This window comes from Myotis daubentonii, chromosome 20 (assembly GCF_963259705.1).
Source record: "Myotis daubentonii chromosome 20, mMyoDau2.1, whole genome shotgun sequence".
NCBI classification, from domain to species: Eukaryota; Metazoa; Chordata; class Mammalia; order Chiroptera; family Vespertilionidae; genus Myotis; species Myotis daubentonii.
The window spans coordinates 8,851,526-8,973,421 of record NC_081859.1 but is presented as its reverse complement, the minus strand read 5'-3'; the positions used below and the strand labels follow the sequence as shown (position 1 = coordinate 8,973,421).

The 121,896-nt window shown below is 43.7% G+C and overlaps 1 protein-coding gene across 1 annotated transcript; it reads left to right on the top strand.

Annotated features, from left to right (window-relative positions):
• Positions 1–5,404: 5,404 nt before the first annotated feature.
• On the top strand, positions 5,405–55,704 carry SPATA17 (spermatogenesis associated 17). Its single transcript, XM_059677528.1, has 8 exons — positions 5,405–5,714; positions 7,093–7,196; positions 12,623–12,746; positions 23,671–23,874; positions 26,838–26,986; positions 30,738–30,873; positions 51,071–51,153; positions 55,383–55,704. Exons 3-7 carry the CDS (start codon positions 12,648–12,650, stop codon positions 51,149–51,151), a joined length of 669 nt encoding a protein of 222 aa, XP_059533511.1. The 5' UTR covers positions 5,405–5,714; positions 7,093–7,196; positions 12,623–12,647; the 3' UTR covers positions 51,152–51,153; positions 55,383–55,704.
• The last annotated feature ends 66,192 nt before the right edge of the window (positions 55,705–121,896 follow it).

The following is a 121,896-nucleotide window of genomic DNA, read 5'->3' as shown; positions in this document are numbered from 1 at the left end:
TTTGATGTCAGGGCATAAAACTGAAACATCATAGATTTTTTCCCTTCAGGGTCTTGCCTTTTAGATAAACACCTAAGTCTGAATAACTTAAGACTCTGACTTACTAATATTAACTTAAAACTTTATTGCCCTGGCTGGTTTGGCTCAGTGGATAGAGCGTCAGCCTGCGGACTGAAAGGTCCCATGTTCGATTCCAGTCAAAGGCATGTACTTTGGTTTCGGGCACATCCCCAGTAGGAGGTGTGCAGGAGACAGCTGATTGATATTTCTCTTTCATTGATGTTTCTAACACGATCCCTCTCCCTTCCTCTCGGTAAAAAAATCAATAAAATATATATTTTTAAAAACTTTATTAACATAGTTTCACCTAATTATGAAATGAATTTAGTTTGGCTCACCTGCTTTTAAAGATTCCATTAATAGCAACTGGGAGAAAGAATGTAATTGACTTTTAATTGTTTTGTGTGTGGAAAAAATACAAGTTATTTTAAAAATCAGCTGTTGATAATCACCAGTTTGGTATCGGTTGCCAGCAAACAAGGCAAAGCATATGCCACAAATACTCATGATTATTTGGTAATAAATCATTTTAATGATTCTACTCAAAATTATGAAATGAGGGTGACACTGATGTGGGAAATAATGAAGGCCCGGGCCCATCCGCTCTGGTAGCCATATGTGCATGGCTTTCAAGATTCCACTGCCATCATTCCAGCACAAATATTGTCTCTGTATCACCCTTGCTAGCAAGGAAAGCCAGTTGATCTGGTCAAGTTTGTATAGATATATTACTCAAAATGGTCTCACATATGGTTTTTTGGTGTGGTGTGTGTGTGTGTGTGTACTTTAGGGAATTGAGAATAAAGGTGACACCAATTACTGGTTCACATAAGACCGACTCATTGGAATCAGAGTGCTCTTCCACCTTTTAACTATACAATTGGGAATCCTGAGGCCTAAAAGTTGTATCTCTCTTTCCTCTTCTCTTAGAATAAAATCGAATCTCTTAGGCCAGTGGTCGGCAAACTGCGGCTCGCGAGCCACATGCGGCTCTTTGGCTCCTTGAGTGTGGCTCTTCCACAAAATACCACGTGTGGGCGCGCACGTGCAATGCGGTTGAAACTTCGTGGCCCATGCGCAGAAGTCGGTATTTTGTGGAAGAGCCACACTCAAGGGGCCAAAGAGCCGCATGTGGCTTGCGAGCCGCAGTTTGCCGACCACAGTCTTAGGCAGTTTGGATTTCATTGAGAGCTGGAGGACATGCTTCTCCCAGCACCAGGGGTGGTCCCTCCCGTAATGACCATCACGGTGTCCCAAGCCCCTTTATCCATGTCAGTCTTTACAACAACTCTCGAAAGTAAGGAGAGTCCCATTGTGTGGGGCGGGGATGCAGGCTGGGCGACCTTCAGGCACGTGTTCAAAGCCACAGGCCTCTAAACGCAGCCTGAGGAATGGAACCTGGGTCGGTGGCCGAAAGCTCCCACACACTCAGGGATGCCTACTGAACAGCAGTGTGATAAAAATAAGGAACATCTTATTCTGAACCCCAATTTTTTCCCAATATGTGATTTCCAATAGGTGTCTCTTGCATAAAGATACTTAATGTTCATACCTGCCTCGATATGCCTTGAAGCAGTAGGATCTTAAAGATCCTACTTGGAATTCACCTCCAACACCAAGAATTATGCCTTGATTGCGAAAACAAAGACGGTGAATTGAGAATGAAGTCCCGCCGTTGTGTTCATTTGTGAATAACATATTGCAGCCAACTGTTCCCTAATTGCCCGGACTGTTGATGAATAAGCCAGCCCTGCTCAGCACAGACAATTTGCTTTGGATCAGACCGGGCAAGGCAAACAATACTAATTACAGCGGAACCCTTTCCTACAAATGCCTATGTATTGCGGGGGAACGGAAAAAAAAAAAAAAAACCCTATGTAAAAAGAGAAGGCACTTGTCTCTCATTTTGCCTGACACAGCACCTGTTACCTGGGCTCCAGAAACTATTAGTCGCACGAATTTTGAATAAAAATGGATCATGTTGTATTTCGTGTTGGGAAAAACGTGTATTTTATTCCTTTGCTGTGTATTGCCCTCTCATGACCTTGGCTAATTTTATATTTTTAATTAAAAGATGGGATGGATGGGGAGGCTTTATTTCAAGCAATATTTTCATTGAAATAAGCGATGGTGGCAAATGGGGATTTGCTAGAACAGAGACATGCCTGTTAATAGACAGGAGTGTCTCTACCAGAAAGGAACCCAGACTGTCGGAAGTCTTCCCTGTATCAGGGGATTTGCTGTAACGAGATATCATTGTATTTATGGTTTTATGGTGTTAAAATGAATGTTAAACGGAACCGAATTCCCGAGCATTCCTCGGGAGGCAGCTAAGTACAGAGCATTTTGTACAGATGGTTGGAAGGCACAATTTTCCTCCATCGCTGCATCCCCATCCTTGAACGCTTTCGACTGAAGACAGCCTTTCTTTGAATTTTTCATTAAACCAGACGTCTTGAAATATGAATTCCTTTTATGTTTCTGTGAGTTTTGGCTAAGAGAGCCCCAGTGAATAAATCATACAATGCTACGTGTCACCAGCACTTGTGAATATTTCTGCTTTGTTATTCTATTCTCAGTAGAGCTCCATTGATTATCAAACTCAGCGGAGAGCATTTTATGATCATATATCTCCATTAGCGCCTAGTTTGACTACCATAGATTTTTCTGGTTAAGCCTGCATTATGTATTAGGAAGCCTATCTCTTCAATACAAAGTTTGATTTCATTTTTCTAAGCCTCGAGCTCTTATTATGTATTATGTATAAAGATTCTTATCTTTTATATGTAAGAAGAGGCTGCACTGTCTTTGTGTAACTGAAATATATGCCATCTTTTCTTTTTCTTCTTGATTCACAGTTAGCATATCATGATATGAAGATGAATATCTACAATGCAATGGCTGTCAGGGTAAATATTTCTTCACTTGTTAAACAAATGAAAAGTCAATTGTGCCTTGAATTCGTTTTTAATAAAATGAGCAAACCAGAATAATGCAAATTTGATTGATATGCTAATGGTAAAGAGAGAAAAGAGTACATAGTTAAAAAGTTAGCTATCCTAAATAATCCTGGCAGTATTAAAAATTAGAGTAAAATGTAAAACATGTAATTATCAATGCTTATGTTTTAGAATGTTAAATATCTCTGAGCCATAACTGGAGAAAGACCATAAATATTAATGAAGCAATGTATTCGTTTCCATATGTCATAGAGAATATTGTGATAAATAGATGAACGTGGTTCTGGAATTTAAGATTCCTGCCCAATACAAATCAATTAGAAATTATTCAAATGATTTAACAGTAATAAAGTCAGTTTCCAGCTTAGAAGTTTTATTTCTATCATTTTTGTGTTCATTGTTATGTGTTATTTTCCTGATAGAAAGCTGAAGTTAGTGATTCTGAGGCTGGCTTGGCTTTTGCACAGATTTGGGGACTGGGACGGCAAAAGTTTTTTGGGGTTTTTTGGTCTCAGACATTATGGTCACAGCTTGATTGTGAAGCTGTTATAAATGGAGACGTTACTTAAGCGAATTTTATTAATGTCCTTAAAACCTACATTGTCTTATATTTTTCTTTCATTAATCTATTCATTCTTACTTCTGGTCACAAAGGATTTTATTGGGAGTGAAAAAAGATGGTAAGAGACCTCCTGGAAGTCCTGTGTTGAATTATGGCAGGCGAATTAACGTTCTTTTGATTATTTATATTCCTGCGGGGGAAGGTGCGTCGCTCTCCAGGGGTGCCTGTGCTGGGAGTCTCGCCCAGGGACAGTCTCCACTATCTCTCTGTCCACCGCCCTGTTCTGTGGTTTCAGGGGGAAAACCAAGAGGAAGCAGTAGAATCTCTTGCTTCTTTGTCTGATCCAGAGGCAGACACCCCAGTGGCGGTGGCCTGTTGACCTTGCTTAGAATAGAGTTGTAGACATGCCCCCAGGTCATGAATAGGACCGTCACCTGCCATCAGAAAGAAAAAACTTGTTTTTTTAATTTGCTTCATATACGGAGCCAATGGCAAACTCTATCCTGACCATGGACTCCTAGCCTGACAAATAAATTACATTCTATTTTCAAGGAGGCTCGGGGGCCATTTCTGAAAAGAGAGGAATTTCTAAAAAAAATTATTTTTAGCCTATCCATTTCTAAATAGATGTCATTCTTTATAATGAATCAATTACATGTTGTGATTTTTAAAAAGATATATTTTTATTGATTTCAGAGAGGAAAGAAAAAGGAGAGAGATTGAGGGAGAGAGAGAATCATCAATGATGAGAGAGAATCATTGATTGGCTGCCTCCTGCACACCCCCTACTGGGGATCGATCCCACAACCCGGGCATGTGCCCTGGCCCGGAATTGAACTTGGGACTCTTCAGTCCGCAGGCCAATGCTCTATTCACTGTGCAAAACCAGCCAGGGCCACGTTGTGATTTTTTTATGTTGCAGTAGATATTCTTGTTCTGCTTTGCTGCATTTCATTTTCAAAGGGTCACCTTTTCTCTAAAGACTTTACGATCCCCCGACCCATGTGGAATTGATTGTTCTCTCTTTGGATGTCCCTGTTTTACCATGGACGTGCTTCTGTGATAGAACCAGTGACACCTTATTAGCCTTGCTCATTTACACGCCGTATGCACCCCCGCCCCCTGTAAGTCCCTTGGGGCCCCAAATCTAATCTTCTTCCTCTTTGCATCTGCAGTTCTAGGCTTATAGTCGGTGCTTACGTCGAGGTGCCTTAATACCTCAACCAACGCCAGCTTGCTCTTCTCTAAGCAGGAGTAAAACAAGTCGTTTGTTTTCTATCCTTTCCATCTCCGCCCCTCTGGCCCTAGCTGGAGTCATGTTAGGCCTTGTGGGGGATCTTCAGGCTGTTTTAACTCCTGCCTGGGCTGTGTGGGGTGGGCAGACTGGAAGTGGGGAGGTCATATTTGGTTAGTGCAGTTCTCACGTGGATGGAAGATCTCATGAGCTTTGGGGGCCTGCCAAAGCCCCCCAACACAGACAGGTCCGCGGAGGTCTGCTGTGGTATAAGCTGCCGTCGGAACCCGCAGGACGCCTACACGAAACTCCAGGCCAGGACTGTCAATTAATACGGCAATCGGTTGCTCAGTGAATTTTTACCTTGGCTCCTGGGCCCTGTTTCTCCTCTCTCTGCATGACACTCAATGGCCTTTTTGGTCTTTGATTTGACTTTGCTCCAGATTTGGGTTCTGCTTCTCCTCCAGCATCTTGGCTGCTTCATTGTGGATCTCTCTTCAGTTGGTCCCCAATTCCCCCCCCCCCCGCCCCCAGCTCTCTCTGCTTGCACAGCTTTTAGTATCTTATGCGAATGTCAGAAGGTGGTGCAGCTGCTCAGCTCATTTCGCTCCCTGTCCCATCTAGAGGGGCAATTGTGCATCTTTGTCTGGCCGGGTAGAGAGTTAATCCTCCATTTCTGCTGCTGGTTAAACATGGGGTGTCACCTGAGGCCCCCAAAGCACTGGGCTTAGGAGGTCCGCTTCCTAACAGCACTAAGTGTGGTATTAAGATGAAGGCAAAATTACTTTGTATGGTTTTCAGGAGTGTTGTGCATTCTAATTCATAAAAAAAAAGTGTAATTATGAATACGTGTTCTGTTTCTGTATGCTCTCATATACATTTGGAGCGTCAACATTAGGTACGTTATCAGTGAATTTGTTGTCCATGTCTTCTTTTTTTAAAAGTATGTTTTCTTATTGATTTCAGAGAGGAAGGGGGAGGGGGAGAGAGAGAGAGAGAAACATCAATGGTGAGAATCACTGATAGGCTGCCTCCTGCACGCCCCCTACTGGGGATCAAGCCTGCAACCTGGGCATGTGCCCTCACCGGGAATCAAACAGTGACCTCCTGGTTCATAGGTCGACACTCAGTCACTGAGCCACACCAGCTGGGCCCTGTCTTCGTTTTTAATTTTAGATGAGAAGACATTATTTTTCTGTCTTTTGATAACATTAAGGTCAGTAAGAATTTTGAGGAGTTAAACTCAATGGAGGTAGATCTTTTCTATGAGTAGATCACTTTTGATATATCAGGCTTTTTGCCATTTGTTTTAGTGCTTAAAATAAATGTTATTTATAAGCCCACTTACGTTTTGATGTTACTTAATGAGGAATATGCATCATTGATTTGACTAGCTTAAGAGGTCATTTGGAAGTTGCCCGTTAACAAGCTGTAATCTGCTGAGCTCGCAATGACTGTTTAAAATTATCTATTCAGAGCTGATCAATGACAATAATTGTTTCATACCAATCACTTCTGAAAGTTGCTGATTACTTTGAAGGACATGAAATAAAAACTCAATAAATGTTAGCTCTTGTTATTGTTAAAGAAGTATTCAAATGGCTTGATGAAGATGCAAGACATTTTGTTTAGAGAACTGATACCACTGAATTTAAAAAGCCCACGTAAAAAATTTATTTCAGCCCAGCCAGTGTGGCTCAGTGGTTGAGCATCAACCCATGAACCAGGAGGTCACAGTTTGATTCCTCATCAGGACACATGCCCAGGTTACGGGCTTGATCCCCAGTAGGGAGCATGCAGGAGGCAGCTGATCAGTGACTCACTCTCATCATTGATGTCTCTCTCACTCTTCTTCCTCCGATCCTTTCTCTGAAATCAATAAAAACATATTTTTTAAAAGTTGATTTCAATGAGACCAAATACAATCTTCAAGTCAGTTGGTTATGTAAAACAAAAAACTTGTTCAGTCGGGGAGTAGAATTGATAGGAATTAGTAAAGCAAATATTTAACCTTTTGGTAGCTAATTTCATACTTAGTGTTTATGAAACAATTATAAATATTTTTAAATAAATTAAGTTTTGGCATTATAATATTATGTAAGCAATCTGTGACTACAACCTACACTGGCACCTATACATATTGTTATGTTAATGGAAAAACTTATGATATAATTTATATGCATTATCATCCATCATTACCTTTATTCTGAGGAACTGTTAATGCTTTCACTAAAAATGTTTACTGGCATATTTTATCTTTCTATTCACTTCAATAGATTCAGAAGCGATGGCGAGGCTACAAGGTTCGGAAATACGGCTTCAATTATTATTATTTCAAGGAATATCTGAGGGCGATTTCAGAGACCAATGACGCAGTTAGGTGAGTAGCATAATCACTAGTCCACTAGCAAAAAATTGTAGACCAGTTACTCAACAGGTGTTGAGCATACCCATCATAAGAAATAATTTCTAAAACTCAGTGATAACTTAGGCAGACATGTACTGACAAGATAGAAATGCGATTCTATTTAACTTAAAAACTTACTGTATTATATTTAAATATCCTGTACTCCTGACAGTGCATTAGATTAGATTATGCCTTGGTTCTATGCAGGATCACTTAGTTTCAATAAAATTATTTCATTTAAAATGAATTTATCTATATAATGATTCTGTTACCTATGAAGCCTTAAGTATGATAAGCCTCGGGTGAGTTTTCAGAAATATATGCAATAACAAGGCTTGCCTCTCAAAGCAGAAAATAAAATACCATGAGGCATAAGGAAATGGACCGCTGTACTGTCAGGTTTTTTAAAAATATATTTGTATTAATTTCAGAGAGAGGAAGGGAGAGGGAGAGAGAGAGAGACACATCAATGATGAGAGAGAAACATCGACTGTCTGCCTCCTGCACGCCCCCTATTGGGAATGGAGCCCACAACCCGGGCATGTGCCCTCCCCAGGAATCGAACCATGACCTCCTGGTTCACAGGTTGACACTCAACCACTGAGTCACACCTGCCAGGACCATTCATTTGCTTATTGAAACATATTACAGTGCTACTCAATAAGACCATTTATTGTCAACAAGGAATTTTAGGTCAAAGAGTGGTAGATGTTCTGTGCCGATACCTGAAAAATGTGCAAATCCTAAAAATTGGCTGTGTGGTAAATTCACTACACAGGGGAGGTAACGTGTCGGGTGGCTTCCCTCAGTGGGCTGTCCTGATGCTCCGTTTACTTTTATTGGAACTCAAATGAACTTCCCGGCTTAGCTATCATGAATCTGAGCAGTTTGGCGGGACAGAGGAAGAGGCGCAGTTCCATTAAGCGCTAACATATCATTGGCTGTCAGGTGAGCCTTGTTATGCTGTCCATCCTCATTTAACTATCCCACAAGATCTCTTAATGAAGTTAAGCCCCAAGTTCACTGCCGTAATTCTGCGGCAAGAGTTGGTGCAATGTAACAATTCATCACTTGTCAGGGAGGCACTTTTAGTTTATACGTTTAATAAGGGCATCCTCGAGCTTGGTTAATTAGAAGTGAACAGTTTGCATATTTACTAAATGCGGAGTGTCATTGCCACCACGGCCTCTTGCCTGCATGAATTATTTCTCTATCTGCCATAAACAGCTGGGTAATTATTACTGCCATAATCAGATAAATTCCCTCTGTAAGGCTTTTCTTACATGGCAGCTCTTTGAACTCATCCAAAGCCGAACAGAATTTATGAACTCCAGCAGCGAGGCCACTTTTTCATACGACCGTGTCCCCGTTCCCGATTTCAAGGACACAAGTAGAGCGCCATAGTCTATTGTGAAGCCCGGCCTGTGTGGCTCAGTGGTTGAGCATCCACCCATGAACCAGGAGGTCACAGTTCGATTTCCGGCCAGGGCACATGCCCGGGTTGTGGGCTTGATCCCCAGTGGGGGGTGTGCATGAGGCAGCTGATAGATGATTCTCTCTCATCATTGATGTTTCTCTCTCTCTCTCCCTTTCTCTCTGAAGTCAATAAAAATATATTTTAATAAAACAAACAAAGAACAGGTGTCTGGTTAATAATACCTGCCCCTTACCAACCTCAGGAGAGTGTTGTGAGGATGGGTTAATGTCTGAGGAAGGGCTTGGAGCTCCTGAAAAACTGTACAATGTGAATACATGTTGTTCTTGTGCCTATTGTTATACTTAGCATAATGCCATTCTCAATTATTCAACATCATGTATGTTATATAAAACTAGAGGCCTGGTACATGAAATTCATGCACTCTGAGGGGTGGTGTAGTCCTCAGCCAGGATTGCAAGAGGGTGCAGGCCAGGCCGAGGGACCCCACTGGTGCACGGTAGGGGACGGGGAGGGATGCAGGAGGTTGGCCAGCTGGGGAGGGACTGCGAGAGGGCTCCAGGGTGTGTCTGACCCATCTCACTCAGTCCTGAGATCGGCTGGACCCCAGCAGCAAGCTAACCTCCCAGTTGGTGTGTTTGCCCCCTGGTAGTCAGTGCACAACATAGTGAGCTGTTGAGAGGCCTGAGCATATCATTAGCATATTACGCTTTGATTGGTCGGATGGCCGTCTGGACACTTAGCATATAAGGCTTTTATTATATAGGGCTTTTACTTCCGTTTGGAGAAACTATCCAGAATAGTAAAAAGAAAATAATTTTACAGTGAAATATGTGCATATTTTCAGAAAGAATACTGAACAAAAGAATTCTCTTCAAGGAAGTTTATTCAAAAGAGCCAGAAGGAGGAAAAAAAAAATGATTTTCACGAATGATCTTTTGAATGGAGTCTTATTACTTTTTAAAATCATGCAAAGTAGGCAAATGAAATAATGGAGCAATTGGACGATCAGAGTGAAGCCACGGAATGGTAATTTTATAACGCGGACCATTATCATCTCTTTCATTTGTTTCATTCTCAAAATATCTAGTCCGTAGAGTACCAGTTCGCTGGCATCGCCTTGAGAGAGCCCGTCCACCCTTGGCCAGAAAGCCTCATCTCCTGCTCTAACCTGCCTTTCCCCTCTGAACTGCACCAAAGTCCCAGCCAGACTCAGGAAGCTCTGGGTTTTGGGGGGGGTCTTCGGAGTGGCCCCAAATTGGGACAAAGGCCCTGGGCCTGTGTGTGCCCTTCTCACCAGTCATGGGTTGCAGGCTGGGGGGAGCGGGTGGGGCAGCTCATTTTCTCCCGTGATCCAGCTAGATGCCAGCACTCTTGGCAGCGAGAGGATTGGGTGGTTTGTGGTGCAGGGAGGCATGAATGTGAAAGGATGAGCTCCCCAGCCCGGCCACCCCTTCATGTAGATGCCATGGTGACTCGGCACGTAGATCCCACGGTGACTCGGCACGTAGATCCCACGGTGACTCGGCACGTAGATCCCACGGTGACTCGGTACTCATTAAACTGAGACAGCCGGACAGAAATATAATTGTGCTGTTCAGTGGTTCTGCACACTCACGTAGGGCAGTGAATCAATGATGAATGCAAGATTGAGTCTTTTCAACAATTGTATGGATTTTGAAAATTCGTGACTTTGTGTTTCGAAATTACCCCGGATTAGTTTTTCCGGCGCTTTCTCGGGTTTCTTGGATTTCTCTTTAGGGCATGCCAGTTCCTTCTGGGGGGATTGTGTGGGCTGCCAGTGTGTTTTCTTTATATCCGGGACACTGGGATCCTTTTTCCTGTCTCTCAGCTTTAGCCTTCCTGGCGAGCTCCCCAAGCACGCACTCTTTATAGCTCGCACTTCCATAGCCTGAAGATGGACTGTTTGTACTGCGTCTCATAATTTACAGTTTTGATTTTGTGTCAGGTCCTGTGTACTTCTCTGTGTCTTACCTGTTCATGCATGTGTTCATTGTATCGGGCCTTTTTTTCTTTCTTAGGTCAGATCTCTCCATAGTCATTAAATCATTTGTAACGCACAAACTTCTTTGTAGGTATGCCTTTTGTGTGTGTGTGTGTGTGTGTGTGTGTGTGTGTGTGATTGCTCAGAAAATTACCGTATTTCTATTCGGAGGCAAGTAAACTGGATACATGAATATCTGAGTAATTATCCTGGTAGTGGCAGCTCATTGGTTATTTTAAATTACCTTAAAGACTTATAAGGGGAAATGATAGAAGAAATATTTCTTTTCCCCATAATAGAAAGAGTAAAGATGAAAATGAATAATCTATTCAGTTTTCTATGTCACATATGCTTGTTATTTTTTTTTCCTAGTAAAAAATTCTCATTTATTCATAAGTAACTGCCTTGAAATGTGTACCTTAAGGACAAAGAAAGGTCACCCGTCCCTCTCACTCCTGGTTCTTTGTCAAAAATGGACACAGTTAATGAGGTTTGTTTGCTACAGAACAAACTCCCAGACACAGATAGAGATCCTTTCAACGGAAACAAATTTGTTTGGCTTCACCAGGTTACCCGGCGATTAATAACAGCCCTGAGGTGCAGGTCAGGCAGGTCACCGGACCCGCTGGCCGGCAAAGCTAAGCGTGCAGCCGGCTCTGTGGGCGCGGGAGCCCCCCAAATACTGTGCATAACGGCCAACGGGCTATTCTCTGGCTCCTTCTTTCATATTAATAAGCAATTTTCAAGAGAAGGGTGGCAAAATGAGGGCCATGCCACTCCAAGTAATTCATTTATTTTGCAATTTAATCTTATGTTGAAAAAAAATTGCTCTGCTGCAGGAGTGTAGCCTGGTGATTTTTAAACGTCAGGGTGTTTCATAAGTAACCTTGTCTGAAGCATTGTGTTAGGGGCCCTTAGCAGGAACTCACCGCAGGAACATTCCCAGGCACTGAGGGAGGAATGAGAGTCTTTTCTTCTTTGGGAATTCCCCCCTCTGCTTTCCGCCTGACTGACACGTTTGAGGTAAAGACCCAGGGTTCACTTAATATTTTACTGATAGGACCAGACAGGAAGTTACATATCTATTTTTTAAAAAGAATAAAGTCCAATTGCAAAACATGACCTTTATAGGAATAATTACACTTACTCTTTTAAAATAAAGGATAGCTCTTCACAGAAGTGGTTTATTTCTCCATATTTGATAACGTATTCTACTTAAGGGTATTTTTTTTTACATAGCATATTTTAAAACCTTATTTTTTATTTAAACATCTTAGAAGCACACACATAAATGATTTAGAAAGTTTTATTAATTTAATGGAATTTATTATACTTAGTCATGAACTTGTTCACATAATTTAGCTCTTATTCTGATTATATAATTGGACAAAATGTCAACTTTTCAAGTGCATTATAGAAGAAATAGAGGATAATATATATATTTAATGATATTCATATTATTTGAACTGTAAATGGAAACTGTTAACAGAAATAAAGTTATAATAAATTAAGCACATACATAAAATTAGCCCAGTTAGTATACGAGATAAATGAGTAGAGATTTCTAAATAGAAAATTAAAATTTAAAGGAACTCAGTAGATCAAATCCTTTCTTGGGATATTTAAGTATGTCCAAAATAGTTCATCTTCAACCAAAGAAATTAATATAGTAATTCACTCACTTTGCATTTGATACAGTTCCTTAACAATTGGATTCATTGTAAGATACAGCTATTTGATTTTTAAAATGTAACCACTGAACAGTCGCTTTATTTTTATTTATTTCTATTTTTTATTTTTTGAACAGTCCCTCTAAATGCCTTTTAAAGGTTGCAGGGACCCAGCCAGTGTGTGCAGGTGAGACGGGGCCCCAAACCCGACTTGGATTGTCATTAGTGAGAAAATGAAACGCTAAGCAGACTGTTGGCATCCTGGGTAAGCGCACACTGTTTGCCGCAGGGAGGCCCTGGACGACTTTGCAGATATGAGAGAGAGAGAGGAGAAGAAAGCTGACCTCGAGAGGGAGGAGAAGAAGAGAGATTACGCAGCCCGAAAGATGCATTACCTTCTCAGCACAAAGCAGGTGGGTCTACCTGTCCCTGACAGCTCGTGCGCCGCCGGGGCCCTGCCTGACAGAGACAAACTAGCAGCCTGGATGGGACATGACTGGGTGAAAGATACCACAAAGACACGACTTCCAGTTCAATTCCGTGCCGCTGGGTGGGTGCTCGCAGGCACCCTGCCTGCCTGTGACAGCGGCTTCCTAGCAGCGGCTGCTGGGATGCAGGCGGGAAGGCCCGGGTAGCCCTGTGGTCTCATGTCAGGATCCCCCACACCTCGCTTTCCAAACCCATGGGGAGCAGCTCACTGTTGTGCTGTGAATTGACCAAGAACTGACACGTTCTTCAGCTGGCATAGCATTCAGGTTTCTTGCACCTTTTCCAAATCCTGGCGCAAGTTTTCAGGGACAGCTTTTAACAGAAGTCCTTCGGCAGTTCCATCTTCGCATAGAAAAATAAGTGTGGAATTTGGAATACTTAGACATTTCTGTTATATATATATATATATATATATATATATATATATATATATATATATATATACACTTTCATTGATTCCAGAGGGGAAGGAAGAGAGAGAGAGAGAGAAACATCAATGATGAGAGAGTACCATTGATAGGCTACCTCCTGCACGCCCCCTACTGGGGATCGAGCCCAAAACCTGGGCATGTGCCCTGACAGGGAATCCAACTTTGACCTCCTGGTTCATAGTTTGACGCTCAACTTCTGAGCCATGCTGGCCGGGCTCCTGTCAGTTTTTACTGTCAACTCATGTAGGTATTTGAAAGGCTCCTGAATAAATATTGAAGTGTAAATAATTTTTATGAGGCATATCAGAATAAGAAATGTTTTATTAACCTGCTTATGAGGATAATTGTAATAACATTTTAGCAAGGAGAGAAACACTATTTGATTGAAAGTAATTTAGAAATGATTTTAATCTAGTTGATAGAAAACTAATTTTATGTTAAACTTTCATAGTTCTAATATAGTTTAACTAAGATGAGTAGAAACAAAACTTTAATTCAGACAAATAACGCTTCAGAAAAGATGGATATTTTTGTAAGCTAAAATTGTATTTGTAAATTCAGACACAGAAAATAAATGGAATCAAGTGTTATTTAGTATATCGATCATTTTGGACAATTACGATGACATACTGACATACTCATACTAATAGCACAGTTTTAAAGTCAGTTTTAAGCTCCTTTTCAGTACAGATCCAATGTATATTTTAAAGGTTCTAAAATCTAATTTTTACTGTTAATAATTATCTCATCTTTATGCAAGCAAATATGTTAGCACAAATAGAAGTTACACAACTAAATAACTAATATTACAATGAGTGAAATGATAGACCCCCTCGGGCTTTTATTAATTAAAAAGTTCAAGTCATATTAAAGCACCTTTTGTATATGTTTATTTCAATCAGAAAGCTGAATGTGGTAACTTATTTGCATAAATAATCAATCACTATTTACTAGTAGTAATAAGGTTAATTTGTTGCTACAGACATAACAGGATTAGTCAATTATATTTCCTACAAAATGCTACTTGTTATGCACCCCATCACCTGTAAAAACAGGATTGGGTTTAGCACCCTTATTAAATGAACACATCAAAAAGTCTTCGTCCCTGTAAAAGTTCTATGAAAAGAAAGCTACTTTTAGTTGATTTGAATAAGTAAAATGCAGACATTGCCTCCATTTGGAAATTTAATTTATCTTTCTGCAAAGATTGATTATTTAATAAAGTTATTTATTTTGATTCAGTAACCAGTCAAACTAAATCTAACACGTACAGGACGTATTCCCTTTGAAGAAAATCTCATTTGCAGATTTGTTTTATTCCAAATAAACTGACTTTCGTTCCCTTGTCCTTGTTCTTGGTAATAAATTATGTTGTCTGCGCCACCTACTGGTGGACCCAGGCCAAGGCCCATCGTTGGTCTCCTGAGAAGATGCTGCCTCTGAAATGTTGCACGGATTTTTAAAGAGATCAGCAAAGCGGCAGATGCACACGTGAGACTTGAGGTCAAGTCACAAACAGTTAGTATTTAGAAACACAGGCCACCACACAGAATTACACACATTCGCAGTGTCCTGATTTGTGAAAATAATACCCTGTCTTTATTTCAATCTGCTGATAATAGAGGATAAATTAATACACAATAGATTAATTCCGTATATTCTAACCATGCATATTTTATTTTAGTTATAGCATTTAATAGTTTATGTATATTTTAGTTAAAACTAAAATGGAAATCTATGCATTTAATTAAAACTTGTACACGTATTTTGTAGACATAATTTTCATGTTACCCCTTAATATAATGGGTTTCCAATGCTTCCCCGTTAGTGAGTAGTAGAAATTTTCATATGGACAGTGAAAAAGCAAGTTTCAGTATTTCTGATTCTTTAAAGGGTTAACATATTGATTAAACTTTATTTTGAATTACTTAATTTTTTTGAGAGAAACAAATGGTTTCAGAGCTGCTCTTTACAAATTCCTATCACATCTGTATATGGAAGGAAAAATCTTAAATATAAAAGATATACTTGATATGCCCAAAATTAGTTGGTAGTTTGCTGATATGGACAGCATGTTTATAAGACAGCTAGAGCTCCGGTGCGTGAAATTTGTGCGCTAAGGGGCGGGGGGGGGGGCAGTCCCTCAGCCCAGCCTAAGCCCTCTCATAGTCCAGGAGCCCTCAGGGGATATCTGACTGATGGCTGAGGCCTGCTTCCTGGGGGTAGCGGGCCTAAGCTGGCAGTTGGACATCATTAGCACTGCTGCGTAGGCGGGAGAGGCTCCTGCCACCGCCGCTGCCCTTGTCAGCCATGAGCCCAGCCTCTAGCTGAGTGGCGCTCCTCCTGTGTTGAGCATCTGCCCCCTGGTAGTCAGTGTGTGTCATAGCGACTGGTCGGTCCACTGTTCGGTTGATTTGCGTATTAGCCTTTTATTATATAGGATTCTTGTAAGGTGGAAAAAGGTGTAAGTTAAGAACTATAGTATGTCTTCCAAAGCATGGATTGCTTTCAACTCAATCTTCCCAGTATTGTAAGTGGAGTGATTCCATGCCTTACATATCGTAAGTATACAGTGTGTGATTGCTCATGTTTAATTTGAGGTGATAACATCACGGAAGAACGCCAGCCTTTCGGTGTGCCCCTGCCTCTGTGTGTGTGTGTGTGTGTGTGTGTGTGTGTGTGTGTGTGTGTGTGGTATATTTGGAAAGGATCTTTGGAGAGCCTTTTCATGAGAAATTTTCCTCAGGCAGTGACATCTCACAGCCATGGGTGGGGACTCAGTGTGATGTTAAGACATAATGCCTTCCCGGAGTACAATCTTTAGGCCTCTTGATCCTTCTCACCAAACCACATCTTTGACTTCAGAACATTCATTTGGTTCCTTCCCAGTTTGTAAGTTGGACCATTCCTCTCTCTAAGTTCAGAGGAAGTTGATTTAAAAAAAGAAAGAAAGCCCTGACCGGTTTGGCTCAGTGGATAGAGCGTCGGCCTGCGGACTGAAAGGTCCCAGGTTCGATTCTGGTCAAGGGCATGTACCTGGGTTGCGGGCACATCCCCAGTAGGGAGTGTGCAGGAGGCAGCTGATCGATGCTTCTCTTTCATCAATGTTTCTGACTCTCTATCTCTCTCCCTTCCTCTCTGTAAAAAAAATCAATAAAATATATTTTAAAAAGAAAGAAAGAAAAGATAGATACATGGCGATCAAAAGTATTAGTTTTATTAGTAATGAAGTCTGGGTTGGAAAGGTACATCTGAAACAATAATGAACTTTTCCCAGAGAGTCTCATGGGCAGTGTTTCTCAGAAAATCCTCCCACATGCAAATATGGCTGGAGGGAAATCCAGCGATTCTTTCCGTCCCGGTATCGGAGAGTCCTCGGGAACTGCCGTGTTCTGGAAGCCTGGAGCCAGCCCCACGCCCCTTCCCCCTCACGCTCGGGGAGTTGCCCTGTCACGTCTGCCACGAGGACAGACCCTGCTGCTGCGGAGGTCACCTGTCACCTCCTAATTACCATCCAGCGCTGCCTGCGGTCCCCACGCTGCCCCACCTCTCCCCAGCCCCCGACACCGCTGACCTCCCCTGTGAAGCCTTCTTCTCCGGGGCCTGCGGCTCCTCCCTCCTGTTTGCTGTTGGAGTGCCCTTCAGGGGTCCTCTGCCCCCACTTATTTCTACACAGGCACGCCTCGCTTTTGTTGCACTCCGTGGATACTGTGCATGCCTGCCTGCATTCATTCCTTCCTTCCTTTCTCTCTCTCTCTCTCTCTCTCTCTCTCTCTCTCTCTCTCTCTCTCTCTTTCTTCTACACAGGCATACCTTGCTTTTGTTGCACTTCGTGGATACTGTGTTTTCCTTTCTTTCTTCCTTTTTTAAATATGTTTTTAAACACTTTTATTGATTTCAGAGAGGAAGGGAGAGAGAGATAGAAACATCAATGATGAGAGAGAATCATTGATTGGCTGCCTCCTGCACGCCCCACACTGGGGATCAAGCCCGCAGCCTGGGCACATGCCCTTGACCAGCATGCAACCTGGGACCCTTCAGTCCACAGGCCAACACTCTACCCACTGAGCCAAACAGGCTAGGGCAAGGTGGGCACCTCTGTTACGACCATGATGAGAGGACATTTACAGTGAGCGGGAAATGTTGCTCTTGGTCACAGAATCATTCTCCTCATCCCCCCTCCCCACTCCAGAGAAGGGCATGATGGGCTGATGGTGCTGTATTCATCCCTGTACACACCTTAGACCCAGCAAAGCCTTTCTAAGTTAGTAGACACTCAATATTATTGCATTGAATTAGTTACATAGAAAATGGTGTCTTATTTACATTTTAATTGGCATTTTGTAAGCATACTTTAATATCTGATAATAATGGTAAAGATATCAACATGGTTTCTAAAAATCACTTATTAACCTAAAGAAGCCAGCTACATCTGGCATCTACATATAACGTGACCCCTCTAGAATTTGACCCTAACTACTTAAAAATTATATATATATTTAAAAATAACCTTTATTATTATTAAGAAATCATTTTTCCCCCATTGATTTTTAAGAGAGAGTGGAAGGGAGGGGGACAGACAGAGAGAGAGAAACAGGGATGTGAGAGAGACACATGGATTGGTTGCCTCCCACACCAAGGTACCTGCCCTTGTCCTGAATCAAACCCAGGACCCTTCAGTCCGCAGGCTGAGACTCTATCCACTGAGCCAAACAGGCTAGGGCAAAAATTATATTGTGTAACCGAAGCAAAAGAAGAGAATAAGCATTTGTAGCCAGTCATTGTTCCTTGACTTTAATTCTTGTTTTACGCAGGTAAGTTCCGTAGCATGTACCTTGTTGTGACTCCCTAAGGTTTCCCTGAGATTCCCATCCCTCCTGGGGAGCTATGTCTGAGCGTTAGCGGGACTATTGTCTGAAATGCAGGTGGAAGCGTAAGGGCTCCGGCTGAGAAATGACCATGTTTCCTCTTAGTTCCCAGCAAGAGTAATTGAATGGACAATATCTTACTAAACGCTGGGCTGTGGCAGTGTATTAACACTCCGACTGTCTCCTAACAGCAGGGCAGTTATTTGCTGAGTGGGGTTTTTATAAATCCCCTGGCCCTCCGGTGCCCTGGTAATGATGATGAAGTGCACTGGTCAGCGTCCACTCAGCAGGCCCTGCCCCGCACATATTTCATTCACACCCGCTGGCCCGCTGTTCCTCTCCCAGTTAGCAGGGGTCTTTACTCCTCTTCTGTGCTCGCTCAGTGTCTTATTTCCTCAACACATTTTTAAAAAAATTGATTTCAGAGAGAGGAAAGGAGAGGGGGAGTGATGGAAACATCAATGATGACAGAGAATCCTTGATTGGCTGCCACCTGCATGCCCCACACTGGGGATGGAGCCTACAACCCAGGCATGTGCCCTGACCAGGAATCGAACCGTGACCTCCTGGTTCATAGGTCGCAGCTCAGCCACTGAGCCACACCAGCGAGGCTCAACGCATTTTTTTTTTTAAATGAAAACTTAGGACCCAAATATAGTTACGGGTCCCGGGTTCAAATCTGGTCAAGGACACATGCCCAGGTTGCGGACTTGATCCCCAGTGTGGGGCGTGCAGGAGGCAGCCGATCAGTGATTCTCTCTCATCACTGATGTTTCTATCTCTCTCTCCCTCTCCCTTTCTCTCTGAAATCAATGAAAATATATTTACAAATATATAGAAAGAAAGGAAAATATAGCCCTCCTTTGAAACTGCTTCTCTCTCGCAGTATTCACAAATTCTGAATTGTGGAGCAGGCAAATGCTTTCTAATTTGGTTCCATTTTTGTGGCCATCGGTGACTCCTCTTTGCTGTGCTCCTGCCATCTGCAGAAGTAAGAGCCGAATGCTCCCCGAATAGCAGTGACTTTGAAATCACGAGGAATTAGGATTTCTCAGACGGCGACACAGGAAATGGAAGCCTCATAAACGCGCTTTGGGAGCCTGAGGTACACACAGCCCTATTTCAAGTTCTTTTTTATTTTACAGAAACTTGTGTTAAGAGTAAGGCTCCATAACAAAAAAAAGAAGGGGGGAAATTAGACATAGCTTCCCCCAGGCAATTACAAAATAAAGGTCAGCCTTGGAAAGGAAACCGATCAGAAAGACATTCTCTGTGAAATAAAAAAAAAAAAAAACAGTAGATGCTCCACATGTAAAAAGGATGTCCATTCGTTTTCAAATCAGTTGCGTTTTGGGGGTGTTTTTTTTTTTTAAGTACTTTCCCATGTAATACTCAAGGAGAAGCATAAAATCCGGAAAGAAAAGAGCCGACTGATAGATTGTTAGAAACACGGAATAGTTCAAAATATGAATGTAACGCTAAGGGTGACTGGGTAACAAATGGCACGTTTGCTCGCTGCTCAGCCCCGCGTAATTAATATTCCAGGTCATGCTTAAGTCCCCATGATGGAGGGTCTGAAGGGAGGAATTCAAGAAAAATATATATCTATTATATAACTCATTGCCTTCTTTCCCCCCCCCCCCCCCCTCCCTTTTGACGAGTCAGATCAGAGCCTTTAAAAAAAAAAAACCAGCGCTTTCACAGCTCATTTGCTATCTTCACCGCTGGGCCCCCAGTCGGCAGCCAGGCCTGATGCAGGGAGGTCAGCAGGAGGCAGTTAGCGGAGTCCTCTCCTGCGAACCCCTGGGTCTTATTGAGCTGAATGTTAGCATGACAGTACTGCAAATAACTCAGTTGTAGGCTGGTTTTTTAAAAAAAAACAGCAGAGATTTCCCCATAGTGCTGGTCACTCTAGAAAATGATTGCAGAGAATGAAGTCCCACATGCGAGTGTGGCAGCCGCCCTTCCGGGCTGTGAAAAATGTGGAGGCTGAGAAATGGGTCCTAGTCCCTGAGGACGAACTTGGTCCTTGGTGGCTCCTAGGAATATTTTTAGAAACTCACAACAAGCCGTGAGTCACAGGTGGCTTACAGATCAACTAGAGCAACCAGGACAAGAGTAAGTTCATGTCGTTTGATTTACTGCAAGAAGAATAATTAAATGGATCCTTTCTCCACCTAACCCAGGAGGGTATTTGCTACAGGGGTCGTGGGAGGGGGCCAGATTGTGTTCATTGACATTTTTAGCATTAACTGAATTTCTAAAATATTAACTTAATTTCTAGAATGGATCCTTTCTCAATCTAACCGAATAGGGTATTTGCTGTAGTGATCGTGGGAGGGCCAGACTGTTCATTGACATTTTTAGCATTAACCGAATTTCTGAAACAGAGCATTAACTGAATTTCTAAAATATGAACTTAATTTCTAGACTTATTAACTTAATTTCTAAAACGGATCCTTTCTCAATCCCACCAAGCAGGGTATTTGCTGCAGGGATTGTGGGAGGGCCGGGCTGTGTCCATTGATGGCTTTAGCGAATGCATTAACTTAATTTCTAAAATATCGACAGCCGGAAGATTTTAAATGAGACATTTTCAATTCAATTAAACTGTATTTTCTATCTATATTTGATTTAAATTTCAAGGAGAAGCCACAGGAGGAGGGCTCCATGGCGGTTTCCGAGTACCATTTCTGGAAGCTATCAGGCCTGCGGTCCATTTGCATTTCCCATCGAGCCCCTGTGTACATGTGCATGCAAATTTGGGGGTGGGGATCAGAGGAGATTTCTAATGGGGGTGACGTGAATAGCCGGCGGCAGTTACCCAGGTAGACAGACATTGTAAAGCATAAATTATCATCTGGAAATGATATGGCTAACAGACTTCCTTTAATTAGATTATCACTGAACAGAATGGCATTTTCTTCTGTCTCTGTCATAGACTTATGTAGGTTTAATTCTATTGTATGTCAGAATAGTCTTTTTAATGTAACACTTACTGTTTTTTTTTCTCATTACAATTGATACATTCTTATTGTAGAAAATCACCCTGAAAAGATGTTAAAAATTACCATCCACGTAAAAGTTACTGTCCACTGAAAGCTATTTTTAATATATATGTATACATATTTTCTTTTATTAAGATCATTTCACTATCTGTGTACGTATCCACCTTGTTCCATAGTCAGTGTTATAGGGAGCGAATGTTAACTGGTGTATACCATTGCCTGTGACATTTTCAACACTGTTCTTTCTTAAGCAAATAAATTGTATGGGAGGTCGGGGGAGTCGCAAAGAAGAGTTAGTTCAAAACATTTTAAAAATATTTAAATATATTTACATTAAGTTGGTTTTATCTGATAAGATTCAGTCCCGGATTATAACATAGGAAAAGTTGAGTGGGAGGTGATTCGGGTTAGTTCTAATTTCTAGATGGCAATCCGCTGGACAACTAATTGAAAGATGAAAAGGGTATAATCTATAACTTCTCAGAAAGAAGCTGATCGGATTTTGAAATAAACCTCAAATATTTTGCTAAGAATGTGGCTTTGGAAAACAGTAGTGAAGCAGAGGCCTCATGGGTATGTCTGCGTGATGCATTGTTATTCCGGAGAGGCACCTAGCCTCATCTTAAAATATATTTTTATTGATTTCAGAGAGGAAGGGAGAGGGAGAGAGAGATAAAGAGATCAATGATGAGAGAGAATCATGGATCAGCTGCCTCCTGCACACCCCCTACTGAGGGTCGAGCCCACAATCCTGGCGTGTGCCCTGACCAGGAATCGGAATCAAACCGTGACCTCCTGGTTCATAGGTCGATGCTCAATCACTGAGCCAGCCGGGTCAGCCTCATTTTTAGTGTCTACTAGGGGACAAGCACTCTGCTAGGCTCTGGGGATGCAAAAATACCCAGCACAGAGTCCCGGCACGCCAGCTGCTGGCCTGGGGGAGACGGACACACACAAGGTAACCCTGGAACAGGACACGGAATCCAGCCGGAGCCGGTGGTATTAGATGCAGGTTAACACTGATTTGAGTGTTGGGCTGGAAGTAGAACATTTTCAAGGATAGGTCTTCAAAGACAACTATCCTAACTAATCCTAATACCTTGGAACTGCTGATTCCATGAGGGAAATACAGCAACCAGAAATATTTATGGCTGTGAGAGAAAAGCACATTTTTGGGGAAAAGAGAGAGAGGGTCACTGGATCCACATTTTACGTGAGCCTGGAGCACGCACAGAGCCAACAGGCCAATCACACTGTCCTCTAAAGTGTGACTTGTCCTTGTGAATATGCATGCGCGTATATGAAAAGGTATCCAAGTACGGTTCTGAACTCAAACACCATTGAATTTTCAGAAGAATGGGCATCTGCTAAACTCGCATTGAACGCTTGTCATCCATACATCTGCTGACCCTCTGTTGCATAGCAGGTGCTGTGCTAAGAAAGCCCTGACTCTTTTGACACAGTGTGACAAGGTCATTGATGAATAGCAAGGGTACCGTGACATTACGGAAGTAGAGCTCCGAACCACATGAATTCAAAATACAGGCTGTTATTTTGAATGTATTATATGCATATTCATCTGTATATCCACTTTGATTATTATTTTATCCACTTTGATTCTATATATATCCACATATATATATATATCCACATATATATACATATATATACTGTGATTATTATCATATATATATACACACATATATATATATACACACACACACACACACGGATTATTATTTTAAAGAACTTAAAATAACTGCCATTATGTAATGAATCATCATTCAAACAAATGTTTACTGAGTACATATTTTGTTATTATTATTTTTGTTGTTGTTAATCCTTGACCGAGGATATTTTTTTCCACTGATTTTTAGGGAGAGTAGAAGAGAGAGGGAAAGACAGAGAGAAACATTGATGTGACAGAAACACATCGATGGTTGCCTCCTGCACGAGCCCTGACCAGGGCCCAGGCTGGGGAGGAGCCCGAAACCAAGGTATATGCCCTTGACTGGAATTGAACCTGGGACCCTTTGGTCTGCAGGCCGACGCTCTATCCACTGAGCCAAACCAGTTAGGCTTGAGTACATACTTCGTACCTGAAACTGGCGCAAGCCTTGTGTATTTGGGTTTGTCTGAGTGAATGTGTGGCTATAGATATGGGTCCATATACACACTCATAGTTAGGTAATGGTTAGATACAAAAAGAATGACTTAAGGTGCTTCTGTTTTGTTTTGTGTTTTGTTTTTTTCATAAATACAATGATATAAAATGCACCTTGTGTGGCAGGTCGAAACCATAGCTCAGTGGTTTTTCGCATATTTTGTCTTCAGAATCGCACGATTCTGAAACGGCTGGTGGGTCTGGCGTGGAGACGGAGCGTGGTGAATTTGATCTCCCCTGGTAAATCCGAAATTCGCCTCCAGAAGTCGCTTCACATAGTCCTTACACGTATGAAAAATGTGGCAGTGCAACTTGATCTTCCTTTTACTTCCCGTGAAAATGAAAGACCCCAATCAAACTTGCGTCTGCCGTCCTAGATCCCAGGCGTATACAACTCGCCCTTCAGAAAGGAGCCCGACCCCAGGGAACTACGGCTGCAGACGGCGAAGCCTTTGACGCGTCCGAGACCCAAAGCCCAGCAGAAGCCGCCCCACAGCCTCAGCAGCTGGCTGGCCTGCACCAGCGCCCGGTCCTTCCCTCGCTCCCACACCCTGCCGCCCATCGACCGGAAGCAGTGCCAGGTACTCTTGGGCCCCCTGCGAGGATCCTTCCCACGGTCGATCATGTGCTTTGCTGGCTTGTTAAAAAGTGACTGTTGTGTTGTCTTGGTGACCATCAAAAAGAATTATTTTTTTTTTATAGGACCTAACGTTAAGTAAGAAGTCTAAAGTATGTTTAAAACATATACCAAGGAAGCAATCAGATATTTCTTTGGTATTGAACTGTGTAATGTTTTGAATGGGAAGTTAACACACAGGATTTTTGGTTAAGATCTAGCCTTTTGTGTGAAAATATTGTGGGGGTTTTTTCCCACTTTTTAAAAAGTATATATATATATACATTTTTTATTGATTTCAGAGAGGAAGGGAGAGGGAGAGAGAAACATCAATGATGAGAATCATTGATCAGCTGCCTCCTGCATGCCCCTACTGGGGCCTGAGCCAGCAACCCAGGCATGTGTCCCGACTGGGAATCAAGCTGTGGCCTCCTGGCTTATAGGTATTAGTAGATGCTCAACCACTGAGCCATGCCAGCCAGACTGAAAATATTGTTATAAACAGTATTCATTATAACCTGTTGTTGCTAGAAAGATCATATTGTTATCAAATATATTTAATTTAGTCTGTCCTTTGATGACCCATACCTTTACATATAATCTTTACATATAACTGTAAACATAATTTAGATTTTGAGTACTTTTAAGAGTACTAGGGTATGAGTTGGGGAATGAGAGAGGGCCCGAAACAGTGCAAGACTCCAGTAGAAATAAACAGACCATCTTCACTGTGGCCTGGGATAGAGGCAAAGTGTGGAGTGGGATGTGTTGGGTGACAGTCCTGAACGTCCCAGAGAGCAATGGTTCTGTCATCCCCACCAACACTTAAACTGGGAATACAGCCGCCACCAGGCAGCATCCGCCCAGAACTGGGTTTATTTTGGTTCACACACCAAGCTCCCAGAGCTCCTGCCTATGGGTTCTGTGCGCAGGCATGCCTCTGTTTACCTCTCTCTGTATAAAAAAATTACTCCAGCCCAGCCAGGTGGTTCAGTGGTTGAGCGTTGACCTATGAATCAAGAGGTCATGGTTCGATTCCCGGTCAGGGCACATGCCTGGGTTATGGGCTCGATCCCCAGTAGTGGGTGTGCAGGAGGCAGCCAATCAATGATTCTCTCTCATCATTGATGTTTCTATCTCTCTCTCCCTCTTCCTTCCTCTCTGAAATCAATCAAAATATATTAAAAAATATATATACATCAAATATATAGTAAATAAAATATATAAAGATACATAAATATATTAGTAATCTATAGTAATAAAAGCATAATATGCTAATTAGACCAGAAGTCCTTCCAAAGGACCTTTCGGATGAAGCTGGGGCTGCAAGGAAAGCCGAGGTCCTGGATGCCTGCTGGGGGCCAGAGAGAAGCCCAGGTTCCGGTTGCCAGGGGGTTGCCGGTGCTGGCAGCTGGGGAAAGGAAGGCCTACTTTTGCACGAATTTCGTGCATTGGGCCTCTAGTTATATATAATAAATTAAAGTTCATAATAAAAGATATATATAAACATATATAGCAAATGGGGATGTATACATTATATATATTATATGGTGTGTGTGTGTATATATATATACACACATACGTGTACACACACATATGTACATATGTATATTATATTAATAGTGAACTTGGAATCATGTTACTGTATCTTTAAAAAATAAAGTTCCAATAAAAATTCATTAACTCCTTTCCAATATAGCAATCCTCCTGTCCAGCTGTGAAAAGTACTAGATGATACTTATTTGCCATTTGTGTTATTTACGGTCCATGACTTTTATGGTAACTGGTTCCTATTATTGGTTTCTATTAATGTAAAACATAAGTGAACAGAAATGAGGCGTGAATCATTTCTTTTTATTAGTCCACTGTCTTCCCTCAGCGCCGGCAGGAACTCCAGCTGTGGCCCGTTAGGGATAACCTAGTTAAGGAAGGATAAGGAATCGGACTAGAAATCTGGGCCCCTTTTCCATCACTTCTCTCCCGCACAAGGATGGCAAAAAGAGAAAACTATATGTACTTAATGCCACAGCAAAATCCCGAGCCACCTCTGACTTGTATTGTGCATTATGTGATGCTAATTCGTCAGACAACCGGTGGATTCCCATAACTGGTATCTAAGTAACTACTAATTTAAAGGCAGGATATGTGGTGTATCACTTTTCCCAGTTGTGGCTTCTGGACTTGGCTATGCATTTGTGTGATTGCATGGTTGCTATTGTGTCAAAGAATTTTAAATAAAGAACACAAGAAGGAATAAAATAGAAGATTTGACATTCACCTAAAAGCCTTATTTTAGTGGAAAAAATGCTTGTATCCTTTTTCTATTGATAGTAGTGTTCTTTGAAAGCTAAGCTCAGAATTGTTTCTACTATTTTTACTCAAAAAGGGAGAGGATTCTTTTCAAATTATGTTCAAAGAAACATGGTTTTTAAAATTTGAAAGTAGAGCATCGATAACTATAGATTTACCAGTTTTAGCATAAAAACTCTTTTGATGCACAGAAAATTAATGTAACGCATTTTCAATATCATCACTTGTACTAGTGTGGACATTTCTTGAAGATGCAATATTGTGTCGTGCATTTTTTAATTCAGAGAAGAACGAGTTGTAACTTAGGCCCGGCCGGCGTGGCTCAGTGGTTGAGCGTCGACCTATGAACCAGGAGGTCTCGGTTCGATTCCCGGTCAGGGCACCTGCCGGGTTGTGGGCTCGGCTCCCAGTGTGGGGCATGCGGGAGGCAGCCCATCCATGATCCTCTCTCATCATTGATGTTGCTATCTTTCTCTCCCTTCCTCTCTGAAATCAATAAAAATCTATTTTAAAAAAATTAATTTGCTAAACTTGCCGTGCTTTGGAGGCATTCGGTAGCCTCGATCATCAATAACACGGTAAGGGAACCCTCCGTAATGAAACGTCCTGTCTTGCCAGGGGCCCTTCCGTGACGTCAGTGACGTATTGAAGCAGCGCTACAAGCCCTTGGAGCCCACGTTGCGGGTGGCGGAGCCAATCAATACGTTGAAAGAGGCCAGAAGTGAGTTCAGAAGATTGGAATTGTCACGGAACGTTCAGGAGAACATGTGAGTCCTTAGCTTAAAAAAGCAGCTGTCCCGTGTTTGGGGCCTGAAGGGATCCACCCTTTCCCATTTCTGATATTGCAGAGAATCTTTCATTTGTGAGAAAAGCTCAGGTTCCCGTGACCTCTCCCAAAACAACCATTTTTGACGACGTGCAAATGTTTTCGATAGGACAGTATTGATGAGGATATTGACTGCATATGTGTAAGCAATTGTCGAATTGGATCAGGGGCCCACCCTACCCTCATCTCAACTTATTATTTCTGCAATGACCGTATTTCCAAGTGAGGTCACAGTCTTCAACATGCTCTTCAAGATAAGCGTAGGAAGAGGGGATGGTACTGTCTGACACAGAGAGTGGATCGCAGAGGATTTCTTTGAGAAGTTACTTCAAAGCTTTGTTTGTTCTTGATCCTGAGAAGCTCATCCCACTTTCTCTTGTCTATTGAAGAAATGGTTTTCCTCATTCCTAGGCCTGCATTCATGAAGCCAGGATACTACGTCAACAATTAGCAAATAACTGGCAAGTTGTTTTTATGAGAAGCCCTGGCATTTATTAAATAAGTTTTTATTTATTTCTGAGAGAGGAAGGGAGAGGGAGAGAGAGATAGAAACATCAATGATGAGAGAGCGTCATCAATCGGCTGCCTCCTGCACGCCCCCTTCTGGGGATCGAGCCCGCAACCCAAGCATGTGCCCTGACCAGGAATGGAATCGTGACCTCCTGGCTCATGGGTTGACGCTCAACCACTGAGCCACACTGGCTGGGCAACTCTGGCATTTACTGATCCAGCAACTGTGTGCATGTCAGAAATAGTCGTAGGCTCCAGGGACGTAGAACCAAGGAAAACAGAGGTTCTATTCTCATGGATGCTTCTAGCTTGAACCGAACCAGGAAACCTAATGCAATTCTGAGCGAGCATTGTCATAGGAGAGCTCCGGAAAACGGCCAAGCGTGTGTCAAAGACCATCAGTGCCATGACTTTTATTTTTTAATGTAGAGTTTGCTCTGGTTTGGGGCGATCTGGATTTTGGTAGAGAAAAGAAAAGATAAAAGCAGGTGGATCGTTTGAAAACTAAAAGCAAAACAAAACGTGATGGCCGGAAAAGTTCACAGCACAAGGAGAAGACCAGTTTGGCAGAAACTAATTTTTACATGAGAGGCAGTGAAAACAAACATTGGTCCAGGCTTCAGGCCGAGGATCTGAGGGTTTATCGGTAGATAATGGAGATTTATTTAAGGCTTTTGAGTAAGAGGATGCTGTAAAAAGAATATGAGTTTGTTGATTGTGAGATAGATGTCCTTAAGAAGAAATACGCTGGAAGAAAGGAACCCCAATAGGAGAATATTGCAGTCATTTTGGTGACAGGTAGTGGGATGGAACTAAGCTGATGGCAGGATTCAGTATTCCACTCTTGTTCTTTCCTTTTTCTTTCTTTCCCTTCTTCTTTCCTTCCATAATCTCTCTGATCGCTTCTGTTGAAAAGACACCAACTACCAACTCTATGCCAATGGCTTCCCCTCCCTAGAGCTCTAAGTTCTTACTGCAACATCCCAGATTTATATTTCCAAAGGTCATCTTTGTTTGCATCTCCACTGTGTGTCCCAGACTCAGAATGTCCCACACTGGCCTCCTCCTCCTCCTCCTTTTTCTTCTTCTTCTTATTCTTTCTAAATATATTTTTTATTGATTTCAGAGAAGGAGAGAGAGATAGAAACATCCACGATGAGAGAGAATCATTGATTGGCTGCCTCCTGCACGCCCCCTACTGGGGATCGAGCATGCAACCCGGGCATGTGCCCTTGGCCGGAATCGAACCCAGGACCCTTCATTCCGCAGGCCGGCACTCTATCCACTGAGCCAAACCTGCCAGGGCCTGCTTCTTGTCTTGAGTGTGAATTGCAGGCCCAACGCTCTACCCAGGGTAGAGACATGTGAGTTTCTCTGTTCTCCTTCTCCAGCGTCATATTGGTCCTCAGATTCTCCTTTTTGCCTTTTAAATCTCTCTCCAATTCACGGTTGCAGCTTCTGCATGTGGCTATGCATTTGTGTGATTAACTGGTTGCTACGGTACAAAGTTATTAAGCAAAATATTTAGAATTTTAATTAAAGAACACAATTTAAAATATAGCCCTTCTGGTCTCAAGTTTGATTCCTTCTGGTCAAGGGCACATACCTGAGTTTCAGGTTCGATCCCCAACCCCAGTCGGAGGCAACCAGTCGATATGTGTCTCTCACATCAGGGTTTCTCTCTCTTTCTCTCTCTCCCTTCCGTTCTCTCTAAAACTCAATGGAAAATTATCCTCAATTGAGGATAAACAGAAAAAAAAATGTTTTTTAAATGTAGTGTATAGAAACGAGACCTGGTTCCGTTTATTACCGAAGAATAGTGTTCAACACACCTCAAAACTTTTTTTGACTTCTGTGATTCTTCAAACACGTTAGCCCTCTGCAATCCGCACGCGTTCTGAACGGTTATTGTATTATGGTAAATTAACTAGGCATTATCATATGTTTTCAGAGAGTGTTTTCTTAACAATTCAACTTTTATTTGTAACTCTCCCATTTGTTTTAATTACTAGCACAGTGTGCAACATTTATTAATCAGCGGAGCCTTTTTAAGTTAAAATACTAGATTAGCTAACCCCATTAACACGGAACACTCCAAACAAGCAGTAATGAGAGAGGTAGTTAGTGTGCAAATCGTATCACCCACGCAGTGCTCGGGGCACAGTTAGTATGATTACCCTCTTTTGATCCAGGCTTCTGCCTTTCCCAGCCCATTTCCAGCGGAAATTTGCAAAGAGCTGCTTCCATTTTTCTAGCTTAATTTTTTTTTCCTAATGAAGTCTGGTGCTTTAGAACACGGGACACAGATAATAAGCTTGTGTATCATTAAGAAGTTCTAGAATTTATCTACAAAAGATCCTTTTCTTAGCTGTACGGTGACGATTGCTCTCTCATTGTCCCGTGGTTCCTTGAAAATAGAATGTTTGTTTTTTTGTCTCCAATAAATGACCACGGAATAGTGGAATTTTGTTATTACAGACCTCTAAGTCTAAAGACTTTAAGATGTATAACATCGACATAATGGACAATCTGGAGTACTTCCTGAGAATATTACATACGCTTTTAGTGTATGCAGACCAATAAGTCATAAAACTAGGACAGAGCAGGAGTGGTAGGAGGGCATGCTGGGTGGCCTGACAGCCGGGCTGAAGAATGTAGGCTTGACCCAACAGGCAACTGGGGTTCATAATTTGTCAGTTTGAATTATCTGCCAGTGAAATAGATGGGTTGGAGGAGAATCTAGAATTATAAGTGCCTATAAAAATGGGAGGAAATGAAAGAGAGTTATCAGAAAAAAATGGTAAGTGTCATTTTTCTTATTTGGGAAAAAATAGGAAGTATGTTAATTCTCAGTGCATCAAGACTATAGATTTGCAATGGTCCCATTTTTCCCTGAAGCTAATTGGCTGTTTTTAAATTTTCCTTTCTGAGACCTCTACCAGTTGTTCTCCAATTGCCCAGACATTCAAGTAATGACTTGTTTGTATAAACCACTGCATGCCCCCATTGGGGATCGAGTCCATAACCCAGGCATGTCCCCTGACTGGGAATAGAACCTGTGACCTTCTGGTTCATGGGTTGATGCTCAACCACTGAGCCACACCAGCCAGGCTGAATTTTTATTTTTTTAATCAAACGTCTCTAGAAATCCAATGAAGAATAACACCTTACTGTTCTTTCAGGTTTTTGCCGTTCTCTTCCTACCATAAGAAAGAAAGGTACGTTCCATCAATTCATTTATCAAGCAAGTATGGTCCTGACGCTTATGGATCTCACCGTTTCAGAGATGAAAGCCCTAACAAGTGGATCGGTGGCAAGGTGAGTTGACGCAACATTAAAAAAAATAGAGTCCCCTTGAAAAGGCTAAAAGAGACAACAAGTATGAATTACAATTAATACCTTCTAAAATACAAACGACTCAACATTAGATATGAAGCTACTTCAGAAGACAAAGATCCTTATGCAATTGTCTCTTCCTAAAAGAATACGGTACTTGTTGGCTTTCTACAACAGGTTCACTTTATTCCAAGAATACGCCTGTATCTCACTTAAGTGAGCAGTTTATGGAGATGTAGAGATTTTGGGATACTCATTAAAAAGGAAATAGTTTATTTGGGTGGTGGTGTTTTTTAGGAGTCATTGTGTGCCCTTCTATACTTTTAGAATGTACATATAGTTAAAGAATTAGTGATGAGTAATTGTTCTTGTAGACCCTGAAAATTAAGGAAGAAATGTACAGGAATTCTTTAAATTTTAATGAATCATGAGTCTACCTAACCCTACACAAAACCACGTAGAAAAACATTAAATGCAAATTTAAATTTCTCTTTCTCTCCTCCCCTCCCTTCATTTTCTCCCTTCCTTTCCTACTTCGTCCCACCTTCTTTCAATCTAATCTCTTCAAATAACCGGATTAAATAAACAAGTCATCCCTCTCTGTAGCAGTATAACCTGCACAATACCGAAGTAGTCATTCTGTTACCGATATGTAAACCTTAGAATTATTAAAAATATTTTTATTTCCATTTGATATTAAGTGATTTGGGTGAGACTTGTACCCCATAAACTGCTAAAATCAGGCTTCTTTTTCTTTTTTTTATAAAACTTTGTTTCTTGATCTCAGAAACTGGAGGCCACAATTTACTCATTTTTAGTTGCTTAAAGACAGTTTTAGGGAGGTTGGAGTTGTGACGTTCAGAATGTTGAAGAAGGAAAAGGCTGGAGTGGTTTTAGGCTTCTGCTAGGGGAAGACGGACTATTAAAAACTTGTAAATGCACGTATGATGTGGTTGAGCACAATAGATTGCTTTCAGCCAAGTAACAGCTCAAGTATTTTCGGTTCCTATTCTTCACCCTTTCCATCGTGGTTGAAGATTGTCTACACAGAGAACTGTCTTTCTCTTCTACCATCTTTAAGCAGAGAGATTATAATTTTCAAATAGTCTATCACACAGTTGTTTTGAAGGGTGTCAGTTGAGAGAAAAAGCAAATGTTAATCTTTCTCAAATTACACAAGATTGATGAATATGTCAAATATTTTTAATATTTTTGCTTTATTTTTAATGTAGTAATATGAATAACACTATACAAAGATATCACAAAGTCAGGGAGTTGAGAGTAAATAATGCTATTTTCTACTGAAAGTATGATAATCAATAATGAAAAATAACATATATATCATTCTTCTTGAGAGTATAGACACCAATTATTAAAAAATAAAGTACAAATGATATATAACTTAATCATATTTCTTTGATGAACTTGTAAAATGCCCGGAGTTAAATTGTGTGTGAAATGGCCAAACTTTTTAAGTGCTGGTATCTACTTTGTATTTATAAATTCTTCATTGTGCTCGTTTCAATATTTGAAATAGAAATGAAACTTAATAAGGGGAATGTACCAGTCGCTATTAATTTAATCTATTTGGGTAGATCTAAAAGTGTTGGACAATTAAAAGCTCCGTATACTAAAAACATTCTTTTGATTGTCAAAACATTTACATATGTTTGTGTTAACCAATGCAGAAATGATGATCTAGGCCCCTCTATCTTTTTTTTAAACATGTTTTTTATATATTTTTAAATATATTTCTTTATTGATTTCAGAGAGAAAGGGAGAGGGAGAGAGAGAAACATCCATGATGAGAATCATTGATTGGCTGCCTCCTGCACGCCCCCTAGTGGGGATCAGCTGCAACCCGGGCATGTGCCCTTGGCCGGAATTGAACCCGGGATCCCCCCAGTCCGCAGGCGGACGCTCTATCCACTGAACCACACCGGCTAGGGGTAGGCCCCTCTATCTTAATTGGCATTAGTTTTTATGTTCACTTTAGACAACTGACTTTAGTGGGACTGTTCATGTTTTCCTTTGTTTACAAAACTCGGGAAGAGACTAATGTTGACCTGCTTTATTGTTGGTGAATGGCATCGGCAGAGCAGCCTCTTTTTTGTGTGTTTTGTTTTGTTTTGTTTTGTTTTGTTTTGTTTTTTCACGTGCATTTTGGTCCTAAACAAGAACCGAGAAGCTCCAAAGCATAGAAACATCCAGCACTCCAGAGAATTCATTCAGAGGGCCTGAGCATATTGCACAGAACATAAAGCTGACCTCTACCGCCGAGGGCTCGGGGAATGGAGGGGGATGTGGAACGTATCAGAGGTTTAATGTGGCACATCGCCGTCTGCAGAAACTTGGGTGGGACCGGGGCCGCTTGCCCGTCGCAGCCGGTGATTGAATCCGCTGTCACCGGGACCCCGGTCGTAATGAGCATGCAGCCTAACGACCGTGATTATGCTGATGGCAATTGATGCGCCCGGGCGGCGTGCGGGCCTCATTACGGCTGCGCTGTACATGGAGCCGCGCGCCTCGGCGAGGGGCGATTTTACTTCTATGCCCCGATTGCCATAAAATATGCCTCGGTTGCAACAGGCCAGCTTCACAGAATTTTAAGAATCTTCCCGAACGTGTTGATAGATGACGATGCACTCGCGGAAAAACAGGCCCTTGCAGTTGTTTGTTTTGTGTTGTTTCATTTCATTAGTGAGTGTAAACAGTTAAATCATTAGGCGTAATTGAGGGGAAATATTTTGCTTAGGAGGATGGCCTGCAATAATCCAATATTCAGTTGGAGGGCTTCTTTTTTTTTTTTTTTCCTTTCCTTTCTCTCTCTCACTAGTACATCGGGGACTGAAATTCTTTCATTTCCTCCCTTTTATGACCCTGGCGTCAGACTCCTTGGGGTCAGTAGGTTTCAGGAAAAGTATCCGTTTATATAATTTTTATTATAAATCAATAGGTCCGTTTGTATTTGCGTGTAATATTTATATATACGCTGTCTAGTTTGTTATGCACTTTAGAACATTGCACAGAGCCAAATATTGGCATGTCATTGGCAGGAAAAATATGTAACCTATAGAATGGTTAAATGTGAACTGTTGAGATGAATATGTTTATACGACCTTTGCTTTGTAACCACTGTCTTGCTTCTAATAGATTCCTTACATTGTGTAGTAATTTTCAATTATGGTTTTAAAAGTGGCTTTGAAAGAGTTTCTGATTTGAATTTTAACTTATGAATGAAATTATGTGCAATGATGTGTCCAAGATTTTCGGTAGATTAGATCAGACCGTATTAGTCTGTAAGTCTTAACCTAAGGGCTCAATTTGCATTTGAATCTAAAATATTACTTTTGAGTAATGAGCAAACGTAATGGAGTGCATTTTTATAAAGCAAGGTAAGCCATTTAAAAATATTTATTTTGTAGCTGCAATAAAGTCTGAGATTGAGAGATCTATCCGATTATTGTTTTTTTAAATATATTTTATTGATTTTTTTTACAGAGAGGAAGGGAGAGGGATAGAGAGTTAGAAACATCCATGAGAGAGAAACATCAATCAGCTGCCTCTTGCACACTCCCTACTGGGGATGTGCCCTCAACCAAGGTACATGCCCTTGACCGGAATCGAACCTGGGACCCTTGAGTCCGCAGGCCTACGCTCTATCCACTGAGCCAAACCGGTTAAGGCCAATTATTGTTTTATAAATACATTTTATTGATTTCAGAGAGAGGAAGGCAGAGGGAGAGAAAGATGGAAACATCAATAATGAGAGGGAATCATTGATTGGTTGCCTCCTGCACACCTCCTACTGGGGACATGCAGCTCTAAAGAGAGGATGGCCAATGTTTTCTCCTGAGATTGGTAAGATTTGCACCAGCCCAGGTAGGACGCTTGCCCCAGATGTGCACCTGGCGCTGTGGTGAGGGCCAGGGTCTTCATTTGGCAACCAGAGGCTTTACACCTTGCCTATGAAATTTTCCTTCGGAAAGTTTTGAACTCCAATTATGAAGAGTTCCTCGTGAAGTTTATCTCTAAAAGTTCAACATATGCGAGTCTTCTCTGCATTATTGCTAATCCAGAATAACAACAGTTACATTTTTCACTTCTGGGCTTCCTGCTGGCGAATTCATTTGAAGAAATTGTTCTATCATGAAAATTAATATTGTGGATTTAATTTATTTGAACATGCTTAACTGAATATTTTCCCCATTATGCCTAAAAACAGCATATCTTCTCATAAAGACATTCTTCACAGAGTAACTTAACTAGGACATTTATAGTCACCCTAAAAAAGATGCCAGAAGCCATATTGCTACAACTTGTAACTTCTGCTATATAAGTGGCAGGTTGATAATCATGTTATTAACTCTGCATTAATTTACAAGTCACTTTTTATGTGGCTGTTATAAGGTTACATACTAAAGGGGAACATTTAAATCTGCTAGCGTGCTGAAAGTTTAACAAATATGCGATATCAGATAATTAACTAACTAAAAGGTGATCACTTGATAGTCCCAGGCAGCAACTGACTGTAAGGATACTAATGAAATACTATCAAGGCACAAAAGTCGTCGAAATATTTCACAATGTTGGCTGTAAGGATACAAATATTGACCTTCCTTTCTTATTAAATCTATTCCAAGAGCTATTTGTGAAGAGTTTGCTCACCACAATTGGAATATTTAATAAAATCTAATTCTCCTCCTCTGTAATTCCTTGGTTGAAAAATGTGCTCCCTTGATGATGATCGAGGGCTTTGGAGAATAAATGGATTTTAAGGAGAAAATTAGATGGTCCTTATTATGCTGTCTCACTAGCGAGGCATTGTCATTTGTCTGTTGTATTACAAATGCCTTGCTTTGCCTACCTTCTTCATTTAATCGTGCAACTTGCCTGTAAGCAGCATTAGAGGGGGGGAAAATGTGGCTGTATTACTCTTTCAATTGATTTCTTTGCTTATCCATGCGACAGCTCACACCGATTATGCTCAACACAGAACTCATCTCCTCCCGACACCCAGTATCTTCCCAATCCCTTCTATCCACAGTGACTGACTCACTTGTGCCCAATACCAGGAGACAGACCAGTTTCCTCCCTCTGCTTCCTTTAGAGCCCCTCTCCCAAGTGAAGTTCAACGTAGCTGGCAAGTTTAGTGTTTAGAAAAGTTAAATGCTGATATTAAAATTGCATTCACAACCTGGCCAGTGTGGCTCAGTGGTTGTGTCGGCCCATGAACCAGGGGTCACTGGTTCAATTCCGGTCAGGGCACATGCCCAGGTTGCAATCCCGATCCCCAATAGAGGGCATGCAGGAGGCAGCCGATAAATGATTCTCTTTCATCATTGATGCTTTTCTCTCTCTCCCTCTCCCTTCCTCTCTCTAAAATCAGTTCTTAAAAAATTTAAAAATTGGATCCAAGTACAAAATTAATTTTCTTAGGGTACATAAAATATGTTTCATGTGCATTCATTCAGTGTTTTATTACTTTCATTCTGTATTCTTTCTGAGTATGTTCCTTTATGAATCAAATGATTCATCATTGGAAGACTGGGCTGGAGGCATATCTGTCCAAATTTCTATGTAGCTCACCAACCTAGTACCATGTGTCAGGCCGACCTTTAGGATAGCAATGATGAAGAACAAATAGCACTTGCAATATACTTTTTCCTCCACTTTTATGTCGTGTGTACTGTTTAAGAAAATCGCTTCCATTTTATTTGTTGACTTAATCAGTACAAGTTCATTTATATTGCTAAAGCCTACAAACCCTGAAAAAAAGGTGAAAGCATTTTCTTCAAAATAGCAATGTTTTAAAAGAACTAAGTGGAATTTGAAACTATTTTTGTTTGGAGCCGAAACTTTGCTGACTTTAATCTCTATGATTTTTGAGACACCGATATTGTTCTTCTAATTGAATGCAGAAATCATCTGTCATTTTCATGTTGACATTTAATGTGCATAAATAATGTCCAAAGGGTGGAAGCAATCTAATCTGCAAGTATGAATATACTTTCTGGTTCTAACAGCATAATTAAGGCAGTACAGGCTGTGATATATAAAATGTATACTCAGTTTTGAAAGTAAGTTTCCATATTCACAGCAAGTATGACCTAAATTTCAATGTACAGTAAAAATTCTAAAAGTATTCCAGAAAAAAAAAAGGATAGGATATATTAGGTATATTTTTAGCTAACATATGTACTTATTTCTTTCACCCCAAAACATTACTGATAAAATTTGTCATGCTTTGACTTTCGAACTCTCATCTGACTGATCTGTAGTAGACATAGATGGTGATAAAAAAAAAAGGATATGAAGTTGGAGGGTTTTGTCGACTGGAAGATGTTCAGATATTAAATGTTCAGTATTCGGTATTCTATGAAGAAAATCATCCAAGAATGTAGCCCATGTGTTTTATTAAATATATTTTTATTGATTTCAAAGAGGAAGGGAAAGGGAGAGAGAGAGAAAAAAAAAAACATCAATGATGAGAGAGAATCATTGATTGGCTACCTCCTGCATGCCCCCTACTGGGGATCAAGCCCGCAACCTGGGCATGTGCCCTGACTGGGAATCAAACCCTGACCTCCTGGTTCATAGGTCATGCTCAGCCACTGAGCCACACCAGCTGAGCTAGCCCATGTATTAATATACCGTAAAGTCACCACTTAGTAGTATTACGGTAAAATAATCATTGGTAAATTTAAGGATTGATTTTTGATGACACACTTTCAAGAAAGCTTCTTTCTACTACAGGTGCAATAGAGCATAAAATACTGCCTCAGTAAAGTCTATTACTCAAAGGAAAGAAAGACACTTCTTTTCAAGTTTTCCCTCTTTCCTGTATGTACTTTTTAATTTTGGGTAAATGAATAATCATTTTTTATTGTTGTTAGATATCATGACCTCATAGGATGACAATGTAACTTTTTTTTTATTTATAAACATTAGAGTCAAAAAGTTAGTTGCCTTCGGATCACATTAACGGATGTACGTCTGTCTACTGCATACACTCAGGATCTGTCTGCCTTGGCCCATTGAGCTCCTTAGTCCTTTCTGCTCAGCTGTGAACACACCCCCATAGAGGAAAGTCATCATCGGATGGGGTAGGAAGGAGAAATAAATATTGAAATCTGCTTATCAAAGTGATGCTCTACCCTATGGTTATTTTCTCTGTGGAAGTATAGTGAGAAAGAGTTACCTCAGACACAGGGTCCGTTATAAGCGCATGTTCCGTGGTCGTGGGCTTGGACGTCTGCACCCAAGACCTGGCCGGCCGCACAGACTCACCGGGTCACCAATATAAGTCAGGTATCTGCTTTTCTTCAACTTAGCCACGTGGTTTGACTTCTCTTTGCCAACCTCAGATCTCGCATTTACGTGATGTGAGAAGTGTGATTTAAAATGCAAGAGTGGCAATGTGGGTTTCACGAAGAGACTGCTCTTTTTCTTCAGAAATGATGTTAAGACTTCAAATTAATCATTTGATATCTTTTCTGACATCTGACTCTTTGGAAAATCTAATTGAAGCTATAGACCTCTCAAGAAAAAAAAAGTGCAAATATACAAATGCATAACAGCATTTGCATGCCATCAATTTTATTGGACACTAATTTTTTAGTTTAGAAATGAAGAAAAGTGTAACCATTTTTTTTAAGTCTTTGCTTACAGTTATTACTCCCAAGTGTCTGCTTTATAAAGATGTGGGAATGAATCCAAATTTTGCAAGTATAGTAATTAGATAAAAATAAATTCCAATGAAAACAGTACCATGGTTGCACTTGAGTAAGAAGTTGAAATGTTGGGCTAGGCCTTTCATATGGCAGTGTCCCTACCTTTGACATGATCTGATTTCAACCTTTTGTTCTAATGGTGAACATCTTAAAAATAACAATTTGCTAAGATCTGTAGTGTCCAATGGAATTAGAACTCCACTGACTTGCTTTGTCAGAGAGCAAAGATTGGAGTAAAGGTGTATTAAAGTTTTCTACAAATCTCTAGATTGAACTCTTGTCTTTTTGTCTTATTTTTTGTTCTTAAACCATTGAGGTTCTGTGTTTTATAGTCTGCATCATTGATACAGTCTGTGACAGTGGAGAGTTAGAAACCCATGTGTCATGTTAGGGACATTGAAGCAGAGGTGAACTTCAGCAGAGATTGGGAATGTTCCTGGGTGTAGAGAGATTTCCACCTGTACGGACATAGACAGATTGTCATTTTCCACTTCAGCCTGCAGGAGCACCACCTCCAGAATTAGTCGGTTTAATGATCTCCCTCTAATCTCATTTTCCAGAGTAAGAGCTTCTTCAGAAGGATTTGTGGCTTCCCGGCACCGTGCGTAATATGCGTAATAGTGCATTGCATCATAACAATAAAATTCTCCAGGTAATCCAATCTGTGAGCGAACTCCTTGTGTTGTCCTAGCCATGGTTTCACACTTCTCCCAAGTATTTTGGAACTTCTACTTTACGTTGACTCCTTACCTTCAGGATCTTTCATTTCATATTCTGCTCTCATTTCGTCTCAGCCATTCTCTGAAAAGGCTCCGGCTCTGAGGCTGACTGCCGTAGAGGAGCGTGCACGCCTCCATTCAAGATCTGGGGGCAGCATCTTTGAGAGCCATTCATGCTAGTCTACAACGAAACAACCAAGATGGTGTGGGAAACTTTTTTCACCCAATAGTCAAACCAGAGGTGTTCCCCAAAATTGTAGATACTCTATCTAATCATGAAGTTGGGAGATGTTTCCTTCCAATTGAAGTTATGCTCAACAAAAGAACTTCGAAACATGCCCGCACCTTGACCATAAACTGGACTTATTGGGTGAAAATATTTTTCCCCCGTCCAATTAATTTCACCTCTTTCTCGTTTCTATTTCTCACATGACTACTCGAAAATTCAAATTATATAAGATGCTTCCACATTGTATTTCCATTGGCCAGCCCATCTCTAGGTGACATATGTGCCCAGTTGTTTGAGGTGAAAATGACTTGATTGTGATGGAGTCTGTGGAAAATCTCCACCCCTGGAAGCCCAGACAAGCATTGTCCTCTGATGCTGTTATGTTTTTTCACTTTACCACTTCTTCTCTGCTGCGAAGTGGATTTGAAAACACTACCAGTTTCTTCAGCTGTGGCTCCTCCCTCCACGTATCACTAAATTACTCCTTTTAGTTTACAGGTCAGTTCAAGGAACAAGATTTTTTTTAAAAAAAAAAACACAAAAAACATAGTTTGGGCTTAGCAATACTTATCTTAATGCAAATAAGTAAATAATGATACAGCCAAGGGGATTAAAAATTAAGAGAGTTTGGCAAAAATTTTAATGGCACTGCATATGGCCATTACACTATTGATTTTGGATACTCTTGGCCTATAGCCAAAGGACTAAATCAGTTTTGTTTTAAGGAAACTAAGTAAGAGTCCCCTTCCTCCCATCCCTCTTCATTAGATTTCATGAATTTATATTGTGGGAAATCAAAGTATATCCCCGTCATCCAGGCCTGAGATGACATTGCTCTATTCATAAATACCGGTGACATGAATGTAGCTTCATAGATTGTTGAACACATGTGGTCTGGGAAGATTTATAAACGTATTTGAACGATGTCTCCATCATAGAAATATACGGAACCACTCTTTTGCTGGTCTGCACAGTTAAGGAAGGAAGAAGCTAAAACTTGAGGCAAAGTACACCGATCCAACTTCTCAATATTTTGGAGGCTGAAAATCCTGATATCAATGAACTAGGGGTCCAGTGCATGAATTCGTGCATCTTGAAAGGAACTGTGGGCAGCGAGGCTGCGGTAGGCACAGGGGCGGGTCTTGGCCCATCCTCTGTACCCCTGCCAGGCCCCTCCCGCCACATCCCCAGTCTTCTGTCTGCTATCAGCCCCGCTCCCCAGCACTGACAGCGCTGGCCCCACTCACACCCGCTGATGGCGCAGAGCAATTGGGGCTGGTACCAGCAGTGGGTGCGAGCAGCGGCTGCTGCCCCGATTGCCCCTCAGGAGCAGGGGGAGGTGGAGAAGCCCTCAGGGGTGATGAGGGCCAGCAGCTGCCACTCACACCCGCTGATGGCACCAAGCGATTGGGACCAGCACCGGGCGCTAGCAGAGGGTGCACATGGTGGCTCCTGCGCTGACCGCGGGTGCAAGCAGGGCCAACACCGGCAGCAGGTGCGAGTGCCAGGGCAGGACGGCAGTGCGCGGGAGCAAAGAATTTTCAGTAATCACCAGAGGCTCGCCCTGATGACAGCAACCAGCGCCCGCCTTGGTCTGGTGCCCCCACTCACCTGCTCCACCATCCCACTGCGGCCAATGCCCGCCATGTTCCGCGCACGCCCCCTGGTGGCCAGCGCACGTCATAGCAACTGGTTGTTCAGTTGTTCCAGTTGTTTTGCCGTTCAGTCTATTTGTGTATTAGCCTTTTATTGTATAGGTTAGGTGTGAGTCTTGGACCCTGCAAACAGGAAGAAAAACCCATCAGAAATGTCCCGGATATTAAAAACGACTCTGTGCTCGAACGTGAGGCCGCTTGATGGAGTGGCGTGGTGTCACCCACATCCTCTCTCTAATGCTAAAAGTAATGCACATGGACAGAGTGACAGTCACCGCCCAGCCTCCCATCAGCAATAATTAATCTTTCCGTTAACAGAGGCCAGAAAAAGCCTCTCACCAGCCCCTTCGGAAGTCTGAGAGACCCTGTGTTTTTGATGTTTGCATTCCGAGGAAAATTGTCCCCACCAGTTCTGACAAATTGCAACACCAGGCTAATTATGGCAGCTAATGAAGTGTGCGGAATGGTCACAGCTCGTCGTGAAACGGGTCCTTCAGCTTGGATTAGAGTCTCATCAATCACTTTTGTAAACTGATCCAGAATTGCTTCTGCCCGGTGCTTGGCGTTTTTAATGCTGTTTCTGTAATTGGTTTTCTCCCTAAAGCTTAGACTTGTTGTTGTTGTTGTTGTTTTGTAAATATTACAGTCTCGGGACCGGGCTTGCACAGGCTAGTTTATAAAAAAACACTTATTATTAGGGATATCAGCAGATCAAGAAAGCTAATAAAAGGACCCCCAAAATGAAAGTGGATACACTGTTTCAGTCCTGCTCAAAGGTAAAGCATAGTCATGTCGAGCAGCATGTTTCTCAAATGTAGGTGTAGCGCCACATGCAATCACAGTTGGTGGTTAGCGACGGAAGTTCCGCTAGAGTTTCTAAGAAATAAATACATAGATGGTCGTTTATTGTTAGGGGAGCAGAGCTGCCTGTTTATCGTTCAGCATCGTTTTGTACGATGTCTACGTCTTGGATGAAGCCAAACATCTGGAAGCACTGAGACCAGAGTTCTGTGTCATCCTCAGAGCTCACCTGGGATGTTGATGCTCTCATTTCCTCTCAGTTTACAGACTAGAAAATAAAGCTACTCAGTGCTGACGTCTAGATTCTTAATAATTATGCTTTATTATCTCAACTCGCTCTTTAAACCTACTTTTCCCTCCCGTATGCCAGTCTCTAAGATTTTATCAATTCTTTCCAGATGTTTAGAAGACTTACTGGGGAATCGTGTCACTATAGAATATTGGAGCTGGAAGTCGTTAAAAATAATTGAGCTCTGGCCCAGCTGGCATGGCTCAGTGGTTGAGTATCAATCTATGAACCAGGAGGTCACAGTTCAGTTCCCAGTCAGGGCATATGCCCGGGTTGTGAGCTCAAGCCCTAGTAGGGGGTGTGCAGAAGGCAGCCAATCAATGATTCTCTCTCATCATTGGTGTTTCTATCTCTCTCTCCCTCTCCATACCTCTCTGAAATCAAATAAAAATATTTTAAAAAATAATTTAGCTCTTAAAAACAAGACTATATGCATAATGTTGTACATGCTTAAGCATCTAAGCATAGATATATCAGTATGTTCTAATAGGGCAAGGAATTATTGGGTACTTGGAGGTTTGCCCTCCTAGGAACCCAAAGTTTTCAGTATGTAGTCTTTAAATTGTTGAAGTGTTTACCATGTGTGTTACCATCCACTGAAAACCTTTTTTGTGATTTACCTCTTTACCCCTACATTTGCTAAACCATAGTCGGTTAACAAGTTTTTAAAAATTCAATTTAAACACTCTAGCAGTTTCTGCCCAAATATAATACTAATGACATGTAACAAGAATTCTAACCAAATTTCAGTATGTAGTTTAATCAGAAAGTTATCTCATGCCTTCAATTTCCCCGGGTCCAAAGCAGAGATACTATTATGCAGATTTGATGAAATAACCTCCGTAAGATTTTGTAACCTATGGATTCATAGAGATGGAGTTTTGCAGCGGCAGCTCACCCTTGGACACAAGTGAACTGAGTTCAGGTGCAAAAGCAATAGATCATCTGTTCTGCACGTGTTTTACTTCCTCACCATTGGATCCTTCAGGTTGGGTTGCACTTGACGTAGGGTGATCAATTACGTCTTTTTATATTGCAGGACCAGATTCATTATCAGCTCCTTTGGAGACTAAATTAGCACAAATGATGTTTGCAACAGCAAAAGTAATCCTATCTAATAAAAGGCTAATATGCAAATTGTCCCCTTGGGAGTTCAACCACGCGCTATGACGTGCACTGACCACCACGGGGCAGCATGGAACAAAGGAAGGCCCAGCCAGCAGCCGGCAGCCGGCAGCCGGGGAAAGGAAGGCCCTGATAGGCCCTGATCGCCAGCCAGGCCTAGGGACCCTACCTGTGCACGAATTCCATGCACCGGGACTCTAGTAATACATCCTATATAATAAAGATGTAATATGCAGATGGCCGTTATGTAATGACCAACTGCGCAATGACCAGATCATGGATCAGCAGGAGGGTGGGGCAGCAAGCTACAAGCCAGTGGCAGAGAGCTACAGGATGGGGCAGGGCAGCAAGCTATGGGGAGGGGGGGGTGAGGCGGGGAGAGCTACAGGAGGGCAGCAGCGAGCTACTGGAGCATGGATTTGTGTGCAGGGCTACTAGTAATGTTAATAATTTAGCTGTTTACCAACATAGAGAACTGTGGATCCTGGTCTTCTGTCTCCTTGGTCAAGTCCTCTTCCAGGCCTCAGTTAGAGGGCAGCACAATTCACCCGCCCTCATTGCCTGGCTCTCCAATACGAATCCTGGGGAAAGAACTGAGCACATGTAGTCCTAACCCGGTGCTGCCTCCTCAACTCTTGTTTGTGTGCCCCAGAGGCCCCGGCATGCAGCGAGCCCCTGCAGAACCTATAGGAAGCCTTGCCTCCAGCTTGGTTTCTGTAGCTCCACCATCTGGTGTCTTCCACCCATTATCCTGAAGGCTCCTGGGGAGGTGGAAATTCCTCTCAAAGAATTAATGACCCCAAAATGAATCCAACTCTAAGGTTTGTGATTAAGTGAAAAGTAAGAAAGGAGGTTGTAGTAACTGTGTTTGGTGCTGGGGTGGGGGGCATGGGGCGTGGTACTAGACTTACCGGGGACCACCTTGTAAGTTACATACACGTCTAACCATTCTGCTGTGCCCCTGGAACTAATATGGTATTGAATGTCATCTTTAACTGAAAAATTTAAAACGAATTTAAGGAAGTAAGGAGGAATTCCAGAGCAGTTTGCCTAGACTGAGAATGTTCTGCTGTTTGAAAACCTCGGAAGATGCACTGGGGTCACTGAGCCCAGGGCCCTCTTGTGATGACTTCTACCGCTCCGCCCATGAGGACGTAGATAGTGGTAGCGGTTGTTTGCCATTTGCCTCCCACACCCTAAGCCAGTCCCATGGGCCACTGATGACAGAGACAAAAAGGAGTTTTCACCAGGCCTCTCAATGTGAGATTCTTGGAAGAGAAAATTCTTCCCAGGCTAATTAACTAGCCCCCGTGATGGATAAGAGCTGAATGGGACATTGTGTGAGGTTAATATCCCCTAAATCACATTAACAGTTTTGAAAATTTGGATAGGCCCTAACCGTAGAGTTGGAGAGCAGACGACACTAATTGAAATACCTTGGCCATTAACTTCCAAGCTCCTGGAAACTAATGGGTTTCTAGAAATATCACTGATGACCAACACCTATGTCATAATCTATGTTAGCTAAACATATGTCAACATAAGAGATACATAAAGTATCGCGCATTAATGTCCTAAACTACATTGCTAAATAATGTTTGCATAAAAGAATCTACACATAATTATTTCAGTCTAGCCTATTAATATTATATTCACGATAAAGTAAAGTTTTAATGTGGCTTTTCAATATTTCCTTTTCTTAAATAAAGTGAAGATATATTGTCAAAATTTTACTCAGTAGTATTGAATAAAATCAAGACCATTCTGGTTATTTGTTAAAAAGAAACTATGAATTACCTCTGTAAGATTTTGATTTGTTTAAAACACTTTTAATTTATCAAGCTTAATTCAGAGATGTTTTCTATTTATCACTTATATTAACCTTCAAATTGCTAATGGCTATAAGGCATGTGAATACACTAGCAAATTATTTTAGCCTGTTGCATCAGTGCCAAATCTGAACTACTTAGAACTTGCTACTTTTATACTTTTTATATTCTTTCTTATATTGAATTTATGTTACCTTTATATATAAAAGCCTAAGCAACTGTTCAGCCATTCGGCCATTTGACCATTTGACTGTTCAACTGGTAGCTATGACACGCACTGACCACCAGGGGGAAGATGCTCAATGCACAACGCACAGGCATGGAAACATGGAACAGACTGATGACTCTCAGAGGGAAGCAGGGAGGGGGAGGGCGGGAAGAGATTAACCAAAGATCTTATATGCATACTAGAGGCCTGATGCATGGATTCATGCACCGGTGGGGTCCCTCGGCCTGGCCTGTGGGGATCGGGCTGAAACTGGCAGTCCGACATCCCCTGAGGGGTCCTGGATTGTGAGAGGGCGCAGGCCAGGCCGAGGGACCCCACCAGTGCACAAATCCATGCACCGGGCCTCTGGTATTTCTTATAAAAAGAATTTCTTCAGTAGAATAGCAGATGAAGTAATATTACAGGAGTGGTTAGCCTACTTAACCAGTCAAAGTTTCTCAAGTATTTTTAAGGAATAATTGAATGTAGTTCATTTACCAAGGATAGCATATATTAATGGTTTAGTTGTAAAGTAGAATTTAAAAAGAGATATCAACTAATTAGTAACCGTTATTATCTATTAACCAGGATGAGACATGCTTGTTTTTTACTTTGTTTCTTATAAATTCTTGTCTGTAGAACAAAGGAGGTATAATTAAAAATATATACACAGTTGAATTGAACTTTCTTCAAGAGTTTTCTCCTCTACTGTGTGACCATGCCAAACATAGAATTTCAGAAGGCCATAATCATTTAAATTGTTCTATTTTTCTGTCCTCTTAATCTTGCAAAAATTTTATATTGTTAAAAAATAATAATGAAAGAACATATTAAAAATTGAGATGAAATTCTTATCTATCAAATGTCAGTGTCCCCGAATTTAACAGCCTTTCATTTATAGAGTTTAAATAAATTAGGACTTAGATTCAAACGTTCCGCAATAAATTGTGCTCTTAATGGCAACAGCAAATAAACATCCCTTAGTGTTTTGAATACCAAAGTGATTTACCTGCACATGTTTTGGAGTTTAGACTCAGTAAAGTTCAGGGGCATCCATGTATGAAATAGCTTGTGAGGAAATTCCCATCGCTTTCTTCATTTGATTTCGTTTGGGAAAAGGACATGAGTTCAGAAAAATAGATCATCGTCTTTAGTAATTTGGGCTCAGATATAGACATTAAATATTGTACATCGACTAGTGAATGTGTATATAATTTTCTCAAAACTTATATAGGAGTTGGCATTATAAAATACATTAGTTTCTGTTGACGATCTCATTTGCATTTTTATATGTTTCATTATGTAGACTTGCTTATGGGAAGCGTTGTTAAAGATGTCAAATGTAAGAAATGGAAGCAAAATGTTTTAAAAAATGAGCAAGTATATGTTTGCGTATTTTATAAAAACTATAAAAAATAGGGCATCAATTACTAAGAGGGATGCAGTTAGTTAAAGTGTCCTAGTAGAAAGAAAACTTAAATCTAAGGGTAATTTTTGGCGCACTAATTCTTTCTTTTTTATACTCTATTTTTACCAAGTAAAACATGTGCCTAGTTGAAGTAAGTATGTTCAGAGATTTATGATGCTGGGTGGTATACTCCTGCTCGCACCCCCACTCCCACCCCCGCCCCAATTTTCAGGGTAGGTCCTCCTTCCCAGAGGCCACTTTGAACTCTGACCTTCCAGTTCGATCCCAGTGCTGAGCATCCTGGGCTTTGGGAGGAAGAACAGGATGGAATTTCATTGATCTATTCTCCCTTCCTTTTTTTTTTTTTTTTTTTTTTTTTTAGGGAGAGTGGAAAAGAGAGGGAAAGACAAGAGAGAAACATTGATGTGAAAGAAACACATCGATTGGTTGCCTCCTGCACAAGCCCCGACCAGGGCCCTGGCCAGGGAGGACCCTGCATCCGAGGTATGTGCCCTTGACCCGAATCGAACCTGGGACCCTTTGGTCTGCAGGCCGACGCTCTATCCACTGAGCCACACCAGCTAGAGCATGTTCTCCCTTCCTTTTTAAGTCTGGGATGCTGCCCCTCTCATCTGGCGGGACATAGATTACGATTTGGGGTCCCTTCTGTTTCCTGGTATTCCTGCAGATGCCGTTTTGTAGATGTTTATAATCCTCCAAGTTTGGGGGCGGGGGGGGGTCATTTCTGAGGATAAGGCAGGAAATTAATTGCTCTGCCAGCTTAAAACTAGAAGCTTTCCCAACGAATGATTTTAAAATATGGGTGTATACATCTTTCACAAAAGATGGTTTTGAAATAAGAGTGATGTTTCCAAAAACAGAACACCCAGAACATTTTAATCACGTATATTCTCACGTATATGTGAGAATTCTCACGTATATGTGAATGTGGGAGGGGTGGATGTAACACAGAAGGCCAGGATCCTGCCGTCACTGATGCAAAACAGACGCTGGACCAGGGCTGGGAGGAGCGTGATTGGGCACCGATGCTCGGTGCAGGGAGCTGGCATTTCCATCTGAAGACCAAGGCTTTCCGGGAGGAGGTAGCCTTTATATGTGTGACAGTGTTTGGGATGGATTTGCACCTCGTAAGAGCTTAATCACTGTTTAAAAAGATTTTGTAATTGACTTTTAGAAAGAGAGGAAGGGAGAGGGAGATGGAGAGAAGCATCCATGTGAGAGTGAAATGTCCATTGATCGGTTGCCTCCCACGTGCACCCTGACCCGACGGAATCAAACCAGCAACCTCTCGGGTGCGTGGCATGACGCCCAACCGACTGAGCCGCCCTGGCCAGGGCAAGGGCTTGCTAATGTTTTGCTGAATATAATTCATGCCGCTCAGCCTAGGTGGCTGGACATTTTTCTTTCTCCTTTTGTTCATGGTAAATGTTCTTTTGTTCAATGCAATGTATCAGCAGTAGTCAGTTTCACTTATGCTTGTCTTAGTTTCCCTGAGAGGAATTAACAAAAACCTTTCTGTAGCGAAAAGGCACCAGTCAATGACAGTCACTGATAAATCCTATGAATAAAAAAATTAAACAGTCCTTCCCGTGAGAATTTCATCCTGTTAATGACGCATGTATATTACTAGGAATTACAAATATCGGGTAATAAAGCTTCAAGTTCACACATTCCCAGATGTTATTTAGGGGCCACTAGAGTAGCAATTTTTTTTTTTTTTCAAAAACGTCAGCAGTAATTAGAAATCTTTCATAATTTCTTTCAGAAACAGCGTTTGATTTTAATTCTTACTCTTTAAAAAAAAACTTGTAGGCAAACACTGTGTCAGAACTATTGACATTTTTATAGCTTGACAAAAATTAAGCATAATTAAAATGAAATATTTGTTGCATAAATTAAGCTGCAATTAATATGTTTTCTGCCTCTGCTTGAAGGATAAGATTAAAACGGTGTTGTTAGCAGACTCCCTGCCGTGAGACTAATTTCTTGATTTTTATACCAAACATTATCATACGTGTTTTCACAGTGAAAGAATAAACCAACAAGTAGGAAACAATGTTTGATGAAAATGATAGACTACAGAAGGAAACACACTGACTTTTATGAAGGCAAGGCAATATGACTGTTTATTTTAAGGTTTAATGACTAGTTGATTCCCAGGGTAAGATTTGCACTTTTAAAGCCATTAAAGTAAGTAGAAAATTGCCCTTCATTTCAGTTAGCTATTCCAAAAAAAAAAAAAATTTCTTATTGACTTTAGAGAGAGATGAAGGAAGAGGGAGAGAGAAGAATTGATGAGAGAGAAACACCAATAGGCTGCCTTCTGCACTCCCCCTACTGGGATCAAACTCGAAACCCAGGCATGTGCCCTGACCAGGAATCGAACCAGTGACCTCCTGGTGCACGAAACAATGCTCAACCAACTGAGCCACACTGGCCGGGCCACCTATGCCTTTTAAATGGCCCGGTGTATTGCTTCACGGTGTTTGCTTCTTCAGGAGGTAATTAGAAAATGAACAAGACATGGTATGCCAAGGCTCTCAGCTAACCAAGAAGCTATCATAAATCCCATCCCCCAAATCTCAGATGTAGACAATGTCAAGAAAAGTGGAGGGAAGATGTGCTAGGAGTCCCTCAGTGCTTCTCTGGGAAGGGGGATCACTTTCTCACGGGATCCCCCAACCTTGACAAAAGCTAGTCATTGTCTTGGAAAGAAAAATCCCCCCACTGCCACTTCCCCAGGCAATGCATTCGTTCTAACATGAATTTTTTTCCAGCTAGTTACTTTTTTGTTGTTGCTAATCTTCACCTGAGGCTTTTGGGTTTTTTTTAGAGTAGAAATGAGGGAGGAGAAAGAGAGAGAGAGAAAGGAGACAGACAGACAGACATGGATTGGTTGCCTCCCACACACACCCTGACCCGGGCCAGGGATTGACTCTGCAACCCAGGTATGTGACCTTGACCAGGAATCGAACCAGCAACCAACCCTTCAGTGAGCAGGCCAATGCTCTAACCACTAAGCAACACTGGCTGGGGTGGACCTCTCCAATTTCTAGGTGACGAAGCAGAGGGAGTTAGAAAGTGCTTCCGTTTTCTGGAACAGTAGCATCTATTCCTTGTTTGGTCGAATTCACCAGGAAGAATCAAAGCCTGCCTGGGAAGGTTATTAATTACTGATTTGATTTTTTTCAATAGATATGTGCCTATTCAGATTATGTGTTTCTCCTTGTGTGTGAGTTTTGGTGGGCTGTCTTTTAAGTAATTGGTCCAGGTCACCTTAGTTATCCAATGTGTGGTCCACTGTTGCTCACACTTCTTCACTTATCCTTTGAATTGAAGTGCATGGCACCAGTAGTGACCGCCCATCTCTCTTAGTAACTGTTACTAATTTGTGACTTCTCTGTTTTTTCTCACTTAGCCTGGCCAGGTGTTTACTGATTTTATTGATCTTTTCAAAGAACCAGCTTTTGGTTTTGTTGATTTTCGCTCGTCTCTGTTTCAGTTTCATGGTTTTTGCTCTGATTTGGTTATGTCTTTCTTCTGCTGCTCACTGTTTTCTAGCTCCCTAAAGTGGAAGTTTAGATTATTGACTTTAGGTCTTTCTTCTTTTCTACTAGATGCATTCGATGCTTTTAAAGCATATAAAGTTTGAACATATTTTTATCCAAAGAAAATGTAAAAAATAAAAGTTGAAATGTGCATTTATTTAATCATATTTTTATTGACTTTATTGGGGTGACATTGGTTCATAAAATTATGCAGGTTTCAGGTATATAATTCTGTAATACATCATCTGTAGATTGTATTGTGTTCACCACCCCACGTCAAATCTCCTTCTGTCACCATTTATTCCCCTTTACCTTCTTTTACCTCCCCCAAACCCTTTCCTCTGGCACTTACCATACTGTTGTCTGTATCCATAAAATGCACATTTTAAAAATGAGTTATTTTACATATGAAAAGTATTATATTAAAATAAACACTAAATATAATTAATAAATATAAAAAAGATTAAACTAAGGTCATTTAAATAAAGCTAATCATTTCCTTTCCTTTTTTGGAAATTAGTCATTGTTATATATATTTAAAACCAATAATAATAATAATAATAATAAAAGTCAGTAAGGGCTCTGTGGTAATCTTTGCTCTTTTTTTATTCCAGGATTTCCAAACTATATTGCCATCATTCGATCTCTTCTCCAAGTACGGAAAGTCATATTCAAAAGCTGGGCAGATTTTATAAAGGTATGCATTTTTTTTTTGCTAAGTATTTTAAGTAACTTAACCATCAAGCATTTAAAAAGCCATGCTATAATAATATTAATGCATAACAAAGCCAGACACATTTTAATTCTAGTGCAATCGGTTTTTAACATTAAAAAAAAATCATTGGTTTCATTTTTCAAATCTCCAAAATAGACTAAAAAACACATTAAGAAATAGAACTCACAAAAATCAGAAGTACTTTTACTTTACGTTAATGAGCAATAAATAATAATTTTACACTATCCAGTGATAAAACATTGATGGTATTCCAAAAATTGTTTTAAATTTCTCAATACTGTGTTGATACAGTTAGTTTAATAGACTATATTCAAAATGTGTAATATTTGAGCTACTAGGTATCTTTATGGAATTCCAAGTAAATAGTGTCTGGGGTCTCTGATTATCCCTGTTAAGTACAGAGAAGAACAAAGACCTACATAAAATTCAAGATCACAGAACTAGCTCTCAGCGTGGACTGCATTCATTCACTGGCTAAGGTGTTTAAAAGTAGAGGCGTGATTACAATCAGAGCAAGACTTATAGGAAGTAATCTGGCATTTTCAGCCCAATTAAAGGAGGTATTGGATGAAGACAGCACAGATCACCACAGCTGAAGGAGAAGAGGCAGGAATGAGAAATCATGCAAGTTGGAATTCCCCAGGTGCCCCACCACCACCCCCAGGGCCACGGGAGAGCTCTGGTCCGCTGGGGAAGGCAGAGTAGATCGAGCAACTTATTTCCTTACATTCAGCAGCAGTGTCGCCTGTCCCCCCTTGTAACTCAGGATGCTTCAGTGTGTTCAACACAAATACCACTACCTACTTTTTAACGACTTCAAAGGGAAAACTCGAAGGGAAATAAGACATATCTATACTAATAAAAGAGTAATATGCTAATTATACTGGACGTCTTCCAGACATCCTTCTGGACAAAGCCATGGTGGCAGGGCCAAGGCAGAGGCAGTTAGGGACGATCAGGCCAGCAGGCAGGTGAGTGGTTAGGAGCCAGCGGTCCCGGATTGCAAGAGGGATGTCTGACTGCCGGTTTAACAGTCCCTGCGGGATTGGGCCTAAACTGGCAGTCGGACATCCCCCGAGGGGTCCTGGATTGGAGAGGGTGCAGGCCCGGCTGAGGGATTCCCTCCCCTCCCCCCTGCATGAATTTCATGCACCAGGCCTCTAGTTCATCTATAATGCCCTGTGGAATTGTGGTTCCAAAGGTTTATAAAGTATCACTACCCGTTAGAACATTTGTCTGGCATTTCTAACTCACAGTATAAAGCAGTCTAAGTAAAATCTTTCTTATCTGTGTGTGACTTAGCTTTTAATTCAAAGGTACATTCTGTTTGTAGTGGTGAAAGGTTGAAAACAAATTGAATACTGGATAATATATGCTAAGTTAAATAAATGATGAGACATAGATCCTTACCTGATAATTTTTTTGGGGAAAAAGCCTTAATATTTGCACTTTTAAAGCCATTAAAATAAGCAGAAAATTGCCCTTCATTTTAGTTAGCTATTCCTTTAAAAAAAAAATGTTCTTACGCTTTCATGAAAAACACACTTTGCAAGTACTTCTGTGTTGCATATATTTGTATACATTTGTACATTGCAAAAATGTTAATGGTAGTTATCTCTGGGTAAGATTGGTATCTAAGATTGTAGATACCGTTTTGGGGAGATGTGTCTTTGTACCCTAATTTTTTGAAAATGTATCTAATCAGACAAAAGCAACGTGTTGAGATAAAATACTCCAGTAGGAATTCCTTGCTCTTCCCTACCAATTACAAAAACAGCTTGACTTTATTTTCTTCAACCATGATAATGTAGAGAAAATTATCTTTTTTTTTTCTGAAGACAAAATAACTACTTGCTACATTATTTATAAAAAAGGACGAGTAACATGTTTCGCATTACTTTTAATTACAACGAGCAAATACAAATATGTGACAGTTTTTTTTAAAAAAAAAATGCTTGGTAAGTCTGCTCTTGGATTTTCAACTATTCTGCGAATTGGAAGTATTATCAAAATGTCACCTCCTCCTCTCAGAATGGAAATGAATGTCTCATGTTTAATTTTGGTAAGTGGAGGGGATCTGCCCCAGCTACAGCTCTCCCCTTACGATTGCATTTCACCAAATCTGACAAAGTGCTTCTGCTCTGCGTAGAGAAGGCCGAGATGGGGACACTTGCCCCAAAGATGCCGGAGGAATTTTTAGCGCTCTCTACTTGATTGCTTTGGCTTCAAGGTAGTTCATCACTTGACGATATCTCACCCAACGTTGCCTCTCCCACCCATCCTGCGCTTGCCCATCAGTCCGATTAGAAACAGTGACGCCTTTATCAGATTAATCTCCCTTCCCTTCCGCGTGTCTGCGTTTAGGACAAACAGAGCCTCCAGCAACCCACTTCAATTAATCCACTAAGATTTCAGCCACTGAAACTGCTCAGAATGAATTGGATTTTAAACACACACATAGAGGGCGTTCCCCCCAAAATGTATGCACACTTTGAATACTGAAAAAGGCAGTGTTTATTACAATACTTTTCATTTTCAAAATGTAATAGAATCTACAGTCATAGCATGTGTACGTTTTGGGGGGACGCCGTATATTTTAAAATCTACTCTCCGGCTAGGATCATCCGACTCCTTTTAATTTTTTTTTTTTAATTTTTCTTTATAAACTGCTCAGTTTGGTAATGGTGGAGAGTTTCCCAGCATGCCGCCGGGTCTGAATCAGAAAGGACTGGCTCCTTCCGTCCATCCGACTCTTTTGCCTCCTTTAGCTGCGTTCATCTTCTGGGCCAAGTGGAGACGTCGGGGGGGGAGGCGTGGAGAGCGGGGAGACCATTGGCCAGTGGGCAGTGCGCAGTGTGCGCCGAGCCTTCTCGAGTTGTGTGCGGCTCACCTGTCCCAAGTTCTTCGCCATGTGCTTCAGTCCGGGACCTCTGTCGCTGAAAGGCGTGGTTCCGTCTGGAGGCCCGAGGAGATGAGTTTCGATGAAATTACCTGTTGTGCATGGAAACCAGTGTCCTGTCTTCCTTCCTCATGGGGACTTGGCATCTGAATGACCAGAATGGCTGGGAAAAAGAAAAGGAAAAGGAAAATGAGTCTGGTTAGCACCTGCATTGGGACAGGGGTGACATTTGTCTGTGTTTTTTTTTTAAGAGGAAATATGGTCTTAGCGGCTGTGTAAGGAGAGAGATAAGCGATATATGTGCTCCTCGGGGGTTCCGTTTCTAATTCAACAAGAAAACCTGTTCAACCTTGGCATCCAGTCTGGCTCCGTGTGGATGTATAGCCCTTTTCGGATACATCAGAGTGAATGTGCAAAAATAAAACAAAACAAAAATCAAGATATCTTTTTTTTACATATTTTTGTTGATTTTAGAGAGGAAGGGAGAGGGAGAGAGAGATAGAAACACCCATGATGAGAGAGAATCATTGATCGGCTGCCTCCTGTCTGCCCCACACTGGGGATCGAGCCCACAACCCAAGCATGTGCCCTTGACCGGAATCGAACCTGGGGCCCTTCAGTCCACAGGTCGACACTTTATCCACTGAGCCAAACCAGCTAGGGCTCAAGATACCTTTAGTATCTTCCTCTTGGTAAGGGTGCTCTCTGAATAAAGGCGCTGTAATGGCCCCCAGGCGTGCAGGAGGACATTTGCCGTGTTTCTCTAGGGCAGCGATGGCGAACCTTTTGAGCTCGGCGTGTCAGCATTTTGAAAAACCCTAACTTAACGTGTCACATATAGAAATTTTTTGATATTTGCAACCATAGCAAAACAAAGACTTATAGTTTTGATATTTATTTTATATATTTAAATGCCACTGAACAAAGAAAAACCAACCAAAAAAATGAGTTCGCGTGTCACCTCTGACACGCGTGTCATAGGTTCGCCATCACTGCTCTAGGGTCTGGGCAGGTTGGCCCAGCGCCTTGTGTGTCTGCGTTCCCTCACCTTTGTTGATCAGGATCTGCAGGTGCAGACAGAGGTCAGGGGTCAGGGTGGCTGCAGCAAGGCTAGCAATGGGGCAGCTCAGGGCGCGGCCCCCAGACCTTCTGCTGCGCGAACTCCGAGTGAGGAGGATGTGAGTAGAGAATTTGAGAGCTGTGTGTTGTTATTGGCTTCTTTCCCTTTTTTTTCATCTCAGTGTTTTGCTTTTAGAAAATGTCTTCTCTCACTTTACTGTTTTGTTTTTAGACAATAAAAGAAGACAAAGTGTAAAATGAGGTTCAGGTGTGACGTGGTTGTGGAGTAGAAGACGCCACTGCCTGGCTGAGTCACCTGGACACAGTGTGTCAGCCTTTGAAATCTCTGTCTCTCTGTCTCTTTCCCTCCCTCCCTCCCTCCCTCCCTCTCTCTCTTTTTCATCTGTTCAAAGAAGAAATGGGAACCCTCTATTCATTCAAAAACTCTCCAGTTCTTAAAGGAAAATGCACATGAGGATCCTACAGAAACCGCAACGTAAACCATACTTCTTAAGATTCAATAAACTCTAGTATTTTACAGATGACTAGTTTCATACAGTGTGTGAATAGGTGGATCTTTTTACTTCTCACAACCACAGCCCCTGGTGACCAAAAGTGCCATCAAAACAGTCCCCCGACGAGGCCATATTATGACCCCATCATCTTAGTGGAGAATCATTGATTGGCTGCCTCCAGCACACCGCCTACTGGGGATCCAGCCCACAACCCTTGACCGGAATTGAACCCTGAACCCTTCAGTCTGCAGGCCAACGCTCTATCCACTGAGCCACACCAGCCGGGATGTTGGACTCAGGTCCAGTGAGTGTTCAGCCCAGGGGATTAGTTGTTGCATCCGCATGGCGCCCCTGGCGGTGGTTGGTCACGGTTCAGAGGCCACTTCTTTGGCAGGAAACCAAGAATATACCCACTCCAGCCTTTTAGCGAGTAAGTCCATCCTGTGGCTCAGATCGGGGTGGTGATGGTGGTCGCTTTTACTGTATTTTATAAGGCCCGGCAGAGCTAGCCCATCTCCTTGCACCATTGTCATGAAGGCGGAAAGTTAGTTATTTTTCACTGAAGGGAACGATTTCATTCTTGCCAGGCAGAGCAACAAACAAGCAAAAAACAAAACAGCAAGAAAGGAAAATGAGATCTCATTTTGGGATGAAGAAACAAGTAGTATATGATGGGGTCTAAGTGAATGCACCTGTGTATAATGAAAATGTAGAGTGTCATGAAAACATTTGAAATACTGCAGCAAAAATTACACCTGGAAATTCTGTGCTCCCAGATCCTCACTACCATCCTCTCTCCAGCCACTGGCTTATGAGACCAAACACACCCCTCCTTTTAAAGAAAAATAAGGGGAGCCCAATCAGTGTGGCTCAGTAGTTGAGTGTCCACCTATGAACCAGATCATGGTTCGATTCCCAGTCAGGGCATATGCCCAGGTCGTGGGATCAATCGCCAGTGTGGGGCGTACAGGAGGAAGCCAATCAATGATTCTCTCTCATCATTGATGTCTCTCTCTCTCTCTCTCTCTCTCCCCTTCTCTCTTCCTCTCTGAAATCAATAGAAATATATTAAGAAAAATAAGCGGAAATAAAGAGAGCAACTCAGCATCGAGAAGAGAGAGAAAGCGAGAATAACACATGGGTAAAGGAAGCTGCAGTCTGGCCAGTGCCTCCCGCCTTCATTACCATCTTTCCAAATAAATCTCCCTGCTCCTCTGGAGCTGGCGAATAAAAGAATCCGCCCGCAAGATAGATGGGCGTGCTCCTCTTGATGAGCGTCCCCATCCATCCACGGCCCGCCCACGTGCCAGCGCGGAGACAGGCCGGAGGGAGAATTAAAGACTCGAGTAAGTCCACAGCTTAATCAAGGAGGCCTTTTCTTCCGACCACCCAGCTTTCATCTCTGTCGCGGGTGATTTCTCTCCCCATCTCCTTCACTCTGCGGCCAAGATGCTGATGGCTGATGGGACAGTAACTGATCACACGCCTAACCTTCCGGGGCAACCAATTGGTTTCAAATAGATGGCAGGCCGGCTTTTGATAAGTTTCATTTTGGCCAGGCCTGTTCGTTCAAGAATTACCCACATCCGCACAGGAAGAATCCTTGTGTGGATGCTGAGATTTTATAAAATGATGTCCACCTTCAGTGTTTTTAATTTTTATCTTTGTTGTGGGATGGACTGGGGTGACGCAGGTTAACAAAATTACCCAGGTTTCAGGTGCACAATCCCACAACACTGTATTGTCTGTTTACCACCTCAAGTCAAATCTCTGTTCATCACCATTTTAATGTGTTTTTTAAATTTCAAATTAAAAGTCTCTCTTGGTGGGCAATCCCAGGTACGGACATGGCCTCTGATTGCGATGAAATTCCAGCGGAAATGCTAAACATATTTATCTCAAGCAGCTGGATGTGTTTCTTCATTGTTATCTCAGTACAAATAACCCTGCTCTAGAAGATAACGGTTTTTCTTGCCTGAGGTTGGATGGCATGTCCTTAAGATCCCTACGAAATCATTTTTTTCTGACTTCCCACACCTGCTGGGATCTGTCCTAAGATATGGATACCCCCTGCCAGGGCTTGGGGGTGATTCTCTCTCTCAAGAGAGTAGGTTCCATTTTAGACTTTTCTAATTATTTAAAAGTTCTTCATTCTATGGGCTTGAGATTTCACTTCCTGCTACGAATTTGCTGCTTTCGAATAAGTTGATACCCTTGTTCATATGACTGTTCTGCAAGCATTTGCCTTAAGATGCCATGGCTCATCTGAGCTTTCTTTTCTCTGTGGTAAATGGCCTTGGGTTCCATACCTTCACTACCCCTTGTTTCTACTACTCTCTCCCATGGCAGACCTTGCTAATCACAGTCCTCACTTCTACTGATCTGAGCTCAGAACCCCTCTCCCCATGACTCTCCACGCAGCCACTAATCCATGGGAAACCCATTTACTACCCTGAGGATTTTGGTTTCCATATGAGCAAGCTCAGTGAAGATGAAGATGAGGAATGGATTTAAGCTCTTTAACAATTTGAACATGATTCAGTTGGGCTACTGGTCCAAGGTTGATGTCAGTGTTTTGTCTACTTCAAATTAAATCAAGGAATTTTATAGGATGCCAACTCTGACCTTGATAATGCATATTTCATGCAAAAGAACTGTTTCCGAGCAGATCTTTGGAACCAAAATACTCATATTTGGCAAGATTCTCAGCGCTAGATTGTTAAGAGAATAGGCAATAAAAGTGAATGATTGAATGCTATCCGTAAATATTATGTCAGAACGGTGATCTGGCTTAGTTTCCGAAATGATTAACTAGCGTTTTATTCAAGTTCATATATTTCAGGACGTATGTCAGACACCTGGAATCTAGAATAGTCTCATTTGGCAGCAATACATTCCTTTAGTTCATGGCAGGTTTCATTCAGGAATGCTATTTCCTTGTAAAAGACTTACGGAAGATTTTAGAAGAAAATATGGTTAGAAGCTCAATTTTCTTTTACACCCTCCTCATCTCCTGCCGAGAGATCTGCAGAAATGTTCTATCATGGTTACATGCGACCAGGAGCATGCCCTGCCCAACTTCAGAGAGGCCTCCCCGAGGACACACTTCATCTGTCAACACGAGGAAACCGCTGAGACTTATGAATGAAGAACCATCAATACACTTTTGTGGCTCTTTGCCTGCAATTTTTTGTAAAGAAGTTCTGCAGATACAGTGCCCATCTGAGATCAATAAGTAGTAAACTTGTTAGGTCTGATTATTTTTTAATAGTTAAGCTGCTTTCAAACAATAACAGAGCCCTTCATTTCTCTCCACCTGACCTATATATTCTATATACGCTGGCCGCACAGACTAAATACACACCACATATCTCTGCTTGTGGCTGGAATTCAGTGTAGTAACAGTTTGCTTAGAATCACAACCCAGATGCCTTTGTTTAATAGGAATAGAAAAACTGTTACTTAAATGAATCTTTTGGTGAAAATATATATTTTTTAAGATGAACACTAGGGACATGGTTGGGTGGATAAAAGAAGGCCTTGGTGTCGAAATGGGTAAGAACCCCCCCAAAAAGAGTCCTGTTGACCTAGAAAAGTTGGGTACCATGTAAACCTCAGAAAAAGGCCTGGTATTGGAGGGACGATGACTCGGTCTGAGATACATTTGAAGTGACTGTATAATAGTTCAGTAAACATGTCTTAAAAAGCTGCAGTTTTGGTTAAAAAAAAAAAAAGTCAGGACCAAAACAATACATTTAGGCATGAATCAGATGTAGATTATATCTGAGTCAATGACAGGATTAGTTCAGTAAACTGTTAAAAGTGAACAGAGAGCCTGGGAAATTCCGCACAGAAGAGAATGCAAAGGAACAGGAAGTGGAGTAAGAGTAGAAATATTTTTAACTGTCACAGAAGCCTAAGGAAGAAAATTCAAAGAGGCAACTCCAAATGCTGCCTAAGAGGGGGTGTGAAATGGTTAGAAAAGTTCAGTGACACAGAGGGAGTGTCCTTGTCACTATTTCTTCCCATCGCCCCAGCTTTCAGTTACTAACAAATGTTCTCGCTGAGTTTTGTAATGTGCAGCCCTTCCTGGTCCTTCCCACCAGGTCTCCATCAGTCGGACGTGAACGTAGAAGTACTTCTGTTGAATAAATGTGGCGGGTGGCAGCTTGTCTCTCTCCTGATGGTGTTTTTCAGCTACTTAGCTAAGGACAGGACGGACTTCCGGTTATGGGATGAAGTCTGTTCCTGTGTAACACTAACTTGACTGGATAGCTGTCAAGTTCAGGACTCTGGGGTCACTGATACACCACCATCAACTGAGCTAATGCGTCTAGACATTTGGTCCAAGTCGCATTGTATATTGTCGGATTGACAACACTTGAGTAGGTAAGGAGGTTATTTCATTTGCCTAAATACATGTGTAGGCAGGAAGAATATAGTTTCTTTTGCCAGTTGATTGCTACCAAAGAGGAAGAAAGAAAAGGCAAACATGTGAGGAGTGGTTTCTTCCAAGTGACCGGGTGAACCTCTTGTCTATTGGTTACGATCCGTCGTGTGGAAATCATGCTCACGTATGAAATAAAAGGCCCAACAAATTCTACACTCTTTTTATTTTTTTAATATATTTTCATTGATTTCAGAGAGGAAGGGAGAGGGAGAGAGAGCTAGAAACATCAATGATGAGAGACAATCATTGATCAGCTGCCTCCTGCACGCCCCCTATTGGGGATCGAGCCCGCAACCTGGGCATGTGCCCTTGACCAGAATCAAACCCGGGACCCTTCAGTCCGTAGGCCAACACTCTATGCACTGAGCCAAACTGGCTAGGGCAAACTCTTCACTCTCCTGCTCACCTTCTTCAGTCTTGAAGTTGACTTTCTGCTTGTCATGCAGAGATCAACTAACTTCTCAGAAACAGATGGTGTTCCCTTTGCCATCAACGTATCCTTCTGTAGTTCTGCAGTTGGCAAGGCCAGATGGATGAACATTCTGAAATTAAACTTTTCACCAAGTTCTCATAAGTAAACAGACGTTTTATTAATATGGACTTCTGGACATGGAACAATGCGCAGGGATGACTGACGAGAGAATCTAATTAAAGGCAACAGTGTGGAAGCACCAGAGCCAAGGGTTTATTCTGAAAATAAGCAACATCTTTATATCTCATGCCCTTTGAGGAACAAAACTGAACCAAGAACGTATTGTATTTTCTTTTTAAACTAGAGGCCCGGTGCACAAATTCCTGCAAGGGTGGGGTTCCTTGGCCTGGCTGGCGATTGGGGCCAATGGGGGCCGTCTCACCCAGTCCTGATTGGGACTGATCAGGGCCAGCCAGCCAGGGATAGGAACCACAGGAGGTTGGCTGTGGGAGCACACTGACCACCAGGGGGAAGCTCCTGTGTTGAGCATCTGCCCCCTGGTGGTCAGTGTGCGCCATAGCGGCCAGTCATTCGGTCAACCAGTCGTAACAGTCGCTTAGGCTTTTATATATATAGATATGTTTTTATTGACTTTAGAGAGAAAGGGAGAGGGACAGAGAGACAAAAACATCCATGAGAGAGACATTGATTGGCTGCCTGCTGCACACCCCCTGCTGGGAACCGAGCCCGAAAACCAGGCATGTGCCCTGACCAGTAACCTCTTGGTGCATGGGCCGACGCTCAACCACTAAGCCACACCGGCTGGGCAAGTGGTTAAATGTAGACACCTGTGTTTCACCCTATACTTGGCTCAAAAGAAGCCAGGATGACCTTGCTATGGAGGCAGAAGGCAGACCAGGGCACTGAAAGTTCTCCTAGAGTTTGTCTGGATGAGAGTGGTTGGACGAGCAGAGAAAAGGAAATGAGGTCACTTTTATGTGTCCAAAGCTTTATGTGTCCCTGATATAATGCTCTCCAAAGAGGCTTGAACAGTGAAGTCATTCTGGCTTTGGTTTTACATTGAGTGAAAGCTCTGGATTGTATTTCCTTTTTAAACTAGAGGCCTCTGAATACAGCGTTATTGCAATATATCAATAAAGCAGACCTATCATGGAGAGTAACCTTTTTAATAGCAGGCTTGGAGAGAGGGGAAAATGATGACACGGCCGCTTTATTTCATAGGAAAAATAAAATAAAAGCAATTATGCAAACCCTAATTCTTCTGACGTAAATTACTTTGCCATGACTCATAGAAACCAGGGTATATTAGCCAGGGTCCAATCAGGAAACAAAACCACACAGTAATTTGAACAGAGAGAGTTTAATATAAAGAATTAGGGACTCTAGCCCGGTTGGTGAGGCTCAGTGGATTGAGCATTGTCTCAATCAGGGCACATGCCCAGGTTGCAGTCTCCATCTCCAGTAGGGGGTGTGCAGGAGGCAGCCAGTCAATGGTTCTCTCTCATCGATGTTTCTATCTATCACCCTCTTCCTCTCTCTCTCAAATCAACTTTTGAAAACATTTTAAAAAATGAGGGGCTCTAACATAAGAGTTGAGTGCCACGGGATTGGCCAGTAAGACGTAGAGAGACCTCTAAGGCAGGTAGGAGAGCAAATAGAGGGAGCAGCTGCGAGCCCAGGCTGGCACACGGCTCCAAGGGAGGGCTCCTGTGTGCTAGGACTGATGGAGGGCACGGCTCTGGCTCCCTGGGTGACCTGTCGCTGTTGCGCGGCGCCAGCGGAACCGACTGTAAGTTTACTCTTGCATTGCTGGGAAAGTTCTTCCCAGGATGTATCTCCTGTAGCCACTCTGCTACAATGTTCGACAACACATGAGGGCGCCAGCCAGGGAAGCCCCCTGAGCCTCGGTGTCCAGAGTTTGTATTGGGAGTCAGTTACACCGCCATGACCTAGCCCCATGCAAGTGACCTTCGTCTCTAGCGCCCCTAGAGGCCAGGCTGATCCAGCGTCGCCCAAAGTCCCCACCCTGGATCATGTTATTAGCATAGATAGACTCTCTCATGGCCCAAAGCCCCCAGGTGCATAAGGACAGCCTTAACCTAGCAGGACTTCCCAGGGGCTTATGGGCTACCTCTCAGAGTCTGGCAAGACCCCAAACTTCCTTTGAGATGTTCAGAGTGTGGACAACGCTGAATTGGTCTTCTACTGCTCATCCCTTGACCTCTGTCTTTGCCTAGTTGCCTTCATCTGTAGACTTGGCAAGATGGACCAAGGTAACGCCTAGCTCTAAGACACTAGGACACGGATGTAAATGTCTAACGAAGCAACACAGAAATAAGAACCATTCTAACTCAGCAAGTGGTTTAAGAAACACCCACGTGCAAGGCAGGGACGCGTCTTTGTCTATTTCTTACAATGAGGTCACAGTTCTCTCCATCATTGCATTCAGCTTGTAAAGACCAGTGGTGGCTCTTTTCCATCCTCTGCCCTCGCACCCCCTCCCACCCTTCCACCCTGCAAAGAACTCCCCTCCAAATCTCTGGAAAATGAGGGCTTCTCAGGAGACTTGAAGATTAGTCCAGGCTAATTGCAGCCAGATCAATAGTGTTTAGCAGCTGTTTAAAATAAGAAAGACCGCCCCCCCCCCCGCAAAAAAAAAAAAGGGGGGGAGATGGGTTTCTCTTTCTGCAAGAAGAATTTAGATTCAATGTAAGGACTGGGTCATATTAACACTTACCCTGGGGCTGTCTCAGGAGTCACTAGATGTCAAGTGGGTGCTGGGGGCTGGGGGCAGGAGCCGGGAGTAGCAATCGTGGATGCCAGGTCTCTGCCTGCCCGCCTGTGAGCTCGGTGAGTGATGCTCAGCCCACCATCCATTTCTCACAGCTCTGTATCCTGCAAAGCACACTGGGAAAACGAGCGTTTTCTACTTGGGTGGAGTCACTTAGAGGCCTGGGATCCGTGAGCAAATGGCAATTTTTAGGCCTGCATGAGCAGACGGCTGAGCTGATCCGGCAGTGCTGCGATCGCGGTGGGAATGAGACTCAGTGGGTGTTTCTGATGCCCCGTCACTGGCCGTGTCCAGGGGAGATGGCTGATGACCGACTTCCCGCACGAGCATGTCTCATCATACTGAGCTCCGGAAGTCGGAGCGCGTGCCTCGGAGACTTCCCCGCCACCTCCCTCCTCGGCGGCCACACAGGCACCCGGTACATATTTCCTGATCGCGGTGAGAATAGATGAGACAAAAGCGGTTTCTACTTGGAAGCCGCGTCCAGCGAGGCGCTGGAGGTCCCTCGGTGTGTTCCGTCTTCAAAATCAACACCCTGCCCTAACCGGTGTGGCTCAGTGGATAGAGCATCAGCCTGCAGACTGAAGGGTCCCAGGTTCGATTCCGGTCAAGGTCATGTACCTTGGTTGCGGGCACATCCCCAGTAGGGAGTGTGCAGGAGGCAGCCGATCGATGTTACTCTCTTGTTGATGTTTCTAACTCTCTATCCCTCTCCCTTCCTCTCTGTAAAAAATCAATAAAATACATTTTTTTAAAAATCAACACCCGCCGGCCTGCTCTCAGATGTCCCGTTTTCATGTGACACTAGAACAGCCCGGCGAGTGGGGATCCCAGAGGGTGGGCTTTCAAAGCAAAGATCAGGCACAAGTGTTGGTGGGGGGAGGGCGTTCCCTGCACAGGCAGTAAAAGGGGGGGCTGCTGGGGATGCATTTGGGGACCAGCGCAGCCCTGGGAGGGACGCCTGTCCCCTTTCTGACGATAGTCCACCGAGTTTCTCTGGCTCAAGCTCCAGAAGGCAGACTGAAGCCAGCGCCAGCCGTGGGCCAGCTAGACAGGAGTTCGGATGCTGGCTCCTCCGTCCACTCACTGCATCTCCGCCTCCTCCGGGATCCCACGGGAGAGAACACGCGTGGACGTGCTTGCACGGTGCTCTACAAGTGTGCCTGGGGCTGGGCTCTCCATCCTGGAGTTCCTCTCTGGTGTCTGTGACAGCCTCGGGGATGATGGGGGCAGGTGTCCTGCTGGGGTGAAGGGTGTAGCTTTTCTCTTCTTGGGGGGAGGGGTGGGGAGGGGAGGTCGCAGCCAGGACAATTCCGCCAAGTGGCCGGGAGCCTGAAAATGCGCCCCGTTTGTGGACACTGTTTCACTGGCATCGACGCCCAGGGAAGGTTCTTTCCCTGCGAACGGGAGCCGGCCTGTCACCTCCGCTCAGGCACCCCGCGCTCACCGGCCTGTCCATCACACATATGGTGCCTGGCAGGGTGCGCCCCCATCCACGGCCCTTTCCCGGAGAACAGCTGCTCACCCTGCTCGCCTGATGCCTGCCACCTCGGCATCACCTTTTCCCGGGTTTCTTGCTGAATCACCCAGGTAGCTGTTACGGACCCTGGCTGCTGTGAACCACGTCTTGTTCAAACACGGGCGGATGGGGACCCGGCGAAGGCCCGAAGTCGCTCTGAGCAAACCACGCCTGTGCACGCAGCCCCGAGGCCCAAATCTCTCTCTCCCCCACTGACCGGAGTCCGAGGTCTGCGGGCCCAGGTGGGGAGTGTGACTTCTGCAAGGACCTTGAAGGGAGCCTGAGCCACACATTCGTTTCTCACCACATTCCCTCTGGGATCTTGCCACGACCAAAAAGCGAAACTGCACGATTTATTTTTTAAAAGATTCATAAGTGACTCTGGGCTCAGGCGATCCGTGACCTTCCCTGCAGCAGCTGCCCCTCGGCTCACAGTGTCCCTGTGGCCTCCCAGCACCTGTGCCCAGAGAGAATCAGTAGTCACACTCAAGCGTCCCCAGCCCCGTGTCTGGCTGCTGATAGAACAGAAGGCTCTCCCAGACAGGGTTTTCTCGCACTTTCCCTAGGAAGGTTGCCACCGGGGTGCCCTGCACGTTGGCAAGCCAGGTCGAGGGGGGAGCAGAGCCTTCCGGTCCTTCTTGGGGAATCTGTCTCGTGACCTGGCATCTTGCCTTCGTTAGCATTGTTGTCTTGCCTTGATTCCAAATACAGTGGGGCCTTGACTTACGAGTGTCCCGACTAACGAGTTTTTTGAGATACCAGCTGTCTCTCCGCCGATTTTTTGCATTGAGTTGATAGAGTAATTTGAGTTAACGAGCTCCTTGACGAGCTCGGTCTCAGAACGAATTAAACTCGTAAGTCAAGGCCCCACTGTACTGATTTCAGCTTCTAAGACTCTCGTGAGGATGGAGCAGAAGCTAAGCAGGCCTTACCATTAAGGAAAGCCACGAACCGCGTGCCTCCTACAGCACTTAAAACCCTGGTCCTTGATTCTTTAGACGTGAGATATGTCCACCGATCGGTCGCCCCTCACTACCACGGACGTTTATTCCTCCACGGGAGGACTGTCCCGGTTGGTTACCAGAGGATGTGCTCCTGGGGTGGCCAGGCGAGTCCACCAGCCAGTTCCTCCCACCCAACCCTGCCACCTCCCCCAGTGAGAACTCCCACCCACCAACACAAAGGAAACCCACTGTTCAAAGATGACGGGCCGCCTTAATGATCTGCAAATGGCTTTGCTATCACACTTGACATCCTTAAGGGGATGCAGCAGAAATACCTCCACCCCAGGCTCAGCCCTCTCCTTACAGGCTCGCTCTGACCCGGCGGATTGTCGGAGGTTCGCGTGCTCGGTGTAATTAGTGCATATGGTCCAGCTGTGAAGAAGTCGCCGCGGATTCCTAACTTGTTATTAATGAGGCTCATTAAGATGCGAGGAAGAGCGCGGCGCCTAGGTAAACAATACATTATGTCAAGGAGTCATTACTTGATCCGTACGAGTCATCCTGACGCCCGTCATTACGGGGTTTCGTGCAGGGGTGGGGGGGTTTTGTGACAGCGCCATGGGTGCCAGTCAACTCCTTTGACTGACATCAAGGACGGACCGCAGGCCGGGAAGGAGGCGGGGGAACCGCCTGGCAATTCTTTTCACTTCATTTCCAGACGCGTCTGGGGGAGGTCAGAGGTTGACAGCCTTCTCCAGCGGCCGATGTCGCAGCGGGGGCACGTCAGGGAAATTTCCCCCCCCCCCCGACTCCCCCACCCTGCTCACGGTTCTTTCCCTGCGGCACAGGTGGGGAGCGACTGGCATCGTGGTGACACACACCTGCCAAGGAGAAACGCACAGGATGCCGGTTAGGATCCTGAGGGCTGGCCAGGGAGGGAACCCCCGGGCTCAGGTGGGACATCTCTCCTGATGTGTCCCCAAGGCGGAGGGGGGAGAGAGCAGGCCCCACCAGTCCAGAGGGGCATCGCACGCCGGCCCCACAGCCTGTGGTTTGGGACACTTCTCCCAGGGCCAACCTACGTTAGCTGTGACCTCTGACCCGGCAACATGCCTCCACAGCCAAGTAACTCAGGAGTTCGATGAGCGAACTTGGCCTTCCCGGTGCAAGGATGTGAGACCACAGGCTACACACCCTGAGATCTGACGAATGAACACTGGGCTTCCCTGCTCTGGCCCTTCTATACCCCAGCTTCGGGGTCTCAGGATCCTTGAAGGTCTTAGGTGTGACTAGTCCCCAGGTATGCCTGGCCGGCTGGCTCAGTGGTTGAGCATCAACCTGTGAACCAGGAGGTCACGGCTCCATTCCCGGTCAGGGCACACGTCCGGGTTGTGAGCTCCATCCCCAGTAGGGGGCGTGCAGGAGGCAGCCGATCCATGATTCTCTCTCTTCATGTTTCTATCTGTCCCTCTCCCTTCCTCTCTGAAATCAATGAAAATATATTAGAAAGAAATAGTCCCCAGGGATCGTCTTCTCTCGGGGGTCTTTGCAGAAGCAGCCGTTCCCAGGCCAGCGGACTCCCGGAGCTCCGCCAGGGGTCCCTGCCTTTAGAAGTCCACACACGCATCGATATAAATCCCCACCGGGATGCAGGCTGCGGCCTAAACGGATCAAAAGAGGCTATTGACAGGCGCTGAAATGAGTCTCTCCCCTGAACACAGGGTCAATTGGTAAGTGTCTGACCTGGACTCTTGACTGACATGAAGAGCTGCCAAGAAGAAATCGTCTTTTCCGGTGGTGACAGGGAGGGGACAGAGGGAAGGGAAGCCCAGGGAAGGATCTCACTCCCGGCGGACACGTCTGTGTCCCCCCGGTGCACCCTGGCAACCGCATGTTTGACGGTCACCTTCCGCACTTGCGCTGGATAAAGGATGGGGGAGTCCCGGTGAACCCCGAGTTCCATGAGCGGCACTTGGAAGAAATTAAAGTTCATCTCAACAAGATAGACCACTATCACTGATACTGTTCCCGATCTCCATGTCAAAATGACCGAAAGGAAAACATCACATTTAGAGCAAAAATGTCCCCTGTGCTGGTATAGGAACACCCGCAGCCTCGCACAGAAGTGTGCATGGGAACCTGAGACGGGGCCAGACGCACCGAATCTGCGCTCTGCCTAGTTTAGCGTTTGGGCAAATAAATGCGTTCTCCAAGGGGGAACGTGGTTCTGTGTAGCCTACTTTTGCCATATCATTTATTCTTATTTTAATCCAACTGATATTGGCATTCAGGTGCCTCCATGTGCTCAGAAGCTGTGGTTACATAGCTCAGCTTTTCACTTCTTAAAAATATTTTACCTTCTGAGAGCGGCTTGGCTCAGTGGATAGAGCGTCGGCCTGGGGACTGAAGGGTCCCAGGTTCGATTCCGGTCAGGGGCATGTACCTGGGTTGCGGGCACATCCCCGGTGGGAGGTGTGCAGGAGGCAGCTGATCGGTGTTTCTCTCTCATTGTTGTTTCTGACTCTCTATCTCTCTCCCTTCCTCTCTGTAAAAAAATCAATAAAATACATTTAAAAAATATTTTACCTTATTGATTTTAGAGAGAGAGGAAGGGAAAGGGAATAGAGAGATAGAGAGACATCGATGAGAGAGAAACATCGACCAATCAGCTGCCTCCTGCACGCCCCTCACTGGGATCAAGCCTGAAACCCGGGCATGTGCCCCGACCAGGAATGGAACCGGTGACCTGGTTCATGGGTCCACGCTCAACCGCTGAGCCGTGATGGGTGGCGATGCTGTGTCCAGACAGACGGCAGGATTCAATTGTTAGATCACCGAGACCATCCTCCCCAGCCAGACCCTGTGCTAACCTTAGACTTTGTCATTGATTCTTAACAGTCCCCAGGACCCATCATGCTTTGCGATTAATCTCTTGGTAAATATCTTCATTTGGGCAGACCACCTGTTGAGACCTTGCCTATACCAGGCTCCAGTATGTACATCCCCTCCTTGTAGTCCCAAGAAATGGACTCTATTCCCAATAGAAAGTCAGACAGGTCCAAGATGCTGAGTTAGTTCTGCAGGTGAAAATTCCCTGGCCCTTACCTGTAATAGTGCAGGCACGGACAAAAGCCGCGACTGCCCTACTGTCCAAGAGTGTAATCCCACCTCGCCTTGTATGTAACGCCCACTAGCACGATTTAAATATTATTATTTCTAATAAGATTCCTCCAGAACTATTCTAAGGTTGGTGTCCTTTTCAGCCCATTATACGGATGAGGAAACAGAGGCCAAGGTTAACGAATAGCTTGCCTGTAGTGGAACCATTTAGTGGCAGAATCTGAAAGTGGCCGGGGGCAATGGACCTGGCGTTCTTGGGTGAACTTGGCAGTCTGTGAAAATGGACGAGGCCGGCGGTACCTACAGGACGTTCTGAAGACACCTTCTCCGCGCCCCCCCCCCCCCCCGCAAAAACACACACACACACACATAAGGAGCTTTAAAACGTTCTGTTTCACATGAAATGAGCCCAGGATGACCGGCCATGGTCACGTTCAGACAGTTCCGTATCCGGCCCCAGAAACGGTCAGCCACGGAGAATGCTCTTCAGCCTTGGCTGACGCCTTCTCCTGTTTGTTCCTAAAATGTGTGTGCCTTTGCCCCAGAGGGGGGACCGTTACCTTGTAAAGGCCTCATCTAACTTTCCTCTGAGCTAAAAAAGGAAAAAAAATAATAACAGTCCATTTTCCTCTGAGCTGGAAGGTACGTCTCCAGGAAAATTAGTTCTCATTTCCTCTCTTTTGCTGCTGCAGATATGTTACCCGAACGCTTCCCTGACCTTCCCCTTCCCTCTCCATCTCGCCCTGACACATCGACACATCGAGAGCGCCTACGTGGGCGTCTTGATCACCTCGGGAAACTCGTGGCTAATTTCATTATGTGGGAGAGAGACATGCAGATGAAGCCAGACAGCTGGTGCTCTCCTCGGGCTGAGGGTGCGTGGAGGGGCCGGGGCCCCTCGTCAGAGGCCTCCACACCCTCCCGCCCAGGCCCTGGCGGGGGCGAGCAGCAAAGCTGTGGGAGCAGCGGGAACAGATGGCGGGGAGGGGAAAGATGGAGAAGCCCAAGATGCTGGAGAGGCCGGGGACGGTGGCATGTCAGTTACCTGGGCCGCGGGATGGAGCCCCGCGGACAGGGATGGAGGGCCCGCGATCCTTAAACACCACCACTCACTCAGGGGCATGGGGCGGGGGCGCTGTGGGTACAGCGTGACCCCGTGGCCAGGAGCGACTGGATTCCTCCCCGCTGGTGGCTGGGCTTACGTTTCATTTGCTTTCTGTGTACTGAGTATCTGCTTTGTGCCAAAAAGGAGGTGTGGAAACAGATTTAAAGAGAAAGGTGATGATGCCCTGGCTGGTGTGGCTCAGTGGATAGAGCGTCGTTCTGTGGACTGAAGGGTCCCGGGTTCGATTCTGGTCAAGGGCACCTGCCTGGGTTGCAGGCTCGATCCCCAGTAGGGGGCGTGCAGGAGGCAGCCGCTCAATGCTTCTCTCTCATCATTGATGTGTCTCTCTCTCCCTCTCCCTTCCTCTCTGAAATCAATAAAAATATATTTTAAAAACATAAAGAGAAAGGTAAGAGGATAGAGAGCCATTTCTTCTCCCCTGAATGAATCCGCATCTGCAAACCCAGGTGTGCAAGACATTCCTATAATTCAACTTCACTCTGTGTTCCGTTCACGCCCGCTGGACGGATGGAAAGTTTATTTCCTCCCTTCCTCTAGAGTTCATGGGCCTATGGGAGGCGTAGAGTTCCAAGGAGGGGCAGTAAGTCCTCCTGCCGTCTGTCCACATTGCTCTCCGCTGAGAAGTCCATCACCTGTCCCTTCAGCCCCCTTTTTCTTTTAAATATTATTTTATTGATTTCAGAGAGGAATCAGAGTTTCCTCAATCTCCCCATTTCTCCTGGGTTCTCTTCTTGCTTCCTCCCTCCCGCCCCCCACCAGGGGGCCCAGCAAACCTCTCCCCATCCTGATGGTTAGTCTGAACCTAAATGTGTCAGCAGGACCTCATCTCATCCTGTAACCAGGCGTATGAGGAAGTCCTCCCTGGTCCCTGACCCACGAGAAGCGAGCAGGACTGTACCCGTGTGAAATCCTAGAGTAACCGTGGTCCTTCCCATCTACCACCTATGCTCTGAGCGACTCAGGTCTTTGAGACGCTCGCCTGGCTGCCTGGGCATCCCCACTGGTCTGTCTTTTTTGGGAACAACATAAAAATCATCCCTTTCTTTTAAAAAATCCTAGTGGAGCTCACGCAAAGTCTAAATCAGCGGTTCTCAACCTGTGGGTCGCGACCCCTTTGGCGGTCGAAAGACCCTTTCACAGGGGTCACCTAAGACCATCCTGCATATCAGATATTTACATGACGATTCATAACAGGAGCAACACTACAGTTATGAAGTAGCAACGAAAATAATTTTATGGTTCGGTCACAACATGAGGAACTGTATTTAAAGGGCCAGAAGGTAGAGAACCACTGGTCTAAATACTTGCTGATGGCAAGATATGCTTACCATGGTTTCTCCAAAATTACCCCCCCATAAAAAGTCCAAGGCAAATATCCTGATGACATCCCAGGGGGGTGAGGGGGAGGAGAAACTGAGGCACCACAGATGTTTTGGGTGAAAGTCACAAGTCACAGCAAGAAGCCAGAGTTTTCAAATCCAATTATCTTATAGTTTATATGCCTTTGGATGCTTAAAGACCTTTCCCTTTTTTACCCATTTTCGCCCAATAGGCTGTGATGCATGTTGACGTGTTATTGCATCACCACCATTCACTTCTTGCAAGTGGGGACAGCGGGGCTCGGGAAGGCCAGGTCCCCAAGCGGGACCAGCCTGCAGGGGCCTCGGTCTCCCTGCCGCCTGGGCGCCCCGTGTCCAGGCTCCGCAGCGGTGGGGAGGTTCGGTAAAGGCTGTAAGGCAGCGGTTCTCAACCTGTGGGTCGCGACCCCTTTGGCGGTCGAACGACCCTTTCACAGGGGTCGCCTAAGACCATCGGAAAACACATATATAATTACATATTGTTTTGTGATGAATCACTATGCTTTCATTATGTTCAATTTGTAACAATGAAATTGGGGGTCACCACAACATGAGGAACTGTACTAAAGGGTCGCAGCATTAGGAAGGTTGAGAACCACTGCTGTAGGGGAACTTGTTAACCGCCTCCCCACGCTTCGAAAGTGAATGTCACAGCGCGTTGTCCCGGCGAGCTAACGACACGTTAGCGGCGCTCATCCTCATTTAATTCACGTTTCCAGCCGCGATGCCTGCCAGGATGCTATTCAGGGAATGACTCCGCGGCTGCTCCATTTATTTCTTCCCTTCCCCGGTGGTTTTGGAAGTTTAGTTATGGCCACACGTTCTCTCCCGCCAGCGAGAACGTAGCAATCGGTTTGAGAAGTAGTCACATCCGAGTGGCCGGGCCACCGAGGTGCACGCTGACCCCACCCTGGCCTGGCCACTCCAGCGGCCTCTGCACACCTGCTCTGCCACTGGCCGGAGCCGGAAGCAGGGCTTGCCTTGCCTGAGACGGTCATGGATGGAATTGCACCCCCTCCCAAACTCATACGTCAAAGGCCTACTAACCCCAGGTCGGAGCGCTGAGCGGGGAGAAAGGCCGGCTTTGAGTCCGCCTTCATTTGACGGGCAGGTTTAGGCAGGTGAAGGAAGGAGGGGCAACAAAATAAGAATTAGTCGCTGGCCCGAAACTTGCAATTTACAAAAAGGGCATTTTCTAGGCATCATCATGCTCATCGCTCAGGATCATCTTGGAGAGAGAGAGAGAGAGAGAGAGGGAGAGAGAGAGAGAGAGAGAGAGAGAGAGACATCCTGTTTGCTAGTGACCAAGGAGCCACAGGCCCAGACTGGACTCTGGTTTCTGACTCTCCGTCTCAGGTCCTCCCCACTGTCCCACACTCAGGGCCATTCCTTGGTGCCCAGTTTCCTTTGCTTCGCTTGGTGAAAGATGAGCTTTCAACTTCCCAATCTCATTTGATCTCGTTACTATTACACCCACTTTACCAAGGAGCAAACTGAGGCTCGCTCGTCTGTTCACACTCGTGGGTCTGTTAGGACACCGAGCCTGGTCTCAAGCAGTTTTCCTGCTTCACGACTCAGTGATCTACTTATTGTATCCTGCTAACATTCAGCTAAAATAGCACATTATTAATGTTATCTCGTTACAGAAGCAAAATATTGCCTTCTTCATGGAGAACAATGAACTTTTTCCTTGGAGTCTTATGCATGTCACATGTACACCATAATAGGAAACAGAATTACTCGTATATTTGATGAGATTTCTATTTCCTTTCACTGAGCTTCCCTAAAAATACATATTTTAAGCTGAAAAAGAAAAATACAAATGTCATGTCTGTGAAAATGCCTAGAGGAAGAGAAGCATTATTCTCCAAGAGGGAAATGTTTCAAGCCAAAAGCTGATGATTTTTAACCAAATCACCTTCTCCATATGCACTTGGAATCAGTGGCACATTTGCGCATTTTTGTTGTTGTTTTTATCAGACAACACTAGTTCTCTCCTCCTCTGATCTTTTTTTTTTTTTTTTTTTTTTGCTGCACTTGCAATTTGATATCTCATGCGTGGCTCTCCTGTCTGCAAACTCTCTTTAGTGCAAAGCTCTGCAGAAAAAGAAGAGGAGAAAAAAAAATCTCTTCTTTGACCATGAACTTTCGATGATCTAGTTAGCGTTCCTGTCAAGCTTCCCGCGGTCTTTTTGAAAAGCAGGACTTGTCCGGGCTGCCCTCTGGCCAACTTACCTGGGACCAGAACGCCGGCGAGAGCCGTCAGCCCGCCTGACGGCCTGTCACCGGCGAGGCTCAATTAATCTACACACATTTTCCACTGTTTGGCATCGCCCATGATAACTCTTTTTCTCTTCCAAGCAGCTCCTGTTTGCATTTAACACTTGGGTTAATTTTCATCAGAGTTTAAATTTAGCCATCAGTTATTTCACGGGAGCTGTCAGCCAACATATGGAGGGAGGAAGGGAGGGGGAAAAAAAAATCCTCCTGAATTTATAATAAAGTGGGATCTGTTGAATGTGAAAAAAAAAAAAAAAGCCAAGTGCAATCTAGGGAGGCCCCAGTGGGCAGAGCGGGGTCAGGGCGGGGTTGCCGGCTGACTTCGCAGCTCTATTCGCCAGAGCCACATCTGTGCACCCCTGAGCTTCTTGATCTATCAAAAGATGATGGAAAGACACAGTTCAATTTGTCCCCCTTTTATAAAGGATAATTAACCTGTCAGTCTTGCTACTTTACAACTTCATTAAATTGGAGGCGAAATGGGCGCCGAGGAGTCGTGCGTCTCTCCCCAAAAGGAACACGGGGCGCGCGTCTGAACGGTGGGAGAGAAGGGGACTCCCACCCGCGCGCCCCGGTAATACCGGCTGGTTCCTGAGAAATGGAACATGCTCCTTCCAATTATGTAATAATCCCGTCTTCACGATGGCCTGCTAAAAGTAATTTCCTTACCTGGGAAGGCAGAGGACATAATGGCACAGCCCAGCCAGGCCCAGGAAGCGTACCCTTTAAAAAAAAAAATTCGAGGTGATAGGGTTTCAAAGGCTGTTGGGCCAAACTATTGGAGACCCAGAGTGATGGTTACTAAAAGGTGGACAGCATTTCACAAGTAATAAAGAGCAAGGAAAACAGCTCCCTCAGTCCTCCCCCACTCCCTCTGCTGCTCACCCCTCTCCCTGTTGGTTTCCAGCATTTGTATCTGGGCAAGCATTTCTACAAGGATTCTAAACTTTAAAATACGTTCATTCGAGAGAAAAACAGCACATATCATTTTGGTGTTTGCAATCTTGGAGAATCTGAGCTTTTTATTTCTTAAAGCTAACGCACTGACCATTTTAAGTCATCAAAATAGTCGTGAATGAAGACTAGAGCCATCTTCTCTGTAGCGATGCCTGCCGCTCTGTATAAGGAAGCACAAAAGCACATTAACAATTTAATTGTCAAATATTTTTCAAATTTTATTAAAATCAAAATTACGTTACACCCAGTGGGAAAGAAAGTGGTTTTATGAGGTTGGTGATTCAGTCCTATAATATCATATGATTGTTATAACATAATAATTTATGACAAAATGATTTAAAAAATTCAACTAGGTATATAGTAAAGATAAAATTTATTATGCTTCTCTATTCAATAGTCAGGAATTCTCTGGGTATGATCCTATACTTGTTCAAGAGAGAATTTTTTGTTTGTTTTAGAAAATATTTTTTGGATGATTATTGATTAAAAGCATGAACCAATTTTTATCTTCCCAATTTATTTTTTTGTTAATATTTTTCCATGATATTATTAAACAGTAAATATGTATAAAGCGAATATCAGCCCTTTGAAATTTATTTTAAATTTATGAACCTGATGGACTGTATTTTTATTTTTAATTATTTAAAATATTTCCTTTTTGATAATTTGTGAATATGCTGGTGACCCTACTTCTTTTAGTTCAATAGATGGCATCTAGATGAAAATCTTTCAATTATATGACAAGTGGTTTTTAGAAAAGAGAGTAAGTTATCCACTAAAATATTTTTACATGTCTGATTTGATGCAGAATCAGAATTCATCTGTTGTTTGTTTTATTTGAAACAGGATTTAACACAGCTCCTGGGATAATTAAGCCTCCACAACACTCTTCAATTAAACCTTGAGACATCACTACCCTTTTTCATAATTTTTATAATGAAAGCTATCTAGTTTCAAAGACACACTCATTAGAAAGAGAGAGAAGATATTTCTGAAGATCAGTAGCAGCCAGAGATTTTTTTCAGAGCCTGTTCCCTTTATCACATCGGTTCTGGACGCCTGTTTACCTCCACTCACTAAGGGTTGTGTTTGGCATAAAGAAAGCACTTCATGGTTGTTACCGTTTCTGGAAAGGGAGCTGGCCTCCAAAGTGACTTCCCCCTCTTCCTGAGCTCGCCCGTCTGTACCACTAGACAATAATTAAGATGATGCGTTCTGTGTGGTTCCAACTTAGACCTCTGTCTGCGTGCGTTTGCCGGGAAGAATGAAAAGCTGTATCAGCCCTTCCCCTAGTATTGCAAACACGGGGACCCTGATTCCAAGAGGCAACTGTTCTTGCCACGGGTGCTTTGGCACGGCCTGCGCGGTCTCAGAGATCGGGTGGCGGACACGTCACGCTGTGAGTGCTTTTCCGCAGCGATGACATCCCACCTTTTCACAGGCGCCACTTGGCATGTTTGCTTTGCTGTGACTTTGAGAGGAGAGACCCGAGGGCTCCCGGGCCGTGTCACCCATGCCAGGGGGCTCCGCAGACTGAAATGTAACCGACTCCGCTCCCATCGGAGCTAATGTGGGGAGACTGGGGGTGTCAAGAGGGAAAGAGGTGCCAGTCAGGCCTTATTGGACATTCACTCTGTGTAAATGCGGTGGAACAGGGACGAGGGAGAAGGTTTTGTGAGATAAAAAAACTGCTCCAGGGTCCAGGCCATGCCTTTGAAGGAAGTTGCCGGGTGACCCAAACTTTAGTTGTGCACACCAGGCGACTCCACAGGCCCAAATAAAATCCTCAAACAGAAAGCACGTCAGCCTTATGACAATGCGGGTCTGTGGGCGGCCGGCTTTCACAGTTTGGAATGTACACCCTGACCGAATCAGGCTTCGTTTTGAGCGAAGAAAGTGTTGTTTTAGCTTTGCTGTGCATAGTCTTCTCGTTCCTTATTCTAAGACAACAAAACAGGGCATATTTTAAGGAGTAAAAAGCCAAAAGCTTAAAGGAGCCCCTACTGCCACTAAGTAAACATAGGAAGAAGGGCAATTTCCTGTTGCAATAAAATATTTAAATTGCCTTCCATTTAATCACTGTCATTTAGTAATTTTGCAAATGTAGGTCAGCCATTTGTTGGCAGTGAGGTTTTTTATTGAAAGGGCACGTGTGTTTTTTTTCCACTAATAACCTTCAAATTTGCAGTTAATTATTCCAAAGAAGTTCAAAATTATCAATTTTATTTAGGGAAAATTTATTTTTATCTATAATTATAATTTTTTTATCAATAGTAATGCACTAATTTGCATATGACATGTTTTATAGCTGCAGAAATACAATTATGCATTGTTATTTGAGACATCAGCTGGAGGAAACCTTATGTTTTGCAAAGCTAAAGCTAGATTATGTAGAAATTATGATTAATTCATACATGCTCATAGTTTGGGTTGGCCAAAAGGTAGATTTTTTTTTCAGGGCACTAAATTCATGCAAGCGTTTTTCTTTGCCTCATTTTGTGACAAATCAGTAAAACAATTTATGGCCATATGTAGCCTCCCTTTTTGGTAAGAATTCTAGGCCTCGTTCTATACATTTCTCATTTCTATGAATATTTTGTAACTTGTTGTTAGGCAACCTCGTAAGTGTCTTGGGACATTATTGAATGATTTAGATCAATGAATTCTGCTGTCACACCCAGGGTGACTCCGTGCACCTGCCTCAGCCTTGACCTAAGCAGGTAGGAACACGCATAGAGTGATGCACATATTTCAGAACAGCAGTAAGACAGGACCTGTCTTACGGGTTGACTTGTACCCCTGCCCCAAAGACATTGAAGCCCTACCTGTGAACGTGACCTTATTTGGAAATAGGACCATCGCAGATCCAAGTCAAGTTACAATGAGGTCATTAGGTTGGGCTCGAATCCAGTCTGACTGGGATCCTTATAAAAAGGGCAAATGTGAGCACCGAGGCAAAGGTGCACAGAGGGAGAATTCTCTGTGAAGACAGAGGAGAGCTCAAGGCACTTCTTCTGCAAACCAAGGCACACCACAGCTCACCAGGAAGCCACTGGAAGCTGGAGGGGGGTCAGGGGGAGGCAAGGAACAGACTGCCCCTCACAACCCTAGGCAGGAACCAACCCTGCTGACACCTGATCTCAGACCTCCAGCCTCCAGAGCTGTGCGACAGTGCATTTCTGTTGCTGAAGTCGCCCAGTTGGGGGTGCTTGTCATAGCAGCCTGAAGGGACTGATACACTTGCCTGACACTAAGATTTACGGACAGTGGCCTTTCATTAAATGGCTTCTCTCTCTACTGAAAGTTATAAGAAAATTTGTTTTCTTCTGTTTGTTTTTTTTTTTCTTGAATTCAAAGATACAAACATCTGAGTCATTATGTACAAATGTTATAAAGAGAATATATTAATTTTAGAAAGCTTGAAGCCATTTTTGGACACATTTTTGAGTATAGTGTAAACAGACTGCATGCTAGTGACAGCACTGACAGAATATTTTAGTAGAGATGCTGCAAGATACCATCAATTATTCAATAAAACACAAATAAAATAAAATAAAACAATAAAAAACCAGTCTGGTTACAAAGAGAGAAGTAGGTCAATACCCAAATATGACCATCATCTGCCCCATGTTGGTCTGGACATTCAAAGACATTGATTGAAAGTGAGAAATTTAGACCCACCCGTTTTGACACCAGGCAGAAAGCTGGCTGGGTGGCACTTGGGTTTCTTGGGAAATGTGGGGGGCAGGGAACTAAGGAACTTGGGGGCTGAGCAAAAACAGCTCCTATTTTACCAGGTTGATATATCGGGGCCCTACATAAGGTTTCATTTGAAAACAGGGATAGGCTGCTTTAAAAAAAAAAATGAAATCATTGCTTTGGTCTTAACCTGTTTCCTGCCATAACCGTTCACACCTACCGCCCTACAGAGCCACAGGCAATGGGTAGATGACTCGATCGATAGCGCCATCCACAGGTAATTAAAATATAGTGTTTGAGATCACACAATTTCACAATATTTGTTAAAATCACTGGGAGAATGCTTGATTATTTAATACCACCTAAATCAAAATCCTTTCCTCCCATTCATAAAGCAACTGAATACTCAAGTGCTGAGCATGCTTGAGTATTCAATGACTCCCTAAAGGAAAAAATGGGATGAAAAGAGATTCTGAAGCTTTCAAAGCCACAGCAAACATGTCTGGAGTATTTCTGCTTTCACAGCAAAAGCAGGAGTGATGGTAAAGTCAATTTCACTGGATGTTCTTGACAGGATCATCAAGATGACATTGATGGAAGTATCAGGAACGCACATTCCCGCCCGTCTCTAACGCAGGCCACTCCTTGGGTGTTGGGACTCGTCATAAATCATTCACCTCTGACACACACCCTTTAGCACAGGAGTTTCAGCTTAGGAACTAGAAAGATCCTGGAGGCTGGAATTAGGTCTCTACTGTAAACCTTGTCTAGTTCCGGGCACCTAGTAGGCACTTCATAAACGCCTATTAAAAATGATTGGTCTTGCCTTAACTGGTTTGGCTCAGTGGATAGAGCGTCGGCCTGCAGACTGAAAGGTCCCAGGTTCGGTTCCGGTCAAGGGCATGTACCTTGGTTGTGGGAGCATCCCCAGGAGGGGGTGTGCAGGAGGCAGCTGATCGATGTTTCTCTCTCATCGATGTTTCTAACTCTCTATCTCTCTCTCTCTCCCTTCCTCTCTGTAAAAAAATCAATAAAATATATATTTTTAAAAAGTAGCCCTTCTCTTAAAAAAAAAAAAATAAATGGTCTAATATAAGACTAGAGCCATCAGCAATGACAATTGCCTCGAGTAAGTGCCATTATTTCAATGAGCCAGTCTTACTTCTTTTCCTAATGTTTTTTGCTTTTTTTTTTTTTTAAAAAAAAGAAGGTAATAAATTGCCTTCAAACAGCTCTCTGAAATATAACTCGGAAAGCTTCGGTGATTTTCTTTCATGTCCTAATCTCAATCCCCGTGTTTCTTTTTGAAAGTCCAATTGAAATACGGCCACTTGGACATAAAACTCAGAGCACTCTCCTCTCCAGCGCTCTCTTGTGGCTGCAGAGAGAACAACAGTCGGTATTTACACTGTTCTCAGAAAAGGCAGGCTCCTCCCAGTTCCCCTGTTGAAAAATTGGTGACAAAGTGACATCTCTCTAATGAACCCGTATCTGAACGATGCCCTGGCCGGGTGGCTCAGCTGGTTAGAGCATCGTCCCAATGTGCCAAGTTGCGGGTTGATCCCGGGTCAGGGCACATACAAGAATCCAACAATGAATGCATAAGTAGGTGGAATAAAACCTCTCTCTCTCTCTCTCATCAATCAATTTCTTAAATATCTGAAAGATATTTGTATAGTGCCTGGTGTTGAATCCACGTTTGATGTATTGGGTTGGGAGTGTCCATTGACTCAATCCAAACAAATGGGCTCTGGGTTCCTCGTGGCCCTTTAAAACGCCTCTACTTCTGTTCCGTGCTTCCTCACCACCAACTGTGTCTTTCCTCCTCGTTTTCCAACGCGGAAAAGAAAACCTACATGTTCAAGTGCAGCCGCTGTCCTTGTGTCATTCACCGCGTGCTGCCATCCTGTCTCTCCGGCGGCCTGATCGCAGATTTCAGCCATCACTGAGGTAACGGAGCACTGGGGATTTCTGGAATCAAACGGGCTGGGTCCCCACAGCCTTACCGCTGGGTCTCCTCAGCAGGCAGGTCCCGTATTCAGTCTGCTCTTACCCACATGGAGTTAGTCGGAGCTTCGCGGTGCATTTCATGTGTCCATCCTGCCCCTGCCCAGCGGACCCCCAAATGACCTCAGAGGCAGGGAGAAGGCATTCTTTCCCCCGGAAAACCCAAAATAAGCTGGGATGGGAGTAATGGAACAAGGTGGACAGCCTAGTAACTCATTTTTAACATAGTCAGCCCAGGAAAGCAAACACTTCGTTGTTCTCTCTCTCTCTCTCTCTCTCTCTCTCTCTCTCTCTCTCTCTCTCTCTCTTTTCCTAACTTAGGTAAGCTTACAAATTCTTTAAATTAAGATACCCTTTCATGTGTTTCCCTGGCATTACCAAGAATATTATATATATATATTTGATTTCAGAGAGGAAAGGAGAGAGATAGAAACATCAATGATGAGAGAGAATCATTGATTGACTACCTTCTGCACCGCCCCCCCCCCCCCCCCCCACTGGGGACCGAGCCTGTAACCCAGGCATGTGCCCTTGACCAGAATTGAACCTGGGACCACCAAGTTCTATCCACTGAGCCAAACCAGCTAGGGCCCAAGAATACTTCTTATACTTACATAGACCTGCATCTCCTTTCTTTTGGAAAATTAAATATTTTAAAAACAGACAGGGGCCCCTTCTTCATAGAGAGGAGCCAAGGAAGCGCGTCTGTGGTGGAGAATGAATCTTTCGATGCTTCAGAACCTTTTGGTGAAGGTGAAGGGGGCTTGTTGACAACATTGCTGAGAGCAGATGGACCCCTGAAACCATCTGCTATGAAGCAACTAGATGCTCAATGATGCATCACGGAATTAGTTAGCTCTCAAAGAGCCTGAAAGGAGTTAGTAATGATGGCATCTGCACGGAGAGCGAACAGCCTATTTATAGGTGATCTATTACTTCATACACGGTGTGGAGACCCTCACTTCTTAAAGAAGCAGCAGCTTTCTTGATGGCAGGTGTAGACAAAATCGTGACGGAAAAGAATTGTAAATCATAATCTGCAAGTGAGCCCCTCTCTCCCTCCTTTGGGGTTAAGTAAACTTTTTGCTGAACCCAATTTTTTTCTCATTCCTCACGAAAAGTCTCACTAAGATTATTTAATACCGCCTAAATCAAAAGGAATTAAAAGTGTATTTTCATTTTTTTCAAGTTATATTCCCAGCTATTTTAATATCCATGTAAAAAGTGCCTTTTTCAAAATAAAATTTTTTCTTGATAAGAGCCCTTTATTTAAAAAAAATTTAAAAAACCTAGACAAATAAAAATAGGGGAAAGGAAAGGAAGTTACTCATAAAGACAGCCACTATTAATATGTTTGGTATATTTTCTTCAGGCCTTTTTCCATGCTTTGCTCAAAAATAAACGGCTAAATTTAGTTCTACAAAAGTGTATGTTTTTCCTGGAAACTTGTGTTTGTGATGTGCAACTTGATGGCACATTTCCTTTATTCATGGTCTCCCAGAAATACATCAAATTCAAACGGATAGATACATAAATGGAATACTACTCAGTAATAACACAGGACAAACCCTTAGGCCCAATGACGTGGCTGAAGCGCAAATGCTTTCTGCCAAGAGAGAGAAGCCAGGCCTACCAGGCAACATGCAGTATGGTGACGTTTATATGACATTCTGGAAAAGGCAAAACTATCCAATGGAGAACAGATCAATGGTTGCCAGGGGTTAAAGATGGGGCAAGGGGTTAACGAGAAAGAGAGAACATGAGGCATTTGGGGGAGGAGGATGAAATTATTCTGTGTCTTGATTGAGGTACGGCTTACACGACTATGCATTTGTCAGATGCATACAACTATTCCATTTTACTTTACCTACATTGAAAAGAAATTTTAGAAATATATTCAAAAGAGTATAGACCATGGACATGATCAGGTCACAGCTCTACCCTGGCTTTAGAAAATGCATTTGTTCTCTCAGCAATTGTTTATTGAATACTACTCTATCCCAGGCGCCGGCAGTGAATAGGCAAAACTCCTGATTTCACTGTAACTTATAGTAGATCATTCTAGGAGCTGCAGAGAAGAGAAACAGAGAGGAGGGCTTCTCTAACAAGGTCACATTTGAGCAAAGTCTCTCTCTCTAGATTGATTTCAGAGAGGAAGGGAGAGGGAGAGAGAGATAGAGACATCAGTGATGAGAGAGAATCACTGATCAGCTGCCTCCTGCACGCCCCCGACTGGGGATTGAGACCACAACCCAGGCATGTGCCCTGGGGCAGGAATTGAACCTTGATCTCCTGGTTCATAGGTGGATGCTCAACCCCTGAGCCAAGTCGGCCGGGCAGTCTTAAAGGAGCCGAGAGGTGAACCCTGGGGCTTCCTGTGGGGAGAGCCATGTGAGGCTCAAATCCCTGTGCTGGTGCCATCCAAGAACAAGAGGAGATACGACCGGCCTGGGGGCGCCGGAGGGAGAGCAGTGGGAGGTGAGGCCAAGGGGTAAGGCAGGCGGGTCTGGTGGGATCCTGGACAAATGGAAGAACTTGGCTTTACTCTGTGAGAAGCAGTGCTGTTGGAGGCTCCCACGGAGGAGCAGCCTGATCCCACTCGCCCTTAAAAGGGTGAAGATAGAGGATATGGTTTGGGTGCATGCGTTGCAGGGGGGAGGGGGCGGGTAAAAGAGGAAACCCAATCAGGAGACCATAGCAGCCAGTGGTTCTCAACCTTCTGGCCCTTTAAATACAGTTCCTCATGTTGTGACCCAACCATAAAATTATTTTCGTTGCTACTTCATAACTGTCATGTTGCTACTGTTATGAATCGTCATGTAAATATCTGATACGCAGGATGGTCTTAGGCGGCCCCTGTGAAAGGGTTGTTCGACCGCCAAAGGGGTCGCGACCCACAGGTTGAGAACCGCTGATAGCAGCCCATGGAGAGATGAGGGTGGCTTGCACCAGGGTGGCAGTGGTTGAGTTGGTGCAGTGACCGGATCCTGAGTGTTTCTGGAATGAAAGGTGACAGAGGGGATGGAGAGAGTGAGAGGAGAGAGAGGTCAAGGATGCCTCAAGGTCCTGGGGTTGGTCACTTGCAAAGATGGACTTGCTGCTGTCGCTGATGAGGAAGGCTGCGGGAAGGACAGGATTGGGAGAGGAAATCAGGAGGTCCAAATACAAATTCATTTTCCAATTGCACTTGGAATGTGGATTTCCACGCCGTCGACAGTCGGCTCTGTGAGCCTGGAGCTCAGAAGAGGCATCCCAGGAGGAGATAGAAATGGGGTGTCGTCAGCACGCAGGTGGGTTTAGAGCAATGGAACCCCGAATTTCTGAATTTCTGAGCTGATCCTGAATTTCAATTGTATTCATTTGACTGACACATTCCATTAAAGCAGTGGTTCTCAACCTTCTGGGCCTTTAAATACAGTTCCTCATGTGGTGACCCAACCATAAAATGATTTTCGTTGCTACTTCCTCACTGTCATGTTGCTACTGTTATGAATCGTCATGTAAATATCTGATATGCAGGATGGTCTTAGGTGACCCCTGTGAAAGGGTCGTTCGACCGCCAAAGGGGTCGCGACCCACAGGTTGAGAACCGCTGCATTAAAGCGTTTTAATAGAAAGAAACAGTCTTCTCTATGCAAACATCTCAGAAATCTGAAGGATTCACCCCTGAAATAAACAACTTAGGAAACTCGGTTCTTTCATTGAAACTACAAATTTGCTTCATAACTGAAGAGAAATTGTAAAACGACAGAGGAGTTAAAACTACTATACAACTAGCCTTCTCTCACTGCTCTCAGAATTCAACCTAGGAAATCTCTCTTGCCGGTGTGGCTCAGTGGATAGAGCACTGGCCTGCAGACCAAAGTCCCAGGTTTGATTCCGACCAAGGGCATGTACCGTGGCTGCAGGCTCCCTGGGACCCTGGTTGGGGCTCATGCAGGAGGCAACCAATCGATGTGTTTCTCTCACTTCCATGTTTCTCTCTGTCTTCCCCTCTCTCTTCTACTCTCCCTTAAAAAAATGATGGAAAACTATCCTTGGGTAAAGATTAACAAAATAAAACAAACAAACAAAAAGATCTCTTAAAGGGAGCGTGTTCTCTCCCCCCACCCCCAGCCCCAAACCCATTTGTACGAATGTTGGGTCTGTGTTTTTATGTTACGTTCTTGTTTTGTATCTGGTCATTTCAAAAACAAAGCTCCTGAAATACAGGTGATAAACCTAGGGATGATAAATCCACGCGTGACGCCTCAAACAGGTTCCCCAAAACTCCAGAGTGGGGCAACCTCTCCCCAGCTCCCCGGCTCCGGCAGGATGCGGCTCCACTTCACCTGTCGATCCATCACGAGTCCATCAAGGAGAGACGCGTGATCAGCAGCTAATGACAGCCAGATGGCACCTGCCTTGCCTCAACCGAGCTGGGAAGTCCGAGTCTGCCTGGGACCAGCCCCCCACCCCCACCCCCACCCCCACCCTGCTGTTCTCTCCTGGGTCAGAGGAGGTGTGTCTGCCAGGACCCCTGGCCCAGGAAGGCAGGGAGGCTCTGAGCATCCCTTGATTTTGCATAAACAAGTCAAGTGCTCTCTGATCATTGAGGCAAGCAACCTGGCTCTGATTTCTGTTAATTGGCCTTGCGGAGAGGTAGGCAAATAGCCAGCCTGCATTCCCAGCAGCTGGGAAGCCTTGCTGACATTTAAATAGGGCTCCTCCTCGCCTGCCCGGGTTCACAGGAGCTTTCCACCTTGACCCAGAGGGAGCCCCTCGGCTGGAAGTGACAGGTAATTCCGCCCCCTCCTAAGTTCCTGGGCTCTCCTGGTGAATTATGTATGGCGCTTCCCTGACACGGACGCCCGTCCACTGAGGGCCCAACCAAAGCCCAGAGGTGCCTGTTAGGGGCCTGAGATAGATATAAGCCACCCCCTTCCCACCAGAAAGGTCTCGGGGATGCCAGTCACCCCGCCTTTCCCTTCCTCCGTGATTTCAGGATCCAAGAGAAGCCTAAGCAAAGGGAGAAATGTTTGTGTTTTCAGAGTCTTTGGGTAGCAGTCTCTCTCTCTCTCTCTCTCTCTCTCTCTCTCTCTCTCTCTCTCTCTCGCGCGCGCTTTCTCTTCCCCCATTTTTCTGAAACGGTCAAAAACCCTTTTATGTTGGAGAAAGAGACTTGCGAATTGTGCGTTACCGATGTTTGCCCTGTCCCCTGCCGGGTTTTAAAATAATTCAGCAGCCCTAACCGGTTTGGCTCAGTGGGTAGAGCGTTGGCCTGCAGACTGAAGGGTCCCGGGTTCAGTTCCGGCCAAGGGCATGTACCTTGGTTGCGGGCACATCCCCAGTGAGGGGTGTGCAGGAGGCAGCTGGTCGATGTTTCTCTCTCATCGATGTTTCTAACTCTCTATCCCTCTCCCTTCCTCTCTGTAAAAAAGTCAATAAAATATATTTTAAAAAAATAATTCAGCAAACTATATAAATAAGTGCATGGTATTCATGATGCCAGAGGTCTCAGCAAAGTCTGGCATCAGTTCAAAAGCAGCGTTTGGACTAAAAAAAGGAAAAATCGTATGTGTTATTACGTGTTATTAGAGACAGGTGGGTCGAATGTGTTGCGTCTGGAAGACAGGGGGAGGGTGATGTCGGTAACTGAAAAGTTCTGGAATATAATGAGAGGCTGGATAAATGGACGTTTGTGAAATGATGTAACGCCCTCCTCGGTGATGGGGAGAGCGGAGGAAATGAACAAGCTGGTATTGAAAGGGCTGGGGTTCTCCGGGGCCAGTTCCAGTTTATGGCTCTCTTCGACGGCCCCTGGCCAGCAGGGTTAGGCCAGGACTGTTCTAGAATCTATGGAACCACCGCAGGGCAACGGACATGATTCAGGCAACGTGGTGCCTTTTGGGAGGGTCCTTTGAAACGTTATTTTTGTTGCTCACTGTTTCCAGCCGCTGGTGGCAAAATAGAGAAGCGAGCCCTTCCGCACAAGAGCAGATCTCGTTCTGAAACGTGATTTGAGGCTGAATATCGACTTGGGGCTCTTTCCGTGAACTAACCTTTAGTCCCGTTTCTTCCCCGGGGAATTGAAAAGCCCACACCTGACTGTAGCCTCAACCTCTCTGTGGCAGTGGCGATGGGACTGCCCAGGAAGGGACATAGGGTTCCCTTATGACTCAAGGGCAGGCAGGTCCGTGCCCATTAAAGATGGGATGTAAATGGGGGGATGTCTCCTGAACCTGACCCCCCCACCCCCACGGCTCCCCCAGTTCCCCGGGTCCCTTGCCAGGTGCAGACAGAGAATCTCATTAGGAACCTAATACAATAAGGACATGTAGATCTTAAGGGAGAGGGTGGAGGGCAAATCAGATTAGCCTCATTACTTTATTCTGCACCTCACAGCGCTTCTGCCCGTGGACAATTGCATTAGATCAGAGAGGAGATCAAAAGGCAGAAACTCCCTGGAAATGCATTGTCTGAAGGGGGGAGGGCGGGGGAGTAAATTGTGTTGACCCAAGGCACCCGCCCAGCCCACCTGCCCAGGCTCCTGCTGGCTTCCCCTGGCTGTTGGCACGCCCGGGTCAGCGTCTTGTTTTACCTTGGCCTTGGCCGTGGCAGCTGGGAGAGCGAGGCCCAAAGTGAGAGACAGAAAACCAGGCTCCTGTCTCCTCCCGGGCTGTGCAGTCATTTGAGCTCTGAGAGTTTTGCTTTTACGCTCTTTAAATTTCAGAAGGCCCTCAGGATTCGGCAAATACACAACAGTGTTGCTGAAATGCCTCTAGACTTCTTGTCAGTAGCTGAACTGCAGAGGGAGAAATGTTCAGGAGGGGAAACCTAGATAATTCCAGGGCGTGAGTTTCCTTGCAAGTTGAACTGTGGATAAATACGATAGCAAAATAGGCTTCTCCCTAATTCAACACATCCTACATTCGTTGAACAAATCGTTAATTGAGATACAGTGGGGCCTTGACTTAAGAGTTTAATTCGTTCCGAGACCAAGCTCCTTAAGAAGCTCGTTAACTCAAATTACTCTATCAACTCAATGCAAAAAATCGGCCGAGAGACAGCTGGTATCTCAAAAAACTCGTTAGTCGGGACACTCGTAAGTCAAGGCCCCACTGTACTGGGAGGAAGTACGAAAATGCTCAAAACAACAAAGTAATGGGGCATATAAAAGGAGTACAGTAGCCAAGAGAACCCAGTGGTCAAAGCTGGAGCAATTTGGCACAAAACAAAGTACTATAGGATTGCAACCGAGGTATGAAATAAATATCTAAGTGTCCAGGAGCCCATTCTGATATTAATATCCTATGTAGCAAAATTCCAAATAACTTATGGAGATTAGCCCTCATCAAGACTTGGAGCATACACTCTTCACTCCTTTAAGTGTGGGTGGTGCATAGCGACTTCCTTCCAAAGAAAACAGTCAGGAAAGTGGAGGGAAGGGGGAGAAGGAGACCCATTTCCCAGTGGAGAACCTGACATACACTCCCTCGCCCAACTGAGCTACGATGTCAACGTTGATAGTGACGTGTTGACAGTATGTACCGTTGATGGGAGGTGATGAAAGTGACACTTCACTCCGTGATCCATCTCCTACAAACCCAGAGCCCCCATCTCATCGTGAGAGAAACAGATAAATCCCGACAGGTGGGAACCCTACGGAGTCCTGCCCAGAACTTCTCAATACTGCCGAGGTCAACACTGTCAAGGCCAACACAAACAAAGACAGTCTGAGAGACTGTCACAGCCTCAGGGAACCTAAGGGCCACATGCAAATACAAATATTGTATTTGTTCCCGTTTTGGTTTTTTTTTACTTCAAAATAAGATATGTGCAGTGTGCATAGGAATTTGTTCATAGTTTTTTTTTTTAAACTATAGTCCGGCCCTCCAACGGTCTGAGGGACAGTGAACTGGCCCCCTGTTTAAAAGGTTTGAGGACCCCTGACTTCAAGTATGGGCTGAGGTTAATGATAAGGTATGAATATTGGTCCGTTCTTGGTAGCAAATGAACCATCCCATTATAAGATGTTAGGAACAGGGAAAGCTGGGCCTTTGGTTATATGGGAATTCTCTGTACTATCTATCGTCTCAGTTTTTCTGTAAATCTAAAACTGTTCTAAAAAATGTCTGTTTTAAAAAGTGAATAATGTCGCCCTGCGCTCCAAAGAACTTTTAATCAAGTAGGGAATAACTCAGTGGCGCCTACGATAAATTGCTTTCCCTGCAGAGCTGGTGTTCATCAGAAAATCAAACCAGTCGAGTATTACCAAGTTAGGGGATAGTTACTCTCGACAGCCTCTGAAACTCCATTCTTGTTTATCCTGTAATTGCAAAGGAAAGGTTGTAAGAAATCCACTAAGGAGAGTTTTTTAACCTAGAAGTAGGTCTTACTTCATTACGTAATTATTAATAAAACATGCTTCACACAAACCAGTAGTGGCAGATAATTCTTTCCAGTGGTCACATGTGTTCGCCCCCTTCTCACCCTCACAGATTATAACCCCCTACGCCCAGTCCCTTCACCCAACTCTGTGAAGATAATTGGAGTTGATCCAACCACCTCTTGGGTCAAAGGCCTGTTTGGGGTTCAATGCAATCCATTCCGCTACAGATCAATAAACACATAGTGACAATCAGCTGTGCGCCGTTGCTAAGAGCAATACAAAAGAGAACAGAACATGAGTTAAAGAAAAATGGTAGGCTAAATGGGAATTGAACATTTGTGTGGTCAATCTCCAAATAACTAGTGTGAATAGTAAATATAACCATTTCTCATGGCTGTTCAGTGGTACTGAAATTTCTTAATCCATAGTTGTACGGGGGTGGGGAGGGAGAATGAATTTGAAAGAGGGTAGGATCTGAATAGAGTAGGATCTTAGGAACTTGTAAAAAATTGTGGCAAAGAGTTGTGGGGAAAGGAATAACATAAGAAACAGTGGATGTTGTGATTTGGAGAGAGTGGAGGTTCTATGTGCAAGAATAGGCAATTCACTCCGGCTGGTGTGGCTCAGTTGGTTGGGCATCACCCTGTGCACTGGCGGGTTGCTGGTTCGATTCCTGGTCAGGGCACAGGCCCAGGTTGCTGGCTCAATTCCCAGTGGGGAAGGGAGGGTGCAGGAGGCAGTTGATCGATGTTTCTCTCTCACATTGATGTTTCTCTCTCTCTCACTTTCACTCCCTCCCTTACTCTCTCTCTAAAAAACAGTAAAAATATTTTTTAAAAAATAAGAATAGGTAGGTAGAGCTGGTGTTGAATGGAGACCACAGACAAAACTAAAAAGTTTTGAAGATTTTAAAGGCAAAGGGGAATAATAATTTGTGGACTATACCATTAGGAATTCTTTGGTTGGGCCATGAATAAACAAAATTGGGACAAATTTATTTGTCATAGGACAAATAATCTCAAGAATATATAAGCTATATAAGCTACACAATTTGGGTGCGCAAGCTTCAGAAATCTCATTTTTTTAATATATTCATACATATGTATGTGTGTGACCCCTTTTATTCACAACCTTGTGTAACCCCCTCCTTGAGTGCGGGCTGGCCTGGTGACTGGCTTCTAAGCCGCAGGCTGCAGGCACAACTCGCTTTCTTGCACTTTGCAAAGACTGTGTTTCCATCAACATTGAGATAAGACCCTCCACCTGCAAAAAGACCACATCTCCCTGAAGGTTCAAACCATGGCTAGCAGTTTTTAGCAATAAAGTGTTTTTTAGGTAAAGCATGTTCGTTGGTGTTTTTAGATAAAACCCTACTGCACAGTTGATAGACAACAGGAGAGAACACACACAACTTTTATATACACAGGAAACCAAAAAATCCTCTTTCTTGCGAGATTCTGGAGCCCAGCCCGCAATATCTCCGAGGTATTGTCTGTATAGCAAAGGGAAGGCATTTCTCTCCTGTCCTTGGTTATAAAAGGCTGTCTCGCTGCCCTGGCCAGTTTGGCTCAGTGGATAGACCGTCGGCCTGCGGACTGAAGGGTCCCGGGTTTAGTTCCGGTCAATGGCACGTACCTAGGTTGCAGGCTTCTCCCCGGCCCAGCCTCTGGTCGGGGCTCATGCAGGAGGCAACCAACTGATGTACGAGTAGTTCTCTCATATTGATATTTCTCTCTCTCTTTCCCTCTCTCTTCCATTCTCTCTAAAAATCAATGGAAAAATATCCTCGGGTGAGGATTTCAAAAAAAAAAAAAAAAGACTGCCTTGCTGGACACTTGCTCTGCAAAGGGAGACCATCTAAAGCCGTGGTTCTCAACCTGTGGGTCGCGACTCCTTTGGCGGTCGAACGACCCTTTCACAGGGGTTGCCTAAGACCATCCTGCATATCAGATATTTACATGACGATTCATCACAGTAGCAACGTGACAGTTATGAAGTAGCAACGAAAATAATTTTATGGTTGGGTCACCACATTGGGAACTGTATTGAAAGGGCCAGAAGGTTGAGAACCACTGATAAAGTAATAAAATATGACATGAAAGGGAAAATTTTAAAGGTGCTCTGTGCGGGCTTCTAATCTAAACTTTTAAAAGGAAAAAGAAAGACTGACAAAAGTGTCTGACTGTCCTCTGATTCTGTTTCCTGCAAGTGAAAAGGTCATGTCTACGGCCCAGCCAGTGTCTGCCTTTCATGGTCCCCGACCTTGTCCCCTGGGGCCTGGCTGAGAGAGAGCCACACATTCCCAGGGCCGCCTCTGTCTTCCTCACCCACCTGCCTCCCCCACTGTCCCCCCCTTGAAGCATTTGAGTCACTGTTCCTGCCTTTGTCTGCCTCTTAACTTCGGCACCGAACTTGGGGACGAGTTTAAAGGGGAGATGAACTGACAAGAAGATTTGCTTGTCTCCAAGCTGGGCTGTGCGGCCTTTAATTAAAAATAGTATTGATTTTTCTCTGCTCCACGGACAGGCACGAGTCTGCCCTCCCGATGGTCCTCGCTGACAGCTTAAGTATGAAACAAAGGGCATTTATTCAGCACTTAATGTGAAATTATGACTGATTAAAAAGTGATTTATCATAGCAACTACATCTGTATCAGCTTTGGGTTGGGTTTTTTTTCTTTTTCTTTTTCTTTCTTAATGTGCCTGTCACCAGCATTTTGGAAGGTGTAGTTCTCTCTCGCACCATTGCATTCTCCTTCCCTGGTTTCAACACAAAATAAAAACAAAATTCCAGCGCATTCAGGACCAAAACACATGGGAGGGAGATTTCTGGAAGTCAGACCCATGGTGTATCCCAGATGTCAACTGGGGAGGTGCCAAGTTGCCTTCAGAGAGCCAATCACAGGACATTTCTGGGACTATGTTCTTCTGACACCTGCCCCCTCTCTTTTCCTGTCTCAATTGGTGTTTGGCATGACTAAACCTTAGAAGCCAATAGGCTTAGAACACTTCCTCGTCCCAACTTCAACTCATGCAAATTGAGGTAACAGGTTAAATCATGTATTTCCCATGGAACATACACAACTCCCATAAAATAATTTTTAAGGAGGCTGATTCCATAGTATACCCAAACGTGTATAGTAACGAAAATATTGTTTTCATATTTACTGCGCACAAGGTAAATTCTAAGCGCCTTACATGTATTATCTCATTTAATTCCCCCCCAGCAACCCTTTGACATCGTCACTGCTGTTCCATGTCTCAAGATGAAGACACGAAGCCCAGAGGTGAGTCTGACGCCATTCATTCATTTACTCAACAAACATTTGTTACACAGTCACGATGTGCTTTTTGAAATGCTAGAGCTATACCCATAACAACACAGACAAAATTTCATCTCCAAAGATACTTACATTCTAGTGGGGGAGACAGTGTCAAAGGTTAGAAGTGATCACTTGGGGCTAAGACCAAGGAAGTAGAGTGAGAGTAGGTACATTGTGAAAATGGAGCTCACAGGAGTTCCTGATTGGATGGAGCACATGAGGAAAACAGGATGAACAATCCGAAGAGAAGAACCTCCATGAATCAGCGTGGACAAGACTGCTACTGGAGAAGAAGGTAAGAAAATTAATTTGGGACATGACAAGTTCACCATGAAACCACAGTGCAGGCTATCATAATCATTTTTCCTAGATTATTTTGAAGAGGCATTTTTGCAATATTTCTTCATTTAAAAAAATAATGTCTGACCACCACTTAGTTCGTTCACAGCTTGGCGACCATGTCTACAAGGTAAGCCAGAATCCTATGTTTTGGTTCATTTCCTTTTTTAAAGTGTGCATTCATAAAAACGTTCTTTTACCCTAAAGCAGTTGTTGAATAGAGGTTTCTGGATGGTTCTCTGATGGAAGGAGGTTAGAGCGGCTCTCAGACTGAACAAAACCGAGGTTGGGAATCTCTGTTGAACTTAGCCGGGCTCTGGAAATCAGGACTTTGAAAGCGGAGGGTTTCCGGTAAATGTCTCCCGCCGTCTCCCCAATCCCTGTGTCTCCCTCTCTTCCCTTTCTCGCCATCAGGCATCCTTGCACTCTGAGTCTACACCGTGGTCCTAGGTAGAGCTCTTCCTTTGTCTGACAGATTGGAGTCTTGGGGTTTTGCTGGGTAGTGACTGGCGCTTGGTCCTGGCGGGACGTGGGGGAGCAGAGGGGGTCGTCTGCCCTGGACAGAAAGGACACTTTCCTCCCTTGCAGTCTCCCCACCAGGGCCTCGCTGGCCTGAGGAACACGCATAAGCTACACATCAAGTTTTCTTATCCTCTGGTAAAGAGAGAGTACCCTTCCTATTGGGCAGCCTTTGCCCCCGCTGGTTTGGCACAGCGCGTCCACCATGACGATGTCACTGTCGCGCTTGTCGTGTAAGATGTGTGTTCACCGCGATTATTAAAACGAACACAGAACGGTCCTTTTGCACAGTTGACTGGGCAAGTGTGGTCCGTGCTTTTCATGCATTGGTTGTGTGGTCCTCACAGCAGTCCTCGCCCCTGGAAACCGTAGCATCCTCGTCTCACAGGGGGAGGACACGACGGCTCCAAGAGGTCAAGTACTTGCCCGTGATGATGGCAGAATCGGGAATGAAATCTGGGCGGGACTCTCACATTTGCGCTCTTCACTGCTATACGTGCCTTTTGAAAAAATCGTCTCCCTAAGCCTAACTCTGTCATTTAACTAGATATTGTCACTCTTTCTCCATTCTGGGAGAACATCCCCCAGGCTTCTCGGTAAACAGAGCTGTGGTCATGGGCTCCATTGCAGGTGGGGAAGAACAGATGCTGGGAACAGACACGGCTGAGCTGGAGCGCAGGGCAGCCGGAGCCCTCCAGGCCTCGGTTTCCTCACCGGGAGAATGAAACTGACAACGTCTTAGTGCAGGATTGTAGTGAAAGGACGGTAACACCACTGCTTTCACTCATCACACTCTCGACAGCTAGCGGAGTAAGATGCTAGATACTAGGAAGAGTGAGAAAACTCCCTGTATTTAAGACCTTCACGGTGCTGGTGTGGGAACAGGCAGGTAAACGAACAAGAACGTGTGCTAAGTGCTGTGTTAGGACTTGGGGGGGAGGGTGTAACGTGTGCCAGTTTTCGAATTCACCGTCGGGAGTCAACAGTCCCTTCTGCTACCACCATTTTACTTTGAAAGTTCCTGTGGTTCTGTGATGTTTCATCTCTGCTTTTCTGGCTACTCGGTGGCCCCTACAGCTGCTGGGGGGAGGGCTGGCCTTGGGTAGAACCTCAGGCAGAGGGGCACATGTCTCCCTTCTCCACAAGCCTCCCTCCCCTTTGCGTCGATGGCCCTACTGCCAACCAACAAATGGCATCTCCTGAGACCTGCCAAAGCCCCTTCCCAGACTTTCTCTGCCATCTTTACTTTCTGCCCAGACAAGGCCTCCTGGCCATGTTACCCTAGAAACCTGAGGCCAATTTCTCACCAGTTATACTGGGCAGTCATAGGTGGGAAACATCCAGATTTCTGTGGGATCCCAGTCAGCGTGAAGGTGGAGCGAGGCAGCCCAGTGGGCAGCGCAGACTTCCTCCTGCACCTGCCACAGCCCTCCCCCTTCCGCCCCCCCCATACAGGTAGCTGCTCTCCTCCCGCTTTCAGCCCGGTGGGGCGAGAAGAGGAGGTGGCCGGGGATGCCCACGGGTGGGAAGGGCATCTCACTGGGAGGAATTTGCCTGCGGAAGCTCGGGGCTCCGGAGAAAGTGGCCGGGCTGAAGGCAGGCAGGAGGAAGGCGCTCCGTTCAGAGCTCTGCTAATGACCTGCGGGGAAACCGCACAGCAGTCGTTTCGCAGCTCCGATGGCGGGTCACGGCAACAGATGTTCCCAGCATATGTGCGGAATTAATTACCCACCGGTAAACAAAATCTGTGATGCGGAGAGTCATTTTGTCTAAATTTCTTACAATTTTGCCGTTATGAGGGGCTTAATTTTTCTTGATCATCCTGGTAACTTGGACTAAAGCACTCCTTAATGGGATCCGAGGAACATTCCAAAGAAAAATAAGGGCCTGGTTGGCTGTGGAGGGGGGGGGAGGAGGAGGAGGAGGAAGAGGAGGAGGAGGAGGAGGAGGAGGAGGAGGAAAGGAAGGGGAGGAGGGAGGAGGGGGAGGAGGAGGAGTGGGGAGGGGGAGGAGGGGGAGGAGCGAAGACCTCAGGGAGGATTGAGTAAACTGAGAGGCGAATGGAAAAAGCCACACCATACTGGGTGATTAGCAAATTATTTGATTAAAACATCGGATGCTCGGCATACTTTTTAAACTATTCTAATGGTTAGCTCCTATTTAACGGCGTTTACACTTAAATTAGCCGCGTGCTGTGGAACAGCTGGAGTTTCCAGAGGAAATTGCAGAAATTCCAACAGAATGGAGCTCGCAGGAAGGTCGGCCTTTGAGCTGCTGCTCTTAAGATTCTGAACAGGCTTCCGCCTGTGGTCACGGAGGCACATTCTAATTTTCATCACTTAAGAAAATAGATTTTCTTTAAAGAGGGGGATCGAGAGCCTTTTGATTTTCGTAAGGCCGTTATTTCCTTGGCCACTTTCATCCATCACCAGGACTATCAGAAATGTCCTGATTCTCTTAAGTACATAAATCTGAGCGGCTATTGAAAATAATGGTTCCTTAGCCATTTACAGGTTTGTGGCTCTTCTACATCTTAAATTCATGATTGTCCCTTCAATCTTATAGCTAACAAAGTAAATTTGCAAGAATCCGTTGGTTCCATCCAGCACTGTCTGTGATTAAATACACACACACTTCTTGGTTTTCCTCTTTACTTACTTTCTCATTCATTCAACCATCATCTGTTGAGCGAGGTCAGTGGTCGGCAAACTGCGGCCCCTTGAGTGTGGCCCTTCCACAAAATATCACGTGCGGGCGCGCACGTACAGCGCGATTGAAATTTCGTGGCCACACTCAAAGGGCCAGAGAGCCGCATATGGCTCGCGAGCCGCGGTTTGCCGACCACGGAGCGAGGTGCTTGAAGAACAAAGACGAATCATATAAAGTCCATGATGTCAAGGCCTTATGCCAAAACCAAGCACATAAACAGGCAGTTACTTCACTACAACTAACCGTGGGCCAATAGATGGTCAATGCTATGTCATGACCCCTCCCGCCATCACTGTGACATCAGAATGCCCCATAGGGGGTGGGATTGTCCCCCACCTTAGGCCAGAACCGTAGGTTCAGGCTATACTCAGAGTGAGGATACAAAGGCATGCGCCAGAGCTTCTGATGAAATGTTGGTGAGCGCTGTGCAGGCTGGAACATTCTAGGGAGCATGGGCAATGAGGAGAAAGAAACGGGGTCTATTGCTGCAGAGATAAAATGGAGGAAACAACATCTTAAGACAAAGCTCACTTTGATTGCATTTCTTCCCATGGCATTGATTTCCTGTCTTCTCTTTCGACAAATTTGCCCCATCCTAGGAAACAATATATTTTTTAAAGGACTGTGGTATATAACATTGTTTGGTATTCATTTTTGCTGCAAGTCACCAGGATCTGACAGTTGAAATTTATTTGGGTGAAATTTCCAAAGTAACAATGACTTATCCCAGTTTCCCAGGAATTCTGGGTTTTTTCCTAAATGCCCCAAAACTTGAGAGATATGTTAGGAACTGGGGTACGTTTTTCATGGCAGCTTTCTTAGTGGGAACAAAAAATATCTGTTTTTATGAGTATTTTATGAGGTCATTTGAGTTCTGTTTAGCTTGTTTGATGCCCTATCATAAGTCTTCCCCCTGTTGAAAGCAGTTGGCATTAGACCTCAATGATCACCTAGTAACCTACCAGGTCTGATAGAAGGCCGCAGGAATGGGAGAACAGCCTTGGCCTTGAGTCGTGCATAATTACATGTCAAAAAAAATTCAGAGTCATGACCAGTGATTGGTGAGCTTGCTACAGCTCACATTTGAACTTCAGGAAATCTCTTAATTTCGTCATCTACGTACAGTTTCACCCACACGTGAGCCAATCTTCTGGCATTTTGCCCTGATTTCCCATTTTCTTCTTTCATTAGGTAAAAAGATAACAACCCAATGATTCCTGTGTTTCCCTGCATCTAATCTCTATGACAGTGGTTATTTTTTATTCCAGAGCCTACACAAAATTCAATCCTATCCTATATAATAAAAGGCTAATATGCAAATTGTCCCCTCGATCGGGAGTTTGACAGGGAGTTCGACCAGGGGCGGGGCCGGCTAGCCAACTTCCCACATCCCCTCCCCCAGAGGGCTCAGCCGATCAGCCCTGACTGGGGCAGGCAGGCTGGCCGGACCCCACCGGTGCACGAATTTGTGCACTGGGCCTCTAGTTTGAACATAACATGGTGCAGTACGTAATGAGCTTAGCAGAGGCCGAAACAGCCCTGGTTCAGGACTCAGCCTAGAGTTTTCAGCTGCATTCATTCATTATTCCTTGCAATGAATGATTAAACCAATTCTCTGATTAATCAAAACTGTACTTTGGAACTAGCCACATGAGATCAGAATTTTCAATCACGTTATGCAGACGGTAGCAATTTAAAGAACACGATTGAAAGATTATTTCTATAAGAAACATTTAGTAAACAAGCGTTAATCTTCCCACAGACTTCTTGCGAGATCAAAGCCGCTCTCAAGCAAACTTGAAAATATATGCCTTGCCAAGCACCAAGGAAAATGTCACATTCTTTTAACAGGTGCGCGGCGTTGCCGTATGTCATTTCTCCTTGAAGTCCTTCAACACTGTTTATGGCTGTTCCCCAATGACGCTTCATTCCCAGTTACTGTTTGTGTCCCCTCCTCGCACTCCTGGGGGAGGGCCTGGATTCTTCTCCTTTCCCATGGCTCCTTCACAAATAGAATCCAACAACGCTCCCCCATTTGAAGAATTAACGTCACTTAGTTAGAGCACCTCTTTCTCATCCTCATGCCGTCTATTCAAACTCATCTACATTTCTGCACTTTCTCCCAATGTGGCTTAAGAATTTTTTTTGTGTTCTATCTTCGCTCTCATTAGTTCATTCATTCTCTCAGTCCTTTGTTCATCAGACAGTCATCAAACATTTCCTAAGTATCCGAGACTCTGCTAAGCACCAGGAACGCAGAACTAAGTAAGACCTAGATTCGTGGCCTGTGATTGGTGGAAGGATCCCAGTGGCTTTCCTTGGGTGGGGTGCGGGGAGTGTGTTGGTGGATGGGCACTTCTCCCACAGCCTGACATACCCCTCAGCAGCCCAGCATACTGGCCTGGTGAATGAGAGGAACAAAATCGGCTTCGCAAAACATGGAACTTGACCACATGTGATTCAGTAGCATGAATTGTGAATATGGGTCTAGTTCTATTTATTCTCAGGGAATATGTATTTATGATGAGATAGTAACTAAAACTGAAATAAGAAGTGCCTAGGATAGCTACCAGCGTCTTATGCTACCACCAAGCCCTCACCCCCAGGCATGCTTTCCAATGGAAAGGGAGCTTCACCCCAGCGATCATACCACCCACACGGGAGAAGCCGACCTCCAAGGTCACGAGTTCTGAAATTCGCCTCTTGTAGCAAGAACAGGCTGTTTTACCAGGTGCCTGGCCATGTTGCCACTGAACCAACTCTTTGTCCTCGAGTCGTTGAACTTTCTCTGTTCTCAGATCCTGCAGGTACTTCCTACTTCTACTTTCTTTCCCGGCTTGGCTATCAGGCACCACTTCAATTCTCCCATCACCAGCACTTTACACCAAATGTATGCCCCTGGGGCCTACGTACCATCCCCAACACACGCATTCAACCGACCCAATACCTCCTTGTCTTTCCCTTCGGATCAATCACAGGTTACAGATAAAGTCTGCAAGTGCACTGGCTGGGTTCACTAGGAACCCATTGTATAGACCGCAACCAGATCCACAGACGAAAGCCTCAGATCTTCAACTCATTTCTAAACACCTCATACTCTCTCCCACACCCAACAAGCGCTCCATGGAGGTGACTATGAACTGTGTTAATGCTACAGAAACTTCCAAGGGAAGAGAAGGCCATTGGAGAATTTTCCCAGTTTCCCTCCCTTCCTCCATGACATATATCTCCCTATCTCTTCCCATGCTCTTGTCTATGTTCGAGGATAAAATGCCCTTCTTTGTTGCTCAAGATCATCTTTTTGGCTGTTTTCCTCATACAATTAGGATTTCTTCTCTCCCCTATGAATTCCATCAATTTTTCTATCTCCTTCCCATATTTACCATGTCTCAGCATTTTTATTCTTTTCTGACCCAGGCCGTGCACTTTGGGGATGTCAAGAGGGGGACATGGAGAAAGTTGCTCTCCGATTTCATGATAGTGCAATAAATAAATAGTTATGGCCAGTAGTACAGGTTGATGGGCCATGTCCTTATTTCCTTCTACATACAGTATCATTATATTGAAACTTAAATATTTATCTTTCTTTATTGATAGGTTCATTGGGCCTAAGGAATTTCTCTCGATAGGTAGATGATGTCTTAGTTACTTCAAAAAATAACTGTTGTGAACACACTGATTTTCTGATTTTTTTCTCGGCCGCAGTTTAAAATCTCCTTGTATTGTTTTACACTTCAAAGCCCAAGAAGTTTTGAATAACTAAATAAACATGTGATAGACCTATAATTAGGGCTAATTGTAAAGTGGGGGAGTGGAGACCTCTGTGATTGGCAATTAAGAATCTTGGGCATTGAAATTAATTCAGTTTAATTCCCTAATCTAAATATACTGGCTTCATAACAAAATTAACATTTAAAACATTAAAAGACATTTATAAAAATTATGAACAAAACTTGAGGGCAATTAATTTATCTCTAAGTGCATTAACGATAATCACTTGCTAGCCCAAGCACAACTCAATTCACATCCTATTATGCAATATTGGCTTTTCCCCCCCTTTCCTATTTTAAAGACGAGATCTACACATTTAGCATGACCTCTATGTTATAAAGCATCATTGTTGTTTTCTAACAAATACCCAAGTGTGCTCATTCTGACTGAAGAGTGAGGATGGAAAATCTTCCATTTCGGTAGCTCGTTCTGCCATTTAAACCTCACCCCATGACAAAGTTCTCTGTGCATTTTTTATTATTTTTGTAACATGTATGTGTTGAGTATATGCTAACATATGTGTGCTGAGTATTCAGAAGTGAGCAAAACAGACCAGGCCCTTGCCCTCATCTGTGAAGACAGTAATCCTATGCAATATTTCCCTAGACTGAATCAGGTCAGCACAAAATACTTTATATGTTTTTACCGATTTTTTTTTAGAAAGAGAGAAAAGGAGAGGGAGAGTGAGAGAAACATTGATCAGCTGCCTCCTGCATGCCCCCTGATGGGAGATCAAGCCACAAGCTGGGCGTGTGCCCTGACTGGGAATCTAACCAGCTGCCTCTTGGTGCATTGGATGATGCTCAACCAACTGAGCCACACCGGCCAGGGCTAGGGTGGCTGCTTTAGGAAAGGCCGTTCTCGGTGGAGGCAACAGCAGGGCACAGAGTTGGTTGTTCCTTCGCAAGCTGCACTTCCTGTGAGCCCTACTGTGTGCTTTGAAGTGATGCTGCTTTAAGGAAAGCTCACTGTGACTCAAAGCCGCCTCCCTCTTTTACAGGTTGATAAACTTGTTCAAATGTTTGTTAAGACGCAAAGTTCATGACCTTCGATAAACACTCTCTAGTCTCTAAGAAAGAGATGGCACATTGGATCATCTTGAAGAAAAAAAAAGTGATAAACAGAGGGAAATGGTGGCATTTCCCTACCCTGACTCTTAACTCACTTTGTCTGCAAACCCACTGACTTTGTCTGCAAAGATTTTGTGGAGTCGGTGGCTTGCTGTCCATGGGGACAGTTTGTACGTGCAACTTTCATTCCTCAGCAGGAGAATGTTGGCTCAGATGTGGGCCCCATTAGCTGCCTGCATTTACCACCATCCTCACCCGGGAACCCCCACTGAATCTCCACCCAGCGAGGGCTGCGTAATGCAAATGGAATCGTGCCCCTGATATCACATCACCAGGTAGCATTCAACTTCTAGGTGCGTTTCAGGGCGGCCAGAGCCCAGCTCCACTCTGGGACCCAAACAGTAATTCATGAACTGCTCTTATGGTACCAAGCATTACAACAAAACCACGTGGCTGAGGCTGAAGAACCCATCTTGCTACTGATGCCATTTTTCTTTTTTTGTTTAATCCTCACCCTATACACTCTCTGCCATTTCGTTCATTCCGAGAGAATATTTATGGGAAGATAGGGGCGGTAAAGGGCTGGTGTCAGCTAAACCTTTCAGAGCAGGTGCAGTAGGAGTGGTTCCCAGGTGGGGCAAGAAGGAGAAGACAAGGAACAGGGAACCATTTAGCAAAGGGCACCGGGGGCAGAAATGAACTAAATAAACAAGGTAACATAGTGCTTCCTTCCTTTCTTCCTTCCTTCTCTCTCTCTCTCTCCCTCTCTCTCTCTCTCTCTCTCTCTCTCTCTCTCTCTCTCTCTCTCTCTCTCTCTTTTTCTCTCTTTTCCCCCCCCTTTTCCTGTTCTAGCCCCAGGCAGCAAAACGCTTAAGCGCCGAAATGAGCAAAAAGCAGTTTTAAGAATATAGGTCAGGACATGACTATAAATTTGATCGCCTCCTTTTGATTCTCTCACATTCCCCATCCATCAGCTGGCTTCCTCCACCCCTCCTCGCACACACCCCACCCTCCCATCCTGATATGGGATCCCAAATGCAAATCTGTGACACCGCGTTTATATATAATATTAATGGCGCCGAGGAGGGCTGGTGTGAGGTGTGAGCGCTTGCCAGGAGAGGAGCGATCGAGCCCAGTCGTTCATCTGCAGGACAAATGTAACATCATTGGGGGGGGGGGGGGAGGGAGGTGGAGGTGGGAAATAACCGTTCTGCAAGAAAATGGTTAAGCTGAGGTTCCAATCAATCTAACCACGCCAGGCCCCCTAGATACCGTCAGCCACTACAGACAAAACAGATTGTGGGAGAGATCACTGAGCATCATACAAACAGAAAACCTTGAAGACACTACAACAACTTTGCTACCAGAGATGCACTCAAGAGCCGGGTGTGCATTTTCAATCCATTTGCCAGTCTAGCCCGATGTTACATGCTTAGGAAAGAGAAAGAAGTTGGCTTTATCCTTAGCCAGGACAGGAAGGTAAGCCATTGGCACTCCAGGAGGTAGTACTTTATTAAAGGTGATGAGCTTTTGTGGTGGATATAATAAGAAACTCTGGCAGATACCTTGCGATTCAAAGTTTTAAACATGCTAGAAGGCTAAAGGAGTGTAAGTGTCAATCTTTCCTGCAGGCCAAAGTCTAGCTTCTGGGTAGGTGTGTGCCGGGGGTTGGAAGGTGGAAGAGGGTCCCAGCTCCTGTGGCCCTTTCCTCGGGTGGATGTATAAGGATTGTGTTCAACGAGGGGTCTTTCGGCACTGAAATTGTAGGCCATTTGACGGCAAGTTCACGCTGGTGAAATAGGGATTGTCTTTGCCCTAATATTAAACCACCTACTGCACTAAGGACTAAAGTTAACATAACTGGTGCCAAAAAAAAAAACCAGGACCGAGGAGAGTAAAACCAATGCGTTCTTTTTAGTTATTTGGGGGCAGGTTGAGTAAAATCTAAGTTCCATTACCCCTTTGATTCCACGGCTTCACCCGTCGCTTAATTCAGAGCTTGCCAAATTAGTCTGATTGGCCTTTTGGAGGTTTGGGTGAGATGGTCAGCCCAATTTCTTCTCGCAAGGAAAGCGATGTTTTGAAAAATTATGAAGTGCGTCTGTCTTGCTATGTGACCTTGAGAAAAGTATTGTCCCACTGGAAAATGGTGATGACGATGAATGATCCCAGGACCACTGAGGACATCCCAGAATGGTTTTTAAATCCCTCAGAAATGGCTTAGACAAGTCACGTGATTCTTTCCCTCTTTCCTGCTGATTTCACTTTTGAGTAGCATATTCTGAGAGCTGAAGACAAGGTCTGAAACCCACTCCCTGTCCCCTCTTCCAGGGCTGAGCCCAGTGCCTTATACATAGTAATCACTCAATAAATATGTATTGATTTGATCTGATAACCTACCAGTGTTAGAATGCATGTATTCAGAAAACATATTAGTCGTTTGATCATTGCAATGGCCTCGTCCTAAAGTGTACATCACACACCTTGAGACCGTCTGATGCAGCAGAAACTAAGCTCAGCGACTGCTCCTGGGAGACCTTGACGTGAAGGGAACATCATGTCCCTGGGTTGTTGGTTGTTTTTTGTTTTCGTGTTTCACGGTGATACCTACCATAGAGTCCAGAGAAGAGATAATAAATCTAATTGATCGCCTTGTACGTTATCTTAACAGAGAGTCGGGGACCCACTGGACGGCGATATTTAAATGAAAGCCACCCAGAGTCAACAAGACTCCAGGCAAGAGAATAGCCTGATATTTTTAATTCTGAGAAGCTGTATTGGTAATCAATCGGAATGTGAGAGCCATTGAAAAGCTGTCCAGTTTTCAATTGCAGCATAAGTTGGGAAACAATTTGAAAATAATAGCTCCTACAAAGAGTTTCTGAAGCAGTCAATATGGGCTTCACACACACAGTGAAGGGCAAAGCGGGATTTGGCAACACACGCCACGTCCAGCTGCTGGGCGCCAGGCAGTGTCTGTAGCACCCATCGAAGGTCCCCCCACAGATCAGACTGCAAAATCTCTCAGAGCGCACTCTATTGAGACTCTATTAAGTGGGATAGTCACCCAGAAAGCCTTGGTAATGAGTGCCCGTTAATAGAGCTGTAAATACTTCTACTAATGACCAGTAAGGAGGGCCCCTCTAGTCGACAGTACACATTGGAAGAAGAGAAAAAATATCCCTGACATCCTGGTGATCATGGCCCTGAAAACTTTAGTTTTGACCCTAATCCTGACTTACCAGGATTTAAAGTTTTAAATTTTCATTAGCAGAGCCAAGTATTAGGATAACCACACTCCCAGAGACCATTCCCTGCTAATAACCAAGAACGCAAAAGCGCTTCCTGCCTTCGAAACACTGAGAAACAACCCAAGAACCTTTAGAACAGACCATGAGTGAATTTTCCTATTTTGGGAACCCCTGTTGCATTTATTATTTATGCCATAAAAATGTATCCTGGCATAACTGCATATGGTAATGTTCTATCCAGTTACTTCTTGTGTGGTGTTGCTCCCCAGTAGGGAGTTAAGATATAGTCTTCATTAAATGATGATTATATCAATCAGGTTATCAATAATATTAAAGCCTTAAGAGATGAATGGGCAGAAATAGACCAATGTAATTCATCTATTCTTCGCACATGTTTTATCTGAGCAGGCTCTTTTGCTATATCCCTTGACTAGCTCTCTGTATCTCCAAATGCACATGTACTCCAAATCTGAGTACTAATTATAAAGTCTGCTCACATAAAAGGAGGAGCCAGTCTTTACTGAGTGCCAATACCAGGGCAGGCTCTCCACAAGGCACTCAACAGGCACTCTCTCCTAGGACTGAAAATATCCAGATAACTCCTGCCCTATTCTAACCTCTCTACCATCAGGGTATTCTCTCGGTTTGCTTATCTCTGCTAAATCTCATCTCCATGGAAATACAGAATGCATTGCCCTGGCCAGTGTGGCTAAGTGGGTGGGGTGTCGTCCCATGCACCAAAAGGTTACCAGTTAGGTAGGGGGCATGAGGCCACCAATTGATGTTTTGCTCTCACATTGATGTTTCTCTCTCGCGTTCTTGCTCTCACTCTCTCTTCTCCTTTCCTCTCTCTCTAAAAACCAATTTTTAAAAAATCTTTTAAAATAAAAAATAATTTTGCCCTGGCTAGTTTGGCTCAGTGGATAGAGTGCCGGCCTGTGGACTGAAGGGCCCCAAGTTCGATTCTGGTCAAGGGCACATGCCTGGTTGTGGGCTCAGTCCCCAGTGGGGGGCGTGCAGGAGGCAGCCAATTAGTGATTCGCTCTCATCATTGATGTTTCTATCTCTTTTTCCCCTCTTCCTTCCTCTCTGAAATCAATAGAAAACATATTTTAAAAATTAAAAAAAATTAAAAATAATTTTAAAAAAATACAGAATGTATTTTTGCTCCATATTCAGTCTTCACAGAAGAAAGCTGAGGTAATCATTCACAAAGATGAAGCCAACAGGGCCTTTTGGGGGAAGATAGCACTGGTTTTGATTGACATCATAGAGGTTTACCAAATAGTTGCCCGTCTTCCCACTCCCCTGGAGATCAGGCATGTCAAACTCAAAGGCTAACACGGGCCAAATTAACGAGGCCCGCAGCTCGGGGGCCACGAGTTTGACATGCTTGCTGGACCAGGGGCTCCAAGGGACTCCCCCACGCGCTGCTTAAGCAGCAGCCGGCACCCGCATCCTTATTCGGGGAGACAGCAGTGCTGGCGTGGAACGCAGAGTTCAGTAAAACCCTCAGCCCAGATGACTTTCCTGAAAGGGGCCTCTTCTTTTCCTGGGAGCAGCTCTGGGCCAGGCTCACTCTCCAGGCGAGAATAGCTGTGCTTTGTTAGCCGCTTGCTGGCGACATAATCAGCTGACAGGCTGGCACTGGGAGTATTATGTGCAAACAGGACCACAGTGCAGGAGACTGGGGTGAGGTCAACATTAAAGGAAACCCTGAAAGTGGAAATTACACCCTGGCGGGATCTTTTAAGCAAACCTCAATTTGAATCGTGACTGTTAATGGTAGAAGAAACAGCAATAGGTACAGGTTCAGAAACATTTATCACAGGAAACACAGAAACTCCAATTCCTTCATTGATAGCAGTTGAGAAGAGAATGGGTAACAGATAAGCTAATGATGATGAGACCAGGGAGCTGGTGTTTAGAACTGGCCGCTCACACCCACGGCGTGTCTGCGAGCTACATGGTGGTCCCTGGGAGATTTCACACTAGTTTTCTCTCTGTGAGTTTTTCTCTCTGTGAGTTTATCTTCACGTGTTATTTTGAGGCCAGATTACCATAACTCTAACATACGTGATACAAACATCAAAACCAAAGAGGGAAATGAAAAACACAAAACAAAAACGACAATGTAGACTCCGATCACCACTATTAGATTGAAGCAGGAAAAAAAAAATCCCTGTTTTTAGAAGAAGAAGAAGAAAACACAGCACCTCCTCAGAGAGTTTGTTTTGACACCAGAAGTGAAGTCTGAAGTCTCTTTGGAAGGCAATACACTGCTCAGTTGCTGCCACCTAGGTCTCAATCGATAGCTTGTCTCTCCTCTCCTTTGTCTCCTTTTCCAGGAGGGAGCCTCTTCTGGGTCTGTCTTGCCTCCTTTTTCTCCTCCCGGGCTGTCAGATCTCTAAGGGGCCCCGGAAGGAGGAAGCTCACAGGACTCGTGCGTCCGTCCGCAGCTGCCTCTCCGTGGAGGACAGTGGGTGTGATGGGAGGGGAGCGCCCCCCTGCATTTCACAGATCACATCCATCATGTTGATCAGCCCCTGAAAGGCAACACATTGTCTGGGACCCGGCCAAGGAGGGGGTGTCCATTTCACAACCGCACTGACGTCTTCAGCCAAGAGCCGGTTTATTTCTGGCTGCTGGCGTCTGAGACGCACGGTGGAGCCTCGTTCTCCACTTTCTCGCACTTTGCGCCAGCCTGGGAGGGGTAACTTAGTCGACAGTGAAATAGAGGCATCTTCAAGGAGCAAATTAGCTCCCTGACGTGGTCCGTGCCTAAGAGCCTCCTTTTATGTGCGGACAGTTTGGAGCATGGCTTTTCCCCCTATTAGTGTTTCTTACTGTGATAGCTCTGAACCACCCGAGCCAGCGTTATTCTAAGAAAAGTTAAAAAAAAAACAACAAAAGCGACGCTTGAATCTTCAGTTTCTGATGAGGCTGATAGCAACAATGCTAATACTATCCAGGACACACTCGGCAATATGAGAAAGTCCACCCTAATGGCTAATTATTGTTTAATTATTATTATTATTATTATTTTGGCAGGGGCATTCTTTGATCTGCTATTCGGCTGTTGGTCTTGTCTGTCTAAATGTGTTGGAAATTATTTTTTAATATCCTACTAGGCAAACGGTGGAAATTCATCTGTATATTCTTCCCTAGGACCCCATCAAAATGAGGCAGAGTTCGTCCACATGAAATCCTGGCCTGTGATGACTTTGTGTGATCGCTTCACCTTTGAAAGAGATGCTCTTTTTAATTCATGGATTGTGGTTGCTTTGCTATTTGCCAATTTTTCATTCTGTTCCTTTCCCCCTCTTGTCTGGAATCCTGGCTCATTCAAAGAGTAGAATGCTTCCAAGCAGACGTTTTATGTAACAGTGAAAATTAGATGAATCCCCGAAACAAATATTTATTTACTGAGGAAGAAAAACTAAAAACACAACTTTCAGACCTTCATAAGAAAAATTACTCCTCCCATCCACTGCAAATAACTTGAAAAACACTTCAGGTTGTTGAATTAGAGCAGATGACTGAAGTGTATTAGCTGGCCATTCTTGCCTTGTAAATTATATCCTGGTTGGTTTTCATATTCAAGAATTTAAGAAAAATTCAAAAGCTGAAATACTGTTAAGTCCTCTTTTAGCAATAGGTCCCCTGTAGGTTTAATGTCTAGTGATTGTAGCTTCTGAAAACTTCTTTAATAATAAATGATTAAATACTTATTATGGGTATTCAGATTCTTTTCACACCAGTTTCCACAACTAAATTGAATATATTCTGTGAATGATTGAATAAAATGGGTTTCAAGTAGGGCTGTGTTTAGGAAATACTCTTTGATCATGTTATCGTCTTTTGACGCATTAGAAATAGGTGATGCTTTTTCTTTTTCTTTTTCAATTATTTGCTCAGATAGCAAACCATAAAAAGACATCACCACAGTGCACTTCCTGAAAATTAGCTACCGAGGTTGGCTTCCCTCTCAGTGTGGTTATATTACAGGCATTTGGAGCTGTGGTAAGTGCTGAAACCTTATTGTGTTTAAATGAAGTAAGAAGATGTGTTAACCACCATCAGCAGTAATCACTATCTTTGCAACCTCCTGCTGGATTCTTGAATCACCTTTAAATGCTTTCCTTACATTATTTTGAAATGTGTCCTTTTGGAGTTGTAGGAATATACTGGTTCTTCTATGGCCTATGTTTACAATTTCACCTTTGATATCTATAAACAATCTTGTTTAATTATTATTTTTTTTTTTTGGCATGGGCATTCTTTGATCTGCTATTTCTTTTCTATTGGTACAAAGCACTGCAGAATCTAATTTTAAATTCCATGCTTCTTATTTCTCCAAAGGAAACTGTTGTGCAGTCAAGTTCATTTTAGAGGACAAAAATGCTAATTAACACTTTTATGTCAACCAGTATTTGGGGGCGGGGGGAGGGATCTTTTAACCTCACGCCTTAAATCTGGTTTCTAAATGTGAGTGACAAGGATGTCTTTCACCAAATTGCATACAGGAGAAAGATAAACGATTGATATCTGTAGAATGACATTATTTGTCATGCTGTGATGTTCTTGAAAATTTGTGGCGTGTCAGATTTCTCTGAAATTTGAATTCTGATAGTCAATAGAATCCTATTTCCAACATTCCTATTGTAGAATTCAGAATGTTTGTTTCTCTCTCGGTCATATACTACATCTCAGAAGAGATTGTAACATTGAACATGGAGGAAAGCTATTACTTGCCCAAGTGAACTTCACAACCTGTGATAATTTATCATTCATTTCCCTGAGTTCCTCGACTCTGTTCATCTTGATTTTGCTGGGAGATATCTCCTACTTCAATGCCTCTCCAATATTCCCAGGCACCTGACTCAGTCAGCAGATTTGACATCTTCATTTCAATGTCCTTTTCTATTCCTTCCGCAATGTTAATGTTACAAATTACAGGAGGGCATATTAATAGCCATACCCAAGAAGCAGAAAGAAAAGTGCATTTTTTTTTTTTAAAACTAAGTACTAACTTGGGATTTCCCGGGCCCATTGTCAAGTCAGCCGAACCCAGGGCTCCTCCATTGTGATGATAATGGATTCTGTGTTGTTGGCGCAAAGGTCGAGAGGTTACCGTAAGCTCCTTAATGGACTGTGAAATAACTTTAACTGCATTAACCTCTCTGGATCACATGGGTGGCACCAACAGCCACTCCTGAAATGCTCATTCGTTTAGAGAGACAATACCATTAGATTATTATATTTTCCATTTCGAGTAGCAATAGGCCCAAAGCAATTATGCAGCTAGGCATTTCCATTAAGTGAATAGGACCTTACAGAAGATTAACCAGAACATCTCCTGCGTAGGAGACATGCAGGAGGGAGGGAGAGGTGGGTCCTTTAGAAAATTCCACTGGACGTTTCAGACGCCTTACACTCAAAGGGTCCACGACTTTAGGTTTTAGGTTACTAAGTCATAGGATGAAATGAAACTATTACAAAGACTAAACAGGTTCTCTCTCTGTTCCCTAAGCCAAGCAGTTCCAGTTACAGGATTAAGACTTTTCCCCATCTATTGATATTTCCTAAAGGGAATAAATCATCAATGATGAAACCAAGAGAACTGATAACCAAGAACTTCAGTCAGGGAAAGCCACACTGGAAACCATATGTTGTCATTTCATCAGCCCAGTGTCCTTTCCCCAGGAATGTAAGTGTCGTTGCTCTCATTTTTGCCGCTGGTTGTTGTGTTTAAGAGACCAACATGCGTTCTTTTGAAAACACACAAAGCTGGAAGCCCTGATTATCTGAAGGACAAGAGTAATTGCTAAGGGTCTGCATAGATCTATTTACCTACAAGTGAAGCTCTATTGGGTAAATATCCAAGGGAGATCTAAAGAGTACGGTGGTCACCAGTATTATCATTAGAGCGCGTCATTGTCATCTTGATGTGACATAATGAGAAAGCACACCACATTAAGCACACGTTTTAAATGCTTTTTGATTTTCTAGTGGGAGCTCCTGAACTGAAAAGTGAAAACGGGCCACGTTTCTTTGCTTCTAAAATGCATCTTGTAATATTTCTAAAATTGGGATCCAACTTGAAATCACTGGTATAGTCAACATAGTCCTTTTATTATTATTATTATCATTATTATTATTATCATTATTATTATGGAAAATTTGTTATCATTGAAGGCATCTTAGAATTAAGGAGATATAGTGGACAAATTGAAGGTATAAACATTCTTTTATTTACTTAAAATGTATTTTTATTGATTTTAGAGAAGAAGGGAGAGGGAGAGAGAGAGAGAGATAGAAACATCAATGATGAGAGAGAATCATTGATCGGCTGCCTCCTGCACACCCACTACTGGGGATTGAGCCCACAACGCGGGCATGTGCCCTTGACCTGAATCAAACCCAGGATCCTTCAGTCTGCAGGCCGACGCTCTATCCACTGAGCCAAACCAGCCAGGGCAACATTCTTTTTAAAAATCTGGATCTGTGTGGATATGTTTTAATCTTGGAAAAGCTGCTTTTTGAGGGTTATTGTGTTCCAGAAATGAGAGAAGAAAAGCATGTGAGCAGGGCAGCTTGGTCTTCGGAGTATAAAATGGCATTGCTTGTGTTCTCTACGAAAACCAAGGGGTGGGGGGTGGGGGGGGGGGTGTAAATTACACTCTGGCTAAAACCAGATCCGTTTAAACCTATTATTTGATCAGAGTGGGTACTGTTGTAGAAGAATCTTTGGTGAAAGTCTTGCCTCTCTAACCTGCGAGCTGCTTCACCTGACTTGGTCAGAGTTGTCTGTCTCGGAGTTCCACCCACCAAGTGCCTCAGCCAGATTACTCTTCGCTCATTCGATGAGCGATTATTGTACGCCAAGCCTATTGATAACGCAGACTTTCTAGTTACGGAGACTGGCAAGTGAATCAGCAGTGAGGTGTGATAAATGCTACGATTGAGGCCTGTACAGACGATATGGGAACCCAGAGAAAGGGATTGTTGGTTTGCAAACTGGCCCCTGCACATGGAGGGCAAGGAGCAACTGAGGAAAGAGGCAGACCACTCCGAGTGAGGAGGTGGCGGTTTAGTAAGCAAGGGAACTTACACTTGGGGCTTGTCTTGGGCAAAGGCCAGACAAGTAGATCTTGCACGCGCCCACCAGAATCTTAAAAGTTTACTTAGAGGCCTTATCTGGGCTCGGTCACTCATACCCTTCAGTGGCCTCAGCAACACCTTCCTATCTCAAGGCCAAGTCCTTGGAGCAGCTCCCACTGTGGGAGCTGCCACTCCACATTGAGTCTGAGGTTCTCTATATGGAAGGCCGCTGAGCATGCTCACGATATCAGACATGACCTATGAGTTGTTTGCTTGTCTCATGGTCCAGTTGGAAAAAAAATACAGATCAATCAATTAATTAGTCTACAAATATATACACAGCAAGGAGCTGGCTGGGTTGGGCTTTTTACCCAAATGTGTGTGTGAGGTTTAGATGGATAAGGATGCGGTAAACTATCACATGACTAAGCTCCCTTGTAATCCTAAAGGAAGCCAAGTCTTTTTAATAATGGTCAGAGTTCAAGCCAACAAGATGTTACCATAATGTAAAGAATATAAAATGCAGGACTTTAGTGCAATGCCTGCATTTCTCTTGCATGATCAGGCAGTCAAGAATATGACGATATTCGATATAATGCGTGAAACCCCTTAGAAAGTCTACAGTGTATCCAGCAACATAGAAAACGAATGAAGCACCATGACCAAGTGGGATTTGTCCCAGGAATGGAAGGTTAGCATAACACCCCAAAATCAATGGATGTAAAACATCCTATTAATTGAATATACAACAAAAACCACACAATCACCTTGACAGAGAAAAGCACTTAAACTTTGACCCACTTTTCCATAGTAAAAACACTCAACAAACTAGGAACTTCTATAAGAAAACCCAAGTTGACATTGTATGTAGTGGTGAAAGATTGGGTGGCTCCCCCTTTAGATCGGGAATTAAATAAGGAAACATCCTTGCCACGTCTACTCAACCTGTGTCCCAGAGGTCTTAGCTGTGAGAGCTGTGGGCCACTAGATGGCTTCTGGGTGGGAGCTTTTCACCAAAGGTATCAAACCTTCGTGAGAAGCTTGGAACTTTCGGCCCCATCCCCAGCCTCTGGGTTGAGGAACATGTCCATGTGACAGGAGATGGTGCAGCCCAGCTCCCTGGGGACAGAGGCTCCTGTGCTTGGAACCCATCCAGACTGTACTCCACTGACCTCTTCGCTGGCTGTTCATCTATAGCCTTTAGGGTATTCTTTATAACTAGAGGCCTGGTGCACGAATTCATGCATGGGTGGGGTCCCTCGGCCTGGCCGGCGATTGGGGCCAATTGGAGCCAGCTGGCCAGGGGGAGGGACCGCAGGAGGTTGGCTGTGGGAGCGCACTGACCACCAGGGGGCAGCTTCTGTGTTGAGGGTCTGCCCCCTGGTGGTCAGTGTGCATCATAGCCACCGGTCGACTGGTCGTTCAGTCATTCGGTCGTGTGGGCTTTTAGATAGATAGATAGATAGATAGATAGATAGATAGATAGATAGATAGATAGATAGGCAGGCTAGTAATAACAAGTGCTTTCCTGAGGATTTTGAGCTATTTTTCTAACAAGTTATCAAACCTGAGAGGGGGGCTGTGGGAGCACCTAATTTAGAGCTGGGGGGTCAACCTTGGACTTGCAACTGGTGTCAGTAATATTCATAATAAGCAAAAGGTGGAAATAACCTGAATGTCCATCAACTCATATCAATAAAAAAAAATATAGTAGAATTCACCCTTGAATGCTGGGTTAGGGGTGCTGATTCCTGTGCAGTTGAAAACCCACATATAACTTTTTATTCCCCCAAACGCAACTACTAATCGTCTGTTGACCAGTCTTACCAATAATCTACAGAGTGGGTAAACACCTAATTTGTATGTTATATGTATTATATACTGTATTCTTACAATGAAGTGAGCTAGAGGAAAAATGTTCAAAAAAGCATAAAGAAGAGAAAATACATTTACAGTATTTATTGAAAAAAAAAAACCCCAACAAAACCTGTGTATAAGTGGACCCGTGTAGTTCAAACCAGTGTTGTTGAAAGGTCAACTATATATCCACACAATGGAATATTATTTGGCCATAATGTACAGATACATGCTACAGCATAGAGGAGTGAATGTACAGATACATGCTACAGCATAGAGGAGTGAATGTACAGATACATGCTACAGCATAGAGGAGTGAATGTACAGATACATGCTACAGCATAGAGGAACCTTAGAAATGTTATGCTAAGTGAAAAAGGCCACTTACAAAAGGTCGTATAGTCTGTGATTCCATCGCATTCATTCGTACCTCCCAGAACAGGAGAATCTGTAGAGTTAGAAAGTAAGTGAGCGGTTGGGTGTGGCCAGGGGGAGAGAAGGGGACAGTGTAGAGGAATGAAAGCTAAAGGGTACAGGTATCTTTCTGAGGTGATGAAAATATTTTAAAAGTGCTTGCACATATCTGTGAATATACTAAAACCGTATTGCATTATACACTTTACGTAGGTGAATTGTGTGCTAAGTGAATTACATCATAAAGCTGTTAAAAAGGGTCATTCCACAATATATATTTTAAGTCATGTGCTCTAGAACTATTGAATTGCCCTTCACATGTAGGAAATATTTCCCACCAATAAACATGCAAGATAAAGAATTTGTTATTCTTAGTATTATTCTTCAGGAATCAGGTATGGATGGGGTGGGGGTTAAAGTAATAGACAACAGGTCTTTGGGGCAATAGGAGGCTTAAGGTTTCGTGTGCAAAAATTCTAGGTGGGTTTAACCTCTGCTCTCGCATCTATATTTTTTTTGTATCTATATTTATACAAGCAAAACTAAGAACTTAAAATATTCAATCCTAAAAACACAAGATAGCCCTAGATCATTTTTCTGGAAAAGATCATTTAAAAGCAACTACTGCCTTAGTTTTCCCTCTCCTCCCCTGGAAATTGGACTTTAGTATAATTCTTGTTCCCATGTGGTATTGTCTAATTCTTAGGGTCTGTATAACATCTATCTTCTCTCCGTAGTTTGCAAATAACACCTGACCTTCTCCATCATAGTTGCAAATGACAGCATCCTGCTGAAAACCAAAAATAATGTCATTTTTAATATTCAGAAAGGAAGCAATTTCTAACAAGTAAGCGTACGCCTACTTTGGGATCAATGCAGCCTCCGGACTCAAAGGAGATACCCCGCATGCATTTCTTGTCCTTGTGCAGAGGACAGATAATGGGTGGGTGTGTCTTTAAGGAAGCGTTCTCATGAAGTTTATTTGCCTCGGGTCCTAAGGTGGCCCAGCATCTTGCTAGGACGGCCCTGGCAGCCTCACACTGCGGTCTCTTAGGTGCTTTAGCTCCACAGGTCTTGCTCCCATGAGTACCCACTGAGTGATGGATGTTTCATCCACGTGGGCATTTTTTCATACATCAAAAGACGGTGGCTAAAAGCCTGGAGATACCTGTGTTCAATGCACACCCTTCAAGGATAATCTCAAAATTCCCTGCAGGGCCGTGACCCTTTCTCTGGGCTACGTACCCGGGCTAGGGAAATATTAGGCCCTTTTATGGCGTGCTTGGTCTTTCATCTTTGAGGATGGGATTAATTCAGGAAATCCCCCGGGGATGGTTCACTGAAGTTGGCCTGGTGACTAATGTCTTAAATGAATCACAACGTCAAGACCCCATTTCTTGGTCCAGAGATTCAGTCACTGGACAGTCGTGTACTGTGCGCCTGTCATGTGCAAAGCACTGAGCCAGCTGGTGAGAGACTCGCCCCCCAGGGCAATGAGGGGGTGATATGCAGACAGGGCCATCATATGGGGCTGTATATAAGGAGGGCCACTGGGAATGCACACATTTCTACAGGAATTTCAGAGTGAAAGGAGAGCATGTTGGCTTCTGGAGGTGGTTGTGTTTGAGTGGACACTGGATGAAGAATGGTATTTCTTGTCCGGCCAGTGTGGCTCAGTGGTTGAGCATCGACCTATGAACCAGGAGGTCACTGTTCGATTTCCGGTCAAGGGCACATGCCCAGGTTGTGGGCTTGATCCCCAGTAGGGGGTGTACAGGAGGCAGCCTATCAATGATATCTCTCTCATCATTGTTGTTTCTCTCTCTCTCTCTCTCTCTCTCTCTCTCTCTTTCCCTCTCCTGTCTTCTCTGAAATCAATAAAAATATTTTTTTAAAAAAGACTATTATAGCTTTGGAGGGTAACCTTGGCTGTTCTGAGAAAATATTCAGTCATACAGTCCTCGGCACCATTCCTAAAACTTAGCACGCGCTGGAGGAATGTGAATAGAAACTCTCCCCAATGGCGCCCAAGTCACGGAAACGTCGCATTTCTGTTGTTCTGTTTTGGGGGGGAGGGCCAGTTTGTACTTTCTTTGCGCTGCTCTTATCTACCTACCTACTCTAACGTCAAATTATAATGTTGTACACCTGAAATTTATATAATGTCATTAACCAATGTTCCTTAATAAATTCTTTGTAAAGTCATCCAAAAAATGCCAAATTTTAAAGAAAAAACAAGAGGAGCAATTAAGGGAATAAAAAAGCAGACTGGAATAGGAAGTCTGGAAAGATTCTGGAAATCATTCAGATTGTCAAAAAAACACCATCCATTTTAATGTGAAAGGTTTTCTGGGCTGCATCCCATAAAACCTGCCAGAGGAGGATTTTTTGAATGAACTTGTATACTTCATTAGACCAGTAAGAACTACATATTTTCCCGTTTTGTTCTGGCTACCAGGAAGCTCAAAACTCATTGCTACATGGGTGTCCAAGATTCTTTTCCTGCAGTTAGACTGTAAAATTTTAAATCCAAATGGTTGCTTTTTCTCTGATTTTTTTTTTTAAATTTTAAGACCCCCTCAATTTTTAAAAAATCAGGTTATTGTACAATTTTTCTACAGAAAGGAATTCTAAGATACTAGATTCCAACTCTCCTCACCAGGCAATAACTTCTCTAGTTCTCCATATGCACACACTTACTACCAACTCCACCTAAATCCAAATCTTAAGGATTACCCTTTTGTACCAATTAGAAGGAATCTTATTTAAAAATAGGATTTTTTTTAAACATTCGATGAATTAGTAAGATTGATGATTTTGTTTGTTTATCTTTTAATACACTTAAGTGCTAATGGAGAGTCAATAAACTAGTTGAAAGACAACGTCAGTAAATAAAAATCCATAATATGGATTCTAAAATCAATATTGCAATATAGCTTGAGAAAATTCTTCTTGGGGAAGGTTAGGGACAGTCGAGACAAACACAATATTCTTTTTCTTTTATCTTTTCACTTGCAAAATGTGTGAATTCTAGCAGAATAAGAGAGACTGAGCCCAGCACCTACAGGAACCCTACCAACAGGACAGCTGTTCAACAATGGTTTTATTACAGCACCATAATAGTAAAAGCCAGAGAAACTTGAGATTATACATATAACAAATAAATATATATAATAGATAATACAATATAATAAGTATAAAATTAAAAAATCAGTGACATTGCATGATCATATCAAGTTAATATTACAAACTTCGGCTGACAGTTGGAAACACACAGGGCCTGGGGCCTAGCGGTCATGCTGAGCATTAAGCCTGGGATGTCGTGATCCCGGTGGGGAATCAGGTTGAGAACCTAAAAATCAGACCACAGTCGATCTGCATATCCTCAGGAAATTTTTTAAAATGTCAAAAACAAATAGGCCTAAAGATGACTATCACTGCATTTTTATATAATAAAAGGCTAATATGTAAATCGACCGAACGGCGGAATGACCGGTTGATATGATGTGCACTGACCACCAGGGGGCAGACGCTCAATGAAGGAACTGCCCCCTGGTGGTCAGTGCACTCTCACAGGGGGAGCGCTGCTCAGCTAGAAGCCGGGCTCACGGCTCCGGCCTCCACGGCAGTTGGACATCCTCCAAGGGCTCCTGGACTGTGAGAGGGTGCAGGCCGGACTGAGGGACCCCACCCCAAGTGCACGGATTTTGTGCACTGGGCCTCTAGTTATTTATAATAGCAAATGCGTGACTTTCATTTATAGTACATGAAGTAAACTCTGTTATCTAAATGTAATGACATGGAGGCTCTTCATAATTAGGAATATGGAGAATTTAGGGACTTGGGAATTTTCGCCTCCTAATGCTGAGTGTCCACTATAATATAGGCTCCATGCAGGCAGGGACTGTCGCTTGCTGGTTCACTACTCTGCCCCCTAGTGCCTGAACAGTATCTGACAACATAGTATGTGCTCATTTAAATACTTGTTGAATTAAAGAATGAATAACTTTAAAAAGGATATAAAGTTGCACGTATAGTAAACAGCTCTATTACATCTAAATACCATTAAGAACTTGAAGGAAACACGCTGTTTGTCATTCAGAAAGAAACGAAAAGCCAAGTTAAAAAAAATTATAATTAGAATCTATGCTCACAGCATCTGTTAAGCTATTACGTGGCAAGGTCATGTAAATTCTCACTGTGGAAATTGGGGGTTTGTGAAAACATTTGCTCGCATTCTCCCCGATCAACATCCTTAGAATATAATCAGTCAGGCAAGGGTGAGAGGATAGGTCTTGGCAGGAAAATGCCAGACCTGGGACCAGGAGGAACCCACGGGCAGCCTCCGGGTGTCTCTGAAGAGCCTGCAATTGGAACCTGTCCCCCCCCCCCCCCCCCAAGGCTTCCTGGAGATGGAGTCTGACTCCTGACCTTGGCTGTGCTTCTTGGGGATGCAGAGGGTGCTCTGGCCTGTGTGCTAATCGGAGACCAAGGAGGCCTGTTGGGCACAGAAGGTGCGTGCGGATGCTTGAGGACTGACCGCTTGACTGGAAAGAGGAAGATACGAGTCTGGAGAGCAGACTGTCCATTCCAGATGGTCCCCTGAGGAAGAGCAGGAGTTGGTCCAGGAGAGCCTGCCCCAGAAAACCCTCAGGCTGCCAATTACGTGCATCGAGCAATGCTGAGAAGGGGCCAACAAGAACTAAGACGTTATCCCTCTTAAAGATTCGGCTCCCACAGTAGCACCTTCGTTCTGCCTTTACCAATTGGCAGGACCTCTCCCGGGACCACTTGGGTCCATTTAGCACCCCCCCCCCATCAACTGTCTGCACATCTCTTAGGATCTGAGATGTGCTTGAAAGTCCAAACGAATTGGCTTCATGATACCATTTCAGTTAATTTGCCCCCTACCCCCCCAAGCATCATCCTTTCAATAATTTATCCTCCTCTTTTTTCTTTTCCTTTGAAAAAGTTTTTTTTTGCTGCCGAAGAGAATGTGTGGGTCTTTGTTATTAATGTTGTAAAAATACAAATATGTCCACCTCAGAAGGAGTCTTCATTAACTCCCACAGCCCAGAAAATTAAGGCATGCCTCATCAGCAGCCGAGCTCGCTGCCGACTAAATTGCAAGGGACTAGTTGAGTTGCTGGGTTCATAATGCTGATGGAGCGCTTTTCACGTGAGTGAAGGATAAACAGCGATTAATTCCCGCCAATAAATAATGGTTTGAGGTCCACATTGAAAGAGGAACAATTACTTTTCCATTTTTCCTGCCAAATGAGCTGATACGAGAAAACAGGGGAGTTGGCCACGTAAATCAGTCTTAATTTTATCTTCCCCATTAAAAAGCCGCCATTAAGACCATCTTCGGCTCATTTCCTCCTCCTCTTGTTTCACTTTTTCAATTTGCACAAAAGGGGGGAGTTTGCTCGTCATAAAATTTCACTTTGGCCAACCTATCATTTGCATCTGGGCCAATAAATAGCAATTAGCATAAACATTTAAATCAGGAACTGGAACAAATTCTTGTTCCCCCAGCAAGCTGTTAAATTACAGTATTTTACTATATATAAGAAGCACCAAACAAAAGATCTTCTGGGCGCTATTATCCTCTCCCAAATAGGACATGGTTGAGAGAGAAATGATAATTCCAGGCCCACCAACTTCTCACTCCAGTCCAGGGTGTACGCGTCATGGGTCTTGACCTGTGGAGTCAATAACTCTTGCCCATTGGCGAACTTATCTAAATAAGTGCGTTTTAACTCATTTTGGGGATGTATGATCATTGCAGTATAGAATTCCTGGGATAAATGAGTGCTTTGCATGATTATTTAAAAATGCACTAAGAGTTGTTTGGAGTTCAAATCGAAGTCTGTTACACAAAACACAATGAAATGCATGCAATAGGGAGGTGAGACTGGCTACTTTGGGTATGAAGGTGCCCTCCTGAGTTCAGAGGGAAAAAACTTATTCTGTGATCAAATCTCAGTGGGAAAAGGCCCAGACCCATAGCTCATCCTTCCTGGTGATCATTGCTCACAGTGGCTCCTGCGGATGGTTCGTTATAAGAGATGGATTATCTTACATAAGATTGTTCTCAAAACCCAGACGACGTGGCTCAGTGGTTGAGCATCGACCTATGAACCAGGAGGTCATGGTTCGATTCCCAGGCAGGGCACATGCCCGGTGTTGCGGGCTCGCTCCCCAGTAGGGGGCATGCAAGAGGCAGCCTATCAGTGATTCTCTCTTATCCTTGATGCTTTTATCTCTCTCGCCTTCTCCCTTCTTCTCTAAAATCAATAAAAATATATTATAAAAATAATTGTTCTCAAAGACAGAAATATGACCCCAACCTTACCTTTATCTAAACCTCGTTGCATTTTGGGCCCATGCTCTCTCTTGACACGACAGAAGGCTATGATGACACTTTATAGAGGGAGATATCAAGAGGAAAAATAAGAGACAGGGCCTGGGTGACCATTCTCCAAACCAAGTAGTAAGCCTGGCACCTCCTTTTCTCTTGAAGCCCCTTTTATCGTCCACTGAAACTTAGTTCATTATTTATCCGTGGCTCATTGAAAGTCAAGGTGAGTGCTTCTCTTGATGAGGCCCTAATTAATTTTGGCTGGGAACCTGGAGTGGAACAGAGTGGTGGTGATGTATTTTTATGAACACTCTCATTGGGAAGACGTGGGTTTACCAATGTCAGATGAGCATACATGGGTTCCAATGAGAAGACACTGAAACTTCGAATCAATTGTTCCTTATTGCTGTTTTTGATACGTTTCCTCTCATTTCTCTAAGGCATTTATAAAGGAAAACCATTTCCTCTATCTTCTAAGGAATTTGAACAGTCAACCAAGCATCTACTAAAAACAAGAGCAATCCTTGTACCATCTCAGGTCCTAGGCAAATGCTAAATGGCATCCGTTCTATTTCTCGTGGGGCATCCTAAAAATAGCTTAACTCTCAGCTTTGAGTTCACAATTTATCAGTTTAGTTATGTGACTGCGCATGTCTGCTTTTCAGTCTTTGCCCTTGCTATTCTTCAACAACCTTTTCATGTGCTTCTTGACCACTCGTATATGTTCCTTGGAGAAACATAGATTCAAATTGATCCTTTATTTTATTTTTTAATATATTTTTTAGTGTTGATAGTATTACAGATATCTCCCATTTCTTCTCCCCCCTTCCCTCCCCTCCTCCCAGCTCCTACCCAAACATCCTTCATTTTTTAATTAGATATCTGTCTTCCTGTTGTTGAGTTGTAAGAATTCTTTGTATATTCTGGATACTGAAACTTCATCAGATATGTGATTTACAAATATGTTCTCCCATTCTGTGAATTGCTTTTCACTTTCTGATATTGTCTTTTAATGCAGAAACATTTTAAATTTGAAGGAAGTCAAAAGTATATACTTTTCCTCTGGTTGCTTGTGCTTCTGGTGTCATAACTAAGAAACTGTTGCCTAATTCAAGGTCACAAAGATTTATGCTCATGAATTCTTCTGAGTTTTATAACTTTAGCTCTTACATTTACATCTCTGACTCATTTTGCATTAATCTTTTCATATTAATATGAAGTAGGGGTTCAAGTTCATGCTTTTGCAAGTGAATATTCTGTTGTCCTAGCACCATTTGTTGAAAAGACTATTCTTTTTCCGTTGAGTGGTTTTGGCAGGGTTGTCAAAATCAGTTGACCGTAGACATATGGGTTTAATTCTGGTCTCTCTTCCATTGATCTATCTGTCTATCCTTATGTCAGTACCACGCCCTTCTTATTACTGTAGCTTTGTAGTGATTTTGAAATAAGGAAAAGTGATGCCTACAACTTTGTTCTTTTTCTAGATTTTTGGGGGCTATTCTGGGGCCTTTGCGTTGCCATATGGATTCTAGAACCAGTTTGTCCATTTTTGCAATAAAGGCAGTTAGAATTTTGATAGATATTTCATTGACTCTGTAAACCAATTTGGGGAGTATTGTTGAAATTACAATATTAAGTCATTCAATCCATGACACAGGATATTGTCCATCTTTTTAGATCTTTAATTCCTTTCTACAATGTTTTGTGGTTTTTAGTTTATTCCTCTTACCCTTCTGTGCTTTAATTTATTCCTAATTATTTTATTGTTTGCTTTTATTATGAATGGCCTCTGACCTCTTACTTGGCAACATTCAAGCTTATAGAAAATTTAAAAGAATAAATAGTACAATGGAGTCCTGTATACCACCCATTCATCAATGTGACCTATTTGCTTTCTTTCATTTTCTCTCTTTTTCCCTTTTCTCTTTTCTCCTTTCCCTTCCTGGAAAAGCATTTCTAAATGTCAAATAGACTGACTTGCAAATGGACATTTTTAACAATATCCTTTCTATCATTTGAGGACCACTAATTTTTAAACAAGTAACATTAAAACAGTGTTACTTAAAAAAGACTGCTAGGCTGTTAACATTTCTGTATGTCTATAGAAAGAAATAGTTTTTACACAAACTCCATTGAGTCTAAAGCAGCCGTGGGCAAACTACGGCCCGCGGTCCGGATCCAGCCCGTTTGAAATGAATAAAGCTAAAAAAAAAAAAAAAAAAAAAGACCGTACCCTTTTATGTAATGATGTTTACTTTGAATTTATATTAGTTCACACAAACACTCCATCCATGCTTTTGTTCCGGACCTCCGGTCCAGTTTAAGAACCCATTGTGGCCCTCGAGTCAAAAAGTTTGCCCACCCCTGGTCTAAAGCAACACTTCAATGATGGCAAATACTGGGTTAACAAAACAAAACAAAAAATCTGTTATCTGAATGTTTAATCATACAATATC

What these genes read in the sequence shown, in the direction of transcription:
- SPATA17 (XM_059677528.1), top strand. Translation starts at nt 12,648, where the DNA reads ATGAGAGAGAGAGAGGAGAAGAAAGCTGACCTCGAGAGGGAGGAGAAG. An exon ending in ACCTTCTCAGCACAAAGCAG is followed by an intron (nt 12,747 to 23,670) that starts GTGGGTCTACCT and finishes CTGCCGTCCTAG; the next exon opens with ATCCCAGGCGTATACAACTC. An exon ending in ACAAGTGGATCGGTGGCAAG is followed by an intron (nt 30,874 to 51,070) that starts GTGAGTTGACGC and finishes TTTTTATTCCAG; the next exon opens with GATTTCCAAACTATATTGCC.